Source organism: Ornithodoros turicata, chromosome 8, assembly GCF_037126465.1.
Source record: "Ornithodoros turicata isolate Travis chromosome 8, ASM3712646v1, whole genome shotgun sequence".
Taxonomy (NCBI): domain Eukaryota; kingdom Metazoa; phylum Arthropoda; class Arachnida; order Ixodida; family Argasidae; genus Ornithodoros; species Ornithodoros turicata.
The window spans coordinates 18,546,354-18,690,532 of NC_088208.1; the positions used below are offsets into that span (position 1 = coordinate 18,546,354).

The 144,179-nt window shown below is 45.3% G+C and overlaps 3 protein-coding genes across 5 annotated transcripts in view; 1 reads left to right on the forward strand and 2 right to left on the reverse strand.

The window, feature by feature from the left end:
- Positions 1-4,549: 4,549 nt before the first annotated feature.
- LOC135366599 (mitogen-activated protein kinase kinase kinase 20-like) lies at positions 4,550-29,872 on the reverse strand. Its single transcript, XM_064599378.1, has 20 exons — positions 29,763-29,872; positions 27,146-27,511; positions 24,743-24,830; positions 24,546-24,650; positions 23,052-23,117; positions 21,608-21,636; positions 20,723-20,806; positions 20,109-20,249; positions 19,131-19,205; positions 18,988-19,042; positions 18,073-18,124; positions 17,112-17,247; positions 15,376-15,420; positions 13,080-13,110; positions 12,511-12,647; positions 12,337-12,396; positions 11,807-12,088; positions 9,959-10,033; positions 7,185-7,497; positions 4,550-7,012 (listed from the first exon to the last, which is right to left on the reverse strand). Exons 2-20 carry the CDS (start codon positions 27,482-27,484, stop codon positions 6,375-6,377), a joined length of 2,751 nt encoding a protein of 916 aa, XP_064455448.1. The 5' UTR covers positions 27,485-27,511; positions 29,763-29,872; the 3' UTR covers positions 4,550-6,374.
- On the forward strand, positions 29,276-83,074 carry LOC135366597 (RING finger protein nhl-1-like). 3 transcript variants are annotated; one of them, XM_064599376.1, is made up of 8 exons: positions 29,276-29,376; positions 57,644-58,348; positions 59,459-60,810; positions 71,644-73,054; positions 74,645-74,926; positions 77,584-77,823; positions 80,050-80,253; positions 81,420-83,074. In XM_064599376.1, the coding sequence occupies exons 2-7, from the start codon at positions 57,791-57,793 to the stop codon at positions 80,239-80,241; spliced, it is 4,035 nt and encodes a 1,344-aa protein (XP_064455446.1). In that variant the 5' UTR covers positions 29,276-29,376; positions 57,644-57,790; the 3' UTR covers positions 80,242-80,253; positions 81,420-83,074. The 3 variants fall into 3 exon arrangements, with proteins under 3 accessions (XP_064455446.1, XP_064455447.1, XP_064455445.1); XM_064599377.1 differs by lacking the exon at positions 29,276-29,376 and adding an exon at positions 30,032-30,182; XM_064599375.1 differs by lacking the exon at positions 29,276-29,376 and adding an exon at positions 50,528-50,775.
- A 51,737-nt stretch (positions 83,075-134,811) lies between these two features.
- Positions 134,812-144,179, reverse strand: part of LOC135366026 (corticotropin-releasing factor receptor 1-like) — a 248,136-nt gene continuing 238,768 nt past the window's right edge. Inside the window, exons 10-11 of the mRNA XM_064598679.1 lie at positions 138,055-138,096; positions 134,812-136,374 (exon numbers count right to left, since the gene is read on the reverse strand). Coding sequence (XP_064454749.1) covers positions 136,087-136,374; positions 138,055-138,096 — 330 coding nt within the window. The 3' untranslated portion in view covers positions 134,812-136,086. The remainder of the gene's footprint in view (positions 136,375-138,054; positions 138,097-144,179) is intronic.

The following is a 144,179-nucleotide window of genomic DNA, read 5'->3' on the forward strand; positions in this document are numbered from 1 at the left end:
ATGAAATACAAGCGCATCAAACAAGGCACACTGCTCAATATGCATGTATCTCCCTTCAATGACCACCGTCTGCTTGTTGTCCCTTTTCTATGACCTCTTGTTTTTTAACGTTGATGTTACGTTAATGTTTCCCGATGTTCCCGGGGGTTCTCTGTTCCGGGCAGTGCATTTGTGTCAGAATTGTCAGAGGCTACACGTACCCCCTTTGACTGTAAAGATGCATGCAGGTGGTGGCATGCGCCTTTCGTTTCAATACGAATGGACGGGTTAGCTTAAACGTAAGCATGTGCGAATATTCACATTTTTCGTGTACCGAAGCGAATAATTTATTCATTTATAATAGTTTATTAATTAATATATTCGAATAGCTACAAAGCTCCACGCACAAAGGTAAAAACTGCACAACAGAGGGCATAATACAAAGCGAGTGCTACTTCATAGTACACTCTTAAAAATGAACTTCACCGCATAGCACGCAACTAGCCAACCATCACCTCGAATGATACCGTTATCTGCCCTGATTTGTTGGAAACGGGAGGCGTACGCCTTTTCTGTGACACTTATGCTGTTCATAATTGTCACAGAAAAGGCGTACGCCTCCCGTTTCCAACAAATCAGGGCAGATAACGATATCATTCGAGGTGATGGTTGGCTAGGAGCGTGCTATGCGGGGAAGTTCATTTTTAAGAGTGTATTCTGATTCGTATTAACATATCGTGTACACATGCTGCACACATGTTTATATTCAGAAATGTGCGGTCCGGTGCGGTTGTATGTGGTCCGGTTATGCAACTATTCGATTCATTTTTATAACTATTCGCTTCATATTTGCCTCGGCTGTGTATCTACCCACTTCGTATTCGCTTTGTAACTAAAAACTATTACTGTAAACTGTATATTTACTGTGTATTACTGTAAAAACTATCCCTAGGGTCGGGAACCACGGCAATCTTATGGGCCACATTTTATCCACTCTCCTCTCGTTGCTTTTTTCCAGGGACGGCAGAACGTATTTGAAACCATTTCTAAGTAAGTCTAAATTAAGCCTGCCGCAATCATTAAGCGGCCGAACAAGCTGAAAATTCCTTTGAAAATTAATTTTTAAGCGTAGTACTCAAAACTTGCATTTTCCATGGCTTCTTGCATTCACAAAATTATTGTGGAGAGAGAACAACAAACAAATTTTCTTAACTTTATTAAGAGTGGGAAAGGCAACACAGAGAGTGCGCTTTTGCCTGAGGAATTCGCTTGCCGTACCATGCCCTCCGCCTAGCCAGCCCCAGTCTTGGATAAACTGCTCCTCAAGCCCATAACCAAAAACAACTCCTAAGCACAGGAATTTTTGTCATGTGCTTGGTCTGCCCTGGGCCGCAAGCGATCAGCGGGTTCTCAACCCCTTAACTATTCGCACATGCCTACTTAAACCTACTTAAACAGTATAGTGGTACGTTAAACGCAGAATCACCTCCAGACTACTTTTCTAGACATCTTATGTGCATGTATCTCTGTCCCGATAATGCCGAGTTGTAGTGAATTTTCTAGGAGACGGCACTTCACGGTTCTTATTGCATAAATTGGCAAGCAACAAACTCAGGAGAAATCCATTGTCATGTTTCCTGGAGCCAAACCCCATTTCTTGTAAAGAACAGCATGTCTCAGGATTTCTCAGTGAAGAACATGTTATTGAAACATGTCTGATTTGCACTAAGATTTACACATTATAAATGTTGCATAGCTTACGTTGTGACTACAAGAAAGAAACATAGCAGCATGTTCAGTAGCAAAGAGGGAAGGGGCATAGCATAGGTACAGGATGTGTGCTTGGAGGATTGTAAACTGCTCACTGAAAACTTTGTTGGGAACTTTTTTTGTGCAACAGTGCATATGGCATACGTTAGTGCATAATTAAAAATTACAAGAAACACTCCTACTGATACTTTCTTTAAAATTAAGAGTCATGTACTTCTTGAGAGGAAAGCAGATATTCTGCTCTACACTGGCGCAGAAAAAAATTAAAACTCATTTGTTCATCTATTTTAACAAACATTTTGCTGCATGACTACAAACCAGGTGATGGTTAAACTATACAAATATTTTCATGAAGTACAAAAGCACCAGCTTCATAAGGCAATATATAAATTACCATACAGCAGTACTACTTTAAGTTGCAATGCATGTTTAGAGACACATGTTTTACCCTTCGATGACTAGACACCCGAACACTGTCAGCATACTGCAACATCGAGCACTTGCTCTTGTGTGCCCTTTCAAAAGTAACTGTACACTGGAATTGTTATGGTAAAGAGGAAGGTTTTTGCAAATAACTATCATACTAAAAACATACTAAAAACTGGAGATGGGACGAATCCAGAATTTTCCAAATCCGAATCTGACCGGAAGGTTCTGCGAATCCACGAATCCTTTCTCAAAGAAGAGTTGAAAATGCCAGGAAAAAAAAAACAACAAAAAAACAATTTTACTCAAAAGTGTTTTGAAGCAGAATATAATATCTTTGTTTAATGAAAGACAAACTAAATAACAGTCCACTTTCAGGAGAAAACATATCCGTATACTCCTTCTTAAATGTAATTTATTTAACGTGCTGTTCATTGACTACAATAAATACATAAACTCTCGAGTCTGAATTCTTTCCATAAAACTAAGAAGCAATCAAAAGCAAAACCTTGTTACTTTTAAAATTTCGAATGTAAGAGTTTCTGCCTGAACTCTTTTTCAGTCTAGAGAAATGTAAACGAACAAAAAAACACCCGCCGGCCAATCGGACTTTTGGTGGACTCCGGAGGCGCAAATTTTAAAAAGAAGCAAACAAACGTGGTTGGTGGATTCGAAAGATTCGATTCGCGGTTTTGGGATTCGGGATCGGATTCGGTTTCGGATTCGGGACTCGGATTCGGATTCCCAAAGCTCGAATCCCTGCCTAGGATTCGACGATTCGCGGATTTGGTTGGCCCATCCCTAATAAAACCCATAAAACTTTGGTGGTAACTACATTAATCTTGTCACCATTCAACAAGACATCAAACAAAATCCCGCATCATGCAAACAGAAACCAAATTAATTAATTTATCGTGTACAAAAATTTGCCAGAAAGGTGGTATATGTTTGTGGGCTAACATCTGACTAGATGTAAAGTGCATTTGCTGATGATGGCACACAGTTTACGAGATGTTAGGGCATGGTACATCAATAATGAACAATATGCCTCAAAATGTACCTAGTATGCTGAACTGGGACACCTGCATGACAAGCCTTAATACTCGCAGGGGGCACACCTCAGTCATTTGACAAGAATGTTACGCCTAATTGTAACAATAGCAATATAGTGGTCACGTGCACTTTGCAATTGCGAGGCAAGTCATAAAACTGTGAAATGAGGAATAGTATGGTGAACAGCATCGTAATTCGATTCAAAGCACTTGTAAAGACACGCATTCTGTATAGCTACACTGGGATATGCACGAGACTGACCCGCCTCGAGTAAAACTCGCTCCTGCGGTACAGTACTCATACACGTGCATATTTCGTAGGATGCATATTTTCCGAGTCAACGCCGGGAGAACAGCTTAAAACAATGCAAGATGACTGGCCTCGGCACTGCGTACTACGTCTAATTGTTTCACTAACCTTTGTGTTCAAGCCTTAGTAGCAAACTTTCTTAAAAGTGGCCAAGTACATCACAGCACGCCAGCCTCAGTGATGTCAGGTAATTCTCATCATATGTTTCCTAACATTTCTTACTGCTCAAGGCACATCAAAATGTGGCCCTGAAATACCGCGAAGCTCGACTGATGCGTAATGGTAAATCGGCACTTGTCTGCAGGTTACAGGACACACGGCATGTTGCGAGTCATGCATCACTACATTGGCTTGCGTGAAAATAGCTACAAAGCTACAGGCAAAATGATTGCAGAGATGGCGCCACGTCATTCATTTGCTTGAGGTCGCTCCCTATTACGCCTAGCAATTTCTAACAGACATCACCCACGTATGCATCCTTCGTTAGACTTTTATGTGAAGTCCAGTCACATTCAGAGCATTATGAGCTGATGGTGTTCCTTTTACCACTTCATCCTCACTTCACCATTTCACTCATTTATGTCAATCACTGCCTTAGAACACAGCACCACCACATTTGTTTCGTGCAAGTTACTGCGGAGGGGCTGTGACTATCGGACGAGGAAGGGTGTGGTGCCTCTCAAACCGTAAGCGCCGTAACGCACTTGATGCATTACAGAGCACCACCCTGCGGCTGAGCAATGTTCACCGTCCATGACTGAGAGTTTGCCGCTAGGAATCAACTACTTTCAGTTTTATAGTTCTTGTAGCATTTGCAGAGGAAATGAAAAGCAATGCTGACAGAGTGATGCTTCGAGGCCCAAGCAAATCGTTCTACATCACACTGTGTCGCAAATGCACAACGCCGACGTGCTATGTTTAGCACGTGCAATAGTGACACCTTTTCCATTTTCTTGGCTAGACACCCATCACACAGTGCAGTGGCGTAGCAAAAAGGTGGTTTACCCCCCCCCCCCCCCCCCCCAACCCATGCCTTTGGTAGTGCATTTGTGTGAGAGAAACAAAGGTGCAATCCCTCGCCCGCCTGTAAAGTTCCCATAGAACTCCTCCCAAAATATTTTGCTTGCTATGCACAGTGGTATAATGAGCCCTGCATACTTTGTTGGCGAAAAAGAGTGCAAGCACAACTTTGATAGCGGCACAGCGGGAGGGTCAGCTCTAGTCGAAGACGCCCGCGACTACAATTCCCCCTTTCGATATGTACATAATGCAGACAGTGCCATTATATTTAACGCTAAATTAGGAGGTGACGAAATCATTTGTCAAACAGATGCCTTCCCGTTCTGGAAGGCTCGGACGATAGCGGTGATGATAAGGATATTTTGATGCTCCCCCTTGTTAACCGTGGCAATCCTCGTATGCTTGTGAAGGTGCACAGTGGTAACGCTCCACTAGCAGAACTTTGTCACTACGTCCCGCACTTGTGCAGCGTTTTGCCTAAGCCATTTCGCGATAGAGACTAGGAGGGAAAAGTTTGCTTTGCCATACTGACTAAAAATTCGGACTGCTCGATAATTCGGACAAACCTTGTGGCTCCAAGAAGTCCGAAAAATTGGCCAGCAACTGCACTATGACACGGTGCACGGCAAGGACACCTATGCTAGGCGTCCAGTCAGCATCATTTACAAATGAGGTTGCATGAGGTTACAATGCACGGATGAAGAAAGGCACAGCTGAAGCGCAAAGCAAGCGCGACCATTACACGTGTTTGGCCTTTCCAAACATATAGTTCAGTACACAGAAGACAATTCAATAAATATATACACAGTACCAATTGACCTACCATCTGAACGTACCATGGTAAGACTGATTTTGGGAATTGGAACTACGTTTAGTGGGCATCATTCTCGAGACTGAAACAATGGATTGACAAAAATGAAAAAAAAAAAAAAAGGACGGTCTGGAGTTGTCGAATGATGATTATTTGAGTTTCAGCTGTCGAATGGCTTTGACTGTCGACTTTGACTGATCATTTGACCAAGCAGCACAGCACCTTGGTCGAACAATGCATGGTTTAGCAATGTCCTTTTTATGTCCCAAATCCTATCACTGACGTTCCACGGATATTCCTGGGACATCAGTTTCAGGGTAAAAGCATAGTCCCCCGGATGTCCCATGGTTATCCCTAGGCTCTCTGAGAAAGTCCCAGGGATATGCGAACGTCAATTTCCCAATATTCCACGGACGTCCCTGGGACGTCTACGGTTTACTGGGCAGTGGAGTATTGCTGATAAATAGTCACTACTGGGCCAAGATATTGTTCTGCTCAGGGCTATGTGTGCTCGCGTTGTCTGCTTCTGCTATTAAGTGCTCGGCTTTCCTTTAATATAACGCTGCAAAAACTTTGAAAACTACGGAAACTTTGGAACCGTGCACTCGTCCGGAACTAGGTACACACCTTTACGAAACAAACAGGAAAAGTTCACAGGGCGTGCAGTGAGTGCAGCCAAGTGGAGGAGACCTCCAGCTTACACGTCATCTCTTACACCCTCATAAGAAAGCATGCAACAGTGTTTCCAGACTGTCGCTTCAAAACTGACATGCCCTGCTGCGACATGTATGCGCAGTTGGCTTGGTACCCGTCACTACATCAACGGATCGACCACATCCGTTCACTCTGCAGTGAAGTTACCAATGTCCGGGTGAAAGAGAAGCAAGTGGAGCTCACTTTATGGCAAAAGCCCCCCCCCCCAAAAAAAAGTGCCTCTCAGGTGGTTGTGTTCTATGCTTCTACCGATACCTTGTTCTCAAACAGACTAAAAAAAATAGGAAACTCATCACATTGTCCCATCATAGCCGACTCCCTTCCACTTCAACTCCCCACCAACGCGATCCAGGAGGCTCGCCAGTTTGCGCCTCCCTCTCATTCTCAGTCCGTCGGACTCCATGTTCAGGCTGAGACGTCCCAGACCGGAACCGATGCCGAAGCCAAACTCAGAATGGTCCGGCATGGACGGGCCGGCATCGCAGCCACCCGTGCTGCTCTTTAGTTTGAAGTGACACTTTTCGACCCTCAAGACCCTCCGCGATGCATCGGAAGAGAACCCGCTGTCACTTGCCGAGTGTCGGTACTTCTTTGGATCACGTCGCCTAGTGGGGGCGCTGTTGCGGCGGTGTCGGGGCTCTTGCAGTGAGCTGTCGTGACTAGTGGAAAGGGGAGCGGCGCCTTGGTGGTCGCTGAGAGATTCTGATGAGCTAGAGTGAAGGGTGAACTCTAGATGGTGATGACGGTGGCGTGGTTTGAGGCGGTCGCTCGCGAAGTCGTCGTCGTCATCTTCGCTTGAGATGGCGGCCCCGTGTGCGGCAGTAAGGATCGGGAAGTCGTCATCAGCGGCGAAGGTGATTGGACGTCGAGGTCGGTCCTTGCCGTCTACGTTACCCGACACGATGGATGCCCACGATGTGCTGCCGGAGTCTGCAAAAGCAAACATAGCAAACGCATTGTAGCAGAACAGTAGCTCATCACATTAACTTTCACACTACAACAGACAGACGCATAGATCACATAACTCTAACTGCACTATAGGTGAGCAGAATTTTCACATCACGCTGAATTTAGAAAAAGATGTTCAAAGATGTTCACTCACGTGAACGGCGATGTTCCCGCACGTCCCGCTGTCTTCGCATTGGCGGGGACGGCGAGAAACCCCCAAACAGCACTCGATGCCTCCAGGCTTCGGGCAGGAAGAGGCTGTCCTCAGAAAGCCTACGACCGCGTGATGGGGCTGAACGACTCTGCCGCCCCTGTAACGCCCCTAGGGGCCCCTCCTGGCCACTCAGGGGCGGAACGGAGGCGGTTGCCACGTGCAGCAATAGGGTCACCTCTGTCTGCTGCGGTGGTTGGCTTTCCGGAGTGATGTGGTGCGTCATCAGTGTGAAGCGGGGTTGCTGGACGGTGCTCTGTGCAGAGACAGAGAAGCGTTGTTGTAGCTGATGATGATGATGATGATGATTCGGGTTTTTATGGCGCACGGACAACTAAGGTCATAGTGCGAAAAATCTATGGTGAAATTATGACTAGTTGAGCGTTGTTGTAGCATAATGACAAGTGACAGAAACAATGAGAGAAATAATGTCTGCTAATACCAATGCCAATTTTTCTGTGGCAGCAACTAGTGATGGGTGGAAAGCCTCTTTAGACTTTCCGGTATAGTCTGCAGGTGTGGTAATGTTTCGTGAATACCACGGTACATACTATAGGGCCCTCAGTTTTCGGGTTTTATTTTTTGCGAAAATCGGGGGGTAAATATCGGGTTGAAAATCAGGACCTGCCAAACAGGTTAAAATCGGGCGATATACTGAGAAGTGATGTATTTTCGGGTGAAAAAAAAAAAAAAAAGATACTTTTATGTGTTGAAATTAATTAATTAATAATTGGGGGTTTACGTCGCGAGACAACTGAGATCATGAGCGACGCCACAGCGGTTGGTCTGTGGAGTGTTGAAATTAAGTGAAAGAATATTTATTAAGAGACTGGTAGATAATTCACTGTATAACCACTAAGGCTTGCACTGGCCCCTGTGTATAAAAAGAATAAGATGCATGTTCAGTAAAGCATCATCCATCGATGAGCGTTGAGAGCATGCTCGCGCTCGCGTTGGTATGCCTTCTTATATCGTTGGCTGTTGCTGCATCCTCTTTACTACTCCGCGTACTTTGCTGATACAAGATACTCCCTACAACATTTGAAAGTTGGCTTCACCTAACACTTCCGTGTATTGCGTGCAAACCCACTTCAAGGAACGCCTAGCATTGCTTAACTCTTTGTTTCTTCGCTGTTTAGCGTGATTTTTCCTGATTCCTCTGCTATTTTTGGTAACAGCACAAGAAAGGGTCTCGTCGACGTCCACGGAAAGCACTAACAGTACAAAAATCCAGCACTGAAGTTTTCAACTTACTTATTGACACAAGCTTTCATGTAGCAGACTACATTTCTTCGGGTGTGAAAAACACAGGGCATTTTTGGTACGAAACCAGGGTATTATGTACTTTGGTTGGCATTGCCATTCTGCAAGGCGGCTTCACCTCATTATTGAAACGGATTTTGAGGGACAAGGGAAGCTGTCATGGCCCCATTAATCCTAACTTATCACTAAACTAACCAAGTTGATGATGTCTTAGGTTAGTTTAGTGAAGTTAGGTTAGATTAACAGGGCCATGGCCGCTTCTATAATGAAGTTGGTAGTGCGAGGCAAGCTGCCACAGCCGCACTAATCTAACCTAATATATCACTAAACAAAGTGTATGATGTCATAGGTTAAAGGTGGCTTTCCCGTAACACAAATAAATGAATCGAAAAGTTCCGCTAGATCTAACAAACGTACAACACTAAGCATTCGTTGAAGTGGGCTTGACCGCAATACACGGAAGTGTTAGGTGAAGCCAACTTTCAAAGGGTGACGCCTACCAAAGGAACATTTTTCACGCTCGAAAACGGACCCACATGCAAGCGTCCACAAATCCAAACCCGACGTGTTTTGTTTACTTCGCCAGCAAGACGCGCCGCGGTCGGGAGCAAGTCGGGAGCAAGTCGGGAGCAAGTCGGGAGCGGTCGCGCGATTGCCGTAGTTCGCGCGTGTGCGGATCAAGTCCTTGGTTTCTACTTTCGCAAGCCCGGTTTACGGGCTTTATCGGGTTAAACCCGAACTATTTTGATGTAAATCGGGGGGGTAAAAACGGGCCTTATCGGGTTTTATTCGAAAGCTGAGGGCCTTATACATACAGTACCAAGTCGATAGTATCAGGTACCAACTTAGGGCCCCATAAGTAGGGCCTGACTTTTTAGGGTTAAACCCGTATCCGCCCGATATTTACCCCCCGAACGAAATCTGTAAAATTAGGGTTTAACCCGAATCTACCCGAAAACATTCGGGTCGCGTGGCACACTCGTAAGCGTGCATTAAAATAAAGTGTGATAACATTGCTAAACATTAGTTCCATATTAAGACAAATTTTTATTAAACAAGAAAAAATCACCCGAATTCCTGACGACAGAATATGCCGTAACGGGATTTAACCCGAATACACCCGAATTTTCAAGTGAAAAATATCACCCGATATTTACCCCCCGAATTTCGCCAAAAATAAAACCCGAAAAAGTCAGGCCCTACCCATAAGGTATTAATTTGTACAGAAATTTTACAGCTGAAGCTTTTCTATCAACAAATTCAAATGGTGCAAAAGAGCTGGTGTACTGTAAAAAGGAAGAATGGAATGGAGAAGGAGAATGAACTATGAAATAGAAAGGAATGATGTGCAGTACAACGTGTGCACGCTGTAACGAACTACATGTATCGAGGTGCAAAAACTCCTCTAAAATGAATGCATCCAAGTGACCACGATATCAGTGTAAATACTGTACCTCATAGTTCACAACGCAGGTGACGACGGTATCGGGTGTAATTCCTAGGCACCACCTATCCATCACGTATGGTGGCTGCAATAAAAGCACAAAAATTGCACGAATTTTGCAAAAAAGGCACTTTGCAGGAACAACACTTTCTTTTTTTTTCAAACAAAATACAGAAACCGACACTGAAGATTTTTGTTTAAGTTTAATTTGTACAAGCTTTCGCGTGGAGGTCCACGCTTCCTCAGGTACAAAGTGAAGTGGTGACACACATAAGTATATATAGTATAGCCATATACTCGACTAAACATACTGCTGTACAAAGAAAGGGAAGGGGAAGGAGATATGGTGGTCTCCTTCCCCTTCCCTTTCTTTGTACAGCAGTATGTTTAGTCGAGTATATGGCTATACTATATATACTTATGTGTGTCACCACTTCACTTTGTACCTGAGGAAGCGTGGACCTCCACGCGAAAGCTTGTACAAATTAAACTTAAACAAAAATCTTCAGTGTCGGTTTCTGTATTTTGTTTGTGATCTACAGGACTTGACTCCCCTCTTCGTATACGCTTTTTTTTTCAAGCGCAACATTTTGACGATTGTCAGATCGGTCCAAAACTATTTGGACAAAATGAGCGCATCACTATCGGAGCTGAATAAGTTATTCGAGAGAATTAATGAAGTTACAGTTACATGGCCCTGAAATTAATGTAGTTATAGTTACTGGTGAAATGTAGCTCAGTTACTCTTGAGGTACATCAAGCACCATAACAACATCTCCTACAACATATATTAAAAAATGCTGCTCATGGTAAAAGTTCATAATTTACACAAAGAACTAGATAGATTACATAAATACTACTTATATGAACGTTGAAACTTGTGTGTAGAAAACGGAACAAAGTTAAATTAGTCTATACATGGCACTAGACATGGTACTCATCATTAAAGCGGTGAATACCGCCGTAAAAATGGAAAGTATGACCACAGCAGGAAAGCATTCGCCTTTGGAAAGAGCTAAATACCACAGACAGAAATCTATTAAGCACCATAAGTACTAGTCAGAGACAAAATGTAATTAAATTACACCTACAGTTACTCACTCTCGAAACCATACAGGTACAGTAAATATTTACAAAAAAAATAACAGGTTACAGTAATTTGATTACTCGCAACTGATTACTTCGCAGGTCCGGTCACAATTAAGGTAGCGCAGAAGTCATTTTTAACACCCAGTTTTCTTCCTATAAAACTGTTAAGTTTGCCAGTAAGATGCACCATGCGAAGCATTTACACCACAGAGTCATAATTATCGCAGAAATTGAATTTAAAATATGCCGCAAAAAGCGACCGTGCGCAACGGTGGTCAAGAGCAGTACCAGCCTGTGATCTGCCTGGAACCTCGCGCTGACGCTATAAGGAGAACGCTCGTTGATTGGCCTAGAGAAATGTTGTCTGCTACTCGGCTGTTCGGGGTTCTGATAAAGCCTTTCTCCTTGCTCGGTAATGCTTCGGCTGCTCCTTCTATCCCAAATTCTCCGGGAAAACTGGCGAAACAGGTTTACGGCGGCAAAGGGACAATGCGCTGACCCCCACTGATCGGCAAACCAGAACGAGTCTCCTTATGCCGTCCTCGGCGACGTGCCATCATACCTCCTCATCCTCGTTATAGCTGGAGTGGCGAGTTAAGGGTGAAGGCGCGGAGCTATGTTTATGTGAGTTTTTTTCGGGGAAACAAATTGCACACATCAAAACCTTTCACGCTATTCGGTATAATGACACACATACACACTTTCATCAGATGTCTTAATCTGAAATTTTTTTGGATGGCCCTCTGTACTCCTTTAAGGCCCTCCTCACCTGCGCTATTCTCGTGAGAAAAAGCCCTGTAGCCTTGCACTCAAATGTGACATCCCGGATACATGTGGTGGCGAGGTCGTGCAGCAGATGCGGTTCGCCGACATCCACTTCCACAAAGGCCTTCCACTTGTGCTCCCGAGGCCCAGCACCCAGTCTCACGTGGCTCCCAAACAGCAGCGTCAGCCGAGTTGCCAGGCAAGACCCTCCTCTGGTGTGTGCATCGCTCTTGGGCTCCGCACCGCGCGAGCGAGGACGTGGCGGACTTCTGCTGCGCACAGATGCCTGCATTACAAAGCACTGGGTTAAGCGTTTCTCTATTACAGGTCATACAAATGCATCCATAGTTAAAGCGGCGCTAAAGTGTAAAAGATGTCTCTCCATTCAACGAACGATGCTATTACTCTGACACCAACACAAAAGGAACGAGAGTCGGAGGAACAGACAAAGATTAATTTAATTTAAAGCAGATTACCCCTGAGCTTACAAAAAGCCAGTTGAAATGTCGGAAGGCAAGCAAGGAGACTACATACCTCCAGTGGAGGGAAGTCGAGCATCCGTCTGTTGTGTGCCGCAAGCTTATCGATTTCATCCTAAAATCGTAGAACGTACCTTGCTACATCAACAGATCCAGCCCTCAGTATGCATTTCAATTATACCCCCATCACATGCACAACGCAATGAGCAAAACGACAAATCATTCGTACCAGCAGAGCCATTCTGTGGCCCAGTGGAACAATCCCCATGTCCTTTAGATGTTCTTGCGTCAGCATGAGCAACCGTTTGCCCGTGATCCGCTGGTTGCAAAACAGCTCGGCGTACTGCTCCAAATCTCTGGTGCCATCTACGGTGCAAAAAGTGCACACATATTAGATGCAGCTTTTCTGATGCTGTAAAGTACTTCAATTTTGTGTGAATTAGGCACATGGTACATATTCATGGTCATTAAACTTGGCATATTCTGGACTGTACACTTCATGGAGTGATTGAGTTACCTCGTGATACGCTTGAGTGTGCCCGACCCACATTTGATAAAAGCGGCAACATAGCAATGCTTTATTTTTGAAGATGATGATTTGGATGTTTCATTATGTTTCTCCAAATGTCATTTCACATGCTAGTGCTGAAAGTTTGTGATCATAGCATAGTTCTTGAAATGCAAAATCTTGCTCAAAGTTTAATCATGCCCATAAAGACAGAGAAACTCGCATAAATTAGGGGTTTGCAGACATGAGGGTTTTATAGTAATCGCACCAAAGCACCTTGAAACACTTACCATCACATCCCAATTGCTGTATCCAAAGACGCTGTAGCAAAGAAAGAAAGACGTTTTGGTTAACAGGTTGTTCCACAGTTATCGGATCGATTTCCAAGTGATATGCATCCACGGCGTCACAATCATCAATGCTGTATTATGCTGCTCGATGCAGATGTTGCAAGTCATAGCTGTAGCAATAAAACTTTGAAATTTTTCAATCCTAAGCACCTGCTTTGGTTTTGAAGATTTACTGCACCTCTATTTGTGCACTGGGTGATATTAGATCTGAGAACATGGACAGGCACACGATGATGATATCCAAGGCCCTCGGTTTTCTGCGGACGCAAATTCAAAATTCCGCGGCACTGACTTGTAAATTCCGCGATTTTCCGCGGCGAGGAGTCAACGGCTGCGTGAAGTGGGAAACACTTTATTTTCTTGGATAATGTGGGAACAAAAAATATTTTATAAGATTACAGATTCAAAGCACTGTTGTGGTCCAGCATCACATACACGATCTCTTGTGTTCTCATCTGATGCGGTCTGTCGCCTGCAATAATTTTACACCTGCTGAAAGATCTTGCAGCATCTACAGAATTTATACGGACATTATAGGAAGGAGTTTACAATACATGCCCAGGGGAAGTTACACCTTTAGGACACCCTTTTTTGTTCCTTGGCTGTAGGCATTGTTTAAAAGTCTTAACTTCTTGAAGGCAACCTTCCAGATATCAAATCAAAATCCCCCACTGCCACCACGAAACTGCACACGGGGGAGGGACTTCCTCAGGCCAAGTATGCACAATAAACTTGGGCTAACGTTATTTTAAGCTAAACTAGAATCTGTCTGTGTTTGTCCTGCAGCATAAAAAATTTTGTAAAGCAGGCTTCATCTCATGCAGGGAAGCGTCAGGTGGATCCGTACTTTCGGGAGGTGTCGTTTGTATTCGGCGAACAGTCGAATATCCGCAAACCCGAATATTGGCTATTCGATTCGCGAATCTAATACTTCGAGTGATTGATAATCCATTTGAATTCGAGAACTTGAATATCCGCACACCCCTAAAAGTAAAGGATTCCGTGAAATTCTGTGGCAAACGAAGGATTCCGCAATTAATTTCGAATTTCACGAAATTTCGCGGAATCGCTGAAAACGGTGGGCCTTAATGATATCACACGGCTCTTCAAAGCGAATATTGCGTTGTTGGTTATATTAGTGACAACAATAAACTGTAGAACAGTGATTCTCATATGGGGGTCTACATAGGTGTCTCAAGGGTCCTTGCTCTCCCTTTCTTGACAGTGATGTCGTTCGTTGGCTACTCCACAGAACTAGACGGAGTCACGTGTGCTGAGTGCAGTCCGGCAGTGACTGAAGCTAACACAGCAGGAGGAGGAACAATCTGCAGAAGCTCATGGTCTGCGCTTCCAGTGCTACTTGCATGGAGCATTCCTCATCTAAATAACGATAACGCTTGCTATGCACGGGTTCAAGACTGGGGTCCTGTCCATTTCACACTGGCAGTTATGCATTTACCCTGCCCTTCTCATATGGGCATCCCCCTATCACTTCCACCTGTCCACAAGGAGTCTGTGACACATTCGTGGCTGAGAACCACAGACTAGAGCCCTGCACCATCCGCGGATGGAAGCGGATATCCGCGGATATCCGCAAGATATTTGCGGATTCGGATGAAAATTTAGCACTTTCTGCGGTGTGCGGATCGGATGCGGGTAGCTCGAGGTCGGTTGCGGATCGGATGCGGATGCGAAAGCAGCGGATCGGATGCGGATATACCGCGTGCTTCCACCAGCAATTTATTTGTATTGCGCGCCGATAGCGAGCGCATGCACGGGTTCACCCTTGACCGTGCACGGCCAAGACGGGAGAGGAAGCATTCTGGCGTCTCGAATCACGCGAGCACCGGCGAGGTAGCGTTCCGCGCGCTCCAGAAGTCTCTCCATATCGCGTTTGTTGAACGGTTGTTGAAAGGTTCAACTTTGCTTGTCGTCGAGAGTCCTTCCGTGAGAGCATGGAAGCATCCGAAATTATACCAACATGCTTCCGGCGGTCTTTACGCGTCCTTCGAAACGTGCGGATTTTGCGGATCGGATGCGGATGGAGCGTTTTGTTCAGCGGATCGGATGCGGATGTAAACTGTTGTGTACGCTGCGGATCGGACGCGGATAACGTGTGCGCGGATGCGGGTCGGATGCGGATGTCAAAAATCTCATCCGCGCAGGGCTCTACCACAGACATATACAAGCGGAAGTGTAGGTGCAGGTAGGAGTAGGTGCAATTGTAGGTACTTACCACCTGTTCCTCATTCCAAGTGTTCACATTATGTGAATAGAGTTCCTAGAAAAGAAAAAAAAAGTTAAAACACATTACACCGGTAGTTCCCAAACTTTGCTACCCTGCGGGACCCATTAGAACAACAAGATATCCCATCGCTATGCCACAAGCTTTTCGATTTCAGCGCATTAATAGTAAGTTATACATAGCGCCTGACTTTTTCGGGTTTTGTTTTTGGCCAAATTCGGGGGGTTATTTATCGGGTGATATTTTTCATTTGAAAATTCGGGTATATATTCGGGTTAAATCCCGTTACGGCATATTCTGTCGTCAGGAATTCGGGTGTATTCGGGTGATTTTTTTTGTTTAATAAAAATTTGTCTTAACATGGAACTAATGTTTAGCAATGTTATCAAACTTTATTTTAAAGCACGCTTATGAGCGTGCCACGCGACCCAGATGTTTTCAGGTAGATTCGGGTTAAACCCGAATTTTACAGATTTCGTTCGGGGGGTAAATATCGGGCGGATACGGGACTAACCCTAAAAAGTCAGGCCCGAGTTATACACAGAACTGACGCTGAAATTTAATTTGGCAGTGTTGCTGTCGTCACAAGTAGCAAGATGGGCTAGAAAGCATCCCAGACACAAAAATAAACGCATCGCAGCAGGGATGACTGTTCCTATTCACTAAGGTGAGCCTGCTTTGCAGACCTTGTGGTCACCTCCCACAAGCTTTTTTGGGACACAAAATAGTGGGCAGAACACGGTCTTCTTTATCGTTCCTGAGCTGATTCGCGACCCCCCGCTGAATCTGTCACGACCCCCCCACTGGGAGTCACGACCCACAGCTTGGGAAACACTGCATGACACAAACAAACTGGTCACTTTGACACCAAGTACCATCCGCAAGCAAAAAATTCACTGGTGATTTAGCGGTAAATGCGAGAGAAATGCGTCAGCATTAACTGCCTCTTCCAGTCCGTACTTGATTTCCGGGTATCCACTTCCGGTTTAAACCCAACTTCCGGTTGTACACTTCCAGTCTAAACCGGTTGTCAACATCCCGTCTATACTTGACTTCCAGTATGCATTTCTGGTACAACTCGACTTCCGGTTCTCCACTTCCGGTCTAACCTGACTTCCGGTTGTCCAACTCCAGTCAATGCTTGATTTCTGGTTTGACACTTTCAATTACTATATGTATGTCCATTTAATTAACCTCCAATTAGCCTCATTAACTTTCATTTACCCTTTAATTACCTTAGGTAACCGTAGCGTACACGAGGTAATCTCGAATTCCCCGAATTACCTTTAACTATGCTTACTTGCCTTAATTACTCTCAATTCCCCTTTAATTTGATGCTAATTACATTTAGTTACCTCCAGTATAACCTGCGATTACCTTCGGTATTCTTTACTTTCATTTAATCTTTCTCACGTTCATTACCTTTAAACCCACCTGTCTTGCTTTAATTGCTTTTAATTACCTCTAATTACCTTCAATTACTCTTACCACCTAATTACCTTTGACTACTTTACTTTCAAATCATTTGCCTCCACTTACATTTACCCTCGTATATCCCCTTCGCATGTCCACTTATACCGCTGTCTTGGTGAGGCTTCACCATCTCACACACGGACACACACACACACACACACATGCAGCCTTTTCCACTTTGACGCTCGTAACGCTAACGCATTAAAACATTCTCGGGGGTACGATCGACCAGGTAATGATGTCACGTGGCCCACCATGCATCCCCTGCGTCGCTCCAGTTGCTGTTCCTTCTGCTGCAAGCGGCTTTCCCATTCCTCCAGCTGCTTTTGCTTCTGGCTGAGGTCCCGTTCGGCCCGCTTCATCAGTTCCAATGTGGCTTCTATTTCTTGCCTAAACAGCAGTGCGAAAGATTTTTTATTTTTTTTAAGTGTCTTCCTGCAGTCTTGAAACAGAACTTCACTGCATAACATGCTGCTAGCCAATCATCATCCCCAAAGGCACTGGTCTCTACCGCGACTCGTTGAAAAAGACTGGCATACACCTTTTTGTGACACTGTGCGGTGCTGCCTAGGTGTTTTTCGTCGGCTTTCCTCAGATGCTTTAAGACAAATGTTAGCACAGTTCCTTGTGAAGTCGACCCAGGACCGTACCCCCCTGACAGTCGTGATGACCACCATCACCACCACATTGTGACACTTACGCGTCATATTACGTATACTTAGGGCCTGACTTTTTAGGGTTAAACCCGTATCCGCCCGATATTTACCCCCCGAACGAAATCTGTAAAATTCGGGTTTAACCCGAATCTACCCGAAAACATCCGGGTCGCGTGGCACACTCATAAGCGTGCATTAAAAATAAAGTTTGATAACATTGCTAAACATTAGTTCCACGTTAAGACAAATTTTTATTAAACAAAAAAAATCACCCGAATTCCTGACGACAGAATATGCCGTAACGGGATTTAACCCGAATACACCCGAATTTTCAAACGAAAAATATCACCCGATATTTGCCCCCCGAATTTGGCCAAAAATAAAACCCGAAAAAGTCAGGCCCTATGTATACTACGTTAATTGTCACAAAAGGGCGTACACCCCGACACAAATCGGGAGCAATAACGACATCGCCCTGTGCAATGGTTGGCCTGCAGCTTGTTATGTGATGAAGTTCCGTTTTAGTTTCTGAGTGTAGTTATCGTGAAAGTGAGCTTACTTCCAAATGCTCCGCTGGCTTAAGTACACAGAGGCCATATTGGACAGGGAATCTAGTGAAAGATAAACCACATAAACATGCATACCATGCATATAACTAATTTTTATATATACAGTCTCCCCCTCCTCCTACCATTATCCAGGTCCCGTGCTATTCGGACGAGAAACACGGGGACAGATTTCGGACGCCGCAATTTGCCTCCACTTATTTCGGGCTTCAATTTCCAGATCAAGACCAACATTTTTTAGAAGCAGCCGAGTAAAACACCCAACAATGGCCTTCGTTTATCCCGTGTTTTTGACTCTTAGGAACGTGTGAAGTATTCAAAGCACGGCACTTCCATTTTTTGAGCAAACTATAATAACGTTTCCCAGATGGACATCATGACTAAGAGTTAACAGGAGTCGAATTGCTTGCAAGTTATGATGGACAGTTTCCCATGTCCTCTAAAATAGATGCAGGCTTTGTTGCCAAGTAATCGCCGGCCTCATTTATCTGCTATCCGGACATTTTCACTGGAAACAGATAAATGGTGGCAGTAACTGAAAAAAACAACAAAAGAAAACCTCTAAAACAGCAAACAGTAATGGTAAATATAAAATATATATATAATAATTGGTAGAAAGTCTCAGAACAAGACTTTGCCTAATGCTATAACAATGCTAATGATATTCATCAAAATCCCATTCATCCACAGCGAGATGCCCTCATGGAATATAAGATGTGACTGTCCAAAACTGTGACTGTGATACCAAAGGTGCTGAAAAATATTCGCTAGCTGGGTTCGTAAAGACCTCGAAGCGAGATACGGAACCTCATTTTTACTTCATGAGTAACTAATTACTATTCTTTGTCTCGAAAAATCCGGTGCAGTCCACTCATCGTTCACAAAGTATGTATCAGTATTTCACTCACCATCATTCACCATTGCTGTCAGGTGCTGCAGGATACTTGAGAATGGAGGGCGTTCCTTTCAAGCAAATTTTTCACATGTCATCCATAGCACAAGAGGTCAGTAGGCCGCAAACTCGTTACAGGAAACTTTTCCCTGCTCTTACCTTGGCATCCATTTTCCAGCATGCGCTCATGAGGTTTGCAAACGCCGCTGGGCAAGTGCTCGGTATAGTCAGGCGCTAGTTTGAGTTGCGAGAGATAAAGAGAGAACAAATATGTGGCACTCTTAATATTGTACAGCATACACAGAGCCTTGTGGTTCAGAGATTAAAAACAAAACAAAAAAACTGTTGCTGTTGTTGCACCAAAAAAATCACAGAATCAATCAATCGATCAATAAAAAAAAACTGCTTCCAATCCCCGATTTGCATCACCATCACTTCAAGATAAAACCTTGAAAAAACCTCGAAAAAACCTCGTAACCGAACTCACTGAAGTGCAGTCTCAGTCACTCATATCGGCACAGGAGAACGTTAAAAGGGCAGTAAAGTGAAAAAAATTTCACCTACCAGAATTTAAAGATGCCGTTACCTCTACACCAACGTAAAAGGAACAGGATACTTCGGTTACATCATTCGTGATTTGTGAGTGGAGGAAACCACAATTTGAGCTGCTTTCACTCTCCCTCTCATTCTCAAGGAGCACCACAATGCCGAGAGGCCTCGGATTGGTTCCTCAAACGATCTCCCGCGATGACTGGATAAATCGTCTGAGGAGACTAATGGGAGCCCCTTCTTGGGAAAGAGAGGAAGAATGAAAGCGTAAATTGCGGTTTCTTTTGCTAATAATTCGCGAACGACGCGACAGATGAAACACGTTCCTTTTGTGTTGGTGTCGGGGTAACGGCATCTTTCATTCGGAGAGTATAAATTTTTTTTTTTTTACTTTTCACCCAAATATTTGACGTTTCACACCATATAATCAGATCCTGCTCTCTTCTATAGCGTCTAATGTAATACCTGATTTTTACCACTCCCTCCCTTTCAAAAATAAAAAGAATGAATATATATATAAAAATAAACTCTGAAAACAAAAGTGTCTAAGCGTGCACATTTGTGCAGACAATCATATCGACTACTTACTTCGTCTTTCTCTACGACTGCCCATGCAACCTGGAAGCCTTCGATGCCTTTGAAAGGCACTTCGTGAGTTAGCAGCTCCCACAGAACCACACCAAATGACCAGACATCACATGTTTCTGAAGATGGCAGGCACTGGATGACCTGCACAAAACACAGGAGGAGGCATTGGTACATTGCGTAAAGTGGCATCACTGGCTTTTCTTTTTCATTTTAAGGCCATTTAGTGCAATAAGGATACCATCCACGTGGGCCGGCAAGAAAAAAAAAAAAAAGGCAAGAAAGAAAACAAAGAATGCCAGAGGTGTACCTAGATCAGTAGCCCATGACGGGATTGAAAACCTAAAGTGGGGCCCAAACCTTGACGGTGCTATCGCGCACACACACACACACGAACACACAGACAAACAAACAAACAAACAAAAAGAGACTGTACAGGAATGTGCGAAAGTCGGGTTTTCTTTCGGGTAAATAAAAATTGCCAATTTTTTTTTTTTGCCAGACAGTATTCTTTTCGAGTTGACCTCAATGCCCCGAACTGTAATTTCAGAACGGGGAGACACTGCAACTGCCATTTTAAAACATGAACAGAATTCAAAATGCTGTTGCATTTCTACCTCTGGAGCCATCCAAGGAAGCGTTCCTGCAAGGGACATCCGTGTTGTACCTCCGAGGAACCGTGATGCCCCAAAATCACATATCTGAATGGGAAAAGGTCAGCAACGCATCTTATCACTGTTACAACATGAAACTGCATGGTTGCACAGCCTAATAGACACATAAAACAAGGGCCTGCAAAGCTGAATAATTTACATTCAATGAAAGAGTGAAGTCAAAAAGAGAAGCAAAGTACAAATCTGGAAAAAAAAACCAAAGAAAACAGACTGCAATAAGACTGCACTAGGTAAGAAAACGGAGTCACATGGTATTTTTCAAAATTTGGTGCACTTTTTTGTAGTCTAAAAAACAAAAAAGACAGAAAAACTATGTAAGAGGATCTTGTTTGCAACCAACTAAATCCGGGGTTTCAAAGACATTTTGTGACTTGCATGTTTTTATTTTATTTTTTTTTTGCTTTAGAGCTGACTTTTACAAACATACATCATTAATTCCAATTTCAAAAATACATAATTAATTTGGAGCAACATACACACACAGAGAAAAAAGAGACTTTCACAAGACTATACTACCAATCAAATTTCATTCTCTGTGAAATCGTTGTTTTCACTGTCGTGTAATGCACTGTTATTCTCTCTCTAAAGCTCAGCTCAAGTTACACGAAACACTGTGCATATGTCTGTACTGTTACTGACTGCTGACTGTTACCACCTTGTTTCAAGTTCAGGAAAACTTCAGTTCCCAAAGAGACTCTATTTTTGAGATATTTATATGACTCTGACGTAAATATTATGTGAGATCACAAACAGACCATCAGAAACCATGTGAAAGGGCTAAAGAAACCAAAGAAATGTTCTGGCCATGAACACAGAAAATGAACTTACCTTGCAAGTAAAGTCAGCACAAATAACGACTGCAACAATAGAAACAGATGCATGTGTTAAGTAAAACCAGTGCACGAATACCCCTGACAGAACAACAAACTTCCCTAATATGTGCCATCTTGATGTCTTAACTCAACGAGCTGTGTGACAGTGTCTGAATAATCGAGCAAGTCAGCGACTGTACATATTAATTTCATTACTGCAATGGTTCAGGTCTACCAAGTTGGGTGTCGTTATTGTGCCATTCTACGTCATATGTTTGTAAATAGTGAGTCATCTACAGGTTTTCCCGGCGATTTTAACCCAAGTTCCAGCTACATTAATCCATGACCCATAAAGTTCGCATGGCACGTGGATTAATTTCGACGGCGCTTGGATTAAAATCACTGGGAAAACCTGTAGATACCGTAAAAGTGTTTTTTTCCCCACACAGAACGATTTTTCGCATTTTATGTGAGTGCCAAAAATCCGCTAATTTAAATACCAATTACTACCAACGAAGTAGTACACTGTTTACTGTAAATAAATAGAGCCCGAAGTTTTAGGGTTTTACCCGATTCTTCCCCGAATTCTCACCCCGAATTGAAGGTTCACTCTTTAGGGTGAAACCCGATTTTTACCCGGCAAATTCCCCTCACTGGGATGTCTGTAGGAATGCACTAACTTACTTGTTTGGCAGCAAATGCAGCTACATCACCGTCTGTACCAAACCACTGAGTGGTTTGAGTAACTGAGCCCAATTTCTCCCCGAATTTAGCATACTGGAAGTTTTTTCACCCGAATTCGCATGAATTTAGTGCGCATGTTTATTTACCCGATTTTTACCCCCCGAATTTACAAAAAAAATATTTCCCGAAACCTTCAGGCTCTACAAATAAACTGACTCCGACATGAACATAGCGGGTAATGTAGTAATTGACGCAACAACACCAGGATGTGGAATTCCGAATGCAACACAGCTAAGCTTCTTCGTACGAGACTACGTGCCTGGGGTTCTTCTGGCGGCCTAGGTACTGCACTAGCGCACAGTGCCCGCTTTCGCTAACCTCACCGATGACCGAGCAGGGCAATTTTTTTGCTGAGGGGAATTGCATTATCGCAAGGGGCTTGGTCTTTGTTCGAACGTACCTCCAACGGGCTTGATCTCTGAGATCACCGAGAAACATGAGCCCGTGTTTTCCCGAGATTTTAAGTTACAGCGAATTGTTTCTTAACCGATCCCTGCACCAAAACGCGAAAATATGTTCCTCACGAAATCAACGACTTTTACGGTACACGTTGCTACGCAGTTATAAGTAAGCGCATGGCATCGTGGGATCAGTGCTGCTGAAATGGAGAAGTTTTCGTCATGGCTACATGGTGTAGCTACATGACAGAATATGTGTGCCGACTTCAGATGATGTTTTGGAAAGATCCCTACTGGAGTTCCTTAATAATCACTTACCATTTTTAGATTTGAGGTCACGATGAATAACTTTAATAGGAGCCTCTTCATGGAGATAATGCATGCCTTCAAAACAAAAAAAAAACAGTATAATTTCACAGTTGAACTCTGCCATACATAAACCAATTGCCATTGATTTGCACATTTTTCCTTTCCCCCTCTATGGTACACAGATTGATGGATGTACACAAACCAGCATAAAATGAACTGCAAATGAAAGATAAATATATCTGAATGTCTGGCTAAACTAATAAGGAACATAATCGTACCATGGTTGTCCTCTCCAGTTACCAACCATGAACAACACGCAAGAATTGTGGCGAGCGACCACCCGAAGTCCTCCTCTCCACAGCTGGCCTGACATCCCTCTCATCATCTGCTCATTCCGAGCTACTCCGCCAACGCGGAAGACCGCCTGCTTTTAACATCACATCTCGTTTCTACGTCGCCCCGACAACGGTAGAGTCTGAGCAGAATTCTTTTTTTTTTTTTTTTTTCATTTATGTTTTTTAGTTAATGTCTCCATTATTCTAGCCAACGTTCACACTCTGCATAGTGAATACTACATTAGCACGCAGGAAAGCATTAATGATGGTTGCAGAAGTTTTGAAGATCTCTTCATGGTCCCCTTTAAAGCATGCAGACGGTATTGCTTGACAGCATCACCGTCTCCGCAGCATCCCCAGAAAAGAGAAGTGTGGACTGCTTTTTAACATAATAGGAGGTGATCCTGTCTGCAGGCAACAGCATAGGTAACTAAAGGGCACTAAAGTGCAAAAATTTCTCCTTGCTGAAAGAAAAATTTATGTTACCTTTACAATAATACAAAAGGAACATGATTCATTCTTGATTTCTGAGCAAAGAAAAAACTGCAATGTACACTTTCCTTCTCATTCTCAAGGAGTGCGACGATATGGAGAGGCCTCTGATTGGTCTCCTCAAGTGATCTCCCGCGATGATTGGACAAATCATTTGAGGAGACCAATGGGAGCCCGCTCCGCACTGTTGGCATTGTTGAAAAGGAAAGGGAGAAGGAAAGCGCAAATTATGGTTTCTTTTACTCATAGAACAAGAATGACGCAATGTACGGCTCTCGTCCTTTTTTATGTTGGTATCGAGGAAATTAGAGCTCGATCTCCGGGACACAACATTACGCGTGTTCAAGTTACTGTATCTTGCAACCTGTATCCCCAGCTTCAATAAAAAGTCTTGTTTGAGAAGAAGTCGAAGAAAAATCTTCACTCAAAAAGCAAACACATATGAAACCTGTGCTTTGAAACCTGTTCCATAAGCAGGTTTACGTTTGACAAAAATCTCAGGTGCATCCTGAAACAGTGGCTAAGAAGCGAGCGAGCTGGTGACTAGAATACATGATGAAAGGAAACCCCACACTAGGGAGGCGGCGAAAAATGGTCACACGAGACTTCGTGTGTCGTCTCCCAAGTCTCGTTTTTTTTTTTTTTCCATCATGTACTGTGGTGTATATCGGCTTACCAGATGCGATTTGAATTCCCCACTGAAGAATCTGGTTAAAGCTCAGCATGGAGTCATTCTCTTGCTTCGCGAGGAACGCATACAGGGAGCCAAGTTCTGCATACTCTGGAAGATAAGATAAGATAAGATAAGATACTCTGGAAAAGGGAATAAGGAAAAGAGGAAGCGGGTACAGGAAATTCAACAAAATCTCTCACCTGTTATGATGCAAAAGTTGGGGGCTTTTGTTGTTGCTCCATAAAACTTGATAATATTCCTGTGGCTGAGCACACTCAGGACTTGTGCCTAAACATATGACAGCACATTATGCTCTCAAACATAAAGTATGTGGCTACCTAAACACACAGCATAGAGCACACTGGCAAAAATGCAATAGTATACTTTCAAAGCACCATGGATGGCACCTCCAATATTTTTTTTTTTTTTTACTGCGTGATATCAACATGCTACCTTCAGGAACTGTCATGCAAAATGTTTCCTTTGGGAAGCATACATTTCAAATTACTTTACAAGAGTGTGCACAGCGGCGGTGATCTCTCCCAGTTCATTCCAGTGCGCTGTGACGTCAGACCATCTGAGCACTTTTATTGGCTGTCAAGCACTTGTTGTCAAAGAGAAGAAAAGAGCCACTCAAGAGCCCGTACAACATCAACGAAAACATTACTGTGAACTACTTGTTTAAAAATTTGTCATGGGCATCAAAGAAACAACACAGCTGTGATATTTTTATAAGGATTCTTGGGACACTCCGTCATAAACCTGTTCGGCACCCTACCTCATCCACCCAACACAGTTTCTCAATCAACAAAGTTCTGGCTTTTTACTAAAACATCAACCATTCCAGATGAGCTATATTTGGGACCCGAGCCTCAAACTTGTTAATGCAATATATGGGTCTTCCGAAGCTGGAAAAAAGGAAAAAAAAAAAAAACATTTATGGGGGTTTTATGCGTGGTGGCACACGGTAAAAATCACTTCGCACCAAAATTCCCTTGGAACATTTTGCATCTATTCATGCAAGGAATAGTACTTCAAATCCTCCATTCAGAGCCAGTGTGGATAAGGCCATATATAAAGTGCTAGCGTTTGTGAAGACCCCCGAATCCCGTTCAAATTCAAATCCCGTTTGAATTTTTCATGCGTGCAAAGCCATACTTGCTCTACACCTGCTCTAGAGCACCCTACTTTCCAGCCCGGCACTGGAGTTCGGAGCCGGCGTATGTTAATCTGTTTATGAGCTATTGAACGCAAAAATTTTAACCTTTCAAGGGCACGCCTCTGCCGCAGTGGAACCAGACCCAGTGAACTCAGTGCGGAAGATGGAGAAAACTGACTGTCGTAACGTTTCATAAGAAATCTAACTGCCTTACTTTGAATTGCTTCTAGAACATTAATGTCACTATTGAAATGAGGGTCCCAAACGACAGAAGCGTACTCCAGAATTGGACGTACTAAGGTTTACGTATAGATTAGCCGCGGCTTATGTGTGATCTTTTCCTCTCGCGTGCGCTCTGTGGCTGGTCTGATGACTATTTTTTCCCTGCTATTTTTCCCCACACGCCGGTTTTAATGAAAGGGCCGACTGTTGTCTCTGGAACAGCGCCGCCCTGCCAATACACCAACAATGCGTAACAGGGGCGCGTCCTCATTCGAGTAGACTGACAACACAGTGATTCATGTCTTCCGGAAGGCCACTGACCCGTCGATCCACGAAAAACACCCCATAAGGGCATAATCCGATCTTGGTAGAACGTTGGAACTGACCCTCCTTTGTTGCACACCATGGCGACCCTGCGGTATGGAATAGAGTCACTAAATAGGGAGCAGAGTAGCGACACTGAGCCACGAGCCGGCGAGCGAGACCGACATCTTGGGTCCGGCGCGGATGCGTCGCCTAGCAATGGGACACCAGTCTCCTCCTTCTCCGCCGTAGAACAGCGTGCGGTCGAGCCAGCTCACGACCGGGGAGGCCAGTTTTGGACGGAAGGGACTCAACATGGACGGCGCGTTCTTGGAAGGGGAAACCAGGTAACACGATCGGCCCAATCGCGGACACCAAATGGCGGCTCCGGCGCGGAAAAGGAAAGGAAAAGGAAGGAAAAGGAAAGGTAAGGAAAGGAAAAGGAAGGAAAGGAAAGGAAAAGGAAGGAAAGGAAAGGAAAAGGAAAGGAAGGAAAAGGAAAAGGAAAGGAAGGAAAAGGAAAGGAAAAGGAAAGGAAAAGGAAAGGAAAAGGAACATTAACTGGGCCCTCATGTCACGATCCGTGGCCAATTGCCCCGTGCTATGCGCCACTGCGGAGAAAGACGAAGAAGAAGAAGAAGGAAAGGAAAAGGAAAGGAAAGGAAAGGAAAGGAAAGGGAAAGGAAAAGGAATGCGATACTCTGTACCCTATTTAGTGACTCTAGTATTGACCACAGGGGTTAATGCCTTTTCTACGGTCTCCTTTGTCGCACAAACCAGTCGCGTCGTATTGCCAGCGCCTTAGTATCTGCCCGAAAATTTTCAGAACGTTCCTAAAAACGGGTCCTGTAGGCTTATGTGTGGTGCGGCTTATACGCGTGAAATTACGGTACTCGTTGATCAAGAATTTAACACTCACCTCCTTTTCGAGTACGAGCAACTTCTTTACAGCAACAACCATGTTCTGCGACTTCCAAGCCGCTTTATAAACACTTCCGAAGGCCCCACCACCGCACCGTTCGTGGAAGTCCAGATCGTCAAAGTCTACTTCTAGGAATGGAGGACACGAAAAGTCAGACGCGAACGAAGCCCCTGACGCAGCCACCGACGTGGACTCGGTCGCCCTTGACTTTGCACTTGATGCAATGTCTGTGATGTCGTTGCTGGCTTCCTCGGAGGAACTTCGGAAACTTCCGTTAGCTTGGATGTCCTTGGGACCGGCTGAACTGCCAGCACTTCCACCGGATTCTGCAGCCATTGTTCATTAACGAAGAAATCCTGTGGGCTGCAAAGCACCAAGAGACGTATTTGTAAAGGGTATGCAAAAATGTGCATGTGCGTGTGGTATAGACTTCGAGAGCACTAATTTGCAGTGAACACGGATCAAAACGTAAATTTTTGAAGTAAACATTCATGAATACGTCATCAGTATGCGCAATATATGAGTTAAAGCAGATGGTCGGGTACAACACATTTAATGAGACATTTATGCATCACACAAGATAGAAACTTGTACCACTAGAAACTACTGCACTCTGCTAGCATTAGGAACATGTGGAAGCTCTATACACAGTCTATTCTGCGTCTGTGTCCATACCGTCGCTTCTGCTCAACTATATGGGTAGCAACATTCCCAATAACACCCAATATCCGATTATTTATATATTTTGTGCACAAAATATGCATATATGTTATATTTTATATATGTTTTATATATACATATATATTTTGTGCCCTTGCACACATGTCCTGATATCTGTCAATGGACATTCTGGATGTTCTCATGGCTGTGATGTATTATTGGGGATGCAATGCTGCATAAATGCTACTCCGAGAAGGCAGAGATGGGTTACACAAAACTTGTCTTACGTTATGGACACGATAACAATGTTGATACTTTGCATGAAATCCCTCTTTCCGCACATCATACAGAAATCAATCAACGATGTTTACACTTCCAGTACTAATTAACACTCTTCTAAAACTAGGTATCAATATATATTTAACCAGCTTCAAACAAATTCTGAACAATTTCATTAATTTGTAATGTACATCGCTTATATTTGTACTTTGTGTCTGTAAGTGTGCTATTAAATTTGTGTATACGGATATATACATATACGTGGTGTAACGTACACACTGACAATCTTGCACTGAAACATTTCTCATAAGTATTTGTAGTGCTGCTTGCTGCTGTTACAGGGTTCTCAGACCTTGTGAAGCAGCCTTGATACATTTTGTCAAGCCTCCTCATCGTATGATGGAAATAAATTGCATTAAAATACAATAAGTCTAAAGACAAGTATGCAGGCATGGTATGAGTTCAGTAAAGGGCCATCAAAAATGAATCGCCACAAGGACAGCGAGATGAAGTTAAAAGGATTGGTACAGAAAAATGGTGCAACAGAAAAACGCAGGCTACGTGCAGTGCAGAATGACTGTATGTGGGCTATGTTGCTCCAAGAGCTTACATGTGGATAATCTCGAAAAGGTTCTAATCTGACACATCTTTTGTGTCAGAGAGTATAGCCACGATCAGTGCGAATATATATGTCTATATATATATATATATATATATGACGTTTCAGATTTTCCCTGCTGCTTGAGAAAGTACTATCTGTGGTATGCAAACTTTACACAAGCGTGCGTGCAAATCCTATACTGCTAGACGCTCCCCCCACCCCCCTGCCACAGGCCGAGATCGGGGTGGGTGCACCCCCATGCCCCCACTTTCCAAAGCCCGAGTCCAGTCAGAGAAAAATGCGCTAACACACAAAAAAACAGCACTGCAGTAGACCAACAGAACAGAAGCCCTAATAAACCACGCTGTGCTTGAAAACGCATGAGGCGATCGTATAATACTTTTATAACAATTTAAAAATGCGACGCTCTTTAATATCGGATATGCCAAAAAGCAGTACGACGCAACAAATATCCAAAACGCGAATCAATAAAAGTGTTCGAGAGAGCAACCGCTAATCCGCTCATGGAATTCAAATGGAAACGCCACTTATTTTTCAACGCATCTCGCGCGGACTAAGAAGAAGAAAATCGCTGTCGTAAGCATTTGCAACAAAGTTTCAAACCGGCGTCACGACGACTAAAGTCTAATCTATTCGTTTTCGGTGATGTCCAGCTGAGGAGAATAAGGTGAGTGTTTGATCAATTACGAGTCTCCAATAATAGCAGCACAGCATATTGTGTCTCCATTTGCGAAGCCCCTGCAGATGATTGCGCGATTTCCTTGCAATCCTGCGTAATAGCTCCAAGTCCAACGCACCAGATCTCATGCATCTCTCATATCCCATTTACAGCTTCAGACTGACAATGCGATAGAATGAACTACTGTGAGCGCAAGTCGCTGTTCACGGCCTTGTAGCAGCTTTCGTTTTTCTTGTCATTTCCGCCCGGGGACTAGCCGACCAGCCTACGCACTGGCGCGATTACTTCTTTCACAATAATCCAAAGCGCGGAAAAACAGCCAAGATAGGATTATTTAATCACACATAAATTCGTGCACTAGCAGTTTATCCTACCTCAAGCTCCGATAAGCACCAGGAAAATCGAAACGTGTTTATAAGAGCGGACTACTGCCAGTACATCCGAATCACGTTAGGCTTAGCGCAATGCAGACGACCTCTGTAAAGTCACGTGATCTTTAGTGCAGCATATTGCCGTTAGAGGCGCCCCGCAGTTCGTATTCGGATCGGGTTGCGTGTTCCTGTCCAGGTGACCAAATTTAGAACGCGTTCCCAAACTCTGTCGAGAAACTATAAACAAATCCTCGTGAGCGCCCCGAATACTTTCTAGGAAGTTGTCAAATTCTTCTCTCAGTTCCGTCTTTGTTGTGTGGCAATGTGTTGACCAGTAAACATCGTGATTTTCTACTGTGTGCTGCTGTAAAATACATAATTCCAGACGAAGAAATTTAGAGGGAACGCGATCACGCCCAGAAGGTAATGTTGAAACGTTTCTCCGCTATGAACTCCAATTTTCTAAGTATCATCCGTTTGAGTTTTGTGTTTTTGCGGATTACTGCGTTGCGTTACATAACGCTGTCGTCGGTGACGCTGTGAAGTGAATCATATGGAGGCGCGTGGACGGATGATTTAGAAGAGAAAGAAAATGGAGATACGGTAACCCGTACCTTCGTAGACAGGCAACACTTTCGAGACCGCGAATGTTATGTTGACTGTCTGTGTCCCACGGTACCAAATAAAGGACATCATTAACTACTCTCTTCAAAGTGACTATTATATATGTCCTTAGATCAAAGTAAATCGGGAGTCCGCCCTCCTATGACACTCTGCTCTTCTTCGCCAGTCTATTCTTACGAATGGGGCCTATTCGTCTACGCCTAGCATTCTAGGCATAGAATAAGATAGAACTATGCATTGAAGAGATGTTCTTATGGAAGAACAGTCTCCGGCCACCGATCCCAGACTTTTGCTTTGATCAACCTCTACCGGATCGCCGGATATTCTAATTTTCGATATGACATGGTCACGGGGGGGGGGGGGGGGGCGTCCAGTCTTGGACAGCACAGCACGTAACATACCTATCTAACACGTAGCACCTCAGGCCAGTTGCAGCACTATGTGACATATGAGTACAGAAATTGAGGGGATGGGGGTCAGGACGTTCGCACCTATAGACGCGATTGGTGCTTGCCGGAGATAGGAATATATGGCACAAAGCAGCGGTTCATCCCCATGCAAGAACCACTCGAAAGCCACGGGATACATGACCTGTATAACGATGTCACCCCCTCGAGGGAGAGAAGGGCAGACGTACCACAAGGGACTCAGTGCCAGAAACTGTGCCATTGCCTTTTTGCTCAAGTGCTCTCGGTTCTAACCTGCTTCGCAAAGAGGGCGAGTATCGCAAACGACCCCAGGTGTAATGGAGAAAAGTAGGATCTAAAAATTCTCTCCGACTGGGAGAGGCATCTGAAGTAGGTCGGGACACCTTGCGGTTACGAAGCAAGAAAAAGCAAGGAAAATGCACTTGGTAACAAAAAAAAGAAAAAAAAAACAGAGAGAGAAAGAAAGAAAAAGAGAAAGAGTGAGTTATGCTATATTCAAATAAAAGTGCCCAGCACAATGAAAGAGAACGAAGTTGTTACTGCAGCTTCTATCAGAGCTGACTCCATAATGTAAAAGCCTGCGAGACTGGACGACACAAACACACAATCGTGTCGTCCCTCTGTGTGCCCAGACTCAGCCTTTTACATTATGGAGTTCATTCACTAGCTGGCCTGCATATACGGCCATTCAGTTGCCTGCAGTTCGCCTGCAGTTGTCTATCAGAGCTGACCTCTACAAAAGGGAGGCGGTTCGGCAATTTCCCGCGTTTGAGCCCGAGAGGCGGAAGCTAACGTTGGCAACACGGGTCAATGTGGAGCGTCCAAATCAGCAGTTACTCGTTGCTCCTTCAGTGGGGCGCAAAGTACAAGACGCCAGGTCTCGTTTTTTCATGTTTGCAGACGATGACCGACTTTGATAGCAGGTGACCCAGAACTCCTTGGGTGGTACGGACCATGATCTGTTTTGTCGCATTTTATTAACCTATGTTATTTTGCTTCCCTTCGGTGCTTCGCTTTCTTGCAACAAGAAAGTAGTCTTTTTATACGAGCAATGCAACCGCGACATCATCTTCGAAAAAGTAAAAATCGAACAAAACCTCATTTCATGCGTTCGTTTCCCATGGTCCACCTCACTCAAGAGCTGCCTTTTTCTTTTTCTGTGTCTGCTTCACGTTCATATCACCACATCCAGGTGGCGCTGTCTACAACAATGCGGCATGCTGACGTTGCGCACCTATCTTATTTTGTATGCTGGCGCCACCTGTTTGGTGTGATATGAAAATGAATCGCACAGTTTGTGCAGACTCTCCCGCTATTCAAATTTTTCTTGCATTTTGATTTCATGTCATCGTTATTGTGACGTAGCTTTCAAGCGACCATGTACAACTTCCGTCAGACTTAACTGTAACATGCGACCCGCGTGGACATGGAACATGGACATGGACGCGACCCGCGTGGAATTGGACATGGGCCGTCACAAAAGGAAAGGAACAAATACTCAGTGTTTTTTTTTTATTTTTAACTTCACTGCAGCAACAGTGTACATCCTCATTTGTGCCACTGTTTCACATTGTTTGACAGTGTTTGGCCAATTTTCATTTCCGAAACCTGCATATAGTACAGTAAAGAAAGGAGTTAGGGAAGCCCCAGCGGCAAAACATCATGGTGACGTGCGTTTGTAAACCAATAAACCTCTATCCGAGAAACGTCATTATGACGTTGGTAGACAGACTGAAACCGAAACAGATCCGAAGGGGAGAGATGGTTTCCACGAATGGGCATTTATTCGCTGCCTCCTATTGAAAGAAAAGTAGGACCGAAGGTCGCGTCCCCATCAGGGATCATCGCAATCCCCTCAAGACCGTGGTTCGCGCCCATAGCTTCGACCATGGTTCAACTCTACCATACTGGTGGCGCTGGCTAACACTATGACGTCATTTGTTTACAAACAGGGAGAGGTCTGTTAGAGGGCAGTGCGCAGTCGTCTAGCTTCGCAGACGATTGTTTCCGAGCTCGTCTGCTCCGTGCTTTCCAGACGACAGACGAGCCATGATTGGTCGGTTACAGTGTGACGTTCCGTTGTTTTTCCATAGAGGGAATTCCGCCATACACTCTTAAAAATGAACTTCACCGCATAGCACGCTCCTAGCCAACCATCATCTCGAATGATATCGTTATCTGCCTTGATTTGTTGAAAACGGAAGGCGTACGCCTTTTTCGTGACAATTACGAACAGCATAAGTGTCACAAAAAAGGCGTACGCCCTAGTTTTCAACAAATCAGGGCAGGTAACGATATCATTCGAGACGATGGTTGGCTAGGAGCGTGCTATGCGGTGAAGTTCATTTTTAAGAGTGTACTCTCAACACACGGCGTCTGCTCTTGCGGTGTATTTAATGAGATCGTACAAAAAGAAGAAAAAGAAGAAAAAAAAACACACCAGTAATTTGCACGGGATTTTCGGCACCATGCACTCTTAAAAATGAACTTCACCGCATAGCACGCTCCTAGCCAACCATTATCTCGAATGATATCGTTATCTGCCCTGATTTGTTGAAAACGGGAGGCGTACGCCTTTTTTGTGACACTTATGCTGTTCATAATTGTCACAAAAAGGCGTACGCCTCCCGTTTTCAACAAATCAGGGCAGATAACGATATCGTTCGAGATGATGGTTGGCTAGGAGTGTGTTATGCGGTGAAGTTCATTTTTAAGAGTGTGGCCTGTGATCATGAAGGAATGAAATGCCACCATACTTTCACAATCGACGGGGACGGAGTTGTCTGCCCCCTTTAATCATTGTGCACGCGGCACAGCTAACTGCAGCACAGTGAAATAACCACGCGCTTTAGTGTATTCCTTGTTATTTTTCTTATCCTGCGTCATCGTTGTGTAGCAGAGCATTTCAACGCAACGATGAAGCGTAAACAAAATTTCCCGCGGCTGTTTTCTCATTAGGAAAGGAAGAGGGACTTCTATGTGAATCATGCGGCCGCGCAAATTATCGTCGTCAGGAATTTTCACCAGTTTTGCTTCGAAGAGGGTAAGGCAGCTAAATGAGGGGTATGAAGTAAATTGAGGGTATATACGGGAGGGAGCTGTTTCCAGTTGTTTCCTAATTCCTTTATGGGTTTACGGACGATTAGTGGGCTCATAAACGGCTGCACCGCGAAGGCTTGTCGGGTTCAACACGCCCATAATATAGTCTCCGGTTCGCGAAAGTAGATTACAACGGGACGTATATACACGCGAAATGGGCTGCAGAAGTCGACGGCCCCTACGTAGCGACTTGTGTTGCCAAGTTACATGACTGCGCGTATGTCACGCCAAGTTAGTGGTGATGAAGGTACACGTGTTTGTAATTGTGTTGGAAATGATTTTCTCTATCGCGATGAGACGATTTCAGCAAGAAATTGGGAAGTTTCGTAGTTTTGATAAATTCATTTTTTTATTATAGTGATCGGGTTGCTGATTGACCAGCACGATCGTACAAAACGCAGCTCGGGAATGGGGGTGCATTATAGTGTGCTTGATGTTTCTGTAAAGCTTACTTTGCCTGCCGTACGCAAGTTGTTTGCCAGGAAACAGCTGCTTGCCGTGGCCTGTATTACAGGAACTGTTGCACCGCTTGGCACTGTTGGGATTCCCACTGCGCCGGCGATAATAAACATTGCTTCGTAGAACACCTTGCATTCTTTTAAATCATTACCGAGCGAGAACCAACACATATGCTTCCTCGGAGCCCTGAACAGCTGAGTAGCAGACGACATCTCTCTCAACCAATCAGCGAGAGGTGGCAGTTTGACGTCAGAGCAAGGTCGAAGGCTGGTACTGCTCTCCGCCACTGTCGCGCATGGTCGCTTTTTGCGACTCACTTTAAATTCTATTTCTTGCGATAATTACGACCCTGTGGGGTAAATTACTTCACATATTGCATTTTACCAGCCTGCTTAACCGTTTTATAGGAAGACAACAGGGCATTGAAAATGACTTCAGTTCTGCGCTACTTTATAGTAGCGTAGACTTCTGTTCCTGCTACGATTTCGAAACTAAGTGAACCGCATACAAAACCATTGTCCGTTCCATTGTCTACAATAGTTCTCTAATTTGGTTCCCTGATGGAGCCACAAAAATTAAGCAAATAGAGGAGGTACAAAGAAAGGCATTCGTTTTGCATTTAACAAAATTTCCCCATTGGATTCCCCGACGCGTATGTTAGAAACGGCTTATATTCCAGCACTAGCAAGTAGAGCTACGGTTCAACGTCTTAATACACTGTGGGTATCCCCCAAGTGACTACACGAGGTTGTTTTATTAAGGTCCATCTCGCAATAAACGCTTCAGACACATAGTGCAATACCATTTTCGCACTAGTTGTCTAAGAGATTCTTTGTTCCCCACTGTGACCGCAGACTGGAATCAATTACCAAACGAGGCTGTCATGTGTGAAATTGTTTTCATTTCTCTTGCACGTGTCTGCTTAATGTCTCGCCTCTACGTTTCTTCTTCTTTTTTTTATTTTTTTTTAGCAGTGTCGCCATGTTATGTGTTCTTGACATGCTGACATCTTGATGATGCTCATTGCGCGTCGCGTGATTTGATTTTGTGTGAATTTGTGTGATTTGTTCTTGGTTATGCACTGCCCGTCCTTCTACGGCATACCCCATGCCAGACGTATTCTATATAAATAAATAATACGCATGACGTTCCTGTAAAGCGTGCTTTGCCTGCCGCACACAACTGAACGGCAGCGAAGCCAACTGCACAAACCAACCCGACTACTGCTAAGCGGCCTCTTCGCACTTACACCCATATTTGCAAAATTCTGACAAAAAAAAAAAAGAAAAAGAAGAAGAGAAAAAGAAGAGAGAGAACATAATGGTAACACACGCAGCAGCCTCTGTGCAGCATCGACCCAAGCAGAACAATGTACTGAAAGTCGAGTGCAATAGGGGTGGACGGTATGTGTCCTATCGATGTTCCTTAGTTTCACGAGGCTGTTCAAGGCCTTCCACGTACCCGTCCACCCCCATTGCACCCGACTTTCAGTACATTGTGCTGCTTGGGGACGCTAAGGAAGAGGATGATAAGATTTATCAGCAGATGACTTCGATACTCTGACACAAATACGCGATATGTGTAATTTTATGTTGTTTGCTTGAAAACCGAAGTTTAAGATAAGTTACCTGCAGAAGAAAATGTAGAAAGCCTTAGGAGAACCATATTCCGCAGTCAACACGCACGGTGTCGTGGTGACGTGAGGGAAAAGTAGTTTCTCGCATCACTCCCCCACAATTTCATTTTTAATTTAAATTTAATTTTAACTAGTCACACGACTACCAATGTTTTGGCTTTTGTTGTCGATGCGTCCCCCCAAAAAAGATCTAATCATCATCATCATACAGCGTTGTTGCTTGGTGATGAGGCTATCATCCTTTTGCGTAGAGTTTTTAATTTTTTAAGGAACATTGGAATCGTGAATCTTCTATAGTGTTAGGCTTGCATTTTATATGTTGTTGCTCTAATTTTTAAACATTGCACCTATTTTTAACTAGTCTTAGTTTCATCACAGTATTGGCGCATTACGACCTGTGTTGTCAATGCGCTATAAAACTCCAATCACCAATTCCCTCACAAATCAGGAACGGCGAAACGATGACTGCCGTTCCTTTTGTGTTGCCTTCAAGACAACGACATCTTTCAGTCCGTCGGAAGAAAGTTTTGCACTTTAGTGCCCCTTTAAAGAAGCAACGAGGTGACATTTAACGTGACTCGAAACCGTGTCTCATTCGTCGAGATGTCAACCAGGAGCAGCAATGGAAGATATTTTGTCTCTGCGCTGTATTTGTAACTGTGCAATGAAATTTACAAAAAAAAAAAACAGTCGGAGAAGGCAGCCGCGGACGGACGACACTATCCTCGTGCGACGGAGGGAAGTCCTCGTGCTTTCCCCCCTTGTTTCGTTCTTCTCAGCTCACGTGCTGCTTATTGGCGCCGAGAAGTTTGGGAATCGCCCCCTGGTGTTCGCTGAACGAACCGTGTCGTGGGAATATTCCTGGGCAGTATTCGCACATTGCATTACGTATCAAGACATTCCACGTGTAAGAGGCGTGTGTCCAGCTTTGACCTTTGCCGATAATGCATGTCGAAAACGACATGAGTGTTCCAAGTGAGTCTCATTTTCATACCAACATGACAGTTTTTACTGTAAGTAACAGAAACAAAAACCGAAACGACACCTCGTTTGCCGTGCTAGTTTACCTCGACGCATTCATACCAACTTGCCCGGTCCACCACCGTTATGCGAAGCGAGGATCCCCACCAAGAAGCGGCACAGTGGCAGTCCTATAATGAGGCCGGCGAGACCCTCACTAGGGGCGCCACTGTGCCGCCTCTTGGCGGGGATCCTCGTTTCGGTTTCTGTTACTTACAGTAAAAAACTGTCATATTGGAATGAACGTGTGATTTACTTGCACGTGGGTGCTTGAGCTGTGCCTCTTTACGTCACGAGTCACGTGCCACGTCACGTCATGACGTTCCCCCCGTTCTTAGGTACGCTCTTTTCACTTGTGGAGAATTTTTGAAAGGTGTGCGGAACAAAGGTCTCGCGCGCGCTCTTTATAGGTCACCTGCCCTACACTCTTAAAAATGAACTTCACCGCATAGCACGCTCCTAAACAACCATCATCTCGAATGATATCGTTATCTGTTGAAAACGGAGGGCGTACGCCTTTTCTGTGACAATTATGAACAGCATAAGTGTCACAAAAATGGCGTACGCCTCCCGTTTTCAACAAATCAGGGCACATAGCGATATCATTCGAGATGATGGTTGGCTAAGAGCGTGCTATGCGGTGAAGTTCATTTTTGAGAGTGTAGTCGTTCTTTCGCAGGAGCTCATTCCATTCGTTGCAGAAAACCCCGCACACACACACAAAAAAAAGGAAGAAAAAAAAGAAAAAGTTGGGGTCACCTTAATGCTTCTTAAAGTGTAGAAGCCACAACTCCTCAGATTATGCCTAAGCAATAAAGGGGGAGGAAGCACTTTGAAACGCGTCCCAGCGCTGAAATTCCTCACATTCCCCTCCGCGCCCGTGTCATTAGCGCATCGAATAAGACTTGGCGCCAGCCCTAATAACGGAGGGCCATCACGATGCCGTCTGAAATAGACCCTCGGTTCGTATAGATGGCGCAATGCGCGCAGTGCGTGAGGTGATGTAATGTCCTTTCCTAGATTCTGCTGATTCGCTGCTCCTTTGCGACATTTTGGAACACGACCAGCGAATAGGAATGGAACACTTTCGAAGGGTTCCGTCTATCGGGGGTGAAAGGGGGTGGGTGTATCCTCCTGGCAAGGGTCAGGGAATGGTTGGTTCGCAAATTCGGTCGAAATGACGTAAGGGAAAATGCAATGTCACGTGGAGTTACGCTTCCGATTCCAAGTTCTGCTGGAGTCGCGACTCTTAAAAATGAACTTCACCGCATAGCACGCTCCTAGCCAACCATTATCTCGAATGATATCGTTATCTGCCCTGATTGGTTGAAAACCGGGGGCGTACGCCTTTTCTGTGACAATTATGAACAGCATAAGTGTCACAGAAATGGCGTACGCCCCCCGTTTTCAACAAATCAGGGCAGATAACGATATCATTCGAGATAATGGTTGGCTAGGAGCGTGCTATGCGATGAAGTTCATTTTTAAGAGTGTAGTCGCATAGCGTCAGCGTGTTTTCAACGTAAAATTGCCGGATGCTCAGCGCTGGACTTCACTAATTCTGCGGGAAAAGGAACATGGATCGCGTACATTGGGATCCCGTGCCTTTGGAAAAATGTTATCAGAGTAAAAGAAAATTGAACTAAGGGGGTGTAGGCACTTGTCACCAAATGCCGTGCTGTGTACTTACGATGCTGAATAGTGCGTGGCTGTGATAACATTATAAACTCATAATGTGCCTCACAGTAAGAGGAAACGACCGCGTTCGTATGATGTCGGCCCAGTTCCCCCTGAAGTCGGCCCAGGACGCATACTAACCCCCCTGTCCCCCCACTCCTTCCTGCTGTCCTCTCTCCATCTGTCCACGTCTGTACGACGCTCATAGCCACAGTTGCTTCGCGGTGCTAACACGCAATGAAAAAAAAAAGAAGAAAAAACATGCGTATGATGATCCCTGTATAGTATATGTTTGAGGTGCCTTCCATGTAATGGGCATTTTTCCGAGTAATACATATGCGCATGCGCAGCCACCAAAAGGCGCCAGCCAGGCTACACTCTTAAAAATGAACTTCACCGCATAGCACGCTCCTAGCCAACCATAATCTCGAATGATATCGTTATCTGCCCTGATTTGTTAAAAACGGGAGGCGTACGCCTTTTTTGTGACACTTATGCTGTTCATAATTGTCGCAAAAAAAACGCGTACGCCTACCGTTTTCAACAAATCAGGGCAGATAACGATATCATTCGAGATTATGGTTGGCTAGGAGCGTGCTATGCGGTGAAGTTCATTTTTAAGAGTGTAGTTTGGGGGAACTCACCGGCTTCAAGGTTACACTCTTAAAAATGAACTTCACCGCATAGCACGCTCCTAGCCAACCATCATCTCAAATGATATCGTTATCTGCCCTGATTTGTTGAAAACGTAGGCGTACGCCTTTTCTGTGACACTTATGAACAGCATAAGTGTCACAAAAAAGGCGTACGCCTCCCGTTTTCAACAAATCAGGGCAGATAACGATATCGTTCGAGATTATGGTTGGCTAGGAGCGTGCTATGCGGTGAAGTTCATTTTTAAGAGTGTACGTGGACGTTTGAGGACGAGACTTGTCGAGGCTCCATCCTCGTAATTACAACTTTCGCGTTTTCCGCATTCTTCTCGCAATGTTCTTTTGCAATTGTCCCATCGGCACGTGCCGGCGTCGTCGTTATTTCTTTATTTTTTTTGTGGGGGGGGGGAGGGGGAAAGCACAGCGTTCGATACTCCGCCACCAGGGGCGACGCGAAAATGGGAACGGTCCATTTACGCAGACAACCAAAAGCACAACATCGCGAAAGGTATATGCTGACACTCAAGAGATCCTCCTCCTGCACCAGAGCGGGAAAGAGAGTGGTTCTAACTGAATTCCTGTCGTGTTTTCTGACTTAAGAGGAGCTCGTCAGATGCCCTTGTTTCTTTTGCGCCGCTCGTTTTTTTTTTCCTTCCTCTTCAGAAAGAGACACTCTTGCTCCGCGAACGAAGAATAAGGCGCGGCGGTCTTCGCACCTTGAAATGACCCGTAGCGACGTCGTTGCGACGTTTTAAACAAATATTTTTAAAACGGACGTTATAGAACATTGCGCAGCTTTCAGGTACGAATCGCAGTCGCAATAGCGTTCTGCGAAGACAGCGTCGAGGCTGTGTTCCTCAGAGCGACGACAATGAGAATGATGTCGCAATTTTATCTGCGCATCCGAAGCCGTTGCTCGAGATTAAGAAATTGGTTCGTAAGAAGAACGAAATAATGTTGAGTAAACTGTTGACAAGCGCGTGTCAGAGGTGACTCGGATATGTTGCGTCTTTTCGGAAGTGGAAACACTCGTTTTTGGAATATTCCGTGGAATATTCCGAAAACGAGCGTTTCCATGGAAGGATTTTGCCTCTTTTTAGCCCTAAAAAGCATTCGCGTCTTGAAAAATAAAACAGAGGTGGCTTCCAAGAGGGAGCGGCTCTTGTTCTCACCATTTGGTACCCCATAGTATCCCATAATTCCGCGTATACGTCGTAATAAGTTTTATGCGTTTTAATGCACTTGTGGTATACGTTTTGTACGGTTATACGGTGCGACGTAATATAAATGCCGTTTTCACCGCTTCCGTTTGGTGCCAAAACGACATCCGGTTTCACAGCACTGTGATATACGAGCCATTGCCACGGCTGTCGCTTCTGACGGGAAGAGAGAATTGGGGGGGGGGCGTACGCCTTTTCGTGACCATGAACATACACTCTAAGAACAGAGCTTCCCCGCATGGCATGCTCCGCTCCAATCATTGCCAAGAATGATAAGGCTATCGCGCTTCTGATTCGAAGAGACAGAGAGGGTGTGCGACTTTTTGTGCATTTAGAAGCATGATGTGCAATTTAGATGCATGATAATAGACACAAAAAAGTGTACGCCCCCTTCTCTCTTCGTATGAAAAGCGATAAACGTACACTCTTAGAAATGAACTTCACCGCATAGCACGCTCCTAGCCAACCATCATCTGGAATCATCATATCGTTATCTGCCCTGATTTGTTGAAAACGGGAGGCGTACGCCTTTTTTTGTGACACTTAAGCTGTTCATAATTGTCACAAAAAAGGCGTACGCCTCCCGTTCTCAACAAATCAGGGCAGATAACGATATCATTCCAGATGATGGTTGGGTAGGAGCGTGTTATGCGGTGAAGTTCATTGTTAAGAGTGTATCATTCGTGGCAATGGTTGGAGCAGAGCGTGCCATGCGGTGAAGTTGTTTTTTGGAGTGTACACGCATACATATCGGCAGGAATGAACGTTAAAGGGGCACTGAAGTGCAAAAATGTATCATCAAAGAATCAAAGATGGCGTTCCCTACCCTTGACCCCAACATAAAAGGAACGGGATTCATGAACGGAATTCACCCGTTGCCGTTATCATCGAAGGAACCTGCGGCGTACACTCTTACAAATGAACTTCACCGCATAGCACGCTCCTAGCCAACCATCACCCCGAATGACAACGTTCTCGCCCTAGATTTGTTGAAAACGGGAGGAGGAGCCTATTTTGTTCCCATTATGCACGACACAAAATAGGCTCCTCCTCCCGTTTTCAACAAATCAGGGGCGAGAACGTTGTCATTCGGGATGGTGGTTGGCTAGGAGCGTGCTATGTGGTGAAGTCCATTTTTAAGCGTGTACTCTCCGTCCCCTCTCTCTCCTCCTTAAAAAAGGAGGTCGAGAATGTGGTGCGCGTTCTCATTGGTCTCCGCAAACGATTTGTCCAATCATCGCGCGGGGGAGCGTCTAAAGAGTGTAGAAGGGGAGTGGTGCGTGAATAGGACAGTGCGGTGCAGTGCGGCGGCACGCTTTGAAGCTGACAAAAGCTCCACTCGTAATCCGTACGCTGCGTAACGAGAGCGGATGCGGCATGAAGCAAATTTCGAAACACGCGTTCGATTGACGCCCGCGCGTCCTCCTGGCGTCATTCGTCGAAGGTCGTAACCAAGTGAGTTCCGATAAAGTGTCTTCTCCCGTCGAGGGGAATCCAGCCGGCTCCAACTTTACTCCACTTTTTTTCTTTTTTTCACGCACGCGCGACGCTCAGGTGCTGCGTCACATAGCGGTAAACCGGAAGTGTAAGCGTGGGGGAGGCGAGAAACGGCTGACGCTAAGTCTCCCACTGTTGTTTTTACTAACCACGCAAATGTGTTTGAAGAGGCGTGATTGGGTAAGCGGTCTTGTTGTTTGCTTCGTGGGCCACCGTTGGCAAGATGTGGAGGGGGAAAGAGTCAACGTCTGATTGTGCACCGTTGGCTTTCAAAATACCACGGCCAGTTATACATAGTAACGAGGAGAGAGTCGTTTCTCCTTCCCTCTCTCTGCATCTTATTGTTTTTTGAATGTGGAAGTCCATCGACATGGTCGTACACTCTTAAAAATGAACTTCACTGCATAGCACGCTCCTAGCCAATCATAATCTCGAATGATATAGTTATCTGCCTTGATTTGTTGAAAACCGGAGGCGTATGCCTTTTTTGTGACAATTATGAACAGCATAAGTGTCACAAAAAAGGCGTACGCCTCCCGTTTTCCACAAATCAGACCAGATAGCGATATCATTCGAGATGATGGTTAGGAGCGTGCTACGCGGTGAAGTTTATTTTTAAGAGTGTACCTCCAACAACACTGAATATCCTCTAGATGTACGAATAACGTCCTAACGATGTCCGAAGGATATCTTATCCGTTAGGACATTATGCGTACATCCAGAGGATATTCGGTGTTGTTGGAGGTACTTAAATGTAGTATATGCTTGTTGGCAATTATACCGAGGTCGTGCTGAAGACTGGGAGGTGGTGGGTTCGAATCATACCACGCGCTGCGCTGTCTAAATATTTCCCTGGGTTTTGCGGCGGAGTTTCCTGTGTGTGGGCACAGTTCGCCCTGAAGTCGGCCCAGGACGCATACTAACATCCCCTGTCTCCCACTCTTTTCTGCTGTACTCTCTCCACCTGTCCACGTCTCTACGCGCCGCGCATAGCTCCAGTTGCTTCGCGGCGTTAACACGGAATCGGAAAATGTCCAGCCGATAAATTTCTGCCGTGATCAGCATTGAAACGAGCGCTTTCGGTGAAGGAGTACACCTGTACTTAACTTCGCCGCATGACGTCGCACGGTCATAACCTACCAAGCGGAACAACATCTCGGCTCAATATTGGCTGCATACTGGCAATATTGGTCCAGTATAAGTCCAGTATCCCACCAATATCGGGCCAATATATTGTGCTGCTTGGGAACCACCACTCAAAATGATGTCGTTTCTCATTTCGGATCTGTTGAAAACGGGGGTCGTACGCCCTTTTTTTGGCAATTTGGATGCGTGTCAATTGTAAAAGAAACGTGTACGTGTCATGTGGTCTTTAATTCAGAGGCCATAACTTGTTTCATTCGGCGCGATGCTTAGCGCAGAGTGTCGTTCTTTTGGCATGATTTGTTTTTCAGAGTGGAAGGCGTACGCCCCTTTTCGGGACGCTGCATTTATTTTTTATTTATTCTTATTCCGCGTTAGCGCCGCGAAGCAACTGTAGCTATATGAGCGGCGTACAGATGTGGACAGATGGAGAGAGGGCAGCGGGAAGGAGTGGGGGGACAGGGGGGGGGGTTACTAATTAATTAATGGGCGTCGCACAGTTTGACCAAATGACGTCTAGCTCGCCTAGTACAGGAAGTATAGCGTAAACGGGTGCAAATGTGTTTCTTTTTATTGTTATTATTATTATTAATATTATTTGAGTTTTTTATTCTATTTGTTTTTATTGTGGGAGAAAGCAACATGATGCGCTGTTCGCGATAGACGGCACGGTGCAACCACACGTGCCGAGCAAAAGCACGAAGACGCTTCATGCACGCTGAAAACGTTTCGTAGCAACGAGCCAGTTGTTGATGTTTGGCGTTAACACGGAGACGCTAAGCACGCTGCGACCGTTTCGTAACAACAAGCCACTGTATACTGTTGACGATTTGCGAGCTACTTATTTCGCTCGAATAAGTCCTAAGGTTATCGTATGTCGTCAATAATGAATACCTAAACGAAGGAAAGGAAGAAATAAAAAGGACCACCCGCGAGATATTGCGTATCGCAGGGATGATTGAACCCTCGAGGTTCGTCGTATGGAATGTATGTGGCGCACCGAACCCGAAATGTTATGTGGTCAGGTACTGTTTCTAAATTGCAGTGAAGGGTGCTGTATATACTCTTAAAAATGAACTTCACCGCATAGCACACTCCTAGCCAACCATCATCTCGGATGACATCGTTATCTGCCCTGATTTGTTGAAAACGGGAGGCATACGCCTTTTTTGTGACACTTATGCTGTTCATAATTGTCACAGAAAAGGCGTACGCCTCCCATTTTCAACAAATCAGGGCAGATAACGATATCATTCGCGATGATGGTTGGCTAGGAGCTTGCTATGCGGTGAAGTTCATTTTTAAGAGTGTACTCTCAGAAAAAAGGGTGTGAAAAGGTTGTAACTTCTATAGTTACCACCAACGTAGGGACTGATAAAGGGTGCAAAAGGGTGGTAAAAGCAATTATCACATATCCAAATTGCCACAAAAAAAAAAAAAAAACGTACGTCCCCGTCGCTCACCGAATCAGAAGCGGTAACGCTATCATTCGTGGGTAGAGAGTGAGGTAGCAGGTAGAACTTTGCAACCTTCTAGGCAAACTTATGCGACAACTATTACCTCCTAAAAGGTATAACTTCTCCCCCGTTTTTTCTGAGAGTGTAAGAAGAAGGATAAGAAGAAAGAGCTAGGTCCGTCACAGCCGATAACAGCTATAGCAAAAAGAAATAATTGCGCATATGCGAAATATGCTATTAAATATGCATATTTAATAATGCATAAACGCATATTTAATACGCAACGGCATACACTCTTAAAAATGAACTTCACCGCATAGCACGCTCCTAGCCAACCATTATCTCGAATGATATCGTTATCTGCCCTGATTTGTTGAAAACGGGAGGTGTATCGCCTTTTTTTGTGACAATTATAAACAGCATAAGTGTCACAAAAAAGGCGTACGCCTCTCGTTTTCAACTTATCAGGGCGGAAAACGATATCACTCGAGATAATGGTTGGCTAGGAGCGTGCTATGCGGTGAAGTTCATTTCTAAGAGTGCAGGGGCGTACGTTCACCGGAATACAGGTCTCAGACGGAATGAACTTCACCGCATAGTACGCTCCTAGCCCACCATGATCTCGAATGATATCGTTATCTGCCCTGATTTGTTGAAAACGAGAGGCGTACGCCCTTTTTGTGACACTTATGCTGTCCATAATTGCCACAGAAAAGGCGTACGCCTCCCGTTTTTAACGAATCAGGGCAAATAACGATATCATTCGAGATTATGGTTGGCTAGGAGCGTGCTATGTGGTGAAGTTCATTTCTAAGAGTGCAGGGTGTGTACATTTGTACACATAACTCTTTGTTCACGTATCTGACGGACTTCCGGTGGCGCAAGATGGCGCAATTTATGCGTGCGAAAGCGACAGAAAAATTGTGGAGGTCATACTCGGCGTAAAAAATAAGCAGAGCGACAGAAAACGTCTTCCATAGAATATAGGGCAGCACGGCGGTCTGAGGAGAGTTGTGTACAGCTACCGCTAGGGGCGCTATCGGCCCAGAAACGATAGCAGAAACGGGCTTCTTTGTTGGAACTGCGTTTCGTTTTCTACACTCTTAAAAGTGATGGTAGTGGTGGTGATGGTGCTTGCCGTTGTCGACCTCACAGAGGTGTGTACCGCCACGGCTGACGCCCTCGGGTTAATGTGCCTCCTGGGCCAACTTCACCACATAGCACGCTCCTAGCCAGCCATCATACCGAGTGACGTCGTCCTTTCTCCTGATTTCGCTGAAAACGGGGCCGTACGCCATTTTTGTGGCATTATGCAGTTTGTAATTGACACCAAAGTGGCTAGGAGGGTGCTATGCGAAGCTCTGTTTTTAGAGTGTGGACGATAGCGTCCCTAGCGGTAGTTGTACACAACTCTCCTGAAACCGTAATGTTACCCTACTCTAATGCACGGAAGCCGACGTTTTCGTCGCGCTGTGTATTCTTTACGCTGATTATGACTTCTACGATTTTTCTGTAGCCTTCGCAGGCATAGACGCGCCATCCTGCGTCACCGGAAGTTCGTCAGGTAGGTAAGTATTCGCTCTGAGATGGAACGGTGTCGGCGCGCTGCGGAGAAACGATGAACTACCGTAGTGTGGACGCGTCGTCTGCTTTTACAAGTTTATTCCGCATTCAGTGCAGTAGGTGGAGCATTGGGGAACCGAACCATCGAGGCACAAGTGATCTTCCGGTGAATATACACAAGAATTATGGAAAAGAACCATCAACTCCGAACATCGGCCGGCGTGTTATCCACACTAGAAAGGTGACGGTGTCGCCCGCTATAGGTCGTCTCGTACGTGCGCAAAATCCACTGGAGTTATTTGTCTGCATACACCCTGTATACTGAACTGGCTGTACTGGACAGTAACGAGCGGTAACGAACAGTAACGGCATCTTATCTCAGTTCCAATTTCCTTTTAGAAAAAGCACCAAAAGTCAAACCACCATCAAAGCACCAAAAAGCAGAAAAACACACCTTTTCGAAAAAGCTCTGCTATACCGAAGCGGGTCATTAGTTGCAGTAATTAATTGGTTTCGGTTTACATATTTTTGTCACGGCTGGTAGCGGCGAAGTGCAAAGGGACGTAATTCATTGGTGGACATGGGACTGGAAGAGCGTCCTTTAGCGCTTCACCGCGACCGGCTGCGCCAAAAATATGTAAACCGAAACCAATTAATTACTGCAAAAAATGACCCGATTTGATGGCAGATTTTTCTCTAAAAGGTGTCCACTGAAGGTCCCAAAAGGGGTAGTACCCATTTTAATGTCGACAGCGCCCTGCTTTAGAAGTTATGATTTTTACGAAACTCATTTGAATTTTTATTTAAGTAATGAGCGCCTCCCACTCATTCACATGCGCGCGCAGCTTGTAGGTTGTAGCGGACAGGTAGTCAACCCGTATGGCTCTTCTGCCCTGATTTCAAACACCTTGAGTGTGAAATAAAATTATCTATCTTTCATCTAGCTATTTACTTGTAAAAAAGAAAGTTCTTCGACTGGTGCACCAGTTCGCGAATAATTTAGCCCGGGAATTCAACTGAGACACCCTGTATATATGTATTCATTCTGTCACACGGTATTTTTGTTTACCCTGCGAGCCGCACAGAGGTGCGTTGGTCGCCCTCTGATTGGTCCCAGCTGTGCCGTACGTTTGAATCGAGCCAATGAAGGTCGGCCTTGGTACAGAGCGCTCGGCGACTCCGAAATAGAAAAGTGAGGGCCTCGCTTCCAATGCCAGTAAAGAAAGAAAAGCAGCTGCATGAAAGGCTGGTCACAGCTGTTCGTTGAGCGAACGCATTTCCCAGAATTCCTCTCGCTTAATGCTTATCATCCCATGCTCCAGACTGTTTCTTCATGTATAGTTGTTTTTTGAGGGCGCGTTTGTGGCCATTGAGAAACCATTCAGAAATTCTTCTCGCTTCAGTTCAGTTCGCCGTTAACCTGCAGCGCTACAAGTGATTGCTTGTTTAAGACGTGCTACAATAAACCCGCTTTAATGACGTAGCGTCTTAAAGCACTTTTAAAACAGAACTTTCCCGCTCTCTCAGCCAAGCACTCATCCCGAACGAGGTCGTTGTCATCCTTCTTCACGTTTATCAGCCCTCCTTTGGCATATAGCCGCACAGTTTCGCGTGCAATTTGACTCGGCAGTCACAAAAAGGCGTACGCCGTAGTCCGCCTTCTCGAATCCCGAGGTAAACACTCTAAAAAGAAGTCTTCGAGCTAACCGTCGTTCAGAATGAAGGCGTTCGCTCTCCTTACTGGTTGAAAACGGCAAGCGAACGCCCTCTCGTGTCAATTTTGATATGCGCTAATCGTCACAAAAAGGTGTACGCCCTGCTCGCTCTCCTCAAGTTGGAAGAATTGTTAGGATTCACCGCGTGAGACGCTCCTGGCGAACCATCATATCGGATGATGATGATGATTCTGTGATGAATTCCATGTTAGTGCCACAAAGCAACTGTGACAACGAGCGCCGTGCGGACTTGGACAGATGGAGAGAGGGTAGCAGGAAGGAGTCGGGAACAGGCGGGGGTAATTATACCTCTTGGGCCTACTTCAGGGAGAACTGCGCCGACATTCGTCAGGAAAGTCTGGTGGAGCACCCAGGGAAGACCCCCAGACAGCGAAACTGGTGCTAGGTTTCGAACACACCATACCTCCCCAGTCTTGATTACGCGTATGCGGTCACGTTAATAGACGACTTCAGAAAATCCCAGCGTTCCTTGCGCACGCGTTGCATCCTGGGACATTACTGAAATGAGGAAGGCAGAACTGAGCTTCGCGATTCGTTTTCGCTGGCACTGACGCCTCGTGGACAATCTGCCGAGAGATGGAGAACCGAAACAGTTTGGAGACCTCCTCCTCCTCCTTTGTTATAAGGAAGTTCCCATGGTGCAAAGCGGCTCTAAGCTCTGTGATGTGAGTGTGCTCTCTGGAGGTTTTCTGAAGTCGTTTATGGTCACACAAAAATGCATAACCTCGCGCTTGCCACAAATCAAGACTGCCAAGGGTACAGACATGTACAAAATCCTGCGCAAAAGTATTTAAAACAAGATACCAAATACTCCACGCAAAAAGAGTACTTAAAGTAGAGCACAAAACACCCCCAAACTGAAAGTAATTTGAGTAGAGTACTCGATATTCCAAGTATTTAAGATACTCGGTCAAGTACTTTAGTATTAGGAGTAAGTGAAACTTTGATAATATGTTCTGATCCAAAATTTCGTAGTCCCTTCTGTGTCAGCTCGAGTCTTTCAAGCTCTGGCCCGTGTGTATTGCTTTGGTGACCAAGCAAATAAATGCCGACAACCTCGTGTACCTAAAACCCTGGGGATTTACCCTGCAATATGAATAGGAACCGTTTTGTAACGGAGGGGCAGGGCTATTGACAAGCAATGTCAAGCGTGGGACCAGCCGATTGTACAGGAGGATAAATTACAGGATTCGCAAAAGAAAAACAAAGAAAGAAAGGAAGAAAGAAAGAAGATTAAGTTTCAGTGCGCTGAAAATCATGACACAGCGGGGAAGTGTGCTGGATACGGCTTGACGAGGAAGGACAGCATTTTGAGTACTGAATAGGAGTGACCTTTTCGGGTTAAACCCGATTCCGCCCGGTTATTCCCCCCCGAACTAACCTCCGACCAATTCGGGTTAAACCCGATTTCTGCCCGAATTCCAGTCAATATGAAATCCTCAAGTGACGTTTCCACTGAAGACGAACAAAGGTCGCTACGTGTGACACATGTAAGAATGGGTCACTTACATTCCCAACAATACACCCATGTGTGTCAACACTGTCTATGACTTCGGGGATTACCGGTGGAAGGTCACAATCCCGAAAAAAAAAAGAGAGATTAGGAAATGACTTAATAGACAAGAGGAGAAACAAAAACACCCGATAACACCCGAAGGCACAATTATCGCCCGATTTCTCCCGAATTACAGATCTAAAAATAGCGGCCCGATTTTTACCCCCGATTGTGAGAGAGGCATTTAGCTCGAAAAAGTCACTCCCTATCAATGACAGAATAGCAAATACTGAAACAAAAAGTATTTTAAATACCTTAAAAATACTGGTCGCAAAAATTATTGAGTAGAGTACCGAAATACCGGAAAAAGTATTCAAAGTACTATAGTTTGAGTACGTAGATGGGTAGAAATCCAGCGAACCAGGTAGAATGTAGGAAGGGAGTTGCCTCAGGACAGAGGCCGCCGATATTTCGAACAGAGACTGTTCTTCTTCTGGGCGCCCAGAAGAAGAACAGTCTCTGTTCGAAATATCGGCGGCTTCCGTCCTGAGGCAACTCCCTTCCTATAGTTTGAGTACGCACTGAAGATACGTACAAGTCAGCAAAGGTATGTCGTTCTGTGCAACGGTTGGGCTTCGGCCTTTTATGTGACATTCATTTTCATCATCAAGAGCAACGGACCTTCTCGGTGACCTTGAGCACCGCCCCCCCCCCCCCTGCTGACACTATAAGTGTACTGCACTCGCGTTTTCCGCTCCGGAACCACCAGCCGCTTTGCCACTCTCCAAAGCCCTGCCTCAGTTCCTTATTCTTGGCTACCGAAACCTTCAGCGCGCGCACAGGCACAGGCACAGGGGAGCTCGTCTCGAAATTCCAACTTTACGACGTGGGTTTTTCACACTTGACGGGGGAGGGAAGGTGAACTCGGCGAAAGGAGAACCTCGGAGACGGCCCTACACGTCTATTTCTGTCTCGGGCTTGACGCCAGGGCGAACTACAGCCCACACCGTTGGTGACGTCACCGGAAAGAAGTGAGGGTGTTGTAACCCCGAAATCAGATCCACGGGCCCGAAGTCTTTGGCTGGAGTTAGTCTCTGTCTTGAGTGTTGGCGGTAGAGTCCTCTCCTCTGTGTTGATTCCTGTAATATATAGAGGCAGCGCTCATGTACGACCGACGTGAATTGTGTCGTCAGTGATTCTTCGAGCGACAATCCTTTGTGGTCATTTCTGAGTGCAAGCATCTTTTGGGTACCCTCCGTTAGTGTCGTGTTACGACGTTACCCGCTGGATTGGACGATAGCCAGTCACGGTGAGTTATGAAGATCGATTTTGTCGTTGTCTGAGTAGGTACTAAGTGGGTTGCTCTCATTTCTCTTGCTCGGAAGGGTGAGCTGTGTGTTTTTTTTTAAATATATTTATTTTCGTGCTCTTTAAGTTCGAAGCTTTGCCGCATTCTCGCGAACGAAACTGCAGGAGGTATCGTGATGTGACTAGGGGGCTTCTGTCCTGTGGTGTCAGTGTTGCTTGACGATCTTTGGACGAGCTTGCCTTGATGTGGGACTTCTATACCTGACGGGGTAGCGCTTCTCGGGAGCCACGCTCTTAGAAACGAACTTCACCGCGTAGCGAGCTCCTACACTCTTAAAAATGAACTTCACCTCATAGCACGCTCCTAGCCAACCATAATCTCGAATGATATCGTTATCTGACCTGATTTGTTGAAAACGGGAGGCGTACGCCTTCTCTGTGACAATTATGAACAGTATAAGGTTCACAAAAAAGGCGTACGCCTCCCGTTTTCAACAAATCAGGGCAGGTAACAATATCATTCGAGATGATGGTTGGCTAGGAGCGTGCTATTCGGTGAAGTTCATTTTTAAGAGTGTATAGTCAACCATAATCTCGAATGATGTCATTATCTTCTCTGATATGTTCAAAACGGGAGTCGCACGCCTTTTTTGTGACACATTGTTCTTACGAACAACATAGGTGTCACAAAAAGGGCGCACGCCTCCCCCTTTTCAACAAATCAGAAGCGATAGCCCGATCATTCGTGGGAAAGGGTTAGCGCAGAGCGTGCTATGCGGTGAAGCTCTGTGTTAAGAGTGTAGGAAAAATTTGATTGGCTACAGTATGGATGGTGAATACAGAAGAAAACAGAAAAGGGGTCTTGCAACGTGTTTAGGGGGGAGCAGTAAGGGGTGAGGGTTCTGGCGGGTGCTTGGAAAGTCCCTCGTTGCTCGAGTCACGCACCCCTACACTCTTAAATTTGAACTTCACCGCATAGCACGCTCCTAGCCAACCATTGTCTCGAATGATATCGCTATCTGCCCTGATTTGTTAAAAATGGGAGGCGTACGCCTTTTTTGTGACACTGATGCTGTTCATAATTGTCACAAAAAAGGCGTACGCCTCCCGTTTTCAACAAATTAGGGCAGATAACGATATCATTCGAGATGATGGTTGGCTAAGAGCGTGCTATGCGGTGAAGTTCATTTTTAAGAGTGTAGGTACACTGTTAAAACAGAACTTGAACACGTAGCACGCTTTTAGCCAACCACCATACCGAATGATATCATTGTGTGTCATGATTTGTTCAAAACAGGGGGAGGAGCCTACCTGGGACAAGCATAATGTGTCTCAGACAGGCGCCTCCTCCCATTTTCAGCAAATAAGCACAGAGAATGATATCACTCGGAATGACGGTTGGCTAGGAGCGTGCTATGTGGTAAAGTCCTGTTTTAATAGTGTAGTTTCAACACATGCCGCGGTGGAAGTCCTGCGCAAATCTCAGGGTACGGCTTCGAGAATGGGTCCGCTAGAAACGCCTGGAAGATGAAAACCCGTGAAAATTGATTCACCTATACACTCACTCTTAAAAATGAACTTCACTACATAGTACACTCTAGCCAACCATGATCCCGAATGATATCGTTATCTGTCCTGATTTGTTGAAAACGGGAGGCGTACGCCGTTTTTGTGACACTTATGCTGTTCATAGTTGTCACAAAAAAGGCCTACGCCTCCCGTCTTCAACAAATCAGGGCAGATAACGATATCATTCAAGATTATGGTTGGCCAGGAGCGTGCTATGCGGTGAAGTTCATTTCTAAGAGTGTTCCCTACACTCTAAGAACACACTTCACCGCACAGCGCGCTGTGCGCCAACCATTGCTACGCATGATACGGTTATCGCTTGTGATTGGAAGAGAGAGGGGAGCGGACGCCTTTTTGTTGCAATTTTGATATATGGATAGTATTGGGACAAAAAGGCGTACGCCCCCTCTCTTTGCGAATCGGAAGCGATAACCCTATCATTCGTGACAGTTGTTGGCGCATAGCGTGCTATGCGGTGAAGTTCTGTTTTTAGAGTGTACACGGATACATATCGGCAGGAATGAACGTTAAAGGGGCACTGAAGTGCAAGTACATGAACGAGAAGAACACCAGGATCGCTTGGGACCCCCCCCCCCCCCATGCGCGCACACACACATGCCATAATGGGCGCTGTGGGTAATTAAATGAATGAATGAGTGAATCAATGGACGAATGAATGAATGAATCAATCAATACATAAAACGAGACGCAGTTTGTGAGCTGGTCTGAATGTGAATCGTATAGTTCACTGTAACAAAAAAAGAATGCTTGTGGAGGCTATGGATCTATTGATGCAACCATTCATGTCTAGGGACTGCAGTATTCTTGGTGCTGGGGAGTGAATTTTGTGGGAGGCTACATTCCTAGCCTCCCCTTTTTACTAAGCGGACGACGGTTTCGGTTGGGGTGTTGACATTCATGTCCTGTTCAGCTCGGCGCTTAAAACGCTGTCTCATGTCTGGTCTATACGAAACGCTGAGTGGAAAGTCTTCGTCTTTGAAGTCACCTCCTCGTTCCTAGATTTGAGAGAGACACCTTCGTTCAGAATAGTAAATATGCCATATAATATGACATCCGTGACTCTCGCTTTTCCTCCATGATGAAGCACCACCTTTCACGCACCGTATCTCTATGATCTATCGCTAATACCATATCCATAAGCGAATAGGAACCCAACAACTTAACAAGGGATCCCACAGGAGAGCTATACGTCTTGAAAGCTATGTCTTGCATAACAGCTGGGGAGGGACCGTACGGTCGGGGATTAGTTGAACGTTCTATTGACTTGAAGGGTTAACGTGCACTGTGGGCTCACACTTCAATTGTTGAAAAACACGTATGCATGGGTTACCAACGTACAAGTGCGGGGTTTGCAATGAATGCAGAATGAATGAAAACTGTGTTGCGGGGATAAAATATGCGTTGAATAACATAATACACGCTGAAAATTCGTATAAACATTGTCATTTTGTTAATTTATTTGTCGAAACTTGTCGAAGAACTCGACGTTTCCAATTGTCTGTACCACCTGCTAAGCTTCGTCTGCATGTGGTACTACGTATTGTTTCACGGCAGCACAAAATGTGTTACGTATGCTATTTATTTTGCTATGCTTTTAACATTTGGAAGCGAAGCATGCACTTTTGTTGTTGCACTCGTAGTAAATATGCGTTCCAGAATGAATTTCAAAGCATCGCAGATGCACCGACAGCTTAAGAAAAATGGCAGAGCAGAGTACCGACAATGCGAAGCAAGAGCTATTTTTAGTTTTTCATAATTTATTGAATCTCATCAGGAAGCTGACAATTTCTTACACGGTTCTTAGGCAGTCCATCGCATCGTTGATGTTTCGACGACAGTGGTTCCTGCAGTGTCCTTTTTGGTGGACCGAAAAAAAAAAGCCAAACTTTTATCGTGCGTAATCTGATATGCTTAAGATTATCTAACAACCACGTAATATATACCAGCTCCGGTGGCGCAGCGGTAACGCGTGCACTTGGAGACTGGGAGGTCCGCGGTTCGAATCCGCGGGCCGGCTGTGCCGTCTGGGGTTTTTTCCTGGGTTTCCCTCAGATGTGTAATAGGCGTATGCCGGCACAGTTCCCCTGAAGTCGGCCCATGGACGCAGCTATCCTCACCCTTCACCCTTTCCTCTCCTCCTCTCCACCACCTTTCCCTTCCCAAGAAACATGCCGCCTAATCAGGCAGGCAGACCTCTCGGGTTCCTCCCAACGACACTCCTCCTCCTCCACCACGTAATACGTAATATCTCCCAGTCAACTATAACATGATCCAGAAGCAGGGTTTGTGGAATGTATGGTTCTATACAGCTCTGTATTCGCAGTAATATTCTTCAAACGGTTGTATAGGTGTAACACAGGCTCTACATACGTTCTGAGGTCTTACGAGAATAGCCAAAGTCTACGTTCTTACGAAACAGTCCAAGTGGCCAGAAATATGCATCGTGGGGATGTACGTGTATATACGCAGTGCTTTGCTTGTGAACGGATAGGCAAAAGGTGAGAGCATCCGCGATGAACGCGCTCTCTAAAAATAAGAGCATATGGCGTAAAAGAAAGCAACGTATCAAAACCTGGGTCAGTGCCACAGCTGGCGGGCGCATGTGCGTCCGCAAATACGCATGATGTCATCTTGTGTGCTTTGCCCTCGACTGAGTGTGATAATGCGCAATGCCGTCTCATTTCGTAAGACTGGTCACGTGCGTCGCTGGAGGGGTTCATTACTTCTGCACCGATTTCATTGCTTGGTTTCGCCCAGGTTTCGAAAGTACGATGAACTCATTTTTTTCCAACGCTTGCACTCTTAAAACTGAGTTTCACCGCATAGCACGCTCCTAGCCAACCATTATCTCAAATGATATTGTTATCTGCCCGGATTTGTTGAAAACGGGAGGCGTACGCCTTTTTTGTGACACTTATGCTGTTCATAATTATCGCAAAAAAGGCGTACGCCTCCCGTTTTGAACAAATCAGGGCAGATAACGATATCATTCGAGATAATGGTTGGCTAGGAGCGTGCTATGCGGTGAAGTTCATTTTTAAGAGTGTGGGCGTCAATGTATTTCACTGTGTTGTAGACTCTAAAAGCTTCAACTTCAAAAGCTGCAACTTCACTGCATAACACGCTCAGCGCCAACCAATGTCACGAATGATACGGTTGAATGAAGTACCAATTTGGGCCTGTTGGTCACGCATAATAAAATCGCTAAAACCAGTGCTAAAAACACTAAGGATACACTCTTAAAAATGAACTTCACCACATAGCACGCTCCTAGCCAACCATCATCCCGAATGACAACGTTCTCGCCCCTGATTTGCTGAGAACGGTAGGCGGAGCCTATTTTGTGCCGTGCATAATTGGCACAAAATAGGCTCCGCCTCCCGTTTTCAGGAAATCAGGGGCGAGAACGTTGTCATTCGGGATGATGGTTGGCTAGGAGCGTGCTATGTGGTGAAGTTCATTTTTAAGAGTGTAGGATAGGAAGGAAGGATAAGGATAGGGTTATCGCTTCTGATTCGAAGAGAGAAGGGGGCGTACGCCTTTTTGTGTCGTTTGGATACATGATAATTGACACAAAAAAGCTAGAAGAGGCTAGAAAGAAGGGATAACCCTCTCATTCGTGGCAATGGTTGGCGCAGAGCATGCACTCTTAAAAATTAACTTCACCTTCATGAGATGATGATGGTGGTGGTGATGATGATGGTTGTGAGGAGCGTGCTATGGCACGCTCCTAGCCAACCATCATCTCGAATGATATCGTTATCTGCCCTGATTTGTTGAAAACGGGAGGCGTACGCCTTTTTTATGACACTTATGCTGTTCATAATTATCGCAAAAAAGGCGTACGCCACCCGTTTTCAACAAATCAGGGCAGATAACGATATCATTTGAGATGATGGTTGGCTAGGAGCGTGCTATGAGGTGAAGTTCATTTTTATGAGTGTGCTATGCGGCGAAGTTCTGTTTTTAGAGTGTACACGCATGTACCACCACCACAGTGTACACCACCGGCTTGCTGTGTGAGGTTTTCCCTTGGTTTTCCGAAGACTTTCCAGACGAATGTCGGCACAGTTACCCCCGAAGTCGGCCCAGGACGCATACTAACCCCTCTGTCGCCCACTCCTTCCTGCTGTCCCCTCTCCATCTGTCCACGTCTGTACGTCACTTATAGCCACAGTTGCTTCGCTGTGCTAACATCGAACAAAGAAAAGTTTGCAGTTTGTAATTACAGGAAGATTTGTACTTAAGCAGAGTAAGCTTGTACTTAAATATTGATTCTTCGCCTTGTTCGTTCTCTTCCTGGTCTTCTGAAGGAAGGCAATCAGAGTAGAGGGTTGAAGATGGTAAAGATTTAATGCCGGATGCGAAAAGATTTCCGATTGCACGTGGAGCCTCGAAGACTGATGTGCTTCTACACTCTAAGGTCGAAGAAAAGTAGCTATAGTTGCTTAGCAACCATTAGCCTCTTTCGGTATAAGCGCATGGGACCTAACGAACGTCACAGAGTCACGCTCTTTCATCACCGCGCTCGATGCGACGAATCGATTTGCATCTCGACGTCTGTTGCCAGAGAGAGACATCGTTCCTTCGAGACTGATGCAACTGACTGAGGAAAAACAACACACTCAGAACAACTTGCTGTCATTTGCACTGTCTTTTGTCTCTTTCCCTTGTGAGACCCTAAGAAACGTCTCTTTCCTGTGCAAGAGCTTTCGTCTCTTAGAAGGCGTACTCCCATCCATTAATGATGTCGCACAACGAATGGCCGTGTAACAGAGACAATGTGGACCGAGCACGTGTATTGACTAGAGTAGCTTGATGGGCTTGGTGGTACATGACTCGGAGCGCAAAGAGCAGTCTAAACAGGGACAACGACACAAGAAGACACACAAACAGGAGCCTCTGTTTGTGTGTCTTCTTGTGTCGTTGTCCCTGTTTAGACTGCTCCTTGTTCTCCGAGCAAGTGTATCTCGTTTTGCCTTCTATGTCTGTTGCCTCTCTGTGTGATCGTGCTTCGTTGTCGTAATGGAACGTGTATTCTGAGTGCTGAAGATGTCTACTGGGTGATAGCTAATGCTAAGTACCGATAGGGAGACATTAGATAAAAATATCGATACTACAGTAATGGACTGACTATATTGACATCCATGTGTATGGATCCCGAAAGCGCCCCTGGGTACCTCACGCAAAAATTCGTTAGTCTCTGTACGCATATCTGTCGGCCATCAACTCTCCCACTGGGTGACTAACACTTTTCTCCGCACTTTGTCTATTTACAGATGTCGTCCTGGTAGAAGACCTCACGTCTTCTACCTGTCATGTCGTCGGACTACGTAACCCCGTCCCAGAGCCTCGAAAAACCTAAAAGTTAGAAGGACATAGAGCTAGGCAAACACGCCGAACGAACGAGCAGCAGCAAAACGACAATGTCTTCAGCCTGGAGCCAGCTTGAGCAGTTGCTCACCTGCGCCATCTGTCTTGACCGCTTCCGGAACCCGAAGCTGCTGCCATGTCAGCACACATTCTGCGCCGACCCCTGCATGGAGGGTCTCCAGGACTACGCCCGGCGGCAGATCAAGTGCCCAGAATGCAGAGCCGAACATCGGATGCCCTACAACGGGATACAGGCGTTCCCCACCAACGTCACTCTCGTGCGGTTCCTGGAACTGCACCGGAGCGTCACCGGGGAAGAGCCGGAACCCCCGCCTTCTGCTATGGAACGGTGCAACGTGTGCAGCGAGAAGGCGTTAGTGGTGAAGTGTTCGCATTGCGAAAAGAAGATCTGCGAGGTATGCAAGGAAGCCCACCTGGACATTATGAGGAGAGAGATCAGCAGGATTAACAGTCAAGTCCGGAGAGGGTTGAACAGGTTAGGTGACACGCTGTCGCAGAACTCAAAGAACCAGGAGAAGCTGACGCATAATTGTGCCCTGGTGAAAGAGGAGTTGGACGATCTGATTAATCGGTATATCAAAGATTTGCAGGTGAGAGATATTTCCACTTCTGACTTCTTCGCGCTTCTAGGTGGTGCTTTTCTACTTTTGCGTGCTGGTTGCCGTTCCCTCTCGGACGTTGACATACTGGTTCCTGGTCACTGTCCTGGTTCCGGAACATTCAAAACATAATAGTAACCAGATGATTAATCATTACGGAAGATTCACGAATATCGCAGAATGACACCGCGGATTCCTGCGAGCGAGATTGTAGGTTAGAGCTGAACTTGTAGTCCAAGGAGTAAAATGACTGAGCAGGTTGGCGTGGAGTGGAGAAGACAGTACCAAGTGTCGTTTAACGCAAAATGCTCAAGTATCGTAGAATGCGCTTTTGGATTGTGGTCTCGTTTTATATGTAACTCCGATGAAACTTTGTATATGAAAGGAAAATGACCCCATCTCCAGCATTTTTGAACCCTGCCACTTTATGTAACAACCACGAAATCTTTGGTGTCATTGATATCATGCAGCTATGGTGAACGCCACGTTCGCTTTATGTAATATGGATGGTAACCAAAAGGGTCTGCCTCCCTTTTGCGATTTGGACTGACAACCATGGCGGTGCAAGTGCCTTGTCTCCACACAGCTCCACTTCGTAGCATAGAACATCGCGACGTATCAGTAGATACGCTGTACGCGTTTCGCGTTTTGTGTGAATTCCACTGTTCGATCTGGGGCAAACACCCGATTCCGCTGCACAAGCAAAATAAATCCGGCACGGAGGAACTGAATCCACCAGCGAAAAAACAAAAGTGTTTTAGCCAAGAGCCTGGCGAAAGTCATTCCGGTAAACTCAGGTTCAAAGCTTGCTGTTGCTCGGCCTTACACGACTCGAATGTGACCGGTGTTCCGTTAGAATTCCTGTATCTTTCCGGCTTAGACTGACTTGATTTGAAACGGTCAGCGAAACGCGCGAAACCGCTCCGGAATGTGCAGCGACACGCGAATTCCGCGCTGAGAAGCAAAACAAGGCGCCACACATCGACCAGTGGAATTCGTAACTAGACATCCAGCTAGATAGTGCGATGTACTTATTCAGATGCTTGTATAGGTTTCCATGTTTAATAAAAATGAAATGTGCGTGCCATATTATGTCTACAGGTGATCCAAGAGAAGCTCAAGTCCGAAATCGACAATTACCTCGAACAAGAACTCAAGCAACTCGCTCGACTAGCCGAAGATGTGGAGACTGAACTGCAAAATATCACCTCAAACTGCGACGCTGTTGAAAAATACGTTCACGACGACACGGAATGGACGGATTCTGAACTCGTGGAGTACAAAGAAATCTTCAGCAAGTCACTCGACTTTCTGCGAAACTTTGACCCGGACACGTCGGACTTCACGCGGCGCGTCAAGTTGCAAATTCATACCGATCCCGACGCCCTCCACAGGACGCTCTCTAGTTTAGGGGAACTTAAATTTAACAACCCACCAGGACTGTCCACCTCATCGTCGACGCTAAACGTGCCCCAGCACAACGCACCAGCATCAGGAATGAATGCGCTGATGCGAAGCCAGAGTGACCATCGACTCGCGGTGCAGTTCCAGAAGAAGCAAGACAACCGCAACATGCTGGACATCTCCCAGAGGTATGGTGGCCACCTCAGCGATTCGGAGAGGGATCCCACGGCAGATATAGGCTCATCGCTGTACGGTCGCGGAAGGAACACACAGGATTCAATCCTGAGGAGATACCAGGACAGGAGCCGAGAGGATGACCGCGACACGGGCCGGAGTCGGTACGACAGGTCTTGGAGAAACGAAGATGGAAGCAGTCATCACGGCTTCCGGTCGCGGTACGCGAGGGAGCTTATGGAAGATGATCCTGATAGCAGCAGCTTCTTGACCAGAAACGTTAGATTCGAAGAGCCTCCGCCGCCGCCTCAGCAGAGGGAGAGAATATTCGATACGGACGACGCTATGAAGGGACCTTTAAGTGGCGTGGTCAAGTTAAGCGACTGCGCGAAATTCATGGAGAGGATACACGAGAATGAGATCAGAAGGAAGCAGAAGGAGGCAGAGAAAGAGAGACAAGAGAAAGAACCGCCACCTCCTGCTCCTGTTCCTCCCCCCAGAAGGCCACCTTCCAGGCAGATAAGTGAGGACCAAGTCGAGAAGGAGAAGAAAGCCGCCAACCAGGCTGCATCATCTTCGTCATCTACAGCTGAGCCCAGAACTCCGCCCCCGACATCAACACCCGTGGACACCAGGCCGTCACAAGTCCGTCGTCTTGTCAAGGACGAACTGTCTTCCCGGACATCTTCACCTGCACCGTCGACTCCCAGGCAAGGTTCAGTAGAGAGCACGCCCGCTCAGTCGCGCAGGAGTTCAACGGCATCAGAGGACACGACGGCGACGGACACTGGCTTCAGATCGAGGCAACGGCGGTCAAACGTGGAAGAACCCAAAGTGACCACGACGACTCCATCATCGACGAATGCCCCGAGCAGGTCAGTATCCCCATCGAGAGGGGTGTCCTGTTCAGAGGATGTTCCCGCAAAGGAAGAACCTTTGCTGGAGTTTCCCTCAATCAGAAGGTTCTCTCCCTACCGTCGCTCTTTTACCGAGTCTTCTTTGAGACGAGGCGAGAAGTCCCAACCCGTTACGCATCAAGCGACAGAGGACGTGTTCGAATCGCCGTCCAGCTATATGGCCAGGAGGGGAATCGACCCCACGCCCTCTCCCTCCGGAAGGCGGGCAACGCTGGCCGACATCCACGGCCAAGAGAGGCCAAACTATTTCCGCTTCAGGTCCTCCAGGTTGACTGTTCCAGAGACGGAAGACCGCTGGCTGTCGCCGCGGTTCTACACGCCGACTCCCAGGATGATAGACGCGACTTCTCCCGTCGACGCAAGTACGGCTCGGATTGACGCATTGGCATGAAGGCACGGAGCTGCTCGGCACACTGAGTAACAGCGACTTCTAACTGCAGGACGTGGAGGGGGAGGGGATGTGGGTCCTGGAAGGCTGGGAGAGAGTGAAAGACTGGGAAAACAGGTTTACAGTGACTTCTCTCTGATGAAATTTATTATTTTGCTTTGAGTGTCAATATTATTAGCCTTAACGCGTGTAAATTTGTACAGCGCTACTTAAGAGGCACGTTCTGTGTCAGAACCGCGAAAAAATGGCTTTTGTAGAAATAGTTACAATAAGAGAATGAAAAAAAATGAAATAGACGATATAAAATTTCGCGGGTTTGCTTTCTGTGTTCATGGAAGCATATATAGGGCGAAATAATCGAGTGTCCGTAATGACGCAAGGACAGCGTACAGTAAACGATCTGTCCACATGTCACTACACGTCCGGTTTCTCGCTTTCTCGTATTCGTAGATGTAGGTATTAGTAGCACCTGTGCGAACACTTGCGATCTGTCGCTTTGCACACCCAAAACAGAACTTCACCACATAACATGCTAAACGCCAACCTTGTTCCGTAAACGCGGGGAGTACGCCTTTTTGTGACAGTTAACATAACTAGATAAGTGTCACAAAGAGGCGTACGCTACCCGTTTTCCACAAATCGGAGAAGAAAACGTTGACATTCTGGGCAATGGCTGGCTAGCATACTGTTGAACAAGAGAGAAACTGATGTTCTGAGGCTGGAACAACATAGAAGGGACAGATACAAACAAAGCCTTAGCTTTGCTAGCTTAGCTTAGCTTAGTTAGCTTAGCTCAATTGGTAGAGCCCTGGACCGGTAATCCAGAAGATGTGAGTTCGATCCCTACAGCTGGCTGACCTTTTCAGTGACGTTCATCTTTCATCGTTAGCATACTGTGTTGTGCGGTGAAGTTCTGCAATAAAAGCGCGAATAGTCGTGCAGTTAAAACATATGCGTGAAGAAATATAAACATATAAATGAACAAAAAAATATAAATATATGCGCGCTATTGGTACCCTGACACGAAGTTCTGCCTCTAATTCCCATTCCAATCAATTCGTTCACCGTCCTCCTTAGGGGGGAAGTTCCTTCTTCCGGCATGTATATACCGTGCTTATTACCGGTAGAACACGCTCCCCATTTGTTCCGAACAACAAACAGTTTTCGGCTAGCTGACGGGCGTCAGGATCGATCTGCTCGATTCTTTCTCGCTGCGTATATATATATACCACACAGCAGAAACGCGGGAAACACGTACAAGAAACACGAACTTGCGACACGTGCACCTTTTCTCCTGAAGCAGAAGCCACCCCGCCTTTGTTCTAGCCAGAAGACAGCTGATCGGATGGCAACGTCCACTTAGACGGCGGCAGTGTAGCGTAGAGCCCGTCAAGCGAGTCAAGCTGTCCTTTGCTGTCTCCTTGCTTGCATCCGCCGATGTCTGTCTCTGTCTGCATTTCTGTCGCCGCCCTTAGTCGTCCTGCTATAGAGAAAATGCGCAAGAAAAAGGTCAGGACATGGCCCGATTGTTCTCCCTCTTTCGGGGAATGTTTACCCTCTCTCACGAACATGTACGCGTTCTCAGAAAGAATGCAAAACTAATGAAAGAACGAACCTTCTGTCCCCGTCCATTAACGAGTTACAGCAAATTGCTTCTGGATTGGCTCGTGTTTTATATCTGCAGCGTCTGGCATTCGTAATGATAATCTCGCGGAATGGCGGGGTACAGCGAGGTACTGCATGTACCGCAAGCCTAAAAGATTATGGTGTTGTGGACGCGGTTGTTCGGCGATTTGCGTGGTACAGGTATAGACGTAGCGTGAAATGACGGCGTGCTTTTACGCTAGGTTCTAGTCTAAACGAAGCCGTATTCCTCACTGCTGTTATCCCGAAATGGGACACGTCTGAAGTAAGTTTCAAAGATGTATCGTAGCTTGGTATGAAACAAAAATTACGCTTCCGGAGTGTTTTTTTTTTCTTTTTTCGTCGCCATATGCAAAACGTGGAAGATCAACCGAGTTAAGGCACGATATATTCCGCGAAGTTACTTGTGCATTCGTTTATACCATTATGTCCTCCAGATGGTCTCTACCAAGGCGACACAACCTAGGTGAACATGGAAGTCTAATATAGGAAGTTTAAAAAGAAAAATTGTTTTTGCATACAGAATTGCTACTCCTTGCTGCCGAGAAGTTTTCCAAGAATTAGGACCGTTGCAACGCACAAGGAATACATACTATAGGTTATGGTATACGTAGTACCACACAGCGAAAACTATACAAGGAACCAGCTAAAGAAAAAAGAAGCTTTTGGCGCTTGGCATAAGAAATGCTTGACTTGTCTAATCACTTAAAAGTTCCGGCTAAGGGCGCCCGAAAAGGCCACGAGAAAGAGCCCAGAACGAAAAGCGGATCTGCTAGCTCACCGGTATTTATATATATAGAAAGTAGAGTTTCTAACAAGGCCTTTCGTTGCAAACGTCTTCGAAAGCACATAAGGTTCCGGCCACGCTTACTGTCGTGTTTTTTCTTTTTCGAGAGCAGCTATTCAACGTTAGGCAGCTTAACCTTTCCGCACGTGCACGTTAGGTTACACATCCTTAAATATCCTTCGTGCGGGAAGAGGAGCCTCCTCAAACATGAGTGTCTTTTTGCTCTTTTTCTTTCCCCCGAAAAAGAAACAAAAATTCAATTCAGTTCGAATAAGAATTTGCATAACAATTTGTATGAGAGTTCCAACATTTTCGTACAATACATTTTCGTAGCAGTTCGGTAAAACGTTGTGGAATAAGATATATTCAGGAATATTGAATCTTTCCATTTCGCGGAGGATTTGTATTGTTGATTTGATTTGGTAGAATACGTTGTTAAGTTGTAAACTACAACGCCTCGTCTCGTAAATCGCATAAAATAAAGGACGCTATGCCCCTTTCCCCACGTTACGGAGGTTACGCAGACCATTGGATGTCACTAACGTTTTCAAACCTATATACAGAATGGCGTATAGATGCAGGCTGGCCGGTGGATAAACTCCATGATAGGACAGACACCACGACTTCCCCTTTGAGCCATCGTGTTGTTGTTTTGTTTGTGCCTTTGTCCAATCGATCAGGCTTGCCTTATGAAGTTCTCGAATCTAGCTCCAGGCATTTTTATTACAGAATGCAACATAGAAGCTTGGCCGTTTGGCCCCGGTACAGAACAGGGTAAACGAAAAGTCAATATCGACTGTTTAAGGTAACGATACTCGTTTAATTTGCTCTAAGAATGCAACGAAACGTTCTGCCTTGAAATCCGCAGATGCTCCCCATTCGCAAAATGCCTATACGCACAAATACAGTATTCGTAGAACAGCAAACCACGCAAACTGCGATGTAAGATGATCGCTGGTCTTATTGACAAGTTATCTCTGACGCCTTATCTTCACACTGGCCATTTGTTTGTTTTCTTTTGTTTTCAGAGGTTAAAGTTGATCACGTCAAAAACAAAAACTGACTAAATTAAACTGACTTATCGGGTGTTTTGCTGACTATATACTGGCCCAAAGTCCTCCCTACGCATGGCGTAGTAAGATGATATATGCGTTTCCCTATAGCTACCCTGTTCTGGTAGAACAGCAACGTGTTAAGTCTCGTAGATACAACGAGATTGAAGTCGTAGTGGAGGCAGTTGGCGCTTACATTTGCGGCGTTCACGGGCCGTCAAAATACAAGAGGGGGCTGCAATGCCAAACACGCGAGCGATAGAACGAGACGAACGCGAGACAATAAGAGTTAAGTCCTGGAAAGATGGTGACATACACAATGTGATAGGCTCTGTAAAATGAAGCAAAGAGATGTACTGCAGTAAAAGCACGCGTCACTCTTAGTACAATCATTATTATCTTTTTACTGTTTCCCCAATGCCTTCTGCGCGACGGTGAATATTTTATTTTGCCTTTTCCACGTTCTGTGGATCGAAGCGCAACACCAATCCATTAAATATACAAATTTACTCTCCAAAAGTCTCGGGAAAGGGCGCCACTTACAAAGAATAGGGTAACAACAACAACAACAACAACAACAAAAAAGATAGTCACAACAGTTACGCTTTGAAACGATTTTCCAAAGATCACGTCTAAAGGAGTCAAAAAAAAATTCTAGGAAATTTATCGGAACAATGACCCGGTTCAGAAGTTCCCATGCAGGGCCCCTGCTCGATATAAATGGAACAATTCTTTCTGAGAACGTATAGTAGGTACTTACAGAAGGGCGCAAACATTCCTTCAGTATGGACATGCTCTATTACTCTAACGGTAGATGGCTTATATTGATCGCATTATGCCTCCGTAAACATTTCGGGAATGTCATACCTCGCAGCCTGATTCCCCCTAATCCACCCCCAGAGCTCATCCATTACTGGGTAACATTAGTGGGTTGCGACATCGCACTCCATCGATGACGGCTCGCACGACGAAATGTCGAGGATAAGTGAATTTCCTCTCGATTGTTCTAAGTCGTGGACGTCCTTTCTCGGCTCTCTGAATCACTTAATGTTGTTTTGAAAAAGCTTTTATTGGATATACGGATCAAAAGCAAAGTAACTTACTTTGGGTAAGGCACTTTACGAACAGCGCTGCAGGGTTGCGGAGAAAAAGAAGCCCGTATAGTTAAGTAACTGCACATGTGCTCCGTACCGCGTTAAATTGTGCTTCATGTTGCTTTTGGAACGTCTGCTAACGGATGGAAGCCTCGTTCAGGCCCAGACGTAACTTCGTTACGCAAATAGTTATTTCGAATGGAGTCACGTGATAATCCATTCCGGCCTCTTCGAAGCGTTAGCGTTAGAAACTGACTCTTTATATGCAGCGCAAACGTGTACTTCTCGAACGTTGTACTAAGAAGTTAATGCGAAAAATTGCGGTAATGCGTAGCGGCATCGTCACAATGACATCCCATGCGTAGCGACCTCCTATTGGCCTCCACACACCAGTCGTCCAATCATTGCGGGAGATCGTCTGAGGGGACCAATGGGGTGCCGCGCTGCATTGCGAGCCAATCGTCGCTCCTCCGTGTTTCCTGATTCGTTGAAAACAGGAGGCGTGCGCTTTCATTTTCTTTTTTTTTTTTTTACACATTAAGCCAAATGCAAAGTGCACAAGCTCGCGCGGCTGAGTTTTACCGTGCTGGTCACGTCACGTCGAGACTGGTAGGTACCCGGGATCGAATCCCGAATCCGGGTGCGAGCTGCGCTGTCTGGAGTTTTTCCTGGGTTTCCCTCAGACTGCGTGTCGGCACGGTTCTCTTAGAAGTCGGCCCAGGATGCACATTCTCCCAGAGCGCTAGTCGTGACGTTGCCCACCTACACTCTTAGAAATGAACTTCACCGCATAACGTGCTCCTAGCCAACCATCATCTCGAATGATATCGTTATCTGCCCTGATTTGTTGAAAACGGGAGGCGTACGCCTTTTTTGTGACAATTATGAACAGCATAAGTGTCACAAAAAAGGCGTACGCCCCCCGTTTTGAACAAATCAGGGCAGATAACGATATCATTTGAGATGATGGTTGGCTAGGAATGTGCTATGCGGTGGAGTTCATTTTTAAGAGTGTAGGTGAGGCCGACAACGGCGAGGTGTTTCAGCAATTCCACCACAAAATGTAAAATGACAAAAAAAATGAATGAATGGAAAAAAAAAAAAAAGGAAAAGGCGCATCCATCCTGATTTCAACGATTCAGAGGCGAGAACGAGAGTATTAGGAAAGATGGTTGCCTATGAACGTGTCATTCAGTGAAGCACCACGTATCACGTGACCACACGAGTTCATCAGAAGCTTAACAAACGCATCGTGCACACTGACGATATTTATTTCATTCCTCTCCAGTAGGACACTAACGTCGACTCAAGCACGCCGGTGGACACGCTGTCGCACGTCGTCAAGAGCCCCCTGTACATATTCATTTCGATTTCCAGGCCATGCACGAATTCTCGTCGGACCGTTATTCGCTCAACGTTAGGCTTTGGCCATACTACGAAAAACGTGCACATTGGTCTGCGATATTATCAGCCAATCACAGCTTTCTTGTTACTGTTCCCTCCACTGTCTTCCACTCTCTCCAAGCTCTTTGCGCATGCGCACCTCCCCTGTTAGATCAGTGACAATACCTCACACACTGCTTATACGATCCCGAGTTGATTGCAGATTGGGAGTTGACAGTCCCTACAATATTAATAGTTAGAAAAGTAAGGCGCAGTTTCGGTGTTCCCTGAATATTGGAAAAGTATATAAAAGTAGCTTATATATAAGAGTAGAATTTTCGTGGACCGTACGGTATCGTTTTGCGTGCGCTACGATAAATAATAACAATAAGTTTTATAAACAAATAAAACTTTTAGGTGATTATATGTATAGGTGCTTTTTCGCAAATGACGACACAAGCTTCACCAGGCGGCGCTCGGCAACTGAATCACGTGACACAGACAGGCGAAATTTGGTTATAATTGACAATACGCTATATTAAATGAGATGGACAAATTTATTTTCGAAATAATCCGGTGTTATTTTGTAATTCGCGTCGTTGCTGTTGTTTCGTGCTTTCTGTGGCATCGCCTCCATGTTTAATCTCGAACAAGTCGAGATCCTACAAGACAGTTTCGTTTGAGCCCTGCGTGTGTGTGCGTTCGTCTTTTACGTGTGCTCAAGCTCAAGGTTTTTTCTGTGCTATGAGTTCCGTCGAAGTCCTGTAGAGTATACTCTTAAAAATGAACTTCACGGCATAGCACGCTCCTAGCCAACCATCATCTCGAATGATATCGTTACCTGCGCTGATTTGTTGTAAACGGGAGGCGTACGCCTTTTCTGTCACAATTATGAACAGCATATAAGTGTCACAGAAAAGGCGTACGCCTCCCGTTTTCAACAAATCAGGGCAGATAACGCTATCAATCGAGATAATGGGTGGCAAGGGGCGTGCTATGCGGTGAAGTTAATTTTTAAGAGTGTACGCAGAGGCGATGGCGCACGATATACTGAAACTAGCTGATAGTGGCAACCTAACGAGCAACAGATTGCGCAAAAAAAGTAACGCACGCAAAGCGATAGCGCATACGGTCCACTCAAAACGCTCCGCTAATTTAGTTCGCGCTTCGCCAAACATAAGCAATGAAAGGAGAATAAAGAGGGTAAATATGAATAAAGCCGGATTAAAATAAATAAAACGCGCCAACAATGCCCGGAAAACCACGTGACACAGCTCTTGATAAACGACGTATTTATCTCACCAGACATTATTTTTCCAGCTGATGCTCTATATTACGCTTTGAAAAAGTTAAACGTTGCTCTCAATTAACTAATTAAGATGATTGGTGAAATTGAAGTGTTACTCATCTTTCCGGCATGAAAAAAAAAACGAAAAAACGAAACAAAACAAATAAACTTTAGATACTGCAGATTTCCTGCGCGGGAGGATAGTTTTTGTTGTCCCCTGAGGTCCTTCAAAACAATTATCATCGAAACCTCGGAGACAAGATGTCACCCCTCCGTTACGTTCTGATAATACTCCTATCTTGTCCGCTGCTGTCGGGGTTTTTGTTAACATACGTCACTCATGTTTTCACCCTCTCATTTAACGTGCACACACCTCCCCTTTTTGGGTGCCATGTTGAGCTAAACACTCACCCTCACGTGTGATAAACTAAACCCGAGAGCGCCTTGTTCCCTCTGCAGGTAGGTAGTGCACTATATAGAGAACCTTACAGCACGGTGTGTGAAATGTTATTGCGTAGTGTAACCCTTTTTAACCGGCCTATATATACGCCTGTATTTTTACACCTGTGTATGGCCACGAGTGTTCACGTTTACCTATACAAGCCGGGAGAATGTAATGCTGTTGGTGTAACTGTGAACCGTTGTGGACGGCGTCATTTACTTGGTACATGACAGTGCATATTTCAGTTTTGTTCTGTGTCGGTTTTCTGCACGTTGTGAAACTCATGGTAGAACCTTACGATGTGAAATCCCTCATGAAACGGAATGCTTTCAGGTGGAATTGATTACAATGATGACAGACAATGATGTTTGGTCTTTTCGTATTTCTGATTGTTCACATTAACTTGTACGTGGGCCAGAAATGGGACGCCAATCGTCTGCAGAAAAGATTGTCGAACTCAGGCTGTACTTATTCCACGGGCATCCGCGTTATAAGTCTTATGTCATGGTGTTATAAGCCTGCCAAACGGGCGGTCTTCAATGACCATTGAAACCAAGGACCATTGAAAATGCGCGTACCGCCACCAAGCGTGTAACGCGTCAACTTCTCAACGAGCATTGGATCCAATGTTTCCTTGACACATTACACGCTAGGTGGTGCTACCTGCATTTTTAATGATCATTGATCTCACTGGTCGCTGAAGACTGCCCCTGTGACAGTGGTATAACCTTACATGGTGGCAGTTTTCTGTACGCTCAGCCGACGGTGATTGAGGGGGCACTTCGCGTCAAGTTAGGTGCCGTGAGATGGCGATGTTCCCTTTCGGTCCCTGGGAGTATCCCGTAGCGAGACTGACCGCATCATCGTCCTCTCGGAACGTGATGACGATTGATTGGTTACAAATGCAATAAAAATTTTAGCTGTATATCCTTAGTGGGATATTCGCTCGCCAAGCATCAGTTCGTAGATTTCCGTTTGCACGGGTGTGCATCCCCTTAATTTACCGAATTTAATTTCTCTGCTTCACTTTCCGCCTACACGAGTATAATTTATTACCGGCACTAGAGATCGTTGGAATCTACACGGTTTGAAATTCCCGCTCAGAGAGACGGACACGCGACGTCAGTGTGACGACACTGTGACGACACGAGGGCGTTCCCTAGGCGCCTGTCTCACGTGACCTCAACTATGGGAATGGTTGACTTAGGTCGGAGAGCACGTGATCACGAGGAAGTGTGAGTGTGTGGTGGGGGTATACGCTCACACGTAAGCCTTCTGGTGATGACGTCACCTATACGTAACGCGGGCTGATGAGGAGATGCCTCCTTCCTGCTCTTCCACGCCCGTGCGGGTCTGCTAGATGCTCTCACGACAAGACACATATAACTCCGGAACTATCGTCGACTGCAAACGAAAGGGCTTACAGGATAGCCGCTTGGAGTCGTACCCTCTTACAAGACATGACTATCTCAATAAGCTATGCAAGTAGGTCAGGTTGTCTCCGCAGCACCCTAGTTTTCCCTCACTCCCCTATTGCCCGTGGAGCGACCTCATCCGGCACTCTGCCAAATAAGGGGGTAACACTTCGAGATTGAGGTACACGTCTCCCTTGGACCCACGTCTGATCCATAAATACCCACTTATTGCTACCTTGTGAGTGGACATACAGTTCGTCACGTGGTTTCTCCAAATTTTATCCTCTCCCCTGCGTAGACACAAACCGAACATTGTCACGTGCTTCGTAGTGATGATCGGGGCCGCCGTGAAAAATATTTCGATTAAATTCGCAGTGAATTATTTGTAATTGAATTTTATATCCCGCGCTCGTGCTGTCGTGACGTCACTGTCAGTTACTTTCGGTTTCGTTTCCTGCCAAACAATCAAGCCACCGACTCGAGACAAAACTTGTTGGTACGACACACGGGCAGTCTTCAATGGACGATTGAAACCAATGGCCATTGAACATGCGTGTGTCACCACCAAGCGTGCAACATGTGAACTATAATGTGAACCTGTCAGGGAGCATGAGATCTAATGTTCTTTGAGAAGTTGAAGCGTTACACGCTAGATGGCGCTACATGCATTTTCAATGGTCATTGCTGTAAATCAGCGTTGGAGACTGCCCGTGTTTCGTAATCAACAAGTTTTGTCGCGCACCCTTGTAATGTACGCCAAGGTGTGGTATGGCATCTGCAAGTAACTTAGATTGTAATACAACGTTAATCTCAGTATTAATCGGTAGCTCCCTACCGTCCTTTTAAGCAACGGAGTGTAGCGTCTTCTGTAACACGAATTACTTAAGCAGAGGAACGCAAAAGGATTCAAGGGCGAAACTCCCGTGCTTTCACAATACGTGCCGTGATAAATTGTTTTTTTAACAGATCTTTCAAGCTGGAATTATATTGTTACTAAACGCCCCTTCCACTGCCTAATCTCCAGCATTCCTGAATTGGGCAGAGAGACTTGAAGAGCGCGGAAGCTTCCTCTTTCAAAGCGCTTGTTGTTGTTAAGTGCACCGGTGTGGTAGACTAACATCGGACGTGACGGTCTCTTTACAGCTGTGAGAATACGCATATTTTGCTTAAGGTATAGGCCATGATTAATCGTGAACTTGCCATCGAAAACACTGCTAGTGTTCGTGTGACGAGATCGGCAAGCATGGGATATGCGATCTAAGATCGGGCTTATGTTTTCGTCTCCCCAACCGCTGCAGGTCCACAAGAGCGCCGGTGGCCAAGAGTGTATCAATAGACAACGAACGCAGGCCCGGAAGCGCCGCCGAAAAGAGAGAGGAACAAAAGAATCGCACCCCATCCGTCACACATACCGCCCCATCACTTTCACAGCCTTCTGTCACAAGAGGACGCCAATCGCAACCAGCACCCCAACCAACCCCGCAAATAGGGGAAGAGGAGGGGAGTTCTTCTGAGGCCACGTCGTCAGAAGAAACCACCGAATCAGAAGAAGAGGAAGACGAAGAGGAGGAAGACGAAGAGGAAGAGGAGGACGAGGAAGAGGAAGACGACGTAACCGTAGAAGAACGAACATCGACGACACGAAAACCTGCAACGCCGGTTCAGGCCCTACAACCGCAGACTCAACCGAAGAAAGCAGAAGACGCTTCGACGTCCTCCGTGTCTGCCCTTTTAAACAGGAGCGCGCAGGCGCGACGCGGGAGTCAGGACGTCCGAACGTCCACTCCGCCGGGGACCCGGAGAGATGGTCCGAACCGCCAGTCGCAGTATGCTAGAGATAAGGAGGAAGAATCTAGACGCCTTCAGGATAGGTACACGTCGTGGAGAGATTCGCCGTCCGCGTCAGTGGACGAGCAACCCTCCCGCTATCAAAGCAGTTACATGGCTAACCGTCGGAGGCCTACCACGAACGAGGATGACGACGACGTTTTCGGAACCAGTAGATTTCTCAGCCGGAGCAAAAGTTCTGCCTACGTCGGACAGGACGACGACACACAGGAGGACCGACGGGAACGTCGGAGGAGCACCCAGGAGTCGCCTTCTGGGAGGGCGCCCCCGTCGTCTGCTGCGGCTGCCCTCCGCAGAAGTCGACTTGCACGGAGTAAAAGCTCCAACGAGGTCTTGCCCGGAGAACTCGACAGCCCAGAAGACACGACCTCCCCGCCGTACCGCAGTAGGTACGGTTCTGAGGACGCCACCAGCAACGCTCTGTCCAGGTCGCGCAGTTCTCACGCCGTTAAGGAGCCGTCGCCTGAGTACGACCGCAACGGCCCAGGGTCATCATCTACCTGGGCCCAGTACCTTAGGAACAAGTACGGAAACCGAGGTGGGACGAATAACAGTACCAGGACGTCGGCCCCTGTGTCAAGGTCAAGGAGTTCGCACGCTCTCTACGGCCGAAGTGGGAGCGATGACGATAACAGTACCGACGAGGAGGTCGGACGAGGTGGCAGCAGGAGGCGAAGTCACGGGGACGGAATGGGTGGAGGGTACGGCTTCCCCAGGAGCATGTACCTTCAGAAGAAGAGGATGCAGCTCAAGATCGGCACGCGAGGCACGGAACCGGGCTGTTTCACGTGGCCTAGGGGAGTTGCCGTTGGGCCGGATAACTCCATCGTCGTGGCCGACAGCAGTAACCACAGGGTACAGGTAAGTAGCGCATTTACCGTACGCGACGAACGATACCAACGAGCGCTGAACGAAACGCGGGTTGCACCGAAAGAACACACGCATGGCTGTGTCCCATCGATGTCTTTATCCCGTGTGCACAGCAACTAGGCGCATCTAGTTTGTCCAAAACTTAATACTGCCGTCCCACACTCTTAGAAATGAACTTCACCGCATAGCACGCTCCTAGCCAACCATAATCTCGAATGATATCTTTATCTGCCCTGACTTGCTGAAAACGGGAGGCGTACGCCTTTTTGTGACACTTATGCTGTTCATAATTGTCACAAAAAGGCGTACGCCTCCCGTTTTCAGCAAATCAGGGCAGATAACGATATCATTCGAGATGATGGTTGGCTCAGATGGTGCTTTGCGGTGAAGGTAATTTTTAGGAGTGCAGTGTCAGTGATCCCAGAGCGCTGTAGGCCGACTCCATAAATATCGATCGCGGTCTAACCGTTTACAAATGTGGAACCTGCTCACAGCTTTACATACCTCGTATCAAACAAGACAACGCGTTTTTTTTTTCTGCTTTCGTAGCTTGATCGCAATGTTACCTGAATTCTGTAACACTGCGGCCTACATTCAGAAGGTATACCTTGAGTCACTGAATAGCTTCAGAGTAGTGCAACTGATGTACAAGTGCAAGTTCTACGCCAGAGGGCGCCGTGTGGGGGCGCCATATACACTCTTAAAAATGAACTTCACCGCATAGCACGCTCCTAGCCAACCATAATATCGAATGATATCGTTATCTTTCCTGATTTGTTGAGAACGGAAGGCGTACACCTTTTTTGTGACACTTATGCTGTTCATAATTGTCAAAAAAAAAAAAAAGGCGTACACCTCCTGTTTTCAACATATCAGGGGCGAGAACGATGTGACTAGGGTAGTTGGCTAGAAGCGTGCTATGCAGCGAAGTTCGTTTTTAAGAGGGTGTGGCTCCACTGGCGTGTCAACAATGCCACCGAGTTGCAGATTTTGTCCAATGGGAGAGCGGCGCTCTAAGTGTTGCCAGTTGGCTGTCGGCATACTGCCGGGGAAAAGGAATGCAATACTTTGAGCGAAGCTATTGAGTGACTCTACACTCTTAAAAAAGAAATTCAGCGCATAGCACGTTCCTAGCCAACAGTCATTTCAAACGATATACTTATCTGCCTGATTTGTTGAAAACGGGAGGCGTGCACTTTTTTTTTTTTTCACACAAATATGAACAGCATAAGTGTCACAAAAAAGGCGTACGCCTCCAGTTTTCAACAAATCAGGGCAGATAACGATATCATTCGAAATGACGGTTGGCTAGGAACGTGCTATGCGGTGAAGTTCATTTCTAAGAGTGTAGGTATACCTACAAACCGAAAAGCTTTTCAGCTGCTAAAACGCTCCTCCTGGAGCTCCATTGGAATGCTCATAGCGGAGCAAAGTGCTTGTCTTGTTAACGCCGAGTCTTAAGCATGGCCCACAAGTAGCCGTGCTAAACAAAAAAGAAACAGAAGAAACATATTTGCTCTTCTTTTTTTTTTTTTTTTTTTTTGTACCTATGTAATTCGCTCCTCTGTACGTATTTTTCAGGTGTTCGACAACACCGGTCGATTCCAGCACGAGTTCGGGACGTACGGCAGCTCCGAGGGCGAGTTCGACTGCCTGGCAGGTGTTGCCGTGAACCGCATTGGGCAGTTCATAGTCTCCGATCGCTACAATCACCGCATCCAGGTGTTCGATCCTTCCGGACGCTTCTTGCGTTCCTTTGGCTGCGAAGGACGAGTTGATGGTCGGTTCAACTACCCATGGGGTATCACCACCGACTCGCTCGGTTTCATCTATGTCTGCGACAAGGAGAATCATCGTGTACAGGTAAATGCAGTAGCGTACTTTATATTGCTTGTATGTCGACAGGAGTGCTGTCGTTCATTTTGTTTAAACACGATGGCGGTTTAGCTGAACGTGTTTACGTCTCGCCCCCGCTTATAGAGTAAGGCGTCTAAACCGATCGGAGCAGTGCACTCTTAAAAATGAACTTCACCGCATAGCACGCTCCTAGCCAACCATAATCTCGAATGATATCGTTATCTGCCCTGATTTGTTGAAAACTAGAGGCGTACGCCTTTTTTGTGACACTTATGCTGTTCATAATTGTCACAAAAAAGGCGTACGCCTACCGTTTTCAACAAATCAGGACAGATAACGATACCATTCGAGATTATGGTTGGCTAGGAGCGTGCTATGCGGTGAAGTTCATTTTTAAGAGTGTGCGCAAGAAACAATTTTTAGTGAAGCATCTCAGCAGCCCGCTCGAGCCTCGTGATAATCTGGTATATGCACTAACTAAAGCTACAAAAGAAAACGTGAAGCAAACTTGCATTGTTCCTGAGTATTTTATTACCCTATATTGTTTGCTGGTAAAAACGCACACCGGCACTACAACATTAAAAACAAATAAAAGCTTGACGTTTCGGGAACAGTACTGCTCCCATCATCAGAAACAAGCGTCCCGGCTAAATTGCTTACTTATCTATTAACGGTATAGGTAGCAGTCCGGAAGAGGGCCTGGGTGGTTTGTTGACAGAAGTTGCTTGTCTTTTTGATGAACCAAGATTCGAGTTGTTTACGTACTCCTCATCGTTCATCGTTCGGAGTACGTAAACAACTCGAATCTTGGTTCATCAAAAAGATAAGCAGTTCTTTCAACAAACACCAGGGCCCTCTTCCGGACTGCTACCTATACCGTTAGTAGATAAGTAAGCAATTCAGCCGAGACACTTGTCTCCAGTCATGGATAGTAACTAAGTTAATTTTTAACTTGTAACTGTAACTAGGTACTTTTGGGGTTAACTAGTTACAGTAACTAGTTACATTTCGAGAAAAGTACCTTTTAACTGTAACTAGTTACTGTTTCTGTGAATGTAACTGCAAAATGTAACTAGTTACTCAAATAAATGTCGATCCTTTTTTTATGTACGTACACGCGTCGTATTTTTCCCTGTGGGAGAGCCACATATTGACTTATACAGCTTCGGGTTAAGTGCAATAATACCTTTATCGCGCTTGAGTAAATGTAAATAAATGTACGTTTTTAACGATTGTATCACCCTCTCATGGTCATTTTTATAAAAAGTAACTGTAATGTAACTAAGTTTCTCTCAGTCACTGTAACTGTAACTAGTTACTTGACCAAGAAAGTAACTATAACTGTAACTAGTTACTTGACCAACAAAGTAACTACAACTGCAACTCAGTTACTTTTTAGAAGTAACTTACCCAAGACTGCTTGTCTCTGATTACGGGAGCAGTACTGTTCCCGAAACGTCAAGCTTTTACTTTGTTTTGAAGTGCCTGTGTGCGTTTTTACCAATAACCATGACTCCGGAACTTTGGACTATATTCATTACCTTATATTACAATATCATTTTCATTAGTTTTTTAAAATTCCGTGTAAGCGCCGCGACGCAGCTGTGGCTTTGAGCGGCGCACAGACGTGGACAGATATGGAGAGAGGACAGCAGGAAGGAGTGGGGGCATAGGGGACATAGAATACGTCCTGGGCCGACTTCATGAGGAACTGTGTCCACATTCGTCCCCCACGGCAAGTCTGCTGGATAACCCAGGGAAATCCTCAGACGGCACTGCCGGTGCTGTGGATTCGAACTCGTGTCACCTCGTCGTCTCGGCGTGGAAGGTGATCCTCATCCTAAGCACTGCGGCACGCGAGCTGGTAATTTTACTTGTGCAGCGCGAATTACGTCATCTCTCTGCATAACATACAATATTGTAATCATTATAACATGTTATTATAATTTATCATCTTGCCTTACACTATTTTGTCTTACTACCTTCTACACTCTTAAAAATGAACTTCACCACATAGCACGCTCCTAGCCAACCATCACCCCGAATGACAACGTTCTCGCCCCTGATTTCTTCAAAACGGGAGGAGGAGCCTATTTTGTGCCATGCATAATGAACACAAAATAGGCTCCTCCTCCTGTTTTCAACAAATCTAGGGCGAGAACGTTGTCATTCGGGGTGATGGTTGGCTAGGAGCGTGCTATGTGGTGAAGTTCATTTTTAAGAGTGTACGGCACATTGCACGACAGCAACATTGTTTCTGGCGCTGAGCACGTATACGAGAAGCTGTCGCGCTGACGACTTAAAACATAGACTACTATTGGCTGCACATACGGCCGATGGCGGCTCATCTCCATAGCAACGGCACACCGGAAGCACGCCGTGATTCGCGGACGCTTAATGACTACGTCACGTCGTCGTTTAACGAGCAGGCTTTGTTTACTGTATGTTGCGTTCTGGTTGGCGGCGAGAGAAGGGGAAGGGCCGCTCTGGAAATCCGTTCCCAGATGATCACTGGACGCATGCTCAGTCGCGCTACCGCTCGCCAGCTCACCGAAGCGGGACCTGGACACGCGAAGCACGTTCAGCTAAAACTGTCACACGTTTAAATATGTCTTTTCAGTCTCATTAAACAATGGGAACCCTAACCAGTGTTTCACGCCCAGGTGTTCCAGTCTGACGGAACATTTGTCGGCAAGTTCGGTACGCTGGGATCCCGTCCGGGCCAGCTGGAACACCCGCACTACGTGGCCGTTTCCAACACCAACCGGGTAATTGTGAGCGACTCGAACAACCACCGCATCCAGATATTCGACGTGAACGGAAGGAGCTTGTCCAGCTTCGGCTCCGAGGGATCCGACGACGGCCACTTCAAGTTTCCTCGGGGCGTCGCCGTCGATGACCAGGTATACCATGCAGGGTTTCCACTTAGTGGTATTATACGCAGTAGTTTTGCGGAATAGCGTTGACAATAAAGAGTCTTAGTACGGTATCGCCTTTGCGTACGTAAGGGATAGCGTTGTTAGTTCTGCGCACCCCCATAACAGGAAGCGAGCTTGGCGCAGTGCGCAGAATCACCAACGCTACCCCTTACGTACATACGTCTCTAATAGACCTCTACCTGTTTGTAAACAAATGACGTCATAGTGTCCGACAGCGCCGCGAGTTTGGTAGAGTTGAACTACGTTCAGATCTAGTGGCGAATAAGGTCGCGCCCGAAAGCCACGGTCTTGAGGGGATTGCGATGGTCTCTGAAAGGGACGCGACCTTCGGTCCTACTTTTCTTTCAATAGGAGGCAGCAAACAATTGCGAATTCGTGGAACCCAGCTCTCCCCTTCCAAGCTGTTTCGGTTTCGGTCTGTCTACCAACGTCATGATGACGTTTCTCGGGTACAGGTTCATAGAGAGTTTAGTAGACCGTTTCTGCATCTCCGCTACGGCATTGGTCTCATGGCGCATGCGCGACGGAATAGCGTTATCGGAGACGTCACGCGGATTGCGACTGGGGCTCCGCGAGGAGAAGATGAACAAGGAAGGCCAATTACGCGAGAAGCAATATGGCGGAGCGGGCTCCGGTAGCGTTCTTATGCTGCTCAACGTGATTGCGAGTCACCCTTTCGTGAATTGAATTGAATTGAATTGAATTTATTCAAGAGATGGGAATGTAACTTACACTGGCTATGTACAAGGGATGGCCTAACCAACGTTGGATTGGTTGGCAAGGGATGGCAAGGGATGGCCTACGTCGTGGATGCAACGAAATGGATTGCAATAAGAGAACTCCTCAACAGACATCAAGATGGCGTATATGAAGGCCCGCTGATTGATGGACTGCGTAATGTAAAAGCCTGTGTCTGGGCCCACAGAGGGACAACACGAGTTTTGACGTCGGACGATTTGCGTCGTTTGTCCGTGTCGCCTTTCTGTGTGGCCACCAGACATAGGCTTTTACATTATGGAGTCCTCAACAGCGTATACCATCGGAAGGCTTCGCGGTTCAGGGTTCGGAACTTGCCATGCGGGAGTGCTACGACGTTAATTAACCGTATACCGTCTCCTTCCAATGTGTACGAAAACGTCAACAGTGTCATTCTCGGGTATCGTGACAGCGCTTCGGACTACCGTACCGTGTACCGTAGCGGGACGTGTGCAAAATGGTTTACTGAAACTCACTAATATCCTAACCATTATCCTTCCATGGGTCACACGTTTGTACCGTCAACGTGGACCGGACCGCACTCTTAAGAACGTAATTCCGCTGTATGACACCCACCGTCCCCAGACGAGACTTCCAGTTTTCCCTGTTCTTTTTCATCTTTTTCCCTTCTCTCCTTTTTTCTCCTTCCCAACATTGGCGATGAAAGTGCTGGCCTCCTTCCAGTCATCAGCGGACGGGGCATTTGCGTACATTACTAATGAGCTAGGAAAGCAGGCTCCGTTCCTCTTCTGCCTGCACCGTTATATTGCTAAAGAGCTCGTAATCGCTTTTCGTTTCGCAAAAGAAAGAAAAAACGTTTTGGCGATAGTCGTTTTCAGTGTCGAAATGACAAGGATTAAGCACTTATGGGTTGTACGTAAAACGCCGCTTCGAACGCTAACTGTGTCATTTTAATTAATGAAAGAATTAGCAAAGAAACGACAAAATAAAATCTCTCACAACCACACTTAACTGACAATTTATCTGGAGCGAGTATGAACGTTATTTTCGTTGCACAGTGTCGTATCAGCGCGCAATTCAATCTACAGAAACGCATTTGGTAACCAGCAATGCGCAGAACGACGTAACCTTGGACGCGCATGTGCTGTTGTGGAACATTCGTTGTGCATGCTTCAGAAATCGACAACACATTTTTCCCGCATTTGTGTAATGAACTCGAGCGATTGACCACGGCACAACTTTGCAAGGAAGATGCATATATTAACCAACGAAATACTTAGACTGTGTCTGGGGTTTCATGTGACTGTACTTTACTGTTGCTGGTGGCCACATTATCCGAACGGTAGTTGTCATTTTGCAGATCACAAACGTACCTAGCAGTGTGGAGATATACAAACACGTTATTAGCGTATATGTAAACCTTGAAATTCGTAGCGTTTATCTTGACATTTTTATCTTGTTTTTTTTTTCCAGGGTTACATCATTGTGGGCGACTCCGGCAACAATCGCATCCAGATCTTTGCTCCGGACGGCAGCTTCCTGAGAGCGTTTGGCAGTTGGGGTTCCGGGGACGGAGAATTCAAGGGCCTCGAGGGCATCGCTGTCATGCCAAGCGGAAACATCGTTGTCTGCGACAGAGAGAACCATCGCGTGCAAGTCTTCTGATCACACACTCAGGTACCACGAATTGACGGCTCACACTCTACAGACAGTTAGTCGCAGGGGAGGCATTCTGCAGGGCCACCTCAAAGAGATGTAGGAAGGGAGTTGCCTCAGGACAGAAGCCGCCGATATTTCGAACAGAGACTGTTCTTCTTCTGGGCGCCCAGAAGAAGAACAGTCTCTGTTCGAAATATCGGCGGCTTCTGTCCTGAGGCAACTACCTTCCTACATCTCTACCGGTTCGCTGGATTTCTACCCATCTACACCTCAAAGAGAGGTCGTTACAGATGTTTATCTGCCGTATTCTCAGTCCGCCCTAAGGAAGATGTGCCCTAGAGCCTAGTGCACATCGAGGGTTGTCTCCTTGATTTTCTAAGCGCACTCTTCCGAGGCGCCTTCCTTTGCTTATCCCTTCACTCCGGGGCGCATCGCACCACCTTCCACCAGCCCTTCAGCGTCCCGAACGAGCTTTGAAGAGAGCGGACTGGGTCGCATTGCTGTTATTGGATACCCTGGATACATTATCGCACTACGAAGGGGTCAGGACACCCGCCTTTATTGTCACGCAGTGCTGTGCTTGTTCTTGCTAACTATGACGGTAACACAACGAGATTGCAAGAAACCCCTGACAGAGGTGATCTTTGAGCAGAATGTATGAAACAACCATTGTTCGCGTTGCATACATTACTGTCTCGGACCATATCCTTTCGATTCCCGTAAGCGTTTAATAAGAGATCAGCGGAAATTTTCGCGTCTGCCATTCGCTTGGGATTCATCCATAACATCATCATACCAGGCGGAATCCTGCAAGGTGCTCTCGGGAAAGATTCCCCTGCGAATCACACGCTATTTCCGAAACATAGCGTAAGCTTCCCAATCCCTTGCTAACGTCCGCCAGCAGTGCGCATGCGCAATGGCGGCAACTCTACCCTATGGCGTACGCGTAACGTGAGGATCACTAAAATTATTGCTTTTGGTCCGCCTGTGAGCAAACTGAATATTACAAGGGCTAAGGGGTTTAAAGGTTGATGTTATACAGAGATTCCGTTTCTGGCGATTATTCCCTGGAACACAGGGAACATACCCTTACCTACACCATTGGGAATAATCGACATCATTTAGTGGAAGTGTTTGAATCCGCCTGTCGAACTCGCCTTTGACCCGCACCACTTTTTGCGCAGCTCAGAGACAAGGAAAGCAGACGACTCATCTGGATTCCTGGCCGTCCCTGAATGTCATCGATGAGGTCATCGAGGGAGCATACCCTCATGTGGTCATGAGCAGGGAATCCACTTCGGGAAGCTACATTTCAACGAAGTTGCCGCGAAATGTGCTACCTATGAGAACACTTTGGTTGCTTTAGAAACGTGAATGGAGTTGACGGTGCCTGGAAAGAGTCCTCGAGTAGTATTACGCGTTGAACAATGTGTCTTTATTTCTCGTCTTCCGAGTAACAGGGTACGCTTCGATATACGTCAATAGGTTTGTGCCTGCACACAATTGCCCTCTTAAAACTTCCTTTTTGTTAATTTCAACCCATAAAAAAAAAATGTTCGAACAATGAGAACTGCACACTTCGATGATGCGTTCAATATGAAAACTCTGAGAAGCATTGAAGAACGCTACTGCTTTTCTCAATATCATAGTTGTCTCGCAACGCCAATTAACGAATAATAAATTATTTACACTATAATAACAGAACATCACCGCATAATATGCGCAGAAAGAATCGTAATTGATAATGAGTTTCCCCCTGAGTTTCTGAAAATGGGAGTAAAACTGTAGCAGAGCGTAGTAAGGACAGGATAGTGTGTACACAAGCAGCACAAAGTCTTAGACCAATATTGGCTGAATATTGGCGACATCGGTTGAACATTGGTCCAATATTGGCTGGATATTGGCAATATCTGTTCAATATTGGTCGGATACTGGCTGCATATTGGCAATAGTGGTCCAACATTTTTCCAATATTAGCTGCATGTGGACAATGCTGGTCCAACATCGGTCCAATATGGGAACGTTATTGCCGATATACAGCCAATATTGGGCCAATGTTGAACCAGTATTGCCAATATTGGACCAACGTTGAACCGGTGTCGCCAATATTCAGCCAATTGTGCTGCTTAGGTAGTGCGTGATAACGGGATCATTGTGTTATGCGGTGAAGTTCTGTCTTGGGGGCATGAGGTACGTGTGTTTGTTCGCTTTCCGCGTTAGTGCGCCACTATACCTAGGACGCAGTACGAAGCAGTACCTGTAAACCCTGGTCGTGTGTTCCGTTGGCGCACTGCGAATCCAGCGTTTGTAGATCCTCTCCTGCACGCGAAGGAGACGAAACCTCCATCTCCGAAACGAATATATTATTCGTTTTCTGAAGAAACATGCTTTGGGCGGAATGAAAACTGCATCCGGCTTTGCCAGTTGATCCTGTCAGCAATAGATGTCGTCTATTACTTCGCAGGTGACGTTGATAGATCGTTATGGGTATCCAAGGATGGCGTCCTTATACAAAGCTAATGATTCATTGCATCCTCTCTCTTTTACGGCGGTGCGTCAACACTCTTGAAGCCACTGTCTAGTTTACAATGAAGTGTCCTAACGTCCTTTTCTTTGTATTCTCCTTGTGTATTTGAGCTTATAGTCAACTTTTTGTGCTGCCTTGCCTAGGATGTACATATCAACCGTGAGGAAGCATGGTCCCTGTGATAAGAATGAATACAGGTCTTGAGGGTTGCTTCGCGTTTAATTTATTGCTGCGACTGTTACCTGTGCTTGCTCACACTGTGAAGCTTTATGAGATGTCTTAAATGAAATAAAGACAGTTAGTACATTTATAGAGCAAAGGTGATTCGTCTCAGTACAATACAATGTCTCAGTGTCTGGTACTCCCTCTCGTTTTATTGACAGCCGTGTGTATAAAGTATGAGGAGTTAACCTTACATCTGATACCTCGAAAACACAAGTGGTACTTTGTTGTCTTGTCCTAAAAGGAACCTCGAGGACTCGACAATACGTTACTTTACCATGGTATAATGTACAGCACACTCTGACCTTCCGGTTCGAGTGAATTGAGCAGGATCGTTTCGCGAAGTTTCGCTGTCCAAGTACTGAAAGGAGCGCTGCAGTGCAATAATTTCTTGTCGTGGAATAAAAGATGCCGTTACCTTGACATCAATACAAACGAAACGGGATTGATGGAATATAAACAACGAGAATCAGCAACGGTAAGTTGCAAACAGGGGCTACACAAGCATACAAAACCCGACCGCATGACGCGTTTTCTGAACGGTGCGCCGCGGCGTTTATCTAGCGGCATGTCACAGCGTGGTGGAAGAAAACCATCCACATAACATCGAGTAAGGTAGCAGACAGCCACGATGTGCTGTAGAACCGCATGCGACTGTAAGGCAAATGTTCCCTCTGAAGTCGGCCATCGACGCACGATGGAACCGTTACAAGGCACAAGGAAAGTGCTTGAGCTACACCTTCCTTTTTATCTGAACTCGAAATAGTTATATGTGTACGTAGTGTCGTGTCTTGCGGTTTTCAGGACCAAATCCCTGCCGTCCTTCTCCCTCTCTAACACAGGTTGGCGCACACAAAACTCCATATATCGAGGTAGCACCCGTGGGATTGCGAAAGAAACCTCATATCAGCGGTATTAGGTCCGCGGATCAGATGTATTAGCGTGGCGTCTACCGGGGCTCAGAGACGTATTAGTTCTTGCTTTGCTTTGGTCTGCACTTCTCTTGTGAGTGTGTATCGTCGCCTCTTGCTGCCTTCAGCTTGCAGTCTGTACAAGACGGGAGCAGATGAACTCTTTATTACGTATCGCGCGAGCGGTGTATTATTGCCGTTGCAGTTAGCCTAAACAACAACAATGCCTTTGCTAACGCGCAGTGATGGCCAGTCGTTAACTACATGTAGTTAAACTACTAGTTAAACTACCTCATTGTAGTTAAAAAGTAGTTATCAACTACTTGCAGAAATGTAGTGGCAACTACTAGTTAAACTACTATTTCGAGTAGTTAACTACAGTAGTTAGGTTACTGCAGGCACCAACTACTTCCGATTTTACCGCAAGCTTTACGGCACGATTGTGCTTCCGACTTTTACCTTGAGCTACTTGTTTGATGAGAACGGAGGTGCAGAGCAATTGTGCCGTGCATGTGTACTAAATCTTCACTTTTATCGCTGCTTGTGATTCATATTTAGATGTCCAAGAACACTATAGAATGGGATTGGTGTTGATGGACAACGTTAAGTAGTTATAGATGTAATTAAAATACATTGCAGTAGTTAAAGAAGTAGTTTTAACTACCTCCCCTGAAAAGTAGTTGAACTACTAGTTAAACTACTCCACCGCGAAGTAGTTAGTAGTTATAGTTAAACTACTGTAGAAGTAGTTAGCGGCCATCACTGCTAACGCGTATTGTATTCTTGGAGTGTTGTAGAGTGCACCGTATAGTTCGAAGAAGAGCTTAAGGTGGGCAGTGACACCTCGTCCCACGATATATCATATAGATGTGAGAGACCACTATTTACATCAATGCGAACTTGCATTCCAAGTTTCACAGCAAAGGTGATAATATAGACACGTGGAAAATCGGCACCGTGATGTTAAGACCTTCCTTGCTCTGACATCACTAAAGACGTCTCCGTCACCGAAGCAGCACGAGAGGTCTCACGCGCATACGACTTCCAATGGAACGGCTCTTGCTCCTCTGACGTCACAGGTTGACGCGTACCTGTGCGGAAGGGGGTGCATTTCGCTAAGTACGACCACGGCCCCGGTACGACATGAAGACAATTAACTCCTTTTCTGCATGGCATGCAGTGCAATATGTTGGTAATGTAACGTACCACCGGAACCAGATATAATCAAAGTGGCACGTCCCTTTTCATGTTTTAATCTTCCGTTTTTGTTCTTCTATAATCAAACTCGAACACAATGTTTTATTCTATATGCATGTTTCAATTTGTACACATACCTCGGCAAAACTTACTCATGAGCATGCTAATTCATGGTCAAATGAGAGCAAATGGAGAGCTGTGCATGAGCATGAGTATGAGTATGAGTGAGCATATAGAGAGAAGAAAAGGGGATGAGTGAGGGGACGGAAGGGAGGGGAAGTGAGGGGGAAAAGGGGAGCTGAGCAGGGAGTGAGTGAGCATGAGTGAGCAGATGGAGAGAAGAAAAGGGGATGAGTGAGGGGACGGAAGGGAGGGAAAGTGAGGGGCAAAAGGGGAGCTGAGCAGGGAGTGAGTGAGCATGAGTGAGTATATGGAGAGGATGAGTGAGGGGGAAAGGGGAGCTGAGCAGGGAGTGAGTGAGCATGAGTGAGCATATGGAGAGAAGAAAAGAGGATGAGTGAGGGGACGGAAGGAAGGGGAAGTGAGGGGGAAAGGGGGAGCTGAGCAGGGGCTGAATGATCATGAGTGCGCGAACGGAGAGCTGCAGTGAACGCAAACGAAAGTCTCCGGACTACCGCGGGCGCTATATATAGATAAGCCGTACAACTATCTCTAAGTGGATCCCTTCCCACAATCAATCGAAACACCGTAATAGACCATTGAGACCTTCTCGGTATCCTGAACAGTTACAATGGGAGCTACAAACATTGCTTCCAGCACCGTGTGCCGGAGATTTCCGGCGCACGTCAAAAGAACCCCCAGGGGATCGAAACTATCCCCAGTCTTACCCTGCGGCACGTGCAGCATGTCGCCATACTATACGTATAGGCAGAGAAACCTTACGTGTAACGTCACGGAACCATTATTATAACTATTAGTCACTGCAAAGAGTAGAGGCAGCAGCTGTCGTCTCAGTCGTTCGGCTCATCTCAACCATCCTACTCAACCCGAGAATAGACCCATCGCTGTTTGTAAACAAATGACGTCATAGTGTTCGACAGCGCCACCAATTTGGTAGGCTTGAACTACAGTCTTAAAAATGAACTTCACCGCATAGCACGCTCCTAGCCAACCATTATCTCGAATGATATCGTTATCTGCCCTGATTTGTTGCAATCACGGGGCGTACGCCTTTTCTGTGACAATTATGAACACCATAAGTGTCACAGAAATGGCGTACGCCCCCCCTTTTCAACAAATCAGGGCAGATAACGATATCATTCGAGATAATGGTTGGCTAGGAGCGTGCTATGAGGTGAAGTTCATTTTTAAGAGTGTACACTCTTAAAAATGAACTTCCTTGCATAGCACGCTCCTAGCCAACTGTCATCTCAAATGATATCGTTATCTGCCCTGATTTGTTGAAAACGGGAGGCGTACGCCTTTTTGTGACAATTATGAACAGCATAAGTGTCACAAAAAAGGCGTACGCCTCCCGTTTTCGACAAATCAGGGCAGATAACGATATCATTTGAGATGATGGTTGGCTAGGAGCGTGCTATGTGGTGAAGTTCATTTTTAAGAGTGTACTCCCGAAGCTATGGGCGAACACGGTCGCGCCCGAAAGCCACGACCTTGAGGGGATTACGACTGTCCCTGAAAGGGACGGTCCTACGGTTCTTTCAATAGGAGGCAATGAACAAGTGCCCATTCGTGGAACCCAGCCCTCCCCTTCCAATTTGTTTCGGCTTCGATCTGTCTACTAACGTCATGATGACGTTTCTCGGGTAGAGGTCTATGTATCCGCACCACGCTTTTGCTTTCCTCTTGTGTTTCGAAAGCATTTACAAGCACTTCGCAGAAACTTCAGAAGGTACTCTTCCGCATGCGTGGCCTTGGGATTTACAAGCATCAGCGCCAACCCACAGCGCGTTATCTGCGGGAAGGTATTGTGATACAGTTGGATGGATCCGTGACACCTCCAGTGACGTCTTGCGACGAAAAAAAAAAAAAACCAACTAAATCATAATTGAGTAATTTAGTTATAAGATCTACATAAGAAAACAATTGCTACTTGTACGACACCTACTTCGCCTCACCCACTTCTACACTCTTAAAAATGAACTTCACCACATAGCACGCTCCTAGCCAACCACCATCCCGAATGACAACGTTCCCGCCCCTGATTTGTTGAAAACGGGAGGAGGAGCCTATTTTGTGCCGTGCATAATGGGCACAAAATAGGCTCCTCCTCCCGTTTTCAACAAATCTAGGGCGAGAACGTTGTCATTCGGGTTGATGGTTGGCTAGGAGCGTGCTATGTGGTGAAGTTCATTTTTAAGAGTGTACTCAGATGGTTCCAGTGTAGTAGGTTCCTTGAGGTCGTGCTGGCACGATCACGGATTCCCTCGAATAACATAAGTTGAGAAGCACTTCCCTAAAGTATAATTACTCCCCATTTCAGTCACATGACCACAGGACTTGCTCCCCAGCACTACAAATAGTTCATAAATTCCACGCTTCCGTGCATTTAGTCCCGAAAGGGACTATTGGTTTTGCAATGAATCTGTAGAGGACGATGATATTCCTCTACACGAGTGCTGACCGGCGATGATGGAATGTCCCATCGGGCAGATGTGCCGGTAGAACTGGCTGCCAGGCGCAGCAGAGGCGCGTCGTCGTTGTCCACGGGCCGCCACATCACTCCCCCCTCAGACGTGGAGCGGTGCATGCAGTTGAGGTCGCCGACGATACCACGGAGAGGAGAATGAGGACGACACGTGTACGTTAGAAGACTGGACACACGGCTTGTGACTGTGGCAGTTGATGCAGCAGCAGCGGGATGGCGGGAACAAGTGTGCTGCGATCCGGGCGGGTTCCAGAGATGAGGTGTGAGTGCTGAGTGGTTGGGTTCTTGGGTGCTTGAGGGGTTGCTGATTGTGTTGAGTGGCTGCCGATTGAGTTGAGTGGTTGTTGAGTGCGTTGAGTGGTCGTTGCTGAGCGTTGATTGTTGGTGAGTGAGTGCGTTGAGTTGCGTTGAGTGGGCGACAGTACCGCGACTGGTACGAGAGCGTGGTTGCTGGTTGTCGCCGGAGAAGTGCCGGGGAGGACTATCATGAAGCAGGGAGGCCGGAAAGTGAACTTGCTGTGAACTCCTGCGGGTCCCCTGTGGAACGCCTGCCAGCAGGTGGTTCGCTGCTGTTTTGCCAAAAAATTTAGGACGGTGAATGGCCGAATGTTCCTCTACAAATCCATATGTGATCCCCAAAAGGAGCGAAATAATGATGTAGTGAGGAGACATCACCCATGAAAAAGGGATTGAGCTTCCCACACGAGAGTCTTTTACTGCGTGACTATTATAGAAGCTTTCTCTCTCCGTATATATATACCTGTTCACCGAACGATCTGCCTGCTGCTCGGCTGGGGCTCCAGCGTTATGTGCCTCACAGAATTGGGGGAGATGTATATGTATGTTTATTCAAATTGAAAAAAATGAACAAAAGGGAGAGGCGAGAAACTGACTCAAGGACAGAACTGACTAAATGGCCATCCGTACGCCTATTTCTGTTTCCTTATACTCTTTTACTGAAAGTCCTCTTACATATTCTTACGTTCTATTCTCCGAATTATGCAGATTACAGCTCTCCTCCCAACGTGCAAGTACATTTGCAACGCTATGTTCTTTTCAATTCGTCCGTCTCTCTTCCGCTTTGTGTGTCTTATTTTTTATTTTTTTTTTTCAACTCAGCTTATTTGTGCTGCCTTCTATTGTATCCCTGCAGACGCGAGTTGATGACCATGTTTTGCACGGTGGAAGGATACCCACCAATTTTGTCTGGCTGCATGTCGACGTATAAAGACTTCGGCGTATGAGTTATAATTCTCTTTTTGAAAGCAGTCAGAGTTCCTTATTCAAAAGTAAAACGCAAATAATAAACAGGGCTGGGAGGGCGTGTCCCGGTAATGCAGTCGCTACACACGAAAAATGGCATGAAGTGCTTAGTGAGTTAAGTTGTGACGTCATTCGTTCGGTGCCACACGGACAATTTTAATTGCATTTGTCTTAATGCCATTTTCTGCTTAGTGAGTTCGCCAGAACTCATTTGCCCAGGGAATGTCTACTCTCGCTTCTGTTGTTAGCGCCGAGTAACAATTTTAGTTTGCGTGGAACCACTTTCTGCTGTACAGCACAATGTAATTTGATAAATTTGAGCTTTCTCAATCATCTTTTTTTTTTTTGCGAAAGAAGTCCAAAGTTGTTGGAAATTTTCATCGACAACAGCAGAATAACTTGAGGCGCCGGTTAGTAAATACATTAACTGACCACGTTATTCATGTACAGTGAACCCTCGTTATTATGACCATGGTCGTTCCCGAAATTTTTGGTCATAACGCGGAATTGTCATAATAACGGGGGGGATTTGCACAGGTTTCACTAAATTGTTCCCCAGGAGTATGGTCGTAAAGCGCGTATGTCAGATTATCGGGGGTCATATTAACGAGGGTTCACTGTACATTATAGAACTGCTCCACATAAAGGAAGGAGTTGCCTCAGGACAGAAGCCGCCGATATTTCGAACAGAGACTGTTCTTCTTCTGGGCAGAAGAAGAACAGTGCCCAGAAGAAGAACAGTCTCTGTTCAAAATATCGGCGGCTTCTGTCCTGAGGCAACTCCTTCCTACATTCTACCGGTTCGCTGGATTTCTACCCATCTATGCTCCACATAAGGACCCACTTGACATTATTATATTTCAGAGTATTATATGCATTTTCAAATTGTTTCACTAGGTTCAATTTTTTAGAGTAGCATGACTCATATTTTACTTAGTGAGTAGGCCGATTCATGGCGTTTAGTCTCATTAGCAAATGACGTCTCGCACGAGTTTCGTAAACAATCCCTTTGGAAACCCGAATGCCATTAGATGATAATGTGCCCATTTTTCGTGCCCATGCGGCAGGGGTTCTCAGAGGGCAATTTCTTCTCTTTTGACTATTCGTTAACATGGGAGCAGACCTGTACGAAATACTGGGCAAAAGTATTTGAAATAGGATACTAAATTCTCTACGGAAAAAGTATTTAAAATAGAGTAAATAAAATACTCAAAACTGAAAGTAATTTGAGTAGAGTACTAAATACTCTAAGAAGTATTTAAGATACTCTTTAAAGCACTTTAGTATTAGCAGTAAGTGAAACGCGTATTCTGAACGTGAGCTTACAAACGAAGGGAATAAACTTCATCAGCCATTCATATCTTTCATTTGCAACGTCTTGGTGTCAAGTAATGTTTGGTGAACTTTGGTGAACCCAAGTAAACTTTGTTGATATGTTCTGACCCAAAACTTCGTAATCCCTCCTGTATGTCGGTTCGGGTCTTTCAACCTCTGGCACATGTTTATTGCTTTGATGACCAATGAAATAAATGCCGGGATTATCTTGTACCTAATCCCCTGGTGATTCACCTGGCAATATGAATAGGAACGGTTTTCTGACGAAGTTGGGTGGTGGTGGTGGTGGTGGTGGTGGTGGTGGTGGTGGTGGTGGTGAAAGGGCTTGCCGTTGTCGGCCTCACGTAAGGACAGGCTTGGACAAGCAAGGACAGGCTTGGGATCAGCCTATTGTACAAGAGGATAAATGACAGATTCGCGAATTCCCGAAAAAGGAAAAAGAAGAAAAAGGGGGTTAAATTCCAGTGAGCTGAAAATCTCGGCACGGCGGGAAGCGTGCTGGATATGGCTTGACGAGGAAGGAAAGTATTTTGAGTACTGAGTAGCAAATACCGAAAAAAGTATTTTAAATACATTAAAAATACTTGTCGCAAAAAAAGTATTGAGTAGAGTACTAAAATACCGGAAAAAGTATTTAAAATACTGTATTTTGAGTGCGTACTCAAGATACGTACAAGTCTGCATGGGAGCCCATTGAAACTTATACTAGATACTTAGAGTTGGGTACAGAATTTGTTTATCGATGTATTTATCTATAGGAACGTACGTATAGAGGCAATTTGAGCTGCAGGAAATTTAATTGACAATCTTAAATAGCTCGGCTTATCTTTTCCTTCTGCTCTTTGTGCTTTGCTCATATTTCGAAACTGGCGGAAGTAAAGAATTCAATCAGTTATATTTTCCAATTAAAACAACTACTACGTAATATTCCGTATATGTTGGAAATGAAAGAGGACGACGAGGAAGAGAGACAGACACGAAATAAAGAAGAAGATTCGATTTTTTTTGTTATGCGCTGTATGATTGTTTGATTGTTGTATTGTTGACTGATTAGATGAGTCACAAAATTAGTGAGCCCATCTTCCTTATCTTTTAGCCTACCACTCCCTATATCCTTAATTTACTGATTTGCTTTATTTTCCCCAACCAAGTCAACAACTGAGGCCAGTTCTAAAACTCTGCCCCATTGCTTTTGCACTTGAGTGTAACGCTGTATCGTGTGCTTCAGAAGAGCGTCAACACTCCTGTGCTTTACAGTTAACTCACCCCAAAATTCCGATAGATTGATTGTTGATTGAGTTTCGTTTCATTGTCTTACAATTTCCTTACATGATACTGTGGTAGGACCACTAGGCAACCTGTAAGCTCTCATAATACCCGCTGAGCAGGGAAAGGTAACAGAAACGGAACTTATATTGGAAATACATCAGGTAGCGGTAACAGAAACAGAAACGAATACCTCACACTCAGAATACCTGAAGCAGAAACGGAAACGAAAATAATTCACGGTAATAATTCGGGTACTGCAGGACCAGAATTATTAAAATCCCTTGCCGAATCATTTAGATAAACTTATGAAATAAAGCTGGATGAAGCGAACTAAAGTTAACGGAGGAAGTAAAGCTAAAATGAACTATCAAACTGGAGCATATTAGTAAATAGCATATATAGGAAATAGAAGAAGCAAAGTTCTTATACGCTTCTATTTGGGACTTGCAAGTTGCAAGCGCAAGTTACATCCGGGAAAGCATTGTTAGCTCTTCAAAGAAACCATGCAGTATATTTCTAAATAAATGTTGTGTGCACGTATTCCTAAAGTGCACAAAACAGATTTAAAAAAAAGAAGAAAAGATACGCATAGGTAATGAGGGGGTGGGGATATGTTTATTATGTAAAAAAAAAAAAAAAAAATAGGAGGGACAAGTTAGCCACCGCTACACTCTTAAAAATGAACTTCACCGCATAGCACGCTCCTATCCAACCACCATCTGGAATGATACTGTTATCTGCCCTGATTTGTTGAAAACGGGAGGCGTACGCCTTTTTTTGTGACAATTATAAGTGTCACAAAAAAGGCGTACGCCTCCCGTTTTCAACAAATGAGGGCAGACAACGGTATCATTCGAGATGATGGTTGGTGAGAAGTGTGCTATGCGGTGAAGAAACGCCTGCAGGCACGCAGGCACGGTCCTCGCTCAAGCTTTCAAGTTCCCGAACACGCAGTAACGCATAACGCCGTAACGCGTTAGTTGTTAAAAATGTAATGACGTTACGTTACTCATTACTTTTCTCCCAAATGTAATGCGTTACCATATTTCACTACTCGAATGTAACGCGTTACCGGTAACGCACTACTTTGTAACGCGTTACTCCCCACCTATGAAGGGAACCAACAAACGAATGTGTGTGTATGTGGAGGGGGGGGAGGGTACCGAAAACCGGAAGGGAAACATAGTGGAAACGAAACAACAATGGTGGTAACAGAATCTAAAACAGAAACAAATATCAGCTAGTAACGGAGGTGGTAACAGACACGAAAAAGATTTAGTTACCTTTCAGTCTAACTTAACTGTTAGTTAACATTTCACCTTCAACGAGAGAAGACACACAGAACAGCATACTTTTTTCCCAGATTATTTTCATTAATGATTGTTTCGGCAATCCACAGCTATTCTATCTGTAAGATCTCGGCCAGTTTGTGCACCTAACGTCACACTCTATAGCGGTGGCGCTGCAGTCAGCAGATCGTCTGCTTGGTGTGGGCAAAGGAGCAATTAGTTGGAGGGATTGGAGTGATCGTTTTCATGCAAACTGGGCATGCCACAAAGCCGTGTATCGTTTGGGTGCGATGGGGAAAGGGCGACGAAATCACATTTCGTCAGTTTCCGCGCAACGCAGAACGAAGAAATCGTTTGATCGCAGCAGTTTAATGGAAAGATTCCCTGACATCTCCTTTGTGAGATTCTCTCACGGTACCTGTGTACAAATGAACGGCCCTAACATGAATCGGTGTATACGGTAGCAAATTAGCGCTGTTTTCAGCTCCCCTAAGGTGAAGCAGTTGTATGCTCCCAGTGACTTGTACGCTTGCACAGTATATCAGCAGAGAACTGGCTCGGCGAAAATATTAGATAAACTCTAATGCTATTGTGAACGGTGGCATGCTTTATGGCTGGGCTGTTCAGGGATCGTCATGTCTGTATACCGTTCATAAACAACTTCGTCTTGTAGCAACACTTGCTCAGAGCTCTAAATTATTCGGGTATTGTGGAAGGAGACAGTTATAACAGTGCAACATGGCCGATGTCGCACTTGCAGAAAGCATTCGCAGGCTGCGTTCAGTATGTTTTGCCCACACTATAACCCCGCGCATGCGCAGATGACGCCTCTTGTTTGTAAGCAGTAGAGTGGTCTAGAATCCACCCTGATTGCTTCCGCTTCTTTTGTGATTGGATTACGTCGTGCTAATTCCACCTGTTGTAAATTCGTTTCCGGGACAGCTTTTACAGTCATCTGCTAATGAGCAATCATAGCACACCAGTCGCAACCATCGCAGTTCTGTAGAAACCTTTTGAGAGAATGTTGACGCTTCTAACAATTTTGTTTTTAATGACGTATGGCGTAATAAAGCGCCCCGGACACGCTATTAGATAAGCCGCTCTCGCATAATGAGCTTCATGCTGATGGGAAGGTTTCCACGAAATTTCGTACGACGTAGACGTTGAGCTCTCTTATGGATTAACTTATTTTCTGATGACGGCAATTCACCACAATCAAACATCAGGGGATAGTCTCTCCCATAATCGGACCAGCCGTTTTGCTTTTCTTCTTGCTTGTTTGCTTCGTTTCATTTATTTTCTAAATTCTTTAGGAGATCGATTACGAAATCGCAATTTGTTTCACTCATAAAATCATAGGCGACGCACAACCGATGAATCATGTTCCTTTTGTGTTGGAGTCAAGGTAACGCCGTCCTTCATACCTCGGGGAAGAGATTTTTGAAACTTTCCCTACTCAAATATAAAAAAAAAAACAGTTTTTTTCATACTTTCGAAAACCTGGGGCCGTGATTATACTATAAAAGATTATTCTCTCTCTCTCTCTTTCTCTCTCTCTCTATATACTGTGAGGGAGAAACTGACCGGTCTCCTGAAGGTAGTTCGTCATCGTCATTATCAGGCTCATCTGTTTAAGTTGCTTGGCGCGCGGATTCATTCGCTCTAATGCGCGAAGCTAAATAAACGCGGTTCCAACCCTCACCGTATCTTTCATAACAATATGTATATATATATATAAAAATAACAATATATGAACTTCCGTGAGCACGATAAATATAACAAATAAGAATAAAAGATTTTAAAAAAATCGTCCTTGAGCGGGCGTGCAGTCCACATTCACTGTCGGCGCCGCCAAGCGGCGAGCACGGTAACAACAAGGAACTCGTCCTTGTACATCGGATAAAATTCGATGCACGTACACACACAAAAAAAGTTTCACTTCCCTGGGTAGAGCTCGCTCCATTGCAACCGGGAAAGTGGGATTATCCTCGTGAACCTCCTACTGGTGTAACGTACTGTATATAGTACTTCGAAGTGAGGGCGTAAACTCGTGAGACGTGCCCGTGCTCTAAATGCGCGGAGAAAGCTCAAGTTTTGAGGTTCCCGAGCACGTTACGTTATCAACGTAAAATACGATACAAAGCGAGGCACATATATCATTCTACTGTCACCACCTGGTTTTGCCTACACTCTCAAAAAAGAAAAAAAAAAGAAAAGAAAAATAGAGTGTCCAGTATAATTTCTTTTTGGGGAGCACACCTTGCCACATATACCGCTCCCTTTGGAGTGTACAATGTAACTCTGCAGTCGGGAGTTAAATGATCTGCTCACTCCCTTCAGGGAGTAAGGAGACCATTATTTATAATAGTGCTGTAGTTCCGTGTATAGTAATAGTAGTTCCGTAATAGTAGTAGTAGTAGTAGAACGCATAATTGCAGTTCCGGGGATTTCGGAAAGGAGTCTCCACACTCCCAGAAAAAAAAAGTAGTATACTAGCACTGTACACCCTGAAAAAAAAAGTATACTTTCACTCCTTTTGCTGCGACATTTATCACTCCCTTCTGGGGAGTGCCATTACTCTCAAAAAGGAGAGTAATCTTGAGAGTAATGGTACTCTCCAGAAGGGAGTGATATCTGTACAGTGCTAGTCTACTACTTTCTTTTTCTTGTGTTTTTGGAGTGTATCACTCGGACTCTCGGGTATGTGAGGTATTGCTGCGACTGATGCAAGTCGTTTTTTTTTATTATTATTCCGTGTTAGCGCCGCGACGCAACTGTGGCTATGAGCGGCGTACAGATGTGGATAGATGGAGAGAGGACAGCAGGAAGGAGTGGGATCGGGGTTAGTGTGCGTCCTGGGCCGACTTCAGGGGGAACTGTGCCGACATTCGTCTGGAAAAAGTCTTCGGAAAACCCAGGGAAAACCTCACACAGCACAGCCGGTGCGAGGATTCGAACACGTATTACCTCCCAGTCCCCGCGTGGAATGCGCGATCTCCTCTGTACCGCGGGAGGTAGCGATGCAAGTCGTGTCACGATACGTCCTTACCGCACTGTAAACCTTTTCACACCTTTAAAGGTGTGCGCTATGAACATTCAACCTGGTTACGTAACATTGCATCTCCAGGATGATATTTTACAAAATTTGGAAAGCATTACTAAAGATCAAGTGTCAGTGCAAATCTTGCTTTCATTATGTCCTGGATATCGTAGGTACGAGCTAATGCATATATGCATCGCTATCGATAATCGAGCACGCGCAAGTGTCTACAATACTGTTGAACAATGTTGAGATGTTGCAAGACTGAATTTTTGGAGGACAGACAACACTCGAGTAAAGAAAATTTGTGCGAAACCGTGCTCCATTATGATGTTACCAAAATTACACCTAAAAAGGCGTGCGCCATGCACGTTGTTACACCTTTAAAGGTGTGAAAAGATTTAGGGTACAGATTAGCCACCTTGTGATGTGTAAGCTCGCGAACTGACTGTACCGTGAGCATATATGAAATATAAACTTTGTTACGTATTTTATGTTAATTCCTCCTTTGTATTCGCACAAATACTTTGTTGCTTAATAAATATTGTCACTTTCTCCAATACTGATGCTCCAATTCGTTTACAACTTCCATAAAAACTTCCCAAAACAGGTAGTAAAGCATCTCTCCACCGTCCGCTCATTGTCTCTGCGGATGGCCGCCCGAAATCTGTCTGAAATATCCAGGTGTTGTAAGACTGATTCCTCGGACTAATAGGAGTAATTTTACTCCTTTTTGGGGACTAAATGCATTGCCACAAAAAAATAGTCCCGTTCGGGAGTAAATGAATGTCACATCACAGTGCATGGAGACTGCATTTCACGCTCTGTCCTAAGAGTACCAGGTACATAATTCCTGTCCATGCATGAAAATACTTTGAATCAAACCGTCAACACTGATATAAAATCTTAGGACATATAGGGCACGATTTGCGAAGAAAGAAGCGCTAAATGATTCTTGCCCTGCACTCTAAGAAAAAAAAAGGAGTAAAACGGGGAGTAATTGCAGCTTCCACTCCCCTGGTCTGCAATTACTCCCCATTTTAGTCCCCTAACGCAACATTTAGTCACGACATTTACTCCCCAGGACTGCAAATTGTCACTAAACTTCGCGAATGGTCTCCTGAATGCGACAGTCTACGTAAATATGTGCCCTTGGTCAATTTGAACGACATAAGGAGGCTGTATAACTCAGACAACGTAGCAATTTTCCAGCCACACAGAGTAAGAAACAGTTAGCGCGTCTTTCTTCGCAAATTGTGCCCTATGTATGACGCAAGATTTTATATCACTCGATATATCACGGTTGACGGTTTGCTTCAAAGTATTTTCATGCATGCGCACCAATTATGTACCTGGGACTCTTACAACAGCGCGTGAAATGCGGTCTTCACTCTGTGACATTCATTTACTCCCGTGCATTTACTCCCGAAAGGGACTACTTTTTGTGGCAATGCAATTACTCCCCAAAAAGGAGTAAAAGTACTCCTTTTTTCCTTAGAGTGTGTGTGGGTGGAAGACTGTGAAGTTGATTGAGCTATATACAGTCGACCCCCGTTTATCCGGACTTCATTTATCCGGATCCCGCGGTATCCGGACAAAAGGCACGGGAACGGATTTTCCTCCATGTATTTTGTTCTCGTTTATCCGGACTTCAGCTTCCGGACTCGGACAAGAATTCCAGGGAACGAAAGTCGAAAATTCTTGTAATCCAGCTTCAGTTATCCGGACTACCGTGAGTAAGAGGAGACACTGACCCCGCTTCGTCACCCTTTTCGCTGTGTCGGGGTTATTCCCGTCACACGTTAGGGACCTACGTTCCTCCGTAGGGGAGACAACCGTGCACGATGACCCCCTTTTCTATTTGTATGCGTTGGGTCACGCTGACCAGTCGAGTCATTTGGAAATATCTCGAGCAACTGTCCGGTTCTAGAGGGGAAAACTCCAACCCGAGGGCCTGCTGCTTACGGCCCGTTGGCCGATGAAGACATTCCCCTAGGTGAGCTGCGATCCCTGATGCAGAGGCTCACTGTGACTGCAGTATAGGTGATGCTGCGGTTTCTGACTACGTTGACGTTGATAAGGATGATGACGTGTGCGCAGCTATGACTGATGACGGTGTGATTGCTGCTGTTGCCTCCAATGATGTGCAGCAAGACGGTGCCGATGACGCCAGTGAGAAACAAGGCTCCGACATTGACACTTTGCGTCCGCACTGACATTCTTCGAGCAGCGCAACGGCATGGCTCAACTCTATGCAATTAGCAAAAGTTTGCAGGAATCGACTGCCTACACTACTATGTAACAGCTGTCATTGACAAGATTTCTGTGTTTTAATTAAACCTTGCTCTGTAGGACGTTTCTATTCGGTCGTTTCATTTATCCGGATGCCCCGGTATCCGGACGATTTCGCCGGGAACGGCACCGTCCGGATAAACGGGGGTCGACTGTACCATCCTTATACCATCAAATTGACCAATATCACATATTTACGTAGACTGTGTCATTCGGAAGACTATTTCCGAAGTTCAGTGGCACTTCGCAGTCCTGGGGAGTAAATGTCGGGGCTACGGGAGTAATTGCAGTCGATAGGACTATATATAGAAGCTGCTATTACTCCCCATTTTACTCCTTATTTTTCTTAGGGTGTACGACATACGGCTCATTTTCAAACGAAACAGCATATGGAACCGTTCCTTATGGGCGGCCTAATCAATTACTTAATCAATACGGACTGCTGTAACTTTGAATGAAGACGTTGGACAAGTGTGTCGCAAGCAGTACATCGGATGTCCGTAGAACAGCTTCGCGTTGTTAGGGGAGTGACTCGACGTGAATGTTCTTCATTAAGCCGTAAATCTTTTACTGTTGGTCCTTTCCTTTTTGCATCATTGAGGCTGCTTGATTTAGTTTTTGCAGTTGCTACTTCGGTCACACATTATTTGATTGTTCGCGTTTTACGTGAAAGCAGGCAGCTCGGATATGAGATAAAATGTCCGCGCTCTGAATGTGAGCGGATGCCGCCTGCAGGATCCAATTAACTGTTGAGTTGAGTTGATAAGAAAAGAAAAAAAAAGAGAAATAGACACTCATTACGAGAGCCAATGAGTGACAAAGACGCTCAGTCAGTCACTCACACACACACTGTCCACACACGCTGCCCACACACACTGTCCACACACACTGTCCACCAACTGTCATTGGGAACAATATCGTTCTGTCTTTGAAATCCTACCTACCTTACCTTCTCGACACCAAAGCATCAAATCAATTTTTTTCCGGTTACCTGCATAATGGTTCGATTCCGGTGCAGCTCCAGGAGGACACATACATATATCGGTTCTGAACCGGTTCATTGCACAAGTTATATGCCCTAAAATAAACTGTAGGAAGGTTCCGAAAGCTTTATTTCTGTCCGCATGTCCTAGCTGGCCGCAAAGCTGTGACAAGAAACGCTTTTCCACAGGAAAACTAAAACCATGTAGAACGCGGTTGTCCGACGTGGTCTCCATCGATGCTGTCGTCGAGCTATGCATTACCGCTTGTATTTTAGACGCGGACTGCAAAAAATGTCGCATGAACCGGTTACTTTTGGAACAGGTTGGGGTACTCAAGGTAGGTAATGAAAAACGGCCAGTTTCGAACCCTCGATGCTTTGAAACTGGTTCTGGAACGATAACCGAAATTTTCTAAATCGGTTGGGTTCCGGTTCAGTTCCAAGATGGCGGCAGCCTTTTCAGTTCGGTTCCGGCAAAAAATAACGGTTATTTCCGGTTCCGGTTTGATGCTCTGGCCGACAACCTCTAAAGTCTCCGTGTTTCTCGGCTGCTGTCTCAGGGACAGAGTACATTGTGCAGCGCGTTGATGGCCATCGGTGTATTTAGTCTACTGTCATTTGAACTATTATCTCATTTAGTGAACTCATTCATCACTAGTTGAACCCTGCTTGTTCTTCTTTATGCCTCTTTGGTCTTCTTGGGGTCGGCTTTCCTGCTTTCTTTTAGCTATTCACGAGATCTTACTTGTACCCAGAGTACTTACCACCCAGCTACTCATTTTCGCAAGCTATAGCTGCAATTCTACCTTGTAGTTACTGCGTTGAGATAACCAACCCATTACTGACGTAATTTCTGTTCTTTCACATCCTTTAAAAATAGATAGCTCGTTGAATGTTTATCTTACACAATTCAACGCAATGGAAGCTTACGCTACCGCTTGAATCGCTTCCGCGAAACTTACTTTAAAAAGGCCGGGCTTTTCAAAAGAGGCGCCTCTCTTTCTTTGTGCATCTCGGGAGATGATTCCATCATTTCGCTTGTCACTCGCAGGCTTTCTCTCGCGCGTTACTTCAATACGCCCCTATTTCATGCCCGCACACGCATTTTCATTCCTTACAAATTTCACGTTTCACACGCAAAAAAGTGAGAACGCCTGCGTGGTAAAAGCGTTGAGCCCGTTGAGCGTATTGATCGTATGGCGCTGAGCCATCTCAGTGTACTTGGCAAGAAGGGGTGCCCTCTCTCAAAGGATGTTGAGCCCGTGAGAATTCCGGGGAGCGTTAGCTATCGTAAATGTAATCGAGGGAACGGTATCTCTAACAACAATGGGAACAGAAGCTATGCGTGTATTACACAAAATAGAGCTGATCTAGCGTTAGGGGCAAACGAAACACATGTTACGTTCCTCAATTACCGGAAACGGAAACGGATCCGAAAATCCTCGGCTGATATTGAATTCAGGTAATGGCTATCACTGATATTACGCGATGACATGACTTGCTTCTAGTGATCGGTAGCAAAGTACCTCAAAATTGTACTTAGAATAAGGTACCGAGTGCCTGGCATCACTAGTACTCTGTATAGTACAAGTACCACATTGCAAATGTACCTCAATAGACCTCTCCCTGTTTGTAAACAAATGACGTCAAAGTGTTCGACAGCGCCACCAATTCGGTAGAGTTGAACTACACTCGAAGATAGGGGGGAAACAAGGTCGCGCCCGAAAGCCACGGCTTGGTGTATGGTTAAATTAATTTGATTAATACAATTAGCTGAAGTTCAAATAACGAATTAATAAAATAAAGCGAATAAATTTGATTCAAAGTCACAGAAGTAAATTCTACCTCAAAAACTTACACGCTTTTCTTCGGTGAAATACGAGTAGAATACATGCTGCATTTCTTGTTCTTTCCGAAAACTCCACTCCCTGTAGTACATGTCCCGAGTATACCAAATAAAGTTGTTGGAATCTCTATGTGGGATCTTCATGATGCATCTCTCTCTCACACACTCATCCCGGTCTCCATATACTGATGCACGAGTACGCAAGAAGAGATTGATCCACACAAGATGCCTGGAAACACAGCTCAAGAACGCGCGCCTACGACATTTTTTTTTTTTTTTCGTCCGTGCGTGCGACCTCGAAAGTAGGTCCGGTTACGTCGATGTGCGGCTGCTGGACTCAGACTTTCAGGAGGGCACTCCACAAGATGAACACATGTTTCTACAGATTTTCTTCTGCGCCCCATTACGATCATGCACCGAAGCGAAATTACTCGTGTATAGTACGTGTGCGCGTTGTGTACATACGCCACTCAGGAAAATGGGGTGCTGAGGCCCGGATTCACCAACTACAGCTAATAGTGAGTTTTAGTATAGCGTCGATAAAGTTATCGTCTCTAACGGAACCAATCGCACTCGTGCGTGACTCAGAATCTTATCCACTGATTGGTTCCGGTTGATACGGTGAGGCGCTAGCCACGTTATCAACGGTCTGCTAAAACTCTCTAATACTTCAACGGAGACTAGTCTTCCCTACACTTGGCGTTTATCGTCAACCCTATGGTACGAACGGCTCTATCTGACCCTGTGTGTTCCCACAGAACGGCTCAATGTGTTCCATTACCGGAAATGGTAAGCGGCGCAAACCTAACGGAAATCAAATTTTAAAGGCTGTTAGGAATGGGAAAAACGGAAACGGTAACTGGAAACGGTACAGAAAACGGTGCCGTTTCCTAATTATGTAAAACAGCCGTCCTCACTATGCATGTGTAAGGCGGTAATTACATTGGTTACTTTACGTATTATCAGCAAACTATGTATTTCCTATCGCTTTTGCAATATACTAGCGATCTTTACAATAAACAGCGTGTGAATAGGAAACCCAGGAACGCAAGCGCTATAATCGACGCAGCTGTCGCTCGTTGCGCACGACTAATAGGATAGAATAGAATAGAATAGAATAGAAAAGTTGTACGCAGATTGGAACGCAGAGTGGTGCATTTGCGTTACTGGCTTGCAGCGCCGCCACGGCTAACAACCGAAATTTATAAAAGAATAATAAATCGCAAAATGAAAAATCGCGCTTTGTGACCATATTGCGTCGTTAGCAGTAAGGATAATCGATATCATCCAACACTGAAAACGTTTTTTTTTCTTTTCTTTTTTTTTTTCAGTGTTTTTGTTTGCAGACGACGCTCAAACGGAATCTTGCCGACCGCGAGATCAAAGAAACACGGGACACAACGCTTTTTCCGTGAAATAGCTTACGCACCAAACACTCAAAGCCAAATTTGTCGTGTGACGAATTCAATCTCTCCCTGTTATTTTTTTCATCAACATCAACATCAAAGCGCGGCGTGGGCTCGTGGCGCGTGCGCTCTGGGGACTGTACGCTTTGTTTTTTCGGGGGGGGGGGGGGGAGTGTTTGAATCCTCCATTCTAAAACTATCAATTCTTCAGAGAGTTGGATGCAAATGATTTATTCCGCCGTGCCAATCTTTAGAATGTGTGCAAGGTTTACTCGAAGGCAACAGCGTTTCTTTTTCGAGTCTTTTTTTTTTCTCTCTCTCTCTTTATATTCGGTGTTATAGGTCCGCGAAGACACTGTGGCTTCGAGAGGCGTATACAGACGTGGATTGATGGAGAGAGGGACAGCAGGAAAGAGTGGGCCACACGGGAAGCGGGGTTAGTATATACGTCGTGTGCCAACTTCAGGGTTGAACTATACGCCAACATACGTCAGGAAATCTGCCTCGAAAAACCCACAGAAAACATCAAACACCACAGTCGGTGACGGGATTCGAACCCACTACCTTCCAGTCCACAGCACTACCTTCAAGCTATCACCACCGATGAGCGGTTGCTCTTATCCACTCAGACATGCGTATCTGTTTTGTCAAGTGCGCGTGTGTACAGTACACTAGAATGTGGCACTCGCACTTTTTCGGTTTTTATTTTTTTATAAATTCGGCGTATGTTTTTCGGTGTTTATTGATTTTCACAAAATCGGCATTTTCTGTAAGAGGCGGCATTGTTCGCTGCGGTGGCATTTTACGGCTATAACGAAAAAGTAAACGGACATTTTTCACAACCATCGTATTTCTCTATGGCTTTCTGATCTGCATCAGCAACTTACTGAGCACGTGCAGCAATTTATCTATGTCGTGTCCCGAAATGTCCCTCCGTATTCGGTGTTTTTCGGTTAAAACCGAAAACGTGGAACCCTAACTATATACTTCACCGAGTCAACCAGACCACGAAATACGCACCTGCGGATCTTTCCAACAGTTGATCGATCTGCTGCTGACTCCTTGCGACGTTTTCATACCATCCACTCTCCTGGCTGCTTTCCACGAGGTTATTACTTTCGGGAAGTCCACGAAATCTTGCCGAAGCCACTCTGTTTTCCTCCGTGATCATAACGCCGCTCGATAGAAAACAACGTAAAGTGAGCACGAAAAGCAAAAGTTGCTCGCATTCCGGTCCCGCATCCCGGAAGAAGATGAATGAGTTGCGAGGTTTAATTTTCTTCCCAAACATTTTTCTTTGCCCAAGGAGATTACGCCCTTGATTCACAGCGATCAGGGTTTTCCAGGGTTTACATCGCAAACAAGAGCCGGATTGATAGACGAGTTTAAACCGGCACTCCCCGCACATAGCCGAGTTGATAAGTTGAAAGCCCGTCTCCATCTCTTTTTTTTTCCTTTTATCAATCAATCAATCAATCAGCTACCCCGTACGGGATATAAATGAGCCAGAGCAAGCACCAACAGAATTTTTGTAACATTGTGCAGAGCTTACGAGATCGTTTAAAGCTAAGTCGAGCTTCTTGAAGGGCTGGTTCATATAGAGTCCCTAAATAGGGGACAGAGTATTTGCGCGCCGGAGCCGCCGTTCGGTGCCCGCGATTGGGCGTATCGTGTCACGTGGTTTCTCCTTTCAAGAACGCGCCGTCCATGTTGAGTCCCCTCCGTCCAAACCGGTTTCCTCGGTTGCGAGCTGGATCGACTGCGCGCAGTTCTCCGGCGAAGAAGGAGGAGATTGGCGTCCCATTGCTAGGCGACGCAGCCGTGCCGGACCCAACATGGCGGGCTCACTCGCCGGCGTGGCTCAGTGTCGCTTTTAGGGACTCTGGGTTGATCGAGTCATGTGCGTCCTTGGAAGATGGGAGAAACCCTGATTTCAAACGCGTTTGAACCGGCAACCTTGGTATCAGTATTGGCGCCGAGAAGTCGGGGAGTCGCCCCCTGGTGTTCACTGGACGAACCGTGTCGTGGGGATGTCCCCTGGCAGTACTCGCACATTGCATTGCGTATCAAGGCATTGCAGGTGTATAAGAGGCGTGTGTACAGCGTTGATCTTTTCTGATAATGCGTGAGGAAAACGACATATGTGTTCCAAGTAAATCGCGTTTTCATTCCAATATGACAGCTTTTACTGTAAGCAACAGAAACGAAACCGAAACGAGGATCCCCACCAAGAGGCGGCACAGTCGCGCCCCTAGTGAGGGACTCGCCACCAAAAGGCGGACGCGCTACCAACCGAGGTAGGTGCCATAGTTTGGGCGGAACACAAGAGGACGGGGTAATTTGTTTTAAGATTACGTGTTAGCGCCGCGAAGCAACTGTGGCTATGCGCGGCGTACAGACGTATGTGGACAGATGTAGAGAGGACAGCAGGAAGGAGTGGGGAACAGGGGATTCACTATGCGTTCAGGGCTGGGCCGACTTCAGGAGCAACTGCGCCCACATTCGTTCGGAAAGTCTGCCGCAAAACCCAAGAAATACCTCAGACAGCACTAGCCGGTGCTAGGATTCGAACCGGCGTTACCTCCCAGTTACCTCGGCGTACGAAGCAGTCATCCTAACCACTGTGCCACACGGGAGCTGGTGGACGGGGATAATTTGAGCTTCTTGCTCTCGTGGACTATACGATGGGACGCGGATGTAATAAACGACGCATATCAACGTGTCAAAGCCCTTTGTAGTTTAGAACACAAAATTTTAGACTTGGGGTTTTACAGGACGAGTAATAAAGTGCAAAAATCTCTCCCCGCGGAATGAAAGATGACGTTACCTTGACAATAACACAAAAGGAACAGGATTCATCGGATGCGTCGTTCGTGTTTTATGATCGATATATATATATATAAAATAAACGCAATTTATACTCGGGCTCTCATTGGTATGCTCAAACGGATTGTCCAATCATTGCGGGCGATCATTTTAAGAGACCAATACGACGCCTCTTAGCATTGATTTTATTTTATTTTATTTTATTTTATTTGGTCTTTTCTTCAAGGTAAAAAGTCACAAAAACTGAGTGGTCCCTTAGCAGAGGCTAGTGATGGGTCCACTAAAGACGTTCATCAATGACATTGGCAACAGTGACAGCAAAATATAAAGAAAGGAATGTCTAGAAAAATCACTGTAAAGTACAGCACATAACCACAAAATACAGTCACTGTAAAATAGAGCAACCATTCGTTGTAATCGGCATACTACGGATTTACCATATATATGTATTGGATCCTCCGACAGAATGAAGTCCTGTAATGATTTTGAGAACAGCTGGGTGTTTCTTACTTCTTGTTCTTGTATTGTCGCACTTCTTGCGAAGGAGAGGGAAATAAATTAGACATGATACACTCTTAAAAATGAACTTCACCGCATAGCACGCTCCTAGCCAACCATAATCTCGAATTATATCGTTATCTGCCCTGATTTGTTGAAAACGGGAGGCGTACGACTTTTTTGTGACACTTATGCTGTTCATAATTGTCACAAAAAAGGCGTACGCCTACCGTTTTCAACAAATCAGGGCAGATAACGATATCATTCGAGATTATGGTTGGCTAGGAGCGTGCTATGCGGTGAAGTTCATTTTTAAGAGTGTAAATGGATGAGACATACATGTAATAAATAATAAAATAATAAATAAATAATGATAAACATAAACACATAATAAATAATGATAAACATAAACAATAAATGAATGATAACAAATAATACATAAGTAATAAATGACGCTAATAAGGATATTTAAATTGCAAGATGCCTCAGCGGGCGTACACATCCTGGGGTGCACTCTTAAAAATGAACTTCACCGCATAGCACACTCGTAGCCAACCGTCATCTCGAATGATATCGTTATCTGCCCTGATTTGTTGAAAGCGGGAGGCGTACGCCTTTCTTGTGACAATTATGAACCGTGTAAGAGCCACAAAAAAGGCGTACGCCTCCGGTTTTCAACACATCTAGGCAGATAGCGATATCATTCGAGATGATGGATGGCTAGAAGCGTGCTATCCGGTGAAGCTCATTTCTAAGAGTGTGTGTGTCTGGTTTTCGTGAACAACCCCAGAGCCGCGAGGGTTAATAAGGCTGGGAAAGGCCTGGCAATACAAGCAGCCCCTATAGTGAGCGCCATTAATAATAATGACTCGTGCGGGATGGACCAGATCCGAGCGCTCTTCTTACTAAGCCCCAGGGCGGGGGAGGGGGGGGGGAGATGCCTGTATACAGGTTTCACCACATATCCAGAAGGTCGAACACGTGGCATCTCCCTCGACGGATCACTGATTGGGGCTTATAGCGACGAGTTTTGCCAAACTTTTGTGACTTTTGCGTCGTTCAATAATAGTTGGTCCTCCTTGTTAACGGATAGTGACGAAATGAAAGCAGGATGCGCATCCGCAACGACGATTTGTTTTTCTAGAGCATCTCGAAAAGTTTTAGTTAACAGTTCTCATTACTACTAACATTCGAAAAACCCGCGGCGAAAACGATGAAAAGTGATTCCTGTTTACTGCAGCTCTGTCTATTTTGAGCGAAAGTCGTTACGTAACCCGAAGTAGAAGACGCTGTCGTGTTTTTTTTTTTGTTTTTTTTTAATGATGCTAAGTGTGACTGTTATGCAGAGGAAGAGCGGATGAGCGGAACGGTGGGCAACGGTTTATGATCCCGACGGTGGCAGGAACAGGAATGCAAGATCAAGCTCGAGTAACACGAGCAGAGAGTCGAACTGAAACGTTTATCGGCTCGGTTCGGGTTTAGGTTCGACGATAAGGGTTCAGTTCCGGTTCAACTCCGTAAGGCAACTATAATGGTTCGAACCGTTTTTTTGTTTGTTTTTTCAAACGGTTCGTTTGACGAACCGGTTCAGGGGTCACAGGAGGGAATGAAGCATATAACAGGCAGCTTAAAGCACATTTCCGTTTGTGTCTTTTTCAATTTTTCTTGTTTTTAGTTATTCATTTATCTTTTTGTTATTTCCTTTTCTCTTGTTTATATTTTTCTTGTTTTCATTTATTTATTTATCTTTTTGTTATTTCCTTTTCTCTTGTTTATATTTTTCCTTTCTTTTTTTTAGGGAATAGCAAGCCGGCGTGCTGCATGGCTGACCTTTCCCCTTTCTTTTTTTTTTTCTGCCAATAAATCCCCCCCCCCCCCTCCGTTTGTGTGGTACAGTGCTTGAAGTGGACAGGAAGGCTTTGACGGTCGTTCAAGATTTTTGAAGATTTTGCGCGATATGAAAGACAACATCGTGGTGACGACAGGAGCATAACCATGAATTACCAGTTTGGGTTTACTGTCGCAGCACGTAGCTCATGTCGCGGTGATTAACTAACCCACCGGGTTGTTCGAAGAATCTCGGCAGGAATATAACAGTCAACCGAGCCTGCTACATTAGCCTAAGTCAGTTACGTCATTGAAATTATTAATTACCAGTCAGTAGTCGCGAACACTTGGTATGCTTGGTATTTTCTTTCAGTTCTGGCCAGCATGAGGGGTGGCTGGCCCTTTACTTTGTAAGGGGGCTCTTGTAAGCTCACACGCGCTATGCGTCAGCGATCAATTATGCAGTTAGGGTGGACACCCTGTACAGCTGAGGCTCTATGTCACTTCATGAACGCTACCCATTGATCCCTAATCCTTGTATACTGATGTGTATATCTTAAACATAGTCATAACATGCATTTTTAAGTCACTATCTTTGTGACCTTCTCTTTGTTGTTTTAATCTCGCGACTCCGGAAAATCCAAAGCATTCCTGCAGGACACGACTTTTTCGAACAGGAAGGCTAAAGGCGCGTTCCCAAGCACGCGATTTGCGGAGCGACAGCGACAATTTTTTCTGTTCCGCGGAGGCAGTCTGTTCCGCGCGGGCGGTATAGCGGCAACAGGTTTCTCGCAACCCTATGGTTTGGTTGTCAACATCGCTTCAGGTGCCGCTCGCATATAAATCGTTCAACGAGAAGCCGAGGCGTTGAAAAATTGTCGCTGCCGCTGTCGCTCTCGCAAATCGCGTGCTTGGGAACGCGCCTTAAGAAGCTAATAAAAGAAGAAGCAAAAAGGACGAAAAAAGTAGTTTTTATGTTCAGGAACAACATGCAAAGTTTCGCTCTTAGTCCCGCATGAACCGTTATTTCAACCGGTTACCGGTATTTTTTAACGATTCAGTTTCGGTTCAGCTCCAAGATGGCGTCGGCTGTTTCGGTTCGGCGAAAAATAACGGTTAATAACGGTTTTCGGTTCGAGTTCAGGTGCGGTTCAACTCTCTGAACACGAGCACGGGCCCCGCCCCCGCCATGATCTTAATCTTCCTCAACAGTGACTTCGCCAAATACTTCAACAAAATTCGCAGTCGGTTACTGATACTTGAATTCTGTGGACGCCGCTCTCGCTGTTACAGTCAGCAGCTTCAGTTCGTGTTCCGTCGCTCACCTAAGCTTCGACACGAAACTTCAACACTTGTCGTGGCACAAAACTTCCGCGAAGACCCTCGGCAAGAGGCTGTACATGGAAGGAACAAACTCTGGGTGAGGAAGAATGTATGAGACAAAAACACCCTCTATTCCTGTACGCTAAGTAGTATTCCTGTGCTGCGCGTCATGAATCTTGAGAAACAACGTGACAAATTGGGTTGGTTTGCACTTAAAGGGAAAGAGAACAAGCAGCCTGATGTACAGGGTGTCTGTTTTTTTTTTCGATACAGATTTTTCGTAGAAAAACTATAAGGGCTATAGACATCCTGTTTTCACTTCTATCATCTCTGGACTGGCGGACGTTCTTGGCCATCTGTTGCTCAGCCATCGAATGATTAATTACCTAAATTCGTAAATTAACTTTTTAATTATAAAAGCTACGAAGCTACGTCCCAATGAGAACATATGTTTCTTTCGGTCACCTGATGCCGTAGCCGTTTTCAGAACAAAAATCCGTTCGTTAGATCGTCCGCAAAAAATTCGTGAAGGACCGCCATTTTTTCTTTATTTTGTTCATTGCGCACGTTCGGAGACGCGTCTCTCCTTCACCCCCAATGTGAGAGGGTGAAGGCGCACAGTGCGGCCTCACGCGTCGAAGATGAGCTTTAACTTGAGGAAACAAAACAAAAACACATGTATCGGATGACTCTATCGGAAATGCCCGTATCTTGGGTTGCATTTTCTGTTTTCTTTTCATCTTTTTCCAGGACGCAAGGTGCGACAGTGTGCTCTTTCACCCTCTCACATTGGGGGTGAAGGAAAGACCGGTCTCCGAAGATGCGCAATGAACAAAATAAAGAAAAAAATAGTGTTCGATCACGAATTTTTTGCGGACGATCTACCGAACGGATTTTGTGTTCTGAAAACGGCTAGGATATCAGGTGGCCGACAGGAACAGATGTTCTCATTGGGACAACTTCGTAGCTTTTATAATTAAAAAGTTAATTAACGACTTTTAGATAATTAGTCATTCGACCGTTGAGCAACAGATGGCCAAGAACGTCCGCCGGCCCAGAGATGATAAAAGTGAAAACAGAATGTCTATAGCCCATATAGTTTTTTATGAAAAATCTGTATCGAAAAAAAAAAAACACACCCTGTATAAGGAGGCACAACAACAATAGATCCTGACGATGAGATGGGGTGTCTCACAGCGGCGGTCCGGTACCCTACCTCATTGCACGTGGAACATTATATAAAGATGATGAAGGAAGGATGAAAGCACGATAACAAATTAAAGCGACTGGACTCTGGAGCACCCTAGTGGACGACAGGAAGTCCATGGACAGGTGAAGAATACCCAGGCACAGTTCACAAAACATGCAGAGTAAACGTGTATAAGCAAGGCATCGGTGGAGTACACAGATAACGTTAGAAGATTTTTAGTGGAGTGACCAATAGGGGCAGGACGTGTTTTCTGAAGTTTTGTGCCGCTAGGTATAAATACGTGTCATAACAAAGGTCAAGTCCAATGCCTGTGTCGGCGTGTCTGTCTCGGAACTGGGGTCATCCTGAACGAAACAAAAGTCCAGGGCATGTACGCTTATACAGGATGTTTCACCTAAAGTGATAAAAAATTCTAACAGGCGACGTACTCGCCGGATGATTGTAGAAATTTCGACGATTACGTTCTGGAAACTGTTGCCACCGTTTAGGAAGGCGTTGGAAAATTTTTAATTGCGGGAAATTAATTTTTGTCAATTGAACATTGAAAATTGCCAAGCGAACCTCACTTTTTTTTAATAGAAATATGAAGTCCTTCACAGATAACCGCAGACCCAACAAAAACCATGCACAGTATCGCGACAGAAATAGTAAAAAAAAAGTAAAAATTACGCTTTAGCCCCGTCTGCTTGATTGTCGCAAAGAAGAGCGCACGGAAGACGCAGGGAGAAGAGGAAGTATTCCCGCCTCTTGTTTTACCTTTCTTTCCCCCGCTTCGACATTGGTGCTGGTGACAACCATTTTGTCACAAAGAAAACAAAGCAATCGCCTTATCACAAAGAAGGCAAAACATACCAAGGCGGGGGTCCTCTAGACGCACATTTCGCGCGCGCTTCCTTGCGAAAATCATGCAGGCGGAATAAAGCGTAATTACTAATTACTAATTCAAATTACTAATTTTGTTCGACTATTTCTGTTGCGATACCGTGCATAGTTTTTGTTCGGTCTGCAGTTATCCGTGGGGGACTTCATATTTCTGTTTTAAAAAAAGTGAAGTTCGCTTGGCAATTTTCAAAGTTCAATTAACAAAAATAAATTCCCCGCAATTAAAAATTGTCCAAAGCCAAAGCCAGAAGGTAAGTGCCGAAAGTCCCGCAATCTTAAGGCGGGTACGTCGCCAATTAGAATTGTTTTATCACTATAGGTGAAACACCCTGTATAACACTGAGTCGGGCGGTTTCAAGCAACGTGAAACGAGATAAGGGGGAGGAATCTGGACTTTTGCCCACCTTTGACCACTTTGACTACTTTGACAACCGGTGGAGGTTACGGTATCGCCCCTGAAGCTGTAATACTGATGTCAGTGCTCGTGGGACATTGACGAAGAGTGCAACATGAACTGCGATCTTCCAAGTGGCAGAACCCGGAAGAGGAATAGAGACATGCTTCCCTTCCACACTTTGGAGGAACGCATCCAATGCCGGATTAATGGCAGAAGGGCAAGGGCGCAGGCGAGCTGACACATAATTGCAACGGTGAAACTCGAGACGCAAAAAACAAACTGAATATATAAAAAAGAGAAGAAGATGACACAATGTCATCTTGTGTCGTCTTCTGTTTCTTTTTGTTTGTTTGTTTTTCTTTTTCACGTGTCGGGTTTCACTGTTGTAACAATGCCAGAATGTCCGGTTGGTGTCGCGTTGGACACCTCTGGCGAATGCCTCCCTGCATACTGAGAGGAGGAAAACCGCATTCCAAAAACGGACTGTCCTATCATCCGGGTAGGAGAGTCCTCATACACTCTTAAAAATGAACTTCACCGCATAGTACGCTCCTAGCCAACCATCATCTCGAATGATGTCGTTATTTGCCCTGATTGGTTGAAAACAGGAGGCGTACGCCCTTTTTGTGACACTTATGCTGTTCATAATTGTCACAGAAATGGCGTACGCCTCCCGTTTTCAACAAATCAGAGCAGATAACGATATCATTCGTGGCAATGGTTGGCGCACAGCGTGCTATGCGGTGAAGTTCATTTTTAAGAGTGTATAGTGATCGAATGCCATACACGAAAATTTCTGGAAAATCATCAAGAGCTCCGTAGGTAGAATAGGTGGATCTCGGACAATTGCTCACCAAAAGACTGCTAAATCCGGACAGTTTTGCTCACCGCTTCTCTGGCCATCCTTATATTGTGATTTTATTTCGTGTTTTTATGATGACGGTGATGCGATAAAGAAAACAATGTGGTGTGAGTGACGACATAATCGAGCATAGTTCATATACTAGACTTATTTATGTGAGCTGAACTTTTTTTTTTTAGCTTTCTAAGGTTGAACGCTTCTCGCAGACGTCGAGTTCTTACACCCTTAATTAAAATCCAGAGGCTGAGGAACACGTAAACGACACGGTCACAACACGACGTGTCGTTTATGTGTCCCTCAGTCTCCGGGCTTTAATTATGGATGTCGGTCACCAACAGCTCGCCTGCTTCTTTGCGAGCGGCTGACATTTTTCGTGGACAAACAAAGCTCCTGCTCCCAACTTAACGTGCTCCTTTTGACACTACACGGTGTTTATTTTCACCATCGTAATGGCTTCAGAAGCGGATATATCTTCCCCACGGCCTCTGTGTCAGGGTGTCGAACCGCAAAAAATACGGGCCCAGTTCGGGTTCGCATTAGCTTGGACTCCGTTCCGGTTCAGTTCCAGTTCGGGAGGCAAGCCAAAAATCGAACCGGTTTGCAAACCGTAAAGTAATACAAACCGACATAAAGTAATCGACCCTCGATTACTTTATGTCGAACTGTTGGGCCGAGCTACCAGAACAGTCTCCACCCATATAGGCACCGCCCATAACTAGGGATATTTATCCCTAGCCGGTGTTTCTAGAGCACGACCAGTGTGAAGGTCACCCACTGTCTGCATCCTGCGTAAAGGGACCACCCTCGCACACTTATATTTTATTTAGCTTATCACCAATACGTACTTCAAAATTTGCTATGCAGAGCAAATAGATTACTCATGAATGAGCACTTTTCTTCACGGCCACACAAATTTTTCTTTCACGATATAGCGTTTTTTTTTTTTTAATTCGGTTTGGGTTCGGGTTCAGCCCGCAGCAACGCAAAATACCGATTCGAACCGGTTCAGGAAAATTAATTTTGAGCAGATTATCATGGGCTAACAGCAGGCACGTCCTTACGGTTCTCAAATAGCCCAAGTATACATTTGTTGAGGTCGTGCTGTAGACTGGGAGGTGGTGGGTTCGAATCCTACCGCCGGCTGTGCTGTCTGAGGTTTTCCCTGGGTTTTCCGAAGACTTTCCAGACGAATGTCGGCACAGTTCCCCCTGAAGTCGGCCCAGGACGCACACTAATCCCCCTGTCCCCCTCTCCTTCCTGCTGTCCTCTCTCCGTCTGTCCACATCTGTACGCCGCTCATAGCCACAGTTGCTTCGCGCCGCTAACACGCAATCAAAAAAAAAATACATTTGTTGTTACCGACAAAGCAGTGGTTCACAGCAACACTGCGGGTTAGAGGTTAGAGATGTGCATTTCAGGCGCAACGCTATACGGTAGCGTACTCTACTCTCTAGTGCCCTAGACACACGGCAAACTTCATGACAGTAATTTCAGTCTCATGATGGTTGGGTTAGGAGGTGAAGTTACTGATCATTTACTCCTGGTATACACACCCTGTAACATCATGCTTAGGGACTGGCCGTTATTTTCACAGCCCGAAATTAAAAACTTGAGGAATCTTGGGAGAGGTCCATTGAATGACACCAAAAACACGTGCGGCCGCCCGAAGACCATGATGGGAAGACGACTCTATACAAAGCCATCGCATGTAAACGCGTTTGGAAGAATGCCCAAAGATGCGGCGATTTTTTAAATTTTATTTTGCAAACAGCTTGTAACATGACGACGACCCTGCCCGACGCCAAAACTTCGCCCTCCAAACCGATAAGCCAAACCTAATAATGTATCCCAAGTCTTCCTTTTTTTTTTTTTCATTTCTGATAACATGTCAAAACATCAAGTTACTAAACCCTATACACGCGCCCACATCCTGAACGTGGCATTGTTGCGAGAACGAAAGCCCTTTGCAACCGGCGCAGCACAGGAAATGAAGCAGGCTGTACGCCTGTTACATCAATGCCACCTCCAGCGTCAAAGACCGGCACGGGGGAATAGAAAGAAATAAATCGCATTTGGAAGCCGATTCTGGCTCCCGTCAAAGGCAGCGGTAAAGAGAATTTTTTCGTACTCGCCAACACAACGCACGAGCGTTACAACAACAAAAAAATAAAAAAATAAATAAATAAAAAGCAAGAGAAAGGAAAGAAAAGCTTGATGATGACTGACGCGTTTGTATTATTCCAGGCAATAGACAGGGCGAAAAATATTCGCTGCGTAGAAGTAAACATATGTTGAGGCAGTGCTTTATTTTCACGCATTCCGATGTACTACAGCGGGAAAAAGAAAAAGGACAATGCAAAAAAGAAGAAGAAGAAAAAAAAAGGGGAAGACAACAAGGGGGTGGAATATGCGCGAATATGCATTGGAATATGGTATGTGAACAAAGAAGTGTGTAAATATGGAAGCAGAATAGAGCAGGTGATGTGCACTCTTAGAAACGAGGTGGTGGTGGTGGTGGTGGTGAAAGAGCTCGTCGTTGTCGGCCTCACGGAGGTGGGCACCGTCACGACTAACGCCCTGGGTGAATGTGCGTCCTGGGCAGACTTCTAAGGAAACTGTGCAGAAACATGTCTGAAAGCCCCCCCCCCCCCCCGGTCTGAGAAAAAACTCAGGAAAAAAAAACACAGACAACACATCCGGCCAGCATGAAAATGAACTTCACCGCATAGCACGCTCATAGCCAACAGTCATCTCGAATGACGTCACTCTCTTCCCTCTCATTCTCATCATCGCACTCACTCTCATTCACTTTTGTGACACTTATGCAGTTCATAATTCTCATGAAAATGGCGTACGCCTCCCGTTTCCAGCAAATCACGGGAGAGAGCGGTGTCATTCTGGATGATATATGGTTGGCTAGGAGCGTGCTATGCGGCGAAGTTCTGTGCCAGACCTGGCATAGTGCCGGACATCCTGTTCCCCGAAGGTTCTTCTGCAGAATGAACTACCAGAACTCGCAACCTCGTGCGTTTCCTCGTGCGTTGCACCTCTCAGCCACAGCGCACTTCCGTCTCATCAGTACCGTTCAACCTGCCTACAGGCTATACCTCACACTTCAACTCTCATCTTCCCCCTTTCTTTTTTTTCTTTCTTTTGGCCATAGTCGTGACGTTGTCCCCCTCGTGTGTGGCCAGCAACGGCGAGCTGTTTCGCCCTCCCCCCCCCTCCCTCCCTCCTACCTCTGTTTTAAGGATGAGTGGTAGATCGTGGTTTAAATGGAGACTCCGCACCAAAAACGTGTTGAGGTAACAGTGCGATATCAATCCGTACCGTAGCATATTTCAGTGAATACAATACATCATCACCAAGCGGTACAGATAATTAGAAAATGAATACAGTCGGACCTCGTTTTATGAACCCTCGATATACGAATTCCCTCAACTTACGAACGGCTCCACAGGGAACCAAACTTTTTCCGTGTATTTTGACCTCGTTTTGCGAACCATCGATATCCGAACTATGAATGGATTATTAGGGAACGGACCCAAAGTAGCCAAGCCATTCTGACCTCGATATACGAACGGGCGTTATGAGCGTACAGAGGACAGGCCAATGGACCGGAGGCTAATGAAAGTTCCTCAGTACATGCTGTCAAGGTCCAACATACAATGTCCCAACGCCACCACGTTCCACAAACATGATTCACCATTTCCTGAAAGTATAATTCCGGCGTTTACAGCCGAACGGTTGTGAGTTTGGACCAGGTCTCCGAGATGGAAACATCTTGCCGTTCCAAGAGAAGGCGTTCAGTCCTGACAGCCGGGACAAGGGTGATATATTTGCCGTTGGAAGCAGTCTCATCCGCGCGCGATACGGTACTTTGAGGACCGGGTGGATGAGGCAAGTGTCAGATTTCTGTCATCTCTTCTAAACAGGATAGACCCTGCAGAAAGTATGGTGCAAAGCACAATTACGCAATATTTTCAAAAATAAAACTTATTCAAATCAATTTCCCGTGGTTTGGTGTGGTATTTGTGCACTGCACACCTCGGACCTCGATTTACGAATACCTCGATTTACGAACGATTTTCTGAGAAACGGAGGGTGTTCGTAAAGTCAGGTTTGACTGTATTTCCCTTTGAGTCTCTACGAGCTCCTCCACGAAAAAGCAGTCCAGCAACAATGGGCTTCACCCCACCGGTATTCTTCGTGTACGGCTTTCTGTAGGTTTTGATTTTACCGCTGGCGAACACTTGTAGAACGAAATCGGGGAATCAGGTGACTCATCATCCATGTGACACGAAGAAGTCACAAAGCGCCGTGCCCGAAAAACAGCCGGCGGCCCGTACGGGACTGCCGGTGACGTCGCGCAGGGTACAGGAGGTAGGAGAGGGAACCTATAGAAGTTTCGGTTTGTTTTGAGCTTCCCGGCTCTTTTTGGCGACCAACGAGTCCCCGACTTTACCAAACCAACTTTATTTCTCATTTGGGAAGAATGTACCGAACTTATTTACACAGTAATTGCAATAGTTTCGGATTGTCCCGGAGGCTCCCTTTAATGTCGGCGAGCCGACAGTGATCGTTCCGGTGGCAGATGTTGTGAAACTTGGGGACAACTGAAGAAATGGTACGAGCTAACGCACGCGGTGTTGTGGTTCAGTCGACACTACATCCTCATTTATTGCAAAATAGTTTCTCCCATTATTAGTGACTCATTAAATGTGTGGAAAAGACACACGCATTAAACTGCGTATGCAAGTTGGAGTTTCAACAAGTAACACAGAAGCAAAATTAATTACTTAATGTTACTGTTTGTCACAAAACTGCGACGAAACATGCGCGAAAAAAAATATATATATATTGTACAAATAGTATACATTATACATACATATACATAATATACATACGTTATAAATTTTTGTACAAATCTTCTGAAAAAAATTGTGATTTCGGTTGGAATAGTGTGCTGTGGCCATTGGCTTCTGAATTCATCAAGAAAAACGTTACTTCTGCTTGGCTAATTTTTGAGATCAATTAGCAAAATTAGCTTAATTAATGTGTGACGCGAATGCAAACGGCCTGAACCTGTGGCAAAAGTTTGTGTGTGTGTAGTGAAAGTAGTTTCATAATTTTCTGAAGTTAACCCTATTTTTACAAATTTAATGACACTTTCTCACCGGACACCCTGTATATATTAATAGCGTAATTAGAATGCAAGGAATTATAATAATTCGAGCCGGGAATTTTGTTGAGAGACTTACCACCGTCACCACCACCATCCACGGTGACTGTGGACATAACGTAAATTGCGGGCGCTGAGGGAGCAACTAAGACAATCACAACACTGAAAGGGATTATCGCTTCCAGGAACGTATGTATGCGACGAATACGGAAATGTTGGTCATCGCTTTACCAGTCAACTTGGCAAAGTTTCCCTTTCGAAAACAGCTTACATATTAAACGAGTTTTCAAGATCACACTCCCCCTGCAGCTTACACCACGATGATGTAAGCCATGCACACAAATGGCAGCGCAGCGCAGGCGATTGTCTCCGAGGTCGTCCGCTTGGTGTTCGCATCGCCATATACTAAGTGAAAAGTCCTCGGTAAATACGGCCGACTGTCGCTTACCAGTGCGAGTTCTGTCGTGTGGAACACGGTATTAGGGTCCTGGCTGTACGAACACGCCCAACGCTAACCAGAAACGACATTCCACCCGATCACAAAGCAGACGCCGTACCCTAGTATTCCGGCAGGCCCACCCGCCTGTCGGTCGTCAAGACTACCAAGGTCCCTCCAGCCGCTCCCTGATTAGGTCTCGTCCGCGCCAAAGGGCACTCACTCATTGGCCTGGGAGGTACCCGGGTTCGAATCCCGGTGCCGGCTGTGCTGTATGGGGTTTTTCCTGGGTTTTCCTCAGACGCTTTCAGACATATGTCGGCACAGTTCCCTTAGAAGTCGGCCCAGGACGCACATTCCCCCAGGGCGTGAGTCGTGACGTTGCTCACATACGTGAGGCCGACAACGGCAAGCCCTATCACCACCACCACCACGACCACTCATTGGCCTTATGCGGGTGACGTGTCCAGAGGGGGAATCGCGGAATACTCTCAATATGTGTCGTCTGCTCTTGCCATGTGTTTCATTAAACCGTAACCGAAAACCGCAAAAAAAAAAACTTTATTTTTTGCTCAACCGAACCCGAACCGAACGGTAACCATTTTTCCTCTCTGCTTGAACGAACCGGAACTGAACCAAATAAATATGATGCGGTAACCGGTTCGCCAGACGGTAAAAAACGCCCATAATTTCCCACTCGACTGCCGCGCACCAGCTCCCTGCATCACACGGAGTCTTGCCGAATTCATAGAGCGGGCAAATTGATAAACCAAGAAGTGGTGAGTCCATGTACCTCCAAAAGGTTCACGACATCCCTGTACAAAGGATGGAAGAAGGAAGTCACTGAAAAGGTTAGCCAGACTCGAACCCACATCTTCTGGATTACCGATCCAGGGCTCTTACCAATACCAATCCAGAAGATGTGGGTTCGAGTCCTACAGCTGGCTAACCTTTTCAGTGACTTCCTTCCTGCATCCTTTATTTCTTAGGCACTTGAGGCTTTGTATGTACTTGTCCTTTCCATATGTTCCAGCCTCAGAACATCAATTGCCGTCATCCCTGTGCATTTTTGGACCTGAACCATCCTGGACAGGTCCTGGTCGCACGTCACAGCAAACGTCAAGGCACGCATGACCTTAAAGATGGCGGCGCCCGTGATCGGTGGTCAAACCGTTTGTAAACAATGCGGTTGTTGTTTCCGCGCGACGTTTTGGATGTCTTTCGATCACGGTAATTATTTTTATCCGATAATCTCGCAGTAAAACACGCAGTTTTGCACATAAGGCGTCGTACTGTTGACCAGTTCCAAAGATGTGACGACGACCTCGCGTTAAGACCCACTGAGCCGATGTGATGTACTTTAACTAAGGAAAAATGGGCTAGCATGTTGCGGAAGAAACACTGCATAGTTTACGCTGGCAAAATAGGTTCATATCTGGGCTTTATGACGACGGGAATATGTCGGTAAGCGGCAAAACGACATGTAAACAAAGTCACATGACCTCAAAATCACGCTTTGTATGACGTGCGACCAGGACAAGATGGCAGTTTTGCCAAAAGTACCCGCTTGAGGGTAGTCACAAAAATGGCGGGTTTGTATCACCCCTGTGCTGTGAGCAGTGTTTTCTCTTTCGCTTCCTCTAGATTCTTCTGTGAAGATGTCACTCGTGTGAATACACAGTAAGCATCACAAGCGGCCAAGCAATGATCTGTGGTTGACGAAAACATTTCATTGTACAATATCACAACGCTATACTCCAGGCCAACAGAATAACACCAGGCAAGATAGTTCAGTGTTTTATCCTCCGTTGAGAGACGACTGTGTTCGACCTAGAAGAAGAAGAAAAAAAAGTGCTCACAACTTCTTAGGGCTCGTTATATAACGCGCAGCATTAAAAGACAAATTCTGTCTCAGGAGAAGCGAGGGTATCATCTTGAAGCCGAACATTGGTTTTAAATAAGATCACATAGACGATCCCGACCAAAAACAAATGTACCGCACTTCACAATAGCTACAAAGCGAGCCTCAAAAGTACTGCATCAACAATTTGGTGAATATTTCATATTTCAAGAGCAAAGATATTTTATATTCCACCAAAGACATAAAACAACAATCTATTCGTATAGATTCATAGCATACCGTATGTAATGCGAACCCGCTAACTCCGTGTTATGCACATAATACATTATGCGTTTCTTTTATAAGGTACAGCGTGCTATGATCAGAATAATCTAAGTAAAAGATGGAGAGGTTGTTTTTTTATATAAAAAAAAAGAGGATAAAAGCGAGAAACTCGGATGAGTGTGAATGCATAATGAGGAGCCATAGAAATCAGATTTCGTGCGCGACGTCTCCTAAATGGTCCCATATGTCGCTGCAAAATTCATGCGCATCCCAAGGGCTGACGGGAGTTTGGAAACGAAAGGCTAAAGCTAAAAAAAAAAAGAACAGAAATATGAAAGAAAGAACCCGAACAAGGCTGCGTTCCATCCACGTCTTTCGAGCTTTTTTTCCGCCAACGAAGGGGGCTAGGGCACCGGAAAATAGTTTGAGAAACTAGTGACTACACTATAAGACGAGTGAGCGAAATTTGGAGGTGTTTTTGAAATGTATTATTGGGTGATTCCACGTGAGATCAGGCAGGTTGGTCCCGACGACCTCCCGGATTTTTTTTAAATACGCAATATATGTTGAAGCCTAGCTTATGGAAAGCATTCCAGGACAAAAATAAATTGAAAATTATTTGGGGAGTTTGCGTAAAAAATAATTACGTGGAACGGCAATTTTGCGCAGTGGTATTTTCATCAACTTTTGGACGTTGTAGTATCTCTGGGGCCATGTGGCACAGGGGGAAAATATATTTTACAAAATATTTTTTTGTCGCAGAGTATATAGGTTGTCGTTAGTTGGCCGCGTACTTTCTACTGTCGCAGCTGTAACAGATAATTTCCTAAAAATTCTCAAAGTCACTCCATCTGCAGATTTTCCTGCTTTTCTATATATATATATATATATATACGCCTCAGTGCTCGTCTCTATGTTACGGATACATAGTGAATGTGGACTCATAACGTTCGTCATTACAACCTCTTTCTACTCGTATCAAGAATGTAACAGGTTGTTCGAAGACAAAGCTCTCAGGGGCGAATTGCTTAACCATGGTTCAGCGAAACTGTCAACTTTGGACGTCCGTTTCAGGTATATCCGCCCACTCAGTACGTTGTTCATACTGCTTACAAACATTGTTCCACGTGTCCCGAAAAAAAAAACATTATTTTTGTTTTTATGGATCAGAGAAGGGCAAAGCACAACCAGCAATCTTAGAAGCACCCCTAATCATTGGTAGGTTGATGGGCTCCCCCAAATGGTCAAGCTTTCCGTACTATTGTTTTTCGTATTACTCCGGTAATTCCGGCGTCAGCGAGCCGAAATATCGCGCCTCCCTATACCCACATCTTTGTCTACGCCATAAAATCTCTCGTCGGTTACTCTTTCATAAAATCTGCCACAACGACACGCCTTCCCAGGTATTCTCTTCCCTCGGCCCCCTCCCTCGTCATATATCTAGGTACGTGGATCATCCTGGAAAGGTCCTCATTCCTTTTAGCAGTAGTACTAATCACTTCCAGAACTCATTCGTTCCCAAGACAGCTCTTGACTGGAATCGCTTAACTGTGCCCATTGCAGTGGTCCGGGACTCGAAGAGGTTCCGTAATTTGCCCTATGATGTACTCGGACGTGCGTTAAGTAAGCGCTCCTCTTTTGGCCCACTCAAATCGGGGGTACGACACACCGGGAGCGGCCACTACACAGCGAATAGCCAGAGCCGTTTATAGAGAGAGTTTGGCCATTGGGAGGAGCCTAACTTAAAGCGCGTCATGCGACGTCACGGCTGAGCGACCTCCCTTGTCGTGCACTATTGTTATTCAGCCGTCAACCGGTCGCAGACGCCATATTGATGCTGATCGTTGTTTACAACCCAAGGAGAGAAGACACGTGCGTACTTCTTGCTTCGAAAGCCTCTCGTCCTTGAACTCTTTCTGTTTGGCAACAAAGCTCCCCGTATCACTGGTGCCAGTGTGTGCCAGTGGGTCATAAGCCGCTTATTCCTGTAGATTGCATTCAACACGGCCACGAAGGTGTCGACCAGCTGGCGGACAGCATCAATATGGCGCGGACTAGATGGCTGATAAGCGGATTCCGCTTGGATTCAGGCTTTTTGGGCGGCGCAACGACGACTCTGACGTCAAAATAAGCTCCTCCCATGAGGCGGCAAAAGATCAAAGAATGGCCAAACTCTCCCTATAAATGGCTCTGCGAATAGCAACTTTGGAGCGCCACAGAGCTCGCTCGCTGATGCTGCTTCCTGTTGTCTGTTCATGCAGTGCACAGACGGAGGACACGTCGGCTTAGTTTGAACCTATTCGAGCCGAGAAGTTTGGGAGTCGCCCCCTGGTGCTCACTGAACGAACCGTGTCTTGGGGATATTCCCGGGCAGTATTCGCACGTTGCAGTGTGTATCAAGGCATTGCACGTGTAAGAGACTGACCAGCGGTGATCTTTCCTGATAATGCACGAAGAAAACGACATAATGTGTTCCAAGTAAGTCACATTTTCATTCCAATATGACAGTTTTTACTGTAAGTAACAAAAACAAAACCGAAACGAGGATCCCCACCAAGAAGCGGCACAGTGGCGCCCCTTGTGAGGGACGTTGAGGACGTTGGAAGAGACGACGGCGGTTGCGAAGACTTCTCCTTGTAACAGCGAATGAAATGGAAACGATGGTAATTTGTAACAGACATCATGGGAGCTGACGATGAAAGATGGAAGTCACTGAAAAGGTTAGCCAGCTGTAGGAGTCGAACCCACATCTTCTGGATTGCCTGTCCAGGGCTCTACCAATTGAGCTAAGGTAACACGCCTTCCCAGCGACTTCCAGGGTGCGTCGTCTGAAGGGACAAACCAGTCACTCTCTCTCACTCATCCTCCTCCCACTATTACATTTTTGCTCACTCGTACACACATTCATACGACGAGATCGACGCAAGCGGCAACTGTTGAACAATGAGAGAACTCGATGTTCTGAGGCTGGAACAACATACAAGGGACAAATACATACAAAGCCTCAGGCTGAGGCTTTGTATGTAGTTGTCCCTTGTATGTTGTTCCAGCCTCAGAACATCAAGTTCTCTCATTGACCATGGGAGGTGTTTACTGTTAAGACGGCTGCATGGCGTGAAGTTGTCTGCATAAAAGCACCGCATTTCCCGCGAATTTCCCGCAACTTCCACGCGATATCCGCGTGGAAGTTGTCCATTAATACGAAATAATTATAACAGTTAGAAAAATATTACAGTTTACTGAAATCGGAGCATTGGATAACATAGAAAGTCCGTATTTTGCTTCCGAGCCCACACTCCGAAGGTCGTCCCGCCGCCGCTCAACAGGAAGTACGTCACGGAAAATCTCTAGCACCCGAGCGCTTGTCGTCTGCTTACATGCACTAATTTCAAACGGAAGCTCGAAAAGCGGCACGGAGTCTCACACTCTCGGGTGCGCGAGGGGCGCTTGTGTCGCGTTAAGTGAGTGGAATCTGAAACACTCACGCTCAGGGGCGCCTACTGAACGCACCCATTGTTATTCCCACTCCCCTCTGTTATTCCATGTGACCTGAGGGTAAACAAATAAATAAATAAATTAATAAATAAATAAAACTCGCTTCATAAACGGCTCCGTGCAGACACACGCATCAACGCCACCTAGGTACAGAATGCCAGTTCTCACTCCTTCGCCACTTGGGTATGCTATATATATATATATCTTGGAAAGTTGGATCGGACGACTACGTAATTATAGTTGAAATAAATGGGAGACAGAAGACGAAAGTAGGGGAAGTAACAAAAAAGGGGTTTATTAAAACTTAAAAATCATAAAAGTTAGGGAGGATGCGTAGACATCCTCCCTAACTTTTATGATTTTTAAGTTTTAATAAACCCCTTTTTTGTTACTTCCCCTACTTTCGTCTTCTGTCTCCCATTTATTTCAACTATATATATATATATATATATATATATATATAGCCGAGATGTCGTCTGCCATCGCACCAGACGGTGTCAAACACGCGCTCTCCCTGGCTGCCAGTGGCTACCCATGCGGCTAATGGCAGCCCGTCTGCATAGCTACGGCCGCCAAAGGCACAGTCGCGGTTGGCAGACTCTTAATGACAAAACGTTACGTCGTTTAAGCGGTCAAGCTTTCTCTATCTACATAGGTGATCTTTGCAGGACACATTACCACGCCAATCACTCACGCCAGAGGAACAAGAGCGACCGCCATTCCTATTGGTGGACGCAAACACGTGACCTCTCTCGCGGTACCACACTAGCGCGGACGCCTGTAGTGACGTCAGAGCCGCGGGTGGGAAGAAGAAGAAAAAAGGGGAAATGTCAGCCAGACAGAGGTCGGCTTGCTGTTCAAAAAAAAGAAGGAAAGGAAAAGAAGAAAGAAAAAGAAGCAGAAGAAATTCGAAAAGAAGGAAAAGGGGGAAAATGCGAAAAGAAAGATAAGTAAGTCACACACACGATCAGAGGGCGTTGATAAGGGACGTCGTCAAAGCCGGGTCTTTCTAGGTTTATAGACGACCTGAGCCCCTACGTCATCCATTACGTAACGCCGCCGCGCAAAGCATGCTGGTGGGCATTATCAGCCTTATCAGCCGACGCGTTCTTCCCACTTCTTGTCCACCACAGCAAAATATAACCTCGAACCGGTCTTCTCGTGACTTCACATGTTTTTACACAGAGGGCCGTCTATTCGCCGGTGCCGATTCTCTTCCTCTTCATCATCATCATCATCATCATAATAATAATCACCATTACTCCCGGATAGGGCTTAATCCTTCTTTAAACCTTGGTGCACGCTTAGTTGAGACGCCCCGTACATACTCTGATTCGAAAGAAGTATTTGGGAAATCCTGGTTTCTAGAACACCAGACTCCTGTCGGCGCTTGTGCAAGTGCAGATTCATTTTTTTTCCCTCTCGTGGCAAACAACCACTTTATTTTATGATGATGGCGATTGGGAGTTTCTCGCGGCAATCTTTGATTCTGTTCTTCATTCCATCGAAGAGAATAGAAACATCAATGCGACCTGAGGCTACTTGCATAAAAATAAGCCAAGAGCCCTTGTTCGGGAATGCGTACGTGACTTGCATAGAATCAGCCTGGTCCGAAGAGACGGTTTTCATGGCCGAGGAGAATAAGGGCAAGGGAGAAAGGATGGTTGTGTCACGGCTTACTAGATCAAAAGCGATTGCGTCTGCATGGATATTTCGTTTTCCCTCAGGAGCACCATCGATGAGAATTTCAAGTGTAGATTGATTCAAGTATGCAAGGAAACGTACGTAGAATAGAATAGAATAGAAATAGAAATAGAAAAAATGGAAACGTACGTGTTCAGTACTAGTCGTATATGTTGTATTACGTAGAAGTCATACCCGTGTATTCTCTTGTATTACGGGTGGAACAATATCGATGTTTACAGAGATATTAAACACATTATTTTCCAGTTTATGGTACTGACACGTTTTAAAAATATCGATAAATATAAGCATATTAACGGTAGATTTCTCACGGATATTGCTGATAAATAGACCTCTCCGTGTTTGTAAACAAATGACGTCACAATGTTCGACAGCGCCACCAGTTTGGTAGAGTTGAACTACGCTCGAAGCTGGGGGGGGGGGGGGGGGGCGAACAAGGTCGCGCACGAAAGCCACGGTCTTGAGAAGATTATGATGGACACTACCTTCGGTCCTACTTTTCTTTCAATAGGAGGCAGCGAACAAGTGCCTATTCGTGGAACCCAGCCCTCCCCTTCCGATTTGTTTCGGTTTCAGTCTGTCTACCAACGTCATGATGACGTTTCTCGGGTAGAGGTCTATCGCGTATATTTCTGCGGATAAAATATCGATGAAATATGCACATTTCACTCGCGGGTATTTATACGTATGTCGATAAAATGTAGATATTTATTGTGTGTACTTTAGTCCATCTTTATCGGCGATCTGTTTCAGATAACGATATTCATCGACGCTTAGATTCCGATATTTTTACACTTTTAAGTGCCATACTATCTCGATATAATAATAACAACAATAATAATAATGTTTTATTGGTGCCCAAAAACGGTCGTGATACCCTAATGTTGGCGCACACATCAACAACACATCTTGGAAAGCTGTACGTATCTTTCAAGTTTTACATGGTGGCATATATCGATAAATACCGATACCTGAAATACGTCATCTGAAATACCGATATCTGAAACACGTTCCTAAGCTGCCCAAGCAACACAATGTACCGAAAGCAGAGTGCAAGGAGGGTGGGTGGAAGGCCTTGAACAGACCCGTGAAGGTAAAGAACATTGATAAGACACATACCGTCCACACCTATTGCACTCGACTTTCAGTACATTGTGCTGCTTGGCAAGTGGGGGGTCGAGAACCACAGTTTGGAAACCACTGACGTTCTCCTTTCCATTTTCTTTTACGCAGACGGGCACAGTATTACCACTGCAGGCTGAAGGCGTGCTGTTGCATCGAAAAGAGTCATTTTTACTTTTTCAAAGAAAGGTTACACCAATCTTGGATAGTAACTAAGTTACTTCTAACTTGTAACTGTAACTAGTTAATTTTTGGGGTTAACTAGTTACAGTAACTAGTTACATATCGAGAAAAGTACCTTTTAACTGTAACTAGTTACTGTTTCTGTGAATGTAACTGCAAAATGTAACTAGTTACTCAAATTAATGTCGATCCTTTTTATGTACGTACACACGTCGTATTTTTCGCTGTGGGAGAGCCACATATTGACTTATACAGCTTCTGGTTAAGTACAATAGTACCTTTATCGCGCTTGAGTAAATGTAAATAAATGTACGTTTTTAACGATTGTATCACCCTCTCATGGTCATTTTTATAAAAAGTAACTGTAATGTAACTAAGTTACTTTCTCTCAGTCACTGTAACTGTAACTAGTTACTTGACCAAGAAAGTAACTATAACTGTAACTTAGTTACTTGACCAAGAAAGTAACTATAACTGTAACTTAGTTACTTAACCAAGAAAGTAACTACAACTGCAACTCAGTTACTTTTTAGAAGTAACTTACCCAAGACTGGGTTACACTTATGCTGGAAGGCGGGAGCTGAAGTAAAAAGGCTGGTCAGATGGGGATGCCATTAGGATACGCTGATACCGCGCTCTTGTCAATACACCAAGGCGTCGTTCAGAAAAACACACATTCACTCTACGTTCTATTATTATTATTATTATTTTTGCAATTAACTCTCACATTTACACAGAGAGTGACGATGGAAGAATGTGACAGAATGTGCACAATGATACCAAGCATTACACGCAGTAAAATAGCAGTTAGCCGACTTTAAATACTTATTTATCTCTTGCTTTCTTATTCTCTTGTCTAATACGGTTTCTGTAAATATTGTTATCTCTCACTAATCATTGTGGAAATGCAATGCTATTCCATAGTGGAGGTGGTGGTGGTGGTGGTGGTCCTAATGGAAGAGCTCGCCGTTGTTGGCCTCACAGAGAAGCGTGGGCAACGTCACGACTAATGCCCTGGGGAATATGCGTCCCGGGCGGACTTCTAAGGTAACTGTGCCGACATAACGTCTGAAAGTGTCTGAGGATAACCCAGGAAAAAACCCCAGACAGCACCGCCGGCACCGGGGGTCGTACCCGTATACCTCCCTATTCTATTCCATATTCCATGCTATATTCCATAAATTATGTTACACACTCCACATTGACCATTACTAATCGAGTCAGTGTTCATAACACTGCTTCCTTCTAAGGGACCGTATTACAAGTACAACCTCGCAGTCCCGATAGACGAGTTCAGAAATTCCCAGTGCTCTTTGCGCACGCATTGCATCCTGGGAGTTTACTGAGTGGGGGGGACGAAGAGTAATCCGTCACGTTTCGCTTTCGCTGACCTTGACAAGTCGTGGACAATGGACCAGTAGGGAAGAAATCGGAACAGTTTGGAGGTCACCCGTTTCTTTCGTATTAGTAAACTCCCACAGTTCAAAGCGAGGCTATAAGCACTCTGGGATTCTCTGAACTCGTCTATTAATAGATGTACTGTCGTGCTCGTTAAATAAAGAAATAAGCTATTTCGCTATTGCGAACCTTGTGCCTCAACCGCGGATGACCTTCGTTGGGAACATCCAGAACATCCTTGGACGAGACTGCATGCCGATTTTGCGGAGTACGACAAGAAATACTTCCTAGTGGTTATAGATGCTCACAGCAAGTGGCCGGAAGTTGTCCAAGTACACCGTGAGACTGTGACCTATACCATGAAGGCCTTCCAAGAAATCTTCCTGCGGCAGGGTACCCCTGAGCAGTTGGTGACCGATAATGGCCCACCGTTCACCAGTGCTGATTTCAAATCCTTCTTGGAGCTACGTGGAATCCGTCACATTCTTACACCATCCTATCATCCCAAGTCCAACGGACGAGCTGAAAACTTCGTAAGGCCCTTGAAGCAAGCCCAGAGCTGTACGTAACGCGTTACAAGGAACGCGTTACTCGGTAACGCGTTACTGTTTTTGTAACTAAGTAACGACTTAGTTACTTGCTAAAATATATAACTAGGAACGTACTTAGTTACAAAAATTGGTAACGCGTTACTGCGAGTTACTCGTTCCTTTTCTTTTCCTTTTTGCTCAGTGTCACCAACCACGGCCGCCAGTTGTGGTTTTTCCCGCGCTCATGGCGGTATTCCACGAGTCTCAAGCATGCGGAAAAATCTCCAGCGAAGAGAAAAGGATACCAGAGAGCAACGCCCTTCTCATTGCTCTACTGGTGTCCACAGTGTTTCAGCACACTCAGTGTGTTCCTTCTTTCAAGTATTCACTGAGCTCAGGGCGTCTAGTGCTTTATCTCTCTATCCCGTACTCGGGAACTCATGTCAATGATCATGTGAAGGCCTCCTTGTGAATGAACTCCGTTTTTTTTTCTCCTGAAAATCCCTCTTACGTATCATCGCCTCCAACTCTGTTCTTCGTATGGTGTACATTTAGCCTTGGGCTTTATTTGATGCAAGCCCGAGTCGACAGTATACATGAGACAATACAACGTACAAGACAACATATGTAGGCGATATACTAGATAGGCGATGCTTTCGTATTACTGCTGTCTGGTATGCAAATGTAACGTATAGAAGTAACTCGTTACTTCCAAGTAACGAGAACGCGTTCCTTTTATTTGTGAGTAACGGGTAACGTATTTAGTTCCTTTTTTTGGGTAACGTGTACAGCTCTGACTGCAAGCCTTACGTCGTGCTCAAGCTGGGAAGGAGGAGGAGCCTGTTGGAACGTTTCTCTCGCGAAATAGAGTGCTATTTCGTTTCAAATTATTTCACGGAGGACTTACTGCTACGAAGCTTTGCAGTATGGCCACAGTGAAAATACTCGCGTGCGCGCTTTCCCACTCTCCTATTTCTACGCCACACTTTATAGCGCCGACGACCTACAAAAGTTCAAGAGAGCTCTCTGGGCGAGCTTTCCGGAGTTTATAAATGACCAAAGGTAACCTAATCTTTTCTAACCCTATTTTCCCTCACGAATGCACCGCAGCACGCCCAATTCTTTTTTTTATATTTTTTATGTGCAGCATCTCTGCAGAACTTTTTAGCATGCACGAGCAAGTCCCAGTTGTTTACATTGAACAGGTGTTCATTGAAGGTGTTCCGCATTCGGATACAAGAAGTATGAACAAACCACCCAGATGGTTGGTAGACAGTTATAGTTCACAATTTCTTTTTTTTCGTTTCTTTTTTTTTTTTAAAGCGAAGCATTGCGCGTAACATATTCCATAAAAACATGTTATTCATTTGCACGGTAATGCACGCATAAAAAGCAATCTCCCTTTGCGTCGTTACCGCGGTATGCACAAAGGATATCTTCTGCCGGTGTAAAGTGATCTACATCCGCAGTTATATTTAATTACTGTACACACAAAGACATATGTTGTCCTTACAGCCTTCCGTGTGCACCAGAAGAGCAGGGTTTGATCAGAACACATAAGAAATTGCATATTAAGTATTAGAACACATTAGAGCAATGCTTCTTAAAGATCGTGCATACTACACTTCGGAGCACAGCGTGCGAATACGTTGTCCAATGTTGCGCAACGAGAGGAAGTTCATGTCACAAGGCCATCCATTCTACACCATATATTTATTACAGATCCCGCAATGCACCGCGCAGGAACCGCCCACATTGGTGACACAATGTACATGATGACGATGGCGCTGCTGATCATGACAGAAACGAGAAAAATGTGAGGACGGCACACTTCAGATACCTTCGTCTCCGTTCTTCATTATTTCTATGATTCGAAAAGTACACAACAACAACAACAACAACAACAACGCTAAACTGCTACTTACAGATGACGTCGTTACCCTGCTTCGCATGACGTCATCACTTTTAGTACGAGAAGGTGCTCCACGGTGTGGATGGGAAGAATCGTGTGATCCGTTCACGGAAATGTGCATCTGGGAACCACTTTGTCATTTGTTGAGAACGGGTGCGACGTGCTTACGGTCTTTTCACCAATAGACGACTTCAGAAAATCCCAGTGCTCTTTGCGCACGCATTGCATCCTGGGAGTTTACTGAGCGGGGGAACGAATAATAATCCTTCACATTTCGCTTACCTTGACAAGTAGTGAACAATGGACCGGTAGGAGAGAAATCGGAACAGTTTGGAGGCCATCCGTTTGTTTCGTATTAGTAAACTCCCACAGTTCAAGGCGGCGCTAAGCACTCTGGGATTTTTTCTGAACTCGTCTATTCTGGCAGTGACCGTCGTACATCTTAACTTCTTTTTTTTTTTTGCATCTTAACTTTCGGCCTTCATCATTCCAACATCGATTGCCCCGTCAAGTCACGCCGTGTGACTCTTTGTATCGGTTTTCCTGTCACTCGTGTGATTAAATAAATAAATTAAAATAAAGAAATTCAGTTGGATTCTCAAGACATGGAGGTGTCGTCCACAGCTACCGTTTAATATTTATTGGTCGGTGCAGTTTAATACCACTGTCACACGGGCAGTCTTCAGCGACCATTGAGATCAATGACCATTGAAAATGCAGGCAGCACCATCTAGCGTGTAATGTGTCAACCTATCAGAAAACATTGGATCCAACGCTCGTTGAGAAGTTGATGCGTGACACGGTTGGTGGCGCTCCGCGCATTTTCAATGGTCGTTGGTTTCAATGGTCATTGAAGGCTGCCCGTGTGACAGGGTTATAAGACCTGCTCCATTAACGTTAAAGTTACTTCCGTGAAAAAGATAGTTCTTCTACAAAGGGCAGAGTGGTACCGCTCAAACGAACAACTGCATACGTCGTGCAAATCTTCCAAATAACAGAAAGAAGTACGTGTGAAATACAACAGCAGGAAAACCGTCGCTCATCCTGGCAATTGCCTTGCTGTCGCCGTTCCATTTACACGAGCATCTGCAACGAAACTGCGACACAGACACATTCAACACCGCCTTTGTCTCTCCCTCCCCCACCTCTCTCTCTTTCTTTATCCAGCCTCGTTGCCGGGAACTGACAACGTACAAGAGTATAGACAAAGGGAAGGCACAGGCCTTGAGTCGCACGTAGTGGCACAAGACGGCACAAGAGAGGACATAAAACAAAATGAGCGTTACTTCATATTCTGATCCGCATAAACCTATCGCGTACATACATGCTGTACACACGTTTAATCCGTGCATGCGCTGCATGTGTATCCAGTGCGGTTATACAACTAGTCGCTTCGTATTTGATTCGATTTTTATAATTATTATTTATAATTATAATAACTCGCTTCCTATTTATTTTGGCTACGTATCAATTCTGTTCGACTTTAAAATAATTACTCGCACATGCCTACAGTCACCCCTTTCTGCTACGCATACAAAAAGAAAACATACTCAAAAGTGATCGATGATTCCCCTTTCGGCGCCATTAAATGACGATGAGCGCGTCACAACAGTAGCGGAACCTATGGATAAGTTCTGCCTCGACGACACGTTTGGCAACGCAGGCCGGGGACGGCATGCAAGAGGGCCCTTGGCACCTTGAACAGGAACAGCATGTCACGATAAAGCAGTAACAAGACGCGTATATGGCATACTTTACCTCTTTTTCTATCACAACGAATCACCCCATATAGTACGCTCTTCTTCTAGGTTACGACCGGACATTTTCTCTGAGAGCAGCAACGGCAAAGCAGCCGTATTCGATGTGCTTGCAACGTACGTGATGCACTGTACCTGTACTCGGCTGCTGCCTACGCCTTCAGGCTAACGTCATCTTTTACTGCCTCCATTTTTACTGTGTCACGTATTTTAGTACGGAAAGGACCTTCGGGACAGTATAGACGGCAGTCTGGATTTTCCGCACGTAGGCTTCCATATACGCAAAAGCAGAAGAAGAAGACATCCGTTGTCTAATGCGCTTCTCTTTGCTTTATCGCGTTAGTGTCTGACATGTAACTATACAGGGTGCCTTTTTTTTTTCGATACAGATTTTTCATTAAAAAACTATAAGGGCTATAGACATCCTGTGTTCACTTCTATCATCTCTGGGCCGACGGACGTCCTTGGACATCTGTTGCTCAATCGTCGAAGGACTAATTACCTAAAAATCGTTAATGAACTTTTTAATTATGAAAGCTACGAAGTTGTCTCAATGAAAACATCCGTTCTTTTCGGTCACCTGACATCGTAGCCGTTTTGACAAAAATCCGTTCGGTAGATCGTCCGCAAAAAAATCGTGAAGGAACACCATTTTTTCTTTATTTTGTTCATTGCGCATCTTCGGAGACGCCTTTTTCCTTCACCCCCAATGTGAGAGGGTGAAGGAGGAAAGAAAGAAGGTGAAAGAAAATCTGTATAAAAAAAAAAGCCCTGCATGTAACTGAGTGTAGACCTATAACTTGATCGAATAGAAATTACCGTACGAATTGCGTGGCCAGTTGGGCCATATGAGGATAAGGGCGCTATAGACTGATTTGGATGGAAAAGAAAAGTAGTGCGATAGTAGATGATTTCAAACACACGACTACCAGTGGCTGCTGTTCGGCCTATGACGAATCGTCTCCATATAGTTATAGTCGCCGAGAGCACGTCGTGATTGGTAGACTCTTAATGACTATGCCACGCCGTTCAAATGCGAAAGTACGGCTCCCGCCGTCGTTGAAATAACTATGCCTGGCAGGAGCAGAGCCGTCACGAGGAGAGTTTGTACCCAGGGCAGGGTACATCTGAACCTCTCCCACTGCCGTCAGAAGCCCCGTAAACAAAGAAAAGAAAACGCTTATTTGCACTGCCGAGAACGTATTTCAAATTCTCTCTGAATTTACGTTCTCGGCAGTACAAGTCAGCGTTTTCTTTTCTTTGTTGATTCTTTATGAATGATTTATTTATTCTTATTTTTATCTTTGTTTATTGTTTGTGAATTCTCTTCATTCCCGTTTATACCGCCCAATCAACCTGCCAGGGCTTGCCGTTGGGCGCCCCTCTCTGGCGACTGCCCCCCCCCCCCCCACCGTCGCTACGGCTCTGGGCAGGGGCATTGGATGGGCAAGGGCAAGGGCAGTCGGATGCGTACCTCATCTCTCCTCATTGGCTCGCGTGACGCTTTCGTGACGTGTCTCGCGTTCCTCTCCCACACCTGCTCGGCGCGCATTTTCCGCAGCAGAATTCAATGAAACCAGGCGCCAAGGGAACGCCCACGTGTCCTCAACGTGACGTCGCAAGTACGTCATTCGGCGCGCGAATTTCAAAACGTGTTGGTGATCTGTAGTGCCGATAATAAATGATACAGCTTGGGTCGGAGGAAAGTGAAGGAGGAATTCGATAGGATCCGGGAATAAGGCCTACGGAGTGGGGATCTAATATAATAAACTAATGTCTATACGGAATGGGGAGCGACAGGACTTTTGTTCACTCTAGATGCCGTTGATGGAACGGACACAGTTCGTAGCTTAATGAGGTTGCTGCCAGTTTAAACTTGTCGTGGTGGTGGTGAAAAAGGCTAAACCTGTTCCAGTGTACGCGCATATCATAAAACCAATAGAATTCATCACTCGTGACACTTGCTTTCCCTTACCTCCCCCTCATCTTCTGACTCTCTCGTGATTGACAATCTTGCTCACAGTAGAACAGAATATACACTTGGCAGTGCTAGCACTAATGAAATGTAAAATGTCGTTCAACAGAACATTCTAGTTTTTGAGATAAAAAAGTAAAGAAGAAAAGGAACGCCTTGTCCTTATTTGATTTCGGTATTATCGCGACGAGCTAATGGCTCCCATAGCCGTTTTTTGGGATAGTTGGGCCATTGGGTGGAGCCTATTTAAATCCCCGTCATTTGACGTCACGTGGAGGGCGGCGCGAAGACCTGAACCGCCATTTCGGAGCAGATCTATCCTTCGAAATCACCTCGGCTTGGCTTGCATTCCGGCCAGTTGGGCGGCGCGATGAACGGCCATCCGACTATCCGTGCCGTCAGACTCTGACGTATCGGAGAGTACCCATATCCGGGAGGCAAAATACCAAAGAATGACGAAACTCTGCCAACAAAACGGCTCTTACTTGCACCTTGGCAGACGTCAGAAAAATGTATGACTCAGATAAATAATTGTTAACGGATCGTTTTGAGACATTAAAAAGCCCAAAAGCAATCAGCAAGCTTTGTTTCCGTGGATTGTTTTGATTGCTTAGCAGGACAAAGAAAATAAAAATAAATAAAGAACGAGTGCTACTGAGTGTGACGTGACGGTGGCGAAAGCACTTGGCTATAAAATACACTTATAAATAATTACCTGCAAGTTAAATTGAAATATTTTACTCGGCAACTTCGAGCACGTTAACAAAACACGTGACAACGTTGTATTAGCTTTGGTGTGGATGAAGACCGTTTCAAGAACGTATAGGGGTGGCTCAACTCGTTTAACTGTAAGGGCTACAACATCAATATCCAGCCTTTCAACAAAGAACCAGTCACCGTCCACAAAGAAAGGAATGTTATGACATTTCCTCCGAAGTCTGAGGTCGACTCTGTCCTTCTCCGTGCGTGATCTACGCCTTTGCTTTCCTAGGGACAAAAATAATTACGACGGAGATCCGTGCAGCGTCCTTCGTTTCCATGGCAATGTGTATTCTAAAGCTGGAACCGCATGGGGTGTATTTCAGCGCGTAAAACCGCGAGCGCGTACAACGCACCGGCGAAAACACGCGGGCCAAACCGCATGAACCAAGTGCACGTGCGCGAAACGGGGAAATCGCCGAGAGAAAAAAATCACGCAGTGTTGCCAGTTCATGTGCAATGTGCACCAACGCGAAACATATTAGAACGCACACATAAAACATATTTACATTTATTTGCTACAGGAATGAGATTTCGGTGCGAGAAGAACCGATTCGGAAGCAAGAACTGGTTCAGCAGAGTGCGCACACAGTGCGGCTATCACGGAACGCTGAGCAATCAAGTGTTGTTTAAATTTCTTCCAATTTAAATTTAAATTTTAGTTTTAAATTGGCCATCTTCAATACGTTTCTCTATTATTTACTTCTTAATATTCCAACACGAGGGACCTACCCTCTACCTTTCGTTATCTTCAAGTATGACACGGGGTTTTTGAGAGCCTTTCCGTGACAACCAAGCAACAGGTGGATGCAGCGTCAAAATAAAAACACAGCGGTTTCCGTGGGTTTCGGAATGCGCCGTCCGCGTGAAATATCAAGGGGTTGCTGACGCGCTCGAGCGCGCGCTAGAAACCGGTTCTCCGCGCGAAATTTTGCGCCCGGCGTATTACGACGCGTTTTTTCGCGCTGAAATACGCGCCAGGCGGTTCCAGCTTTAGAGGGCACGCCGACGTCTCATTGTACATTGTACGTAACGTTGATGATGCGTTCCTACACGACTGCACTTTCTATAGAGAACAAGGGCTCCTGGACTTGAGGATCAAGGATGATGGTCACGTTCGAGACATGCTCTGAAACTCTCCACGACACCCCAGCTCTGGGCACTTCCGTGACACGGACACGTGAGCGGCGTTCACGCCGGTGGCGCTGCTAGCTCTATACGTTTCACACGTGCTGGAGGACTAGAAGTAACAATGCCGATCCCACTTTGCGCCGGCGCTTATGTGAGTCTGCTGTGGACCGATCGCGGACAGCGCTTCCACCTCCACTTCCGAATAGCGTCTGGATGGCGAGTAGACCTTACACTTCAATGGCGCCACCTTGTGGTGAGAGTGGTTGCCATCCGGAGCGTAAGACGACGGTTCCAGATAGGTGGAGTAGCTCTGAGACAGTCCGCGCCCACGGGAATAGCGATTGGGGTTTCGCCGAATCTGTGCCTGCACGTAGGCGTTTCTCACCACCGTTTGCACCTGGAAGTATAGTGTTGGGTGGGACGACGGGAGGTTGGGCAGGGGATGGGTTATAGAGAGCGAAAATTCCACGCTCTTAAAAATGAACTTCACCGCATAGCACGCTCCTAGCCAACCATAATCTCGAATGATATCGTTATTTGCAGTGATTTGTTGAAAACGGGAGGCGTACGCATTTTCTGTGACACTTATGCTGTTCATAATTGTCACAAAAAGGCGTACGCCTCCCGTTTTCATCAAATCAGGGCAGATAACGGTGTCATTAGAGATTATGGTTGGCTGGGAGCGTGCTTTGCAGTGAAGTTCATTTCTAAGAGAGCACGTTATCAAGCTGTGGAAATATACAGGGTGTTTCAGTTAGATCTCCGGGCTAAATTATTCGCGGACCGGTGCACCAATCAAAGAACTTTCTCTTTTAGAAGTATCTGTCCCATACCGCCTACAAGCTGAGCACCGTGTGAATGAGTGGGAGGAGCTTATTATTTAAATCGAAATTCAAATTAGTTTCGTGAAAAAATGTAACTTCTAAAGCAGGGCGCCGTTGCCATTAAAATGTGTACTACCCCTTTTAGGACTTTCAGTGGACACCTTTAGAGAAAAATCTGCCACCGAAGCGGGTCAATTGTTGCAGTAATTAATTGGTTTCGGTTTGCATAGTTTTGTCACGGCTTATCGCGGTGAAGCGCAAAAGCACACTCTTCCACTCCCTTATCCACCAATGGATGAATACGCCCTTACACCAATGAATTGCGCCAATGAATTACGTCCTTTTGCGCTTTGCCGTGACAAAAATATGTAAACCGAAACCAATTAATTACTACAACAAATGACCCGCTTGGGTGGCGCATTTTTCTCTAAAAGTTGTCCACTGAAGGTCCCAGAAGGGCTGGTACCATTTTAATGCCGACGGCGCCCTGCTTTAGAAGTTATGTTTTTTCACGAAACTCATTTGAATTTGTATTCAAATAATGAGCGCCTCCCACTCATTCACACGGTTCGCAGCTTGTAGGTGGTATCAGACAGATACTTGTAAAAAAGAAAGTTATTCGATTGCGAATTATCTAGCACGGGGATTTAACTGAAACACCTCGTATGTGAGGCAAACCGAAGTGAAATCTTCGAGATCATCACTAGATTTATTGCGCGAAAGCAAGGGTCAGTAACCTTCATGATTCTTTCTTTTGGATTGTACGATGAAGAATCGTTAAAGTGCCACTATGGAATAAAAAATGCTATTTATTTTGTTTCGCATAGTAAATCGAGCGCGCGTAAAAACTCGGTACGCGCGATAAAAGCCGCACCAGTAAGCATTGCACGTTGCAACGAATTGTTCCACTGGGTTTACAATCAACAAACTGTTACACTGCGCCGCCAACTTTGAGACTTGTGTGTCTGTTTTCGTAGATCCTAGGCTCGGAGAGATTTTAGTAATATGAAATAAACTGCATGTCAGCTGCTTTGTGGTACCTTTCATGTTGGCGTTAGATGTGAGAGTCACGGATGTGCTGCAGTGAAAGCAACTATACAAGAACATGAGTGAGGGTCACAAAAAAAAAATTGTTCATTTAAAACGTAAGCTGGTGCTTACAACCGTTGATTGTAAACACTGGTTCAGATACGTAGTTTGCGAATGAGGAAAAGAAAAAAAAAGTAAGCGAACGAAGACATATTTTCACTTACCTCCGAGTTGACGAAGCAGTACAAAACAGATACCGACAGGCCCTGCAAAAGAAATTATTCGTATTAATAATACTAGAGCACGCATAAACTGATTATGTTCTTTAAGAGACGAAAATAGAGTGTATTATTAATTAATATTATTACCCTTATTAATATTAATATTAATTTATTAATATTACTTATACTTAATACTTATTAATATTAATATTAATAAGTGTATTAATAAGTATTTTTTATTCCCTGTTAGCAACCGCGATGTGACTATCGGCTACAATAAGTGGCGCATACTAGCCGTGGACAGATCGGGAGAGAACAGTAGAAAGGAGCGATCGAGAACGATTTCAGTACACGTCATGGGCCGACTTCAGAGGGGATTCGAACCCGACACCTCCGAGTCTTTGACGTTGACCTTGGAGCTACAACCAGCGAGTGAATGCTGTACCCGCTCGCTCATGCGGCTGTTTTCTTTTGCCAATATTGACAAGTTTGTTAACACGCTATATGGTCGCAATAAGTTACCATATATGGGCCTCCAGAATGGGACCTCGGCACCACATCGGGGATGTTTACATTCCGTGGCACGGGAGTGGTGCCTTCTGGACAGGGCACAAAGATTAAGTACCTCTATAACAATCCCTGTTATAACGACAGCTATCGGCAGCGATACTCGCATATAAAGCACGCCGGTAGCGGTTGTTTTCTCCGTTGGCGGCGAAACCAGTCAGTCATCGGAGCACGCTCGTGTAAGAAGAAGGTGAAGAAGCAAAAAAGTTTTTGAAAGACCCCAGATTTTTCAAACTATTGTTACGTTCGCTTCTTAAAAAAAAAAAAACGCGCCTATCTCTCTAAAGCTCGAGGAACACATGTCGTTTGGAACACTGCGAAATGCTTTTCTGTGTCACTGCTAAGCTACACAAATTGCTCAACGATCCTTTAGAGTGTGTTAAAAAAGTTTCTATTCCCTCGTTACTTCAACTAAGCGCAGACGAAGAAAGAGCGAGAGCGACAGAGAGAGAGAGAGAGAGAGAGAGAGAAAGATTAAATTAATGCACGGACGAACAACGACTCGAGTCGTGTTCAAATGATTTTGTGTGACGAAATGCCCTCATTCGTTCTGACTTTTGCAACTTATCCCAGACATGTATGGGCAACCTTAAATGGTAGAAGGGAGAAGAAAAGGACGCATTCAGCTTCTCAACTGTTGTTAAAGGGGCACTGAAGTGAAAAATTGTGGAATTAAAGATGTCGTTACTTTGACACCGAAGCAAAAGGAACGGGATTCATCCGTCGTGACTTATGAGCGAAAGAAAGAAATCGCAAGGTACGCTGTCCCTCTCCTTTCCGAAAGGCGCAACAATGCGGAGAGGCCTCGGATTGGTTCTGTCTAACGATCTCCCGCTACGATTGGACAGATCGTTTGAGAAGACCATAGAGAGCCCGCTCCGCGTTGTCGGGCTTCGTAAGAGGGAGAGGGAAAGAGTAAATTGCGGTTTCTCTCGCTCATAAGTCACGAACGACGCAGCCTTGAATCCCGTTCCTTTTGCGTTGGTGTCAAGGTAACGACATTTTTACTTCCACGAGGGGACTATTTTGCACTTCGGTGCCCCTTTAAAGGTGAAACAGAGCCCGTCGTCGCATTAAAATTATTCTTGTGGGCTCGGTTGCTATTCATTTGTTGTTATGGCCGAGCCATGGATTTGCGAAGACGCCAGTGTTTGGAATTTAGGATGTACCGTCCGTATTTTCCGGTCTATAACGCGCGCGTTATACATTGAAAAAAAGTGACGCGAAGAGGCACTGCGCGTTATCTATCGGCGCAAATAACTAACTTGGATGACCGTGGTGCGCGTTATCCATCGATGCGCATTATACACCGAACTTTTTTCAATTTTCGCGAATTGTAAGTAGTGCGCGTTATACATCGGTGCGCGTTATACACCAGAAAGTACGAATTATATCGGAGCGTAATGGAGACTACGAAATTCTTCCTCATATTTCTGGACAACTGCAAACTGAATAAACACGATTTACCACACACTACGAATGTTTCCTTGCATTTTCGACATTTCCCTGAAAATGCCGAAATATATCCCCTCCATTCGGAATATATCGATTGCAATGGACACTTTCTGGGAGTGATATTCCACTCCTCGTCTGAAAGATGAGAAAAAGCGAACCCCAATTTTCAATAACGAAATGTTTTCAGCTGTCACGCATGATTGTTCTGTCACTGACGAGCTATGAAAAGGCTTTTCAGAGTACAGATAGAATAGCATACACGCAGAATAGATGGTAGACAACGTGCAAGACGAGGGAATCCTAAGCTTGGGCAACACACAAAACACAAAAAGTCATCAGTGTAGTACTTTCCGTGTTTTGTGTGTTGCCCAAGCTTAGGCTTTTCTCGACATAGATTTTCAGACTATGGCCTCTATGGTGGCCTAGAGAAAGCTGATGTCTACTTAGGTTTGAGCTTGTCATGCTGGAACGTAAGCATTAAGTTGCCAAAATGTGTCCCATATCCAAGCATATTTGCCATTCCATTTACACGCATGGTAATGATCGGTGGTGCAATACATCTTACTTCCTTACTGATTCCTTTGATTAATTTACATCTTACTTCCTCACTGATTCCTTTGATTAACTTACACCTTACTTAAACGGTGTTTTTACATACCAGTACACCTTACTTACTTAACTTACACCTAACTTACACCTTACTTCCTTACTGATTTCTTTGGTTCTGGTGCAATACATCTTACTTTCTTACTGATTCCTTTGATTAACTTACACCTTACTTCCTTACTGGTTCCTTTGATTAACTTACACCGTACTTCCTTACTGGTTCCTTTGATTAACTTACACCGTACTTCCTTACTGGTTCCTTTGATTACCTTACACCGTACTTCCTTAGATTCCCTTGATTAACTTACACCTTACTTCCTTACTGGTTCCTTTGATTAACTTACACCGTACTTCCTTACTGGTTCCTTTGATTACCTTACACCGTACTTCCTTAGATTCCCTTGATTAACTTACACCTTACTTCCTTACTGATTTCTTTGGTTCTGGTGCAATACATCTTACTTCCTTACTGATTCCTTTGATTAACTTACACCTTACTTCCTTACTGGTTCCTTTGATTAACTTACACCGTACTTCCTTACTGGTTCCTTTGATTAACTTACACCGTACTTCCTTACTGGTTCCTTTGATTAACTTACACCGTACTTCCTTACTGGTTCCTTTGATTACCTTACACCGTACTTCCTTAGATTCCCTTGATTAACTTACACCTTACCTCCTTACTGATTCCTTTGATTAACTTACACCTTACTTCCTTAGATTCCTTTGATTAACTTACACTTTACTTAAACGGTGTTTTTACATACCAGTACACCTTACTTACTTAACTTACACCTAACTTACACCTTACTTCCTTACTGTTTTCTTTGGTTCTGGTGCAATACATCTTACTTCCTTACTGCAATGCATCGTATGCTAATGTTAAGGAGCCGGAATGAGAATGCTGCCATGTCGGACGATGGCAGCACCGTGATGTACATCTGCGTGTACTATAAATTGTTCCGTGCATTTGTGAGTTGCGATTTAGTATTTTCCGCATCACATACTGTTGTTGTTTATTTTTGTCCTCTGTTTAACCTAGAAATCGTAACTCGCAACCCCTCTTCCCCTACACTCTAAAAACAGAACTTCACCGCATTGCACTCTGTGCGCCAACCATTGCCACGAATGATAAGGTTATCGCTTGTGATTCGAGTAGAGAGAGGGGCGTACGCCTTTTTGTGGCAATGAAAATTGCCACAAAAAGCGATATCACAAGCGAATAATAATAAGCGAATAAAAGCGAATCACAAGCGATAACCTTATCATTCGTGGCAATGGTTGGGGCACAGAGTGCAACACGGTGAAGTTCTGTTTTTAGAGTGTAACATAGTCTTACTATTATCATTTTATTATTACTATAAAAATCTTTTTTTTTCATACGATATAGGCGCCGATAAACACCCGCCGAACTTCCGTAAAAGTAAAAGTAAAAACATTGTTGAAAACTTTTTTCATGCATAGTAAGTTACATATTTATGGTTGGGCATCTCAGTGACACATAACAAGAAGAAGAGCACGCCCGGGAGCACCCTGTAATTGAGACAGCAGCAAGAGAAAGCTATCGCGCACCGAGTGATGACTTCTTAATGATCCCGCGCTGACCTCAGGCTACACCACTTCGGGGACCCAGATCGCTAGACTCTACCCCAGATTCCCTAGGGATGGGCCAACCGAATCCGCGAATCCTCGAATCGAATTTTTCGAATCCACCAACCACGTTTGTTTGTTTCTTTTTAAAATTGGCGCCTGCGGAGTCCGCCGAAAACCCTAATAAGCCGGCCTGCGGCGGACCCATTAATACAAAGCTTTCAGCTGCGTTTTCTTTTTTGTTTACATTGTGCTGGACTGAAATAGTTGAGACAGGAAATCTTGCATCACAAGTTTAAAAGCAACATGGTTTTGCTTTTTAATTGTTTCTTAGTTTCATGAAAAGAATTCAGATGCGGAGAGCTCATGTATTTCCTGTAGTCGATGAACAACACATATATTATTAAATATTAAATGGATTACATGTAAGAATAAGTACGCGGGATTGTTTTCTCCTGAAAGTGAACTATAATCTGTTTTTCATTAAACAAAGGTATCAAATTCTGCTTCAAAACACTTTTCAGTAGAAGTGTTTTATTTTTTTTTCCTGGTTTTTTAAATTCTTTTTTAAGAAAGGATTCGAAAGTTTCGAGATTCGTAAGATTCGTGGATTTGCAGAACCTTCCTGGGGTTCGGATCACGACCTACTAGATTATAACGACGAATTCTGCTACGCCCACATCGCATTTGAAATAACGTTGCTTGTATGGTAATACTTGCAGATGCCATCCATTACGCAATTTTTCTTAAGTTTACTTCACGTATCAATATTCCCCATCAAGCGTAATATTTTTACACCGTTGATTTCCTTTTGTTACGCGAGGCAAGAACTGGACAATACCAATTAGACCACCCTATACAAATACATCGAGGCAAAAAGGTTAAAGGTGCAATGAGATGACATTTAACATGGCCCCCCCATGTCCCCCACTCATTCCTGCTGTGCTCTCTACATCTGTTCATGTCTGTGCGCCCCTCATAGCCACAGTTGCTTCGCGGCGCTAACACAGAATTAAAAAAAAAGTAACATGGCTCGAAACCCTGTGCACACCATGCAAAATAGTTTCGCTCTGCGGTGTATTATAGCTTCGCAATCAAATTTAAAAAATAAAAAATAAATAAATTAATAAATTAATAAAATCGGAGAAAGCAGCCGCGGACGGCCGACACGATCCTCGCGTGACGTAGGCGAATTCCCCGTGCCTTTTTTTCATTTTGTTTCTCGCTCAGCTCACGCGCCGCTCCTGCTTGAGCTGTGCCGCTGTGCGTCACGAGTCACGTGCCCGGGGACCTCGTTGCGTCACGATGCTTCCTCGTTCTCTGGTACACTCTCTTTACGAGTGGAGGGTTTTTGGAAGGTGCGCGGAACAGAGGCCTCGCGCGCGTGCGCTCTCTACCTGTGTGAGGCCGACAAGACGAGCACTTTCAGGAGTGCCGACACCACCACTACCACCACCAACACCAACACCACAGGTGTGACATAAACCCACCATCTTTGTAAAACTACCCTCAAGCGGGTGCTTTTCGCAAAACCGCCATCTTGTCCTGGTCACACGTCATAGGAAACGTCATCTGGAGGTCAAATGACTTTGTTTACATGTCGTTCTAGCGCTTGCCGAGGTCGCCGCGTCTGCCGCTTGTCGACGGCATTCGTGGTCTCGGTGTTGTCTTTGATGCGAAGCTTCAATTTCATGAGCATGTGAGAGCAATTCGTTCTGCTGCTCTGCGTATGCTTGGTTTGCTCACCTACAGCTGTAAAATGTTTTCTTCTCACACGGTATTTCTTATTCTCTACAAAGCTTGCGTCCTTCCCCGACTTGAATATGCGTCAGTAGTATGGAATGCTTTATGTGCCAGCGATATCAAACGTCTTGAAGCTGTGCAAAAGAGCGCACTTTATATTATTCATT

Coding starts and splice junctions, on each gene's coding strand:
- LOC135366597 (XM_064599376.1), top strand. CDS start 57,791: ATGTCTTCAGCCTGGAGCCAGCTTGAGCAGTTGCTCACCTGCGCCATC. Junction 73,055..74,644: donor GCAGTAACCACAGGGTACAG/GTAAGTAGCGCA, acceptor CGTATTTTTCAG/GTGTTCGACAACACCGGTCG. Junction 77,824..80,049: donor GCGTCGCCGTCGATGACCAG/GTATACCATGCA, acceptor TTTTTTTTCCAG/GGTTACATCATTGTGGGCGA.
- LOC135366599 (XM_064599378.1), bottom strand. CDS start 27,484: ATGGCTGCAGAATCCGGTGGAAGTGCTGGCAGTTCAGCCGGTCCCAAG. Junction 24,831..27,145: donor TGCTCGTACTCGAAAAGGAG/GTGAGTGTTAAA, acceptor TCATATGTTTAG/GCACAAGTCCTGAGTGTGCT. Junction 13,111..15,375: donor CTTGGAATGAGGAACAGGTG/GTAAGTACCTAC, acceptor TCTTTGCTACAG/CGTCTTTGGATACAGCAATT.